Here is a 141,646-nt window from a genome sequence, read left to right as displayed (position 1 = left end):
CGTGGACCTGGCGTTGGCCAAGAACCTGGTGGACACAGCCATCAGCATGCTGCGTAGCGTCGAGCCCAGTCAGTCCAACTACATCGAGGCCAAAGAGAAGATGGCGGCCATCTACCTGGACAGGAAGAAGAATAAAAACCTCTACATCGCCTGCTACAGGTGAGCCTTGTGCAGATTACTGTGGTGAGAATAAAAAATCTTTGGTTGCAGTCACCCTAGTGATTTTCAAACTTAAAGGAACACAGCGACATTTTGGGAAATTAGCTTATATGTGTCTACCTCAGAGTTAGATAAGAGGATACATACCCTTCACTTATTTGCACGTGCAATAACCTAGCCTGGCATTGTTTGCCTAGCTTAACGTAATTAATTGGAAGTTGGTTACTTTAGACCAGTTAGTCCATAGCTAACCTGTAGCTGAAAGGAAGCTATAGGCTAACTGGTGTAACCCACATCTTTGTTCGTTTAACCAAAAACTTAATCCTAAACCTAAACTTAAGCAATATCCCAAGACCAGATGTATTCACTCAAGACCAGTACTGTATTTACTCACACCATTCTGTTTTACTGTTGGACATATTTAATGAATTCAAGACACAACATAACCAGTGGCATAATGTTGTTCCTTTAGGGAGCTCTGTGAAGTGATACCTAATGCTCACACGAGTGTTCTCTTAGGTGATGCCTACATGAAAATCCAAGAGGTATGCTGAAAATGGAAGTGTGTCATGTCAGTTATGTTTTTTTGTGTGTTGGAATTATTTTAGTGCTTTTGCTGGATGTTATTGGACCAAATAATTAAAAATATATCAACCATTAATCTCTTAGATTCTTTCCAGTTGCATTAAAATCTTTGTCTATATGAATTGATGGCCTGTATGATGGTGTTTTGCTTGTACATAGAAAGGACTTGTTGATGATGGCTTGAACCATAACTTGTATATTGCTGATGTGTTAAACACCCAAAGCCAGAGAAGGCCATCGCAGTCTACCTGGAGGCAACAGAAAAAGCCCCTAAAGACCCAACGTTTGCCCGGAAGATTGGCCAGGCCTATGTGAAAACCCACCAATATGACAAGGTACAGTACAGCTCAGGCAGACAGGAATCCGTGCTGATTGTCTAGACCTCACAGACCCTGATTTCACTGCTGATGCTACACGCTAACCTCAGCTTTATGTATTAGTCATGTTTCTGTGCTTACGTCAGAATGAAATTGCATTTTATTCCAGTGCATAGTGCATAAAACACACTGTATTAGATACAGTATAGTTATAAGATATAAACATCAAGGAACATATTGTTGCTAAAACCAGTGTCAGAAAAGGAGAAAAAGCCACATTTTGCATTCATTAATCTTTTTTATTGCACAGACCTCCTTCCCTCCTCCGTAGTGCCTCCTTCAGTGTGCTCTTCAAAGTGCAGCCTTTTCTCCTTTTCTGATTACTTCTAAGCCCAGCACTCTTGAAAAAAAAAAAAAAACCTACCCTTGAATTCTGCTCAAACCAGCGTGCAAGTTTATGTAATAGGAACACATGAGGACTGAGATGTGTGAAGCCTGCTCCTAGCCCCCTATTCCACTAAAACCATTGTGCGAATGTGTGTAATAGAAAAAAAGCAGACGAGGATTGAGATGTGTGAAGGTGCAGCGAGTCCTCTGTGTGAGGTGTGAGGCATGTGCATGTGTTGCAGGCCGTGGCCTACTACGAGATGGCGCTGGACAACCACATGCAGGACGCTCTCTGTCTGGAGCTCATCGAGCTGCTCATCAAGATGAAGCAGTTTGACAAAGCGCAGCTCGTCCTGCGCAAGGCCCTAAGCACCGAAGCCAGTACATACATACACACACACACACAGACACACAGACATACACCATACATATACATATATACATACATACATACACATACACACACACACACACACACACCATACATATACATATATACAGTACATATATACATACATACATACACACACACACACACACACACACACACCATACATATGTACACATACATACATATATACCGGTACACACAGACACACACACACACATACACCATACATATGTACATATATACATACATACTGTACATACATACACAAGTACATATACAAATACATACTGTACATCCCTATAAGATGGGACAGTCATAAGCTTTAATAACCATTGAGCCATGAAGGCCTGTAGCAAGGTCCCTTCACACGGTATGCATTATGAATCCCAACTACTTAACACTTAGTTGGGATTCATAAAGATTCATTCATCCTTAACACATACTATTTTATTATTATTATCTATTGCTGCAGTGTTGCAGAGACAAAACCCATGATACAAATATAATACAAGTATTATGAGATATACATAATAAAGTAATCTTGAATCTCAAAACTATAAATCTGTAAATACTGTAAATCCTCTGTGAGCTCAAACAGAGACAGGTACTGGTTTTCCTTGAAAAACTACACAGATACATTTTGAGACCTTTTCTTCCTGGTGTCCTTGAAAGTGATCTCATAAAAGAGGTGACTGATGCTTCTCTCTCTTACTCTCTCTTTCCGCAGCGAGTGAGTTGGCCACCATGTTGAGTTATGTGGGGTACCTGAAGGTGTTGGCGCGAATCCAAGAGGAAATAAATGTCTCTCCAGAGGAAACATTAAAGAAGGTGACTCCCCTCTGCTCCAACCTCTCACATCACCTCACCAAACCCCACTGCTAAACTCACCACAACAGTTAGAGCAACTGCACAGCCAAACTGAGATGGGACTAGTAACTTGCCTTTCTGTCCATATCTGTCACTTTCTCTCCCTCTCCTTTCTCTCTTTTCTCTCTTTCTTTTTTTCTCTCTCTTTTTACTTCCTGTCTCCTCTATCTCCTCTCTCCTGTCTTGCTCATGGTGTCCCTCTCTCCCCCCTCCCTCCCTGCCTCATCTCTCCTCCTCTATCTGCCCTTTCTCTACTTCTCCCTACGCTCTCCCTCTTTCTCTCCCTCCCCCCCTTCCTGGTTTACCCCCCTCCCTCTCTCTCTCTCTCTGTTATTGTCTGTCTGTCCTTCCATCCCGGTGGGCCGCTTCACTTTTGGGCCGGTCGAGGAAAAAATATTGGCATTTGTCACGTTAATCTATCTTCTCTTAAAGTTGGCTACACACGTTCGCATTCTATGCCTAACACCGCAGCCTCTGCATGGGTTGTTCTCCCCTCCCAAGAAGAGTTAATTAGTTGGGTCCATATAGCCCGTCTTTCCTAAAAGGTTTTCTCAGATACCAGCCTGGCCCTACCGTAGTGATAAGCGTCAGGGTCAGGGAGGATGGATGGTAGAAAGATGCCATGAGGGACTGAAAAGGCGAGGTAAAAAAGACGAAAAGTATTGGAGGGAAATGCTGCCAAATGTGCCATGCTTCCAATTTTATAATAAGTGGCAACTGGTAAAGAGAGCTAGCCATGATTATAACGGCGTAATTGGGCTAATAACCTACTGGACGTTGTAGCGTTGTCAACCTATTCGCAAGTAACATATTAAATGAATTAAAATATTAGCATTTTGGTATCATCCAATATGGCTATTCATAGACTTTGCAAATATTATGCAAATATTGATAACAAAACTCAAGCTTGATCTGTGTATGCAGTAGCCTATAGGCCTAAAAACAAAAGTAGCCTGAGCAGCAGATCAGCCAGTCCCCCGCTGAAAATGATGAGCCCGAAATTAACTATGACTATAGGGACAAGTAGAAAGGATAATAGAGTTAACCATATGAATTAAAGTTATTTTATGGAAGAAAGAACAGTACAGCAGTAGGCTACATGATCAACCTATATGGCTTGTTTGCTCAGAAGTGGGTGTAGTAAAGGAAATCACCAAACAACAACATGATAGCTGACCCATGCAGAAAAAAACATGTAAACAATACAGTAGTTCAATATGCCTCTTAGTGGAATTGTGGGATACATTTCAAATGCTTTATTTCTTCCTTCCTGTTTTTGTTAACGTATCAACCTATCCTTGTGGAATAGTGGAATATTAGCCTATAATAAAAACTACAGGATAGTAAGAGCTGAAATGTTGCCTTATTTATCCAATTTCCACCACCACTAAAAAAGTGGGCCAGTCTTGGGCCTGAAACTCCCGGGCTGAAAAGTGGCCCCACTCCGGCCCTGTCTGTAGATGTGTTACATGAAAGGTTTCTAGCCAGTTGGCTAATTTGCAACCCCAGTCCCTGGTCAGACCTAGTCTAAAAGTATTCTAAAAAGTGTAGTATACGTGTGCATACACCTCTCTATACATAGAGACCAACCAAACATGAAGGGTAATGTTAGTGTTCATACCCTAATCATGCACATCAGGACAACCACAACATATAGGAACATCACAAACAGCAAGTCACGTAACACAACCCCCAGACACCCAACTGCCAGCAGACTCTCACTTATACGGACAGCCAGTCACAACATACAATAACACAGACGCAAAACATCACATCACGTACTACACAACCCCCAAATACCTTACCGCTCGCAAACTCTCACCTATGCGAACAGCCAGGCATCTACACAGACAGTACAGTAAAACATAGACAATAGAGTGTGTGTATGTGTGTGTATGTGTGTGCGAGCGTGCGTGTCTTAGTGGTCACATCCCTGATTTACTTTCAGCCAATGTTTTACCTTACTGCTAAATGTTGTCAGTTCTGTTTGTGTTTTTAGTTCTATCGGTAAGTCATTCCAAAAGCGGGTTCCTATACTGAAAAACATGACTGGCCGAAAGAAGTTTTGCGCCCCTCTACTGTGCAGTTACCACCCACTGCTCCTCTTGTGGCTCTCCTTGCCTTTGTTTTCATGTCAAATGGACAAAGTACAGAGGGCGCCAGATTATTTGCGCATTTAAAAATAAATTATTTTAAGAAAAGAAAACTTAATGAAATTATCAAAACTTAATAACTTGTATATTTTTGTAAAATTAAACAGTGATGTGATTTTATTGGTTTCTGGTCCATTATTTTCAGTGCCTGTTTGTATAATGATGTGACTGGTTTGACGGTTGTCTGGGAGGCTTGGCCCCATACGGTAATACAGTATGATAAGTGAGAGAGTATCATATGAGATTCACATCTGAACACACAACTCTGTTTGAAATCCATTCTTAATCATTTTTGCAGAGGAGGCTTGTGTGTGTGTGTGTGTGTATGTATGTGTGTGTGTGTGTGTATGTGTGTATGTGTGTGTGTGTGTGTGTGTGTGTGTGTGTGTGTGTGTGTGTGTGTGTGTGTGTGTTAAGGTGTTCTGTGTGTGTATGTGTGTGTATGTATGTGTGTGTGTGTGTGTGTGTGTGTTAAGGTGTTCTGTGTGTGTCCCCAGGCTCTGTCCCTCCAGAGGAAGGTGTTGCGCCGTGTGTCCGTGGAGCAGCCGGAGCAGCTGGAGCAGCAGGCAGCCGTGGCCTCCTGGCTCTTCTGTGCCCTGGCCCGCATCAAGCCACACCTGGAGGAGGCCATCCTGTGCTATACGGAGGCCCTGCACCACACACCTGCAGACGCCAGCGTCAGTCACACACACATGCAATAATGCACACACATACACACACACATGCAATAATGCACACACGCATACACATACACACACACACATCATGCAATAATGCACACACACACGCACACACACACACACACACACACACACACACTCATGTAATAACACGCACGCACACACACACACACACACACACACACACACACACACACACACACACACACACACACACACTCATGTAATAACGCACGCACACACACACACACACACACACACACACACACACACACACACACATACACACACACCACACACACAAACACACACATACACACACACACACGCACAAACACATGCTGCTTTGGATCAAGTACTGACCCAGAGCTTTGTGTATGTGTGTGTTGTGTGTGCAGATTTCACTGGAGATGGCTCAGCTGTATCTGAAGCACAACAAACTGGACCAGTGCAGGGACCACTGTGAGGCAGCCGTGACGTCCCAGCCCAACCACCCGGATGCCACCATGGTGCCTACCGCCCTTTACTCCTCACAGCAAGGCCCTACATGGACAACACTGTAACACTGGACAGACAGTCCCCACAGAGTGTTAGAGAGTTGCACTTGACATGTACACAGAGGGACTCAACACACAAATGTACTGTATATGCAATGGTATCATTTTACTGTAACTCCTTTAGTTCAGATGCTGGAGGTCGTCCTGGGTCAAAATAAGTCCACATTGTGACCCATAGTGTACATAAACTCATAAGTCTTGTGGTTCAGTATGTGTGTATTCAACCTTAGCTGAGCGTGTGTTGGTGTGGTTCAGCATGTGTGAGTTCAACCTTAGCTGAGCGTGTGTGTTGGTGTGGTTCAGCATGTGTGTGTTCAACCTTAGCTGAGCGTGTGTGTTGGTGTGGTTCAGCATGTGTGTATTCAACCTTAGCTGAGCGTGTGTGTTGGTGTGTGGTTCAGCATGTGTGTATTCAACCTTAGCTGAGCGTGTGTGTTGGTGTGTGGTTCAGCATGTGTGTATTCAACCTTAGCTGAGCGTGTGTGTTTGTGTGTGGTTCAGCATGTGTGTATTCAACCTTAGCTGAGCGTGTGTGTTGGTGTGTGGTTCAGCATGTGTGTGTTCAACCTTAGCTGAGCATGTGTGTTGGGGTGGTTCTCTGCGCAGCTCCTGGGAGACGTGTTGTTCCGCCAGGCGAAGCATGAGGAAGCTGTGAAGGTGTATGCAGACCTGGCCCGGCACCTCCCAGGTCTCTCAGTGCTCTCTCTCTCTCTCTCTCTCTCTCTCTCTCGCACACACACACACATACACACGCACACACACACGCACACACACATATGCACACACACACACACATTATGCACACATATGCACACACACACACACACACAGAGACACAAACATTTTGTATGTTCATCAATGGGTCATTTCAGTTGCTAGGACCTAAGTATCCCCAAAGTTCAGCAAGTATGATCATAGAGTATTTCCTGTTCTACAGATAACTTCCGGGTCATGGCCAAGTTTGTAGAGCTCCTGAGGAGAGTTGGGAAGCTGGAGGACATTGTGCCGTTTTTCACGGCGTGTGAGCGCTTCTCCTGCAAGGCTCCTTATGACGCTGGCTACAACTACTGCAGAGGGCTCTACCTGTGGTGAGAGACAGTCTCCGCAGGAATCTCTGGAAAACACATCTGCTTTGTGCTTTGTTCTGCATCTGCTTTGATCTGGACGCACGCTTGCTTATCTGTAAATCATACATCATGTAAATGTGTGTGTGTGTGTGTATGTGGAAAATATGGGTATATGTGTGTCTAATGTCATGCTTGTGTCAATTGCTTGTGCATACTGTACATCTATTTGTTTTGTTTGTGTGTGTGTGTGTGTGTGTGTGCGGTATGTGTGTGTGTGTGTGTATGTGTGTGTGTGTGCATGTGCCGTGTGTGTGTGTGTGTGTGTGCATGTGCATGTGCTGTGTGTGTGTGTGTGTGTGTGCATGTGCCGTGTGTGTGTGTGTGTGTGTGTATAGGCACAGGAACCAGGTGACCGACGCACTGATGCACCTGAATAAGTCCCGGCAGGACTCTGAGTGGGGCGAAAAGGCCTTGGACCTGATGGTCCAGATCTGCCTGAACCCAGACAAGGAGACATTCGCCGGACAGATGTTCCAGCCCAGCACAGAGGATGAGGGGTGAGGCTGGACAAACACACACACACACACACACACACACACACACACACACACACACACACACACACACACACACACACACACACACACACACACACACACACACAGACAGACACACACACACACACACACACACACACACACACACACACACAAACAAACACACACACACACACACACACACAAACACACAGACAGACACACACACACACACACACACACAAACACACACACACACACACACACACACACACACACACACACACACACACACACACACACACACACACACACACAAACACACAGACAGACACACACCCACTACCCGCAGCCTGTTGTGCTCAGCCTGTAGTCCAGTGGCTGTGTCTCCCTGTAGTTTAGTCCAGTGGCTGTGTCTCTGTAGTTTAGTCCAGTGGCTGTGTCTCTCTGTAGTCCAGTGGCTGTGTCGCTGTAGTGAAGTCCAGTGGCTGTGTCGCTGTAGTGAAGTCCAGTGGCTGTGTCGCTGTAGTGAAGTCCAGTGGCTGTGTCGCTGTAGTGAAGTCCAGTGGCTGTGTCTCTGTAGTGAAGTCCAGTGGCTGTGTCTCTCTGTGACTCATGCTCCAGCTGTTCTGTGTTCCCCAGGAGTGCCCCCAGCGACGGCCCAGCAGAGACCAAGGGGGACGAGGGGACCCAGGTGGGCCTGACCACCGCCCAGAGCCTGCTGAAGGAGCTGTGTCCACGCTCCAAGGCCGGCGTGCAGCGCGGCCACCTGCTCTTCAACCTGCTGCGCCTCCACACCAAGGAGGAGCCTCTCGTCCAGAGCGCCGCCACTGCCTTCAGCGACATGATGGCCGGCAAGGTGAGAACGGCACTGCCACACTAACATGTGGATGCACTGACACCAGGCCAGAACGCTCTGAAAAATAATACGCATACACTACCATGCTTAGCCAATATAAAGTGTAAAATCATATTATGTTGTTTGTTTGTAATCAGGCATCTTAAGCATTAAAACCATCAACCATTAAGCATCAGTGTACTAAGGGCTCTTTCTGTGAATCTAGGTGTGAATGTGAAACAATTAACTGAAATGTTGTTTGCTTTTAATGTAATAGGGCTTATTCGCAAACACCGCCGCGGCCATATTGTTGATATGACATTCCAGTTCTATAGGCTATTCTATGTGACAATCGCCTGTAGCGCGTAGATTTAAGCTGAGCAGAGCACAGTAGCCTACAGGCTTCATCTCGTCAATATCAAGAGTAGATTAACTTAATCGTTGTGGACCCATATCTAATAGACTCAATAGCATTAAGTAAAGATCCGTCATTATTGTCTGCTGTAACTTACCCTGATATTTATAGCATAACTGTCTTGTTCATATATCGGCACACGTCGCAGCTGAAGGCGTTCGAGTCGCAAGGTCGGCGAACTTATATTTGTTCCACAACATCGTTTAAACATGCATGAACGCAGAGAATAAAGATGCATCTCATTGGACTGAAATTGTATCTTGCGTTTGCCTGTTGCTCACAACCTGCAGCCAAGGACTTTGCTAAAGTAGTTTAAAGTGGGTTAGTGATTGTTCTAGTCTGATATCTATGCAACTGTATGGTCTGGATGCAGAAAAGGCTAACATTTCCAAAATCCAAGTGAACAAAACACTATACAAATCAGAATTATCTACTGATATCTTTCTCCACTGAGTTTGTTCCTATTTGCCACTTGCCGTGCATACACTGCATAGCCTAAGACGAGCTGAGAAGGGCGCACCATCAATAAATATATTAGGCTACTGTAAAACGTTGGCTAACATTGCCTACCTAGCAATGCTATCCAAGGTAACCTACGGTAGGCGACTACATCAGGCTACTGCTGATGTCTCCGCATATTGCATAGGGGCAGCTGTCTGCTGTCTGTAGGCCTACTGTCTAAAACTTATTTAACTTAAGCCCACAGAGGACAATATAATATAGTAGGCTATTAATAATACAGATATAATAATGGCGATGGATGTGAGGAGTTGGCTGTATGTTTAGCCTATTTATCCTATCTAGCCACAAGTCTCTCCTGCACTGACTCAACTCCTCAGTCTCATTCTCTTCTCGTTTTCTGACCATAGCCATGGGCGGATTATGAACTTTCGGGCCCCTGGGCCCAGATGTATTAAGGTCCCCCCACTAATTGTCGTATATGTGGGAGGGGGGGTTTGGGGTCCTCCCCCAGAATTTTTTTAATTTGTTTGATGTGATTTCCTGTATTCTGGTGCATTTTGGGGATGGCCAATACTAAATTCAATCAGATTCATAGCCTACATCCTGATTTGTTGATATTGAGGCAATGATTCCATGCAAAGGCTTGGGCTTCAGGGCCCCCTGACCCCTTGGGCCCCTGGGCCTGGGCCCGGTAGGCCCGTGCAGTAATCCATCCCTGACCATAGCTGTCAACGTTGAGCATTGAAAATAAGGGAGATTTACCGGGTTACTCACCCAAAATACAGGGAAATTTCAACATTCGTCTTTCTTTTGCTATTCCTCTAATGAGAGCAAGAATTCGCACTACAAAACTGCTGCACTAACTAAACGAAGCTAGGTCTAATGAGACTTTGCTTAAAGATTGGCATCTATCGTGCTCTCTCCCACACTGTTCTGATCACTCTAAGGTCGCTCAGGCAAGCAAAACGATGCTTTAAAAACATCTTTCCGCTTGAAGGGCATGGTAGCAACAGGACAACAGTACAGAGACGGACAAGTCCGGGGCTAATGTTATGAGAGTAATAAAATATGGGATATTTTACGGGAAAATGTGAAACGCATTGAATAGACCTACCTATGCATTTTCTATATCAACAAAATGGCCGCAGCGAACGTTATTACCTGAAGTAATAATAATGAAGTTAATGCACTACTACGAGGTTTAAACTCCTCCGCTTCGCGTCGGGGCCGTTTTACAACCTCGACCGTGCATTAACTTCTGTGAACACCGTGTCGTCCATTATCCCTTACTTATTACGTAGATCGAATATGCCTAATACCTCAACTTTTCAATGTGGTGAATATGATGCTAACACTGAGAGCATCTTGTTGACTTCTCCTCGCGATTTGTTTGTGTTGGTTTGTTTATTTATTTATTTATTTATTTATTTATTTATTTGTTTGTTTGTTTGTTTGTTTTGTGGGTGCAGTCTGACAGAGAGAGTGTGTCTGCTCTGCTGGGGCTGAGCCAGGCCTTCATGCTGCAGAACCAGACTCCGCGGGCTCGGAACCAGCTCAAGCGGCTCTCCCGGGTGGAGTGGAGCGAGGAGTACGCGGAGGACCTGGAGCGTGGCCAGCTACTGCTGACCGACATGTACATCAAGTCGGGGAAGTACGACATCGCCACCAAGCTGGCCAAGCACTGCCTCATCCACAACAAGGTCAGATGCTCACCAGGCAGGCGTGCTCATGCATCAACACTGTTCGCATGCTGAGGCTGGAGCATGCAGCATACCATGCACATGGAGGGGCATGCAGGGGGCCTTATTAAATATACTGTGTGTGTGTGTGTGTGTGTTTGTGTTTGAGTGTGTGTGCGTCTGTGTGTATTTGTGAGTTTATGAATGTGTGTATGTGTATTTATGTTTGTGTGTGTGTGTGTGTGTGTGTGTGTGTGTGTGTGCGCGCGTCTGTGTGTATTTGTGTATTTATGAATGTGTGTGTGTGTATTTATGTGTGTGTGTGTGTGTGTGTGTGTGTGTGTGTGTGTGTGTGTGTGTGTTAGTGTGCGCCTGTGTTTTTGTGTATGTTTATGAATGTGTGTGTGTGTGTGTATTTATGTGTATGTGTGTTTGTGTGTATGTGTGTATTTATAAAATGTGTGTGTGTGTATTTATATATGTGTGTGCGTGTGTGTGTGTGTGTGTGTGTGTTATCCTTCTCTCAGTCCTGCTGGAAAGCGCTAGAGTACCTTGGCTACATCTATGAGAGTGAGCACTCATACAGAGATGCTGCTGTATACTATGCCGAGGCCTGGAGGTACAGCTATAGAGTCAACCCCACCATAGGTAAGTACAGGGGCAACCACACCATAGATGCAGACCACCCAACCTGTGTGCATTTTGTGTTGCAACCACACATTTTCACATCAAAGTACGCCGGGACGATTTTTTAATTAAAACTATGCAAAAACGAGCAGACATCCAGCTTCTCTGGAAAGCTCCCTGGAGCATGTGCATTAGAATCTCCCGAAAATCTATTTCATGCAAGGGTGAAATATACAGAGAGAAAGTGAGAATGAAAGGCAAAGCATAGTGGCCTCTCTTTATGCTATTTTATTTTCAGCCAACGGTGGGTTAAAACTTGAAGAGGTGAGCTTAACAAGTATAAGTAAGTATAATTATATATACTCTTTTGATCCTGTGAGGGAAATTTGGTCTCTGCATTTATCCCAATCTGTGAATTAGTGAAACACACTCAGCACACAGTGAACACACAGTTAGGTGAAGCACACACTAATCCCGGCGCAGTGAGCTGCCTGCAACAACAGCGGCGCTCGGGGTTAGGTGCCTTGCTCAAGGGCACTTCAGCCGTGCCTACTGGACGGGGTTCGAACCGGCAACCCTCCGGTTACAAGTCCGAAGCGCTAACCAGTAGGCCATGGCTGCCCCAAGTGTCCCTCAGCTGCCGTTTTGCAAAACTAAAAAATCTCCACTGAGTGCAGTTGTGAATTCACCTACGCCTAATAGTTTGATGTGGTCTTGGAAAGTGTTATGTAGTGTACATGAGTATTATATAGTGTACATGAGTATATTATATAGTGTATATGAGTATGTTATGTAGTATACATGAGTATGTTATGTAGTGTATATGAGTGTTATGTAGTATACATGAGTATGTTATGTAGTGTATATGAGTATGTTATGTAGTGTATATGAGTATGTTATGTAGTGTATATATGAGTATGTTATGTAGTGTGCATGAGTATGTCATGCACTCTACACTGTTATATTCTTCTCTGGAGAAGTGTTTGCATGCACACAGTGATCTCACCAGTGCTCTCCCTCTCAACAGGCTATCGGCTGGCTTTCAATTACCTCAAGTATAAAAACTACACTGAGGCCATAGACGTTTGCCACAAGGTGGGTTACTACTGTCACATGCACACAGGTCACACTAAAGCATATCTCAACATAAGGCACTGTCCATTTATTATTCTGTTTTTTAGCAGTATTAATGTCAGTGAATATGCTTATTGTTACTGCTGCAATGAATTTGTGCTCAGCATAAAATGGGTTTAGAAGCATAAAATAGTTTTAGAAGTGAAGTAATTTTACATTTACAGCCAGTAGCCCCCTATATGCAACCCTGTAGCCCCCTATATGCAACCCTATGTTGAAGGCCATTTACTGTAAAGTGTATTGCATGGGGCAGGGGTTCTCAAACTTTTCCAACCCGGGCCCCACCAAACTGTTCTACAGTGCATGAATCAGTAGAAGTAGGCCAGTGTCTGCGTCATGATGTCTTCACGGTCTCTGTCCCTGAATTTCATTCATGACCGCAAAATAGGTGCGGCCAAATTCACCTTTTTTTACATTTTATTCTTATTATATTATAATAGCACATAATTCCACATAAGGTGTTTACATGACTTATGTGGAATCAGAATATTGGCATGGAATGGTGTGCATGGAAACCTAGTCAATGATACCTAGTCAATGTTAAATGTCAATGTTAAATATTTTCAAAGCTGTTAAAGTCTCTGCACAACACATTTGTGTTGCATTTTAAGCACCGTCATTTTGGAAAAGCCTGTGCTGCACAAGTGACTGACCTAGTCTACCGAAATAAGTTTTATTGCACATCTGAGAGTTTGGGGATTTTCTTGCACGCTATGTAGAGGGTTGAGGTGTTTGAATCTGCTGTCACTCTTCAGCTTAATAAGCTGTTCCTGTATTTCTTGAAGGCTACGGTGCGTTGCAGACAAATGGATCCATAACACCGTGGACGTCAATTCCAATGTAAACATAGCCTTAATAGTGAAAATAGCTCAAGTCGTTATAGTATTTGCAGAGGTCTTTTTACTTGGGAAAGTGAAATCCGCATTTTCCTCTCTAGTTAAACTTGTGCTTGTCTGTGCCAAGGCTAGGACTATGTACTGGTGTTGTGTTGTGGCTATGTCGTAAGAATGTGAAATGAATATAACAAGAGGCTTTTACGCAATAGGCAAAGAAGACTGAACGAACGATAATGCACCTAATTTTAGTTTTGACAAAGCTGAAGAGTGGTGTCTGTTATTGTTCGTGAAAATATAGGCTGATTCATGCCCCTTGCATTTTGCTGCAAGGCATGGCACGGCGCCCCACAGAAATATTATTTAAATTTGTGAGTGAACTGTCTCGCTCCCCTTGTGATGTGTTCGGGTGTTCTCCAGTTTGAGAACCACTAACATAGGGTGTAATTTTCTGAAGAAAAAGCACAGGAGATAACAGCCAACCATTAACCACTTCTTGAGGTGATGTTACAACATATGAACATTGCTGCCTCAGTTCAGAGAGAGAGAGAGTGAGAGAAAAAGAAACAACATATGTTATCTCTCGCACCGCCCTTCCTGCATCTGATAACTGGTTGCTCTCTGACAAATAGCAGCACCGGGTTGCACATTATGGGGCGCTATTTTGCAACCTGGCGCATGGTGGAAAGCTAGTTATTTTCCCGACGCAAAGTTAAATTCGTATTTTACATGTCTCAGGGGGTGTGGCAATTAACAACCTAAGGAGGGGATCTGGCGTTTTGTCTAAAATCGCTATCGTACACAACCTAAAACGCATTGTGCCACTGACCTAGAGAAACCTGGTCAGAAGTCCATGGCGAGTTGTTTATATGTTATTTTAAGAGCGCATTATCAACAATCATATGGGCGGGTGCACAATGCACCATCCTTCTGTCATCCATGAACGCGCACCAGCGCACATCCATGCAAAACATCCATGCAAATTACATGATTAGGCTACAATGGGAAACATAATTAGAATAAAGATATTACGAAATACATCTTACAATGAGTAGTTATTTACCATCATTTGCAAATTGGTAATGACGGTTAAAAGTGATTAGGCGAGAGCACAGCTGAAGACGCACTGTCACGAGATATAAGCGACTCCTCTGCTGGATAGACGTTGTTTTATTCAGTCATTCGAACATTAGTAAGTGTTGCTTTTTCCAACCAAATAATAGAGTGCAAATGCGTGAAGGCTAGGTTTTAGTAAAACATGGTTTAGTGGAATAACTGTTCCATAAGTCTCGCGTGCAAGCAGATTCCTTCAAATGCACCACTGACTGTCAAAATACCGATGCACAGCTTGAAGTTGCGCTCCACGCAGTTAAAGGGAATGACAGATGTCATTCTCATTGGTTTAAATGATGTTACGCCCAAAACACACCCATGACTGATTAAGAAACATAAGGCCCACCTTCTTTCATAACGTTTCATAACTAAACCACACCCAATATGGACTGGACAAACCCCGAAATTAGTTTAAGCTATTCGCCAGTGACCATGCGCTTTAGACTGTCATAATAGGGCCCTATAAGATAAAATATGCACTCTTTGTCATTAGAAATATGAGTGACTTTAAACCTATTTTATACAGTCTATGCTTTGAACCTAACAGCGATAATCATGCTGAATCTATAATGAAAGATTTTCTCTTGAACCATACGTGAACGTAAACTAGAGGACTTGTGAATACAAAGGCACTCTGGAAGACTGAGAAGCTTTATCTCTTCACTATGTCTTCACCTTCACAGTCACATTCACAGCCCCACAGGGGCACTTCTATGATCCTACATCAAAAATGAGCCACTGCCACCTTAACTCAGTGGTCCTGGAGGATTCACAGAATTTCACTGTGTGACACCATCTCCAGCACATTTGACGATAAAGTTGAGTTGAATTGAATTCAATTGAATTCCTGTCTGGTTTAGGTTCTGGAGGAGCACCCTGACTTCCCCCAGATTGAGACGGATATTCTGAACCGGGCCCAGGTGTCTCTGAGACCGTAACTCTAACACCACAAGCAGCACCGACGATACTACAGCCACCTTTACTGGACTTAGAGGCCAGCTCTGCGTTTTTACATATGTATGTTTTAATTTGCTTTAATTCACATACTGTATATAATATTCAGCACTGTAGCCATGTATGGGCTGCTGTAAAATCTATACTATAATTCTAAATGATTACTTTTTGTATCCATAGATGGTTTGTGTCGTATGTATGTTTTAGAAAAGCTGTAAAATATCAATATTGATCAAATAAAGCAATTACTGTATTATATGTGATATGTGGTTAGTTAATATTAACTGTAGAAGGTGTGTATGATACTATTAGGATTATACAATTGCATGGTTGTGGACAGTCATTATGTCAGTAGAACTGATGATGTGATATCACCTTAGGCCATGGTTTCCCAAAGTGGGGGTCGGGACCCCCCGGGGGTCGCGGGACGCCGAGGGGTGGGTCGCAAAATGATTTCCATAAATCAAATAAATTTGGGAAAAATAAAAGAGCTGTCACTTGACCGCACTTTAAAGACAGATTTTAATTCCAAGACGCTTGCTGAGTTCTGGATTTCAGTCGAGAGGGAATATCCACAGCTATTCAAGGCCGCGATGGACGTACTGACGCCGTTTGGCTCCACATACCTGTGCGAAAAGACTTTCTCTGCACTGACATATATTAAAAACAAATACAGACCGCGTCTAAATGTGAAGGATGATCTGTGGCCGTCTCCACAATTAAACCAAGAATGGACTTGCTGTGTTCCGCGCATAGCGCGCATCCATCTCATTAGATGAGATTAACGCTAAAACATAGTTGCCAAAATGTACATTTGCGCAGCAACAATGTACATTATGTTTACAACAGTTTGTGGATATTACCCTGACTGAGATATTCTTCTGTTAAAATGGAAATTGAAGTAATGTTTCAAAGTTAAGTTTGCACAACAGCAATAATGTGCACTCATGTCACATGGATATTATTTTTTGACTAAGGTATTCTGCTTTAATCATATAGCAAATTTTGTATATGTAAAATCATAACAGGCTGCTCTGTTCTTTTGTGTTGTCGTTAAGCCCGTGTTTGGATAAGCCTAGTGCGTATGGCCGGTGCACACATTTTATTTTATTTTTTGAGTCACATCCAGGGATAGTGGGGGTCGCCAGTCTCTGGCACGGTTATTTTGGGGGTCGCGGGTTGAAAAGTTTGGGAACCCCTGCCTTAGGCATCAGTCACATACAATGACAGCTGTTTTTGCAATTTCCCGTCTGAAAAGCACTTTAATACTCACTGACCATTTTGCTCAAAAGATCACACATACACACACACAAAATTATTCATGGGTATTTTGTTAAAACGTGCCTTGAAGTTTCGAAACAGCTCAATCATGTCAGGTTTATTTTAAATCATTGCAATCAATTGACCCAGGACAGACTGGTAGGGCAGAAAAAAACGAACTGCTCTGTGTGTAATAGCTTCCTCTTGAGGGGCAGTTTCTCACCCCCTTAACTGTTTTCAGGGCACCGATTGCATGCTTCCCACTGGCTGTTTTTATTACCCAATGCAGCCATATCTGAGCGAGTGCCCTCTCAGTCAATGCAGTTACACCAGCCAGCCTCCAGGGGGCAGGGCACACACTGGTGCAGCACACTGGCTCAACTCTGTGGCCTTGTAGGGAAAGTAAGTCAGAATCCTTTTGAATGTAGTTCAGAGCACCAACTCAAAGCTTTACATTTGTTGGTTGTAGTTTCTGTTAAAGCTCCTAATTGCAACCTTATAGACAGTGCTTGTTGTACACCGACCCCTAATAACCATGCAGCTGTCTTGTCAGAAACAAGGGAAGTGTTAGCCAGTTAGGTTTCCACTGAACATTTATGACTTCTATCAAATGATTACACTCATTAATTAAGGCATGTTTTGTCGATAGAGCATCATAAAAGTGTTGCCACTCACTGATAATTTGGCAATTTCCCTGGTCCATATCCTCTTGCAAAAGCCTTGATCAGATCACCCCGCCCCCCTTGTTGGTACATCAGCCTATCACTGATTCCTGGGAAATGGGACAAAACATGTCTAGCAAATAAAAATTGTGACTGCTATTAGAGGTAATAATTATTTTACTTCTTATTGTAAATGAAGGATTAGCAATGTATTTAATACAATTATCTTCCTCAATTTCAATTTGTCATTACTTAGTCAACATTGTGACACCTAATGACTTCCTACTACTACTAAAACAGTGTGTCCATGGAGAGGACTTCAATCCTTCATTTTTAAAACTCGATTCATGGGGATTTTGTTTAAAAAAAGACACCTTTTCCTGAACATATTATAACATTACCATGGTACCATTGAAGGCAGCTGTCACTCTGAAGGACCTATTGGCTCATTTCACCTTTGCGAAATACTGTGTCAGATAAGCTCTAAAATGTTTTTATACATTTTGAATATTTCAAATCATTATCTCCTGTGTTACACACATACAGTATGTCAACACCATCTGCAGATTTCGGAGGAAATTATTTGACGATTTTAGCTAAATGTATTCTCGTGAAATAGGTTCTGCCATCAGCTTAAATCAACAGAAAAACAAAACAGCTGCTATATCTTAACTCTTTATTTATTTGAAAATTTGCCTGCCATTAAGGCACATTTTGATCAAATAAATAAAGTTAGGAGGTTGTATCAACAAGTAGCCTGTTATGTTATTTCACATAGCCTTTTTTTACATACCCCATGTTAAATTCCTATAGAAGCAGGCAGATTTTAATTTTTAAAGGCCAGTTATTTCATGGATCCAGGGTACTATACATCCTGATAAAGTTCCATTGGCCTTTGGAATTAAAATAACCCCACATCATCACATACCCTTCAACATACCTAGAGAGCCAAGGGAACTTTATCAGGGTGTATAGTACCCTGGATCCATGAAATAACTGGCCTTTAAAAATAAAAATCTGCCTGCCTTTATGGGAATTAAACATAGGTTTAGGGGTATGAATACTTATGCACCCTGTATTTTAATGAAGAACATTTATTTATTTACGATACATTATTCATGCACAAAGAAAATTGGTGTCCTTAAAGGTTAGATTCTTCCTCATTTTTTAAATTAAGGCATTAAGATCCATTTCCAAAAGATGATTGTTTTTTTCCTCTTTTTAGTCAACTTTAACATATGAAGACTTTATAGGCACTGTATTATTCAATTTCATTGAACTTTAATGGGCATATGTGCATTTCCAATACCAACAGCTATTATGATTTAAACTTAAATGGTGTAAAACTGAAGGCCCCTTGCATCGTTAGCGGATCTGATGTGAACTAGGTCCCATGTCCCTGTGCTCAGTAAAGTATGAAATATTCGTCTTTCTCAGGATATGTTCCCTCAAAGTGGACCTTATGGGCAGGGTAGACCCTTATGTTCTGGTAAAATAATATAAATTTAATCTAGGGACCATTCCTGATGCAGTAGTACCTCTTTTGTTATTTTGTTAAAGCAACTATTAAAATGTGTACCCATATAATATAACTGTAATCCCATAAACTAAGGAACTAGCTGCTTATGTCACTGGCAATCTTCTTACAGTAAGAGATTGACGTCTGGGTTTGGAGAGCTTACTGTACATGGATTTGTGTGGTAGCTCAGCTAATAAGGGAAAATAAGACTCTGCTACATCTGTAGGCCATAATAAACATGTTTTGAATGATTGAGATAAATGATCTACACTTTCTGAACAGTTTTAATGCATGTGTCAGGCGTCTGTGTATTCGACATTGACATTTTTGAGAACATTACAGTTATCTGATGTATGATCTTAAACCAAAACTCTGTTGTGCTCTCTCTCTCTCTCTCTGTCTCTCACTTTCTGAGTGTGTGTGTGTGTGTGTGTGTAAGTGCATGTGCAAATGAGGTCTGAATTTGAGTCAGAAGCCCCCTTTAGTATGTTGATAAATGTATATTAAAACAACAACTAAGAGATGGGTGAAAAGAGAAAGAGAGAGGGGTGGAGGTTGTGTCAGAGGAAGTGATGGTGTCATGATCAGTTGAGTACCTGGCTCATAACGGCATTGGAGCTCAGACGTGGAAAGAGAGCGCGAGAGACAGACAGATAGAGGAACCTGCCCAAGAACACCCAGGGTAAGTTATTCATCATCATTCACGCAGCACTCGCTGGCTGGCCTGCTGCCCACACAGAGAACTTGCCCTCACTCTCAACGTTGCTTATAAATACTTAGTCTTCTGGAGAAAACTGTTAAAGAAAATATTATCTGTCGAGAACTGAGATCAGTCTGTGTAAACACATTGCCGTGAGGAGGCATCGTCATTTAAGCTTCGGTGTGGCATTCTGACTGCAGCTTCCGCAGGCACCGCTGACCCATCCGCCGTCCAGTAGCGCCGGCTGACGACCTCCCTTCTGACAGCAGAACCAACCCCAGCCCAAGCCCCAGCAGGCTGTGTCAGGATGTACCAGAAGCAGCCCCACCTGTCGGGGCCCCAGTGCTCGGTCATCCAGGGGGGCTACACGGCGCCCAGCTCCCTCTCCTACTCCGTCCTCAGCCACGCCGGGCCCTCCACGGCCATGGGGGGGCACATGGGGGTGACCCCCGAGAGCGTCCCCTCCTCGGCCAGCCACAGCCAAATGAGCCAGGAGGCCGGGGGGCTCTACTGCCAGCCTGTGGGGGCCCAGGGGCCCGGCATGGCATACATGGCAGCGCCCGCCTGCTCCACCAGCACGGGAGATCACCAAAGTCAACAGAACCACATGGGACAGCAGGTAGGCTGACAACAACAACAATGCCGCCGCGTTTGGGTTTAGTACTGAGTGAGTATGTAAGTGGTGGGTGGGTGTGTTTTATCTGTGTTAGAGAGAGAGATGTGTCACTTAAGAGTTCCCATGATATAAGCTGGATAAGTACTTAACACATTAGAGTCTTAACACATTAAAGTAATCAGTTATATTTTTACATTTATTCAGCATTTATTTAATTTGGCCACCATCCAGAACCACTGAGAGCTTAGAACCTGTTAGAGATGATGAGGTGCTAGGAGTCTGGCTGGACTCTGTCCTGCTCTGCTTCAGACTGCTGCTGTAACATTAGCTGTTGTCCTCTGGCTTTGGCTCCTTCAGCTGAGGCTCAGTGTAGCGTCCGTCTCCTCTGACGATGTGCTGCCCTGTTTGGCGTCTTTCTGTCAGGACTTCCCCTCCTTCCTCCTGCCTCCTCCTCCTCCCCCTCCCCCGGGTCTTCATCATCGTCAGCCGGTGGCCAAGAAGGGCATGAACAAGGACAGCATGGAGTACCGTCTGCGTCGCGAGCGCAACAACGTGGCCGTGCGGAAGAGCCGGGACAAGGCGCGGCGCCGCATCCAGCTGACCCAGCAGAGGGCGCTGCAGCTGCAGCAGGAGAACCAGCGGCTCCAGCTGCTCATTGAGCAGCTGACCCACGAGCTGGACACGCTCAGGCACTTCCTGGCGCAGCGGCCACTGCGCTCCAAAGCTGAGGAGGAGAGCTGCTGACCCATCACCACCACACGAGGACCCGAGAACACACACGCAGACAGACACACACACACACACACACACACACACACACACTCTCTCTTTCTCTCTCTCTCACACACACGCACGCACACAAACACATGCGTCCCTAACGCTACCACCTTTCCTGTACGACAGGACGGTGCTGCTGTCTCGTGCGGGGACTGCAGGCCTAATCTAAGACATGTCAACTCCTCCACAAGTCACACATGCACTGGGCAAGAGCAGAGACTGAACACCAGTGGGGTACCTGAGGCCCGCCGAGCCACCTCACAAAACAGTACACAACCCCTTCAAAAAACCTTTTTACAGTCAATAAACAACACAACCAAAAACGACCTCTGACTGCGAAAGTGAGCTCTTTGTGGTCAGTAGTTACTCTCCAAAACTATTAGACATTAGCGGCCGTGGAAGAAAAGCAACTTACTGTTGGTCTCAGTAGGCCTACAGCAGTTTTCACAAGACGATCCGTTCAAAAAAATAGTTCAGTAAAATGCATTGATTAATATTTGTATGTAAACTAGAATGTGTGAATAAAAAAGTTTCATGTTAATTAGCGAGCCTATGTACTGGTGTTTGTGCTTTATAGTGCTTGGTATTTAGCGTATCTGAAATATGAAAAAGTACACCACCATTCCTACATGAAGTACTGTTTCTTCCCGTACACCATGCTTAAGCCTAAATCACAGGCAGAACACAACAGTTTGTTAGTTTGTTCAACTGTTAGTGCTGCTTAGGAAACTAGGATGTATTCTATGAAACATGTTTTATTTAGATATGATGTAGTGAGTTGAATGCACCTAGAGTATTAGACATGGGACAAAACAGGTGTTTTAAAGCTAAAAAAAACATTAAAGCTAAAAAAAAAGCAAAAAACATTGCTACCTCCAAAGTTTTCATTGTCATTAATTTTTCATTTTGAGAAGATTTTTTTGTTTTGTTTTTAAAGCCTTTGAAGCTGCAAACTCTGATATTTCATATTGTGCAAGATTGTTTTGAGCAGTGATCTTTGATCAAAGACAAACAACAAATGTAAACAAACTATATATTAACAGACAGCTGTTTAAAGATAAAAAGAGGCACAAAGTCAATGCTAACATATCTGGTTAACATCCGACGTCAACTTCCTGGTTATCTTTTTTTTACTGTGTACAGAGGTGTCATTTCAAATTACTTTTATTTTTTTTGCTTGCCATTAACTGCTGAAGTACGTAAGTTGGACGCAGACCATGTCCGAAAAACATTCACTGGTTAGACACTTCCTCTTTCGCTCACTATCACATTCCAACCAACACATCCTCCCACTGGGTCTTCATGTCTGCCCCGCTCCACATGTGGTTGGTTGGCATTAATCATCAGTGCCTCAGGGACATCTCTGCAGACACATCTCACCATTATCACCTCTGCAGTTTTAGCCTGCTAACCAGGATCCTTTATTTGTATGCCTTTATGTTTGCCACATGACAGCTCTAGCAGTCAGTTCTTATCCCCACATAGTAAGGTCCAAAAAAATGCACATCCACAGGGACATGGAAATGTTATTATTATTTTTAAAAACTCTCCCACTCTCTTTTTAAACACCGCCGCCCCCCGATTCCCACACACAGACTGTCAGTTGAGGTAGATAGCTGGGGTGTGTGCATGTGTCTGTGTGTGTGTGTGTGTGAGAGTGGAAAGTGTGTAGGGTGCGTCATGTCACCCTGGCTGGGACGAGTATGATTTCAACACACACAGGGGACAGAGGGCTGCAGATAGCATCAGGCAGAGGCAGAGGAGAGCATGGCCTTCCTGTGGCTTTCACCGAGGACACAGTGCCACACTGATAGCACACAAGAATAGGGAGAGAGAGAGAGAGAGAAAGATAGAGAGAGGGAGAGAGAAATCTGACTTTCTCCCCGTTGCCTTGGTACATTTCTTGAATTCATATTCAGCATTTTTAAAACAGTGAGTCTATTTCTAAGAACAGTTAGCACAAATAGTACTACACATACATAGATTTCCTGCAAAAGCAAGCAACTTGTCTCTGAAGTAAATAACTTGTCAGTGTCATGAAAATGTAAAGTCAATATTTCAGTCCAAAAAAAAAAAAAAACAGTCAAAATGCTTGGCCATGTTGTTAGTATACAATATCATTTGATGTCTTCCCTTTGTCCAAGTGTGTGTTTTTTTTACTGCACCATTAATTTTGTTCCTATTAATTTATCACATGGAAATTATTAATCTTTGGCCCCACAGACACCTGACACATACACACAAGACAACAACCACACACACCATAAGTTAGACACATGAGACAGAAGTGTACTAAATAAGTCAAGAGTCCCATAAGGCAATACATAGGTGGGTGGGCAGTAGTTCAGTTGGGTGGAGAAGATATTAACAGCATAAATAGACATTAGGATAAAAGCATAGCTGCATTAAATACACTACCGTTCAAAAGTTTGGAGTCACTTAGAAATGTCATTGTTTTCATCATTAATGTTGTAAATGACTGTTGTAGAAAGAAATGGCTGACCTTTAATGCAATATACATTGCCGATTATCAGCAACCATTCATCCAATGTTCCATTGTTTACTAATTTGATATCATTTTAAAAGTCGAAAAGTTTAAAAGTTGAAATCATTTTAAACTGAGAAAACATTGGAGAACCCTTTTGCAATTATGCAAGCACAATGTAATCTGTAAACTGCATGCTACCCTGATTAAAAAAACAATCCAACTGATTTCAGCTGGTATTCTGTCTATAATGGAGTAGAATGGAAATTTCTAAGTGACCCCAAACTTTTAAACGGCAGCGTAAGTCACTTGTGCAGTAAAATGATGGAGATGGAAAATGTTCAGAAGAATGAAACATTGCTGTTATGATGTGGAGGCTGAGTTTGGACTTACTGTATGACAGGGTTCTTGATATGGAGGCTATACAAACACTTTTGGAGATTTAAGTTCTGATCTGAAAAATTTACACAAATGGTTTACAAATCATTTATATGTCCCGACCCCCAACCTCCAACACAGACAGACAGACAAACAGATACACACACACACATACATGCATCATAGGTTCATTTTCAGTAGGTAACAAGTATATTCCACCACTACTCAAATTCGAATTAGGCTAAAGTTATATCTCCGAGAGAGAGAGTGAGTGAGAGAGAGAGGGGCCAAAGGTAGTCCTACTATAGCCTAAGTCGGAGTACATTTTTCCATTGTGCTGGTAAACACACAGAATAGGATGACGGTAACAGCAATTAATTGAGCCTTGCCTGATGTGGAGTGTTGAAATGTGTATGTTCTCAAATTTCTGTGTGTTGAAATGCCCGAGGAGCCTACTATCTCAGTGGGGCAATCTGTGGTCTGGGGACTGTAATTTTGCCCACAAGGTTAGGTAAGACAGCATTTCAGCTCCCTGGAGCTCTTGCTCAACACAGAGTGACCAGGCAGCATATGCATGTAGAATCACAACCCCTGACTGTCGTAATGGACTCTTTCAGATATTGCAGTGGATTTATTATTATTATTATTATTATTATTATTATTATTATTATTATTCCTATTAGAGTAATTTGTAATGAGTAAAAACACTCACATCAGTTCAAACACAGATGCTACATTAAATATTTGTGGTGCAACATGAATGCATAAACTTTATCTTATTTCTCACTGACTCATCTTATTGCTTCCTTGTCTTTGCTATGTGCAAATTATTTTCTGATGTAGCTACATCTATAGGGGTCAATTAGTGATTGAGTCTAATCGCTATGGTGTAAATTTAAACCCATGGATCAGGTCATCTAAATAATAAAAGCACTTTTATGGGGGAAGTGGAAGACCGCTCTCCCATGCCCACTTCCACGGCTTAAGTGCCCTTGAGCAAGGCACCTAACCCCTCACTGCTCCCCGAGCGCCATTGTAGCAAGGCAGCTGCTCCGGGATTAGTGTGTGCTTCACCTCACTAACCATTTTCAGACATAACCTCCGGAGTAGGGGTAGTCCTATATGGGGAGGTTTGTCAAACGGAGGTCCGACCCTTCGGGTGATTCAGATGTGATGCTAACCTGCGGACCTTATACTGACCTATGTGTGAACGACAAAGGCCTACACGCACATTACAGAATCTCCGTGTGATTGTCGAATGAGGGGTGGGGGCTTGCAGAGTTCGAAAGAGATATGACGCAGAATATAATGCGGCTGCTGTCACGGCTGATGCCTCCTTTTTTTGTTTACGACAACATGAAGGGTGAATACAGCGCGCTCGTTTGTACGCACAGTCGAACTGTGTGTTCACTAATTCACGCAAGTATTGGCCTATAAACCTGATTTACATGGGCTTTGCTAGACATTATTTTACTGTCGCACTTGTCCTGTGTGTTGAACTGCTGTCAGTAAATACGTTTTTCTCAAATATCCACGTATTCCTTTCTTAGATAAACATAATAACTCGACTGATTATCCGTCTGTGTTCTTGAGACACCTCTCCTGTTCTGTAGTTGAACGGCCTATCTGGCCAAAATGGCAGTCTCTATGATGCAGGAATTAGTTAATCAAATCATTACTGATAAGCTTATGTCACATAATGTAATCTGAAAACTGCTACCCTGATTAAAAATCAATGCAACTGATCTCAGCTGGTATGTTGTCTATAATGGAGTAGAATGGAAATTTCTAAGTGACCCCAAACTTTTGAACGGCAGCGTAAGTCACTTGTGCAGTAAAATAGCCTGGGAAAAACCCTTTTAACCGGGCTAGTAAAATGATGAAGATGGAAAATATTCAGAAGAATGAAACATTGCTGTTATATGAGGCTGAGTTTGGACTTATGACAGGGTTCTTGATGTGGAGGATAGGCTACAAACACTTTTGGGGATTTAAGTTCTGATCTGAGGAATGTAGGCTACCAGCACAAATTATTAAACCAGTATGTATTTGTATGTATGTACTTGTGTATAAATTAGTATACACTAATTAGGGTACAATGGAGGGAAAAGCAAAACAAAAATGCAGAAAGCATTTTTTTTTTTGTACATGTCTCAGGCTGTACCACCTAGTGTCATACAGTCTCTTCCCTGAGCTATCGACAACAGCCTGAAGTGTGTAAGATATAGGCTAAACAGTACAATAAGTACCCAGACTCCATCTGTAACTTGTAAACAAAATAAGACAATCAGCTATAAAACTGAAATATACAGCATCTCTTCTTTCTGAAAGTGCAAATTACATAGGCTAGAAAAATGATTTTAAAAATCCACTTAAGCAAGACCTTCAACATCTGTGTTTAGTTGTATGGAAGGGTCTACAATTTGCCTCAATATTTTTCAGTGTGTGTAAAGTAATAATCTAGCCTACTAACTGTGAAAATATCACACTATTTTGCCTTTTTTTTTTAAAAAAAAACGAAATTGCTCCTTTCATTTCATAAACAGACTACAACTAGAAGTCACATGACTTTGCCCTTTGACGTTAGTTAATCAAATCATCACTAATAAGCTTAGCAAGTGGTTTTGATTAGACTCAAATACTATTGACCCTATGGACAATAGCCAACAGATGAGACAGGTAAGACATGGTTGTAGTCAGTAAGAAAGAAACCATCAAGCTAATCTGCCTAGTCTATGGATTTGGAGGAGAGGCTTAGTTAAACTGACTTTGTTATTTGCGTGCTGATCTTTGTGCCTAAAAACTTGATGAAACCTAGTAGTAGCAGTAGCCTAGTAGTGTAATAGGCCTAGTTGTTTCAGCAGCAGCAGTATGGCATAGTAGCCTTAGCTTTAGTGGGCAAGGAGGGGATTTGCATAATGTGTGTGTGTGTGTGTGTGTGTGTGTGTGTGTGTTTAAAAACGCACACCTGACAGCTACTAATATTTGACGCCATCATGTGGCTGAAATCTAGACCTGCAGCGTAGGTGGCTGCGGACGCTAGCCTTCTCCCCGAAAGTCTCCGAGTCTTTACGAGTTCACTGGTCTTATTTCCGAAACATTCAGTGCCGCTTCCGATGCCCTTCGTGTCCTAGCTGAAACTCGAGTTTACCCAATGAGTTTGGCTAAGACCTCCCCTTTAAGAGAAGGCTGAATTATAATTTATTTATTTATTATTCGTTTTTCGTCGGCAGAGGTAAATGTTTTGTCGAGCAATAACGTGAGACATCAGCAACAGCCCAAGTCTGGCACTAACCTCTCTGAATACGGAAAGGTGTTTTAACTTGAACTAATGTAAGATTGCTGTGTGTTAACCTCGTTGGAACACTCTAGCTAGGCTATTTCCATGGGCTAAAAACAACCTGCACTTTCACTTGACAGAATGTCAAAAGAACTGCCCGGCGAAGAATATAATGGACAAAGCCGACTGACGGGATGCGCATAGAAGCAGGAGTGAGAAGTGAATGCGGAATACGACATCTGGAACATAGGGTAACCATAGGGTAACCCTCGTCTGTTCCCCCCTATATCCAGCTTAATCCTCCCTGGACTATATCATTAATTCAAGCAACTTAAAAGACAAGCTACGTTGCCACAAACGTTTCAGAGAGGATTTATATTTATGCTTTACGTGTCTCTGTGGAGTAGGCTACTGCTGAAAAAGGTAGGTTCCCCTGTGTTTTAAGTTGAGTGTCATTCTGGTGTTTGTGAATGCGGTGGTGCTTTATATTGGGCGGAGATGATGAAATAGGGTCTGAATTTGGATTGTTTTTGGTGCAGGTGTAGTAGTGGTGGCTATGTTCACTGTCGTTGAGCGAATACGTCATCAATATCTCCCATATCTACCGGACGATCGCAGAGGCTACATGTTACATTGTGTCCTAACTGTCTGCGCCGTGCCTGCTTGTCATGGAGCATGGTTAGCCTCCTGCGTGTGCTGTTCGCCGTGCATTGAGCGTATTGGCGCTCAGTATTTTTCCCCTCTGAGGATCACCTCTTATATAACGCTGGAATTCCGTCAACAGTATGTTCCGGTACGGTGCTGGTTGTGCATGTTATTAGAGTCTAATAGAGGCTACCATATATACTCTAACGTTAGAGCAATAACGTCTCCATTATACGCAGCACTTGCCTTGTTGAAGTTGAAATTCTTTCAGAAGATAGTTCTATCTTTATTGTCATTACACAAGTGTAACGAGATTGCAGCATCCATACACGATGCCCCGAAAAACAATACCTAGTTTTAACAGCAATACATTAGTGTTCAATAGCAGTAGTCTATAGTAGTAGTGCCAATAGAATGCTTTGAGGATTGATTCAGAGCAGTTACGGTTCTGGGGAATACTCTTGTGGACACCCGCGATTGTTTTGAGTGTGGGCTTTCAGTGATGGCTTTGCCTTTTATGACAGTTCATTCACCAATAAGCTTAAGAGATGAAGATTGTGAAACCTGTTGTCTAATATTTCTGCTTGCTAATGCAATTGATGCCACCTACCAAATGTTTACTTTGTTTGTTTGTTTGCATCTCCTCAGATCCTCTCCCTGTGACTCTTCTGAGGGTAGACAGAGGAAGAGAGAGAGGGAGAGACACAGACTGAAGTCTATCTTTCTCTCTCTCTCTCTTTCTTTCTCTCCTTCCCCCTCTTTGCTCTGTAAAGAGCCATCAAAAGCGAGAGAGCTGGAGCAAGAGAGACATCCTTAGAAGGGATTACTGGACTCTGAAACACGCCAGACCTTTCTCTCTCTCTCTCTCTCTCTCTCTCTCTCTCTCTCCCTCTCCCTCTGGCCCCACTTCCGTAGCCATGGCGTCAACCTCATCGCCACTGCACTCCCCGTCCCCATGCCCGCCACCCCCTCCGTCCCTCCCCTCCTCCCCCCCCACCCCCTCGTCCCCAGCCCCCTCCAGCCTCCCGCTGCCCCCCTCGCTGCCCCCCACGGGCGAGGTGATGGTGCTGGCCCTGGGGCGCAAGAAGCAGCGGCTTCTCATCTTCCTGTCCATCCTGCCCAACCTCTTCCTGGCCTTCCTGCTGTCCTCGGATCCGTTGCTAACGCTGGCGTCCCCCCACCACTGCCGCCTCCCGGGGCCCTCCCCGTCGCCCCAGGTGCTCAATGCCTCCCTGCCCTGGGAGAAGGGCGACAGGCCGGGCGAGACCGGAGGGCTGTCCCAGTGCAAGCAGTACCTGTTCGTCAACAGCACCCAAGCCGGTGTGGTGGACTGTGACGCCGGCTGGGACTACAACGTCACCGAGGGCCTGAGGAACAACATCGTCACAGAGGTATGACTAAACCTACACACACACACACACACACACACACACACACACACACATGCAAGCTCAACACAATCACAGAGCAATAGTGTTTGTTTGCTCCTGCCTCAGGAATGTTCTGAAGCCCGTTCCACGTCCTCGTGTCAAAGAGAGAGTAAACATTAGGCTGGAGATAAGAAATACACAACATATCCAATTCCACTCTCTGTAAACATGATTGCTGAAAAATAAAGCTTGATTTTGCAAACCGCACAGTTTACACTGTAGTCTCCAGTCTTCTGATCTTGTCAAACAAGAAGTGGAGGCCTCTATTACACTGCCTGATGACATGCAGTTCTACAGGTAAACATTCTTCAGTATTCGTCAGTATACCCCTGTGCCAGTCCAGAAGGTCAAACAAGTTTGATTCTCCCTTCACACAACCAGTGCAGTCTGCCACCGCAGAAAGGGCCTGCAGGCTAGGAGCTCTGAGGCTGCTCGATGTGAAGTAATGAGACAAGATCCTTTTATTAATGCTTCAAATTTATTGCTGAAACTCAAGGGTGTAAATATGCCCGAAACTTCCCTCAGCAACAAAGGCAATACATCACGTTCTCTCATAAATGCCGGTGGCATCCGGCGTCATACGGCAAGATTTACTGACTGCAGCGGCGCTTTGCCCTCTCTTCTCTTTGGCCATGCTGAGGGCAGGGCACTGTTTGTTTTTAGCCAGTAGTGTGAGGAGGGTGCTGGCGGCTGGGTGGCACTTGCGGGTGGTGCGTCTGGCAGGCCGTCAGGCCACGACAGCTGAAAATACAATCACTCGCACAAGCCATTTAAAGCCAGATACTTACATGGGCCAGCCGTGGCCTACTGGTTAGCACTCTGGACTTGTAACCGGAGGGTTGCTGGTTCGAGCCCCGACCAGTGGGCCACGGCTGAAGTGCCCTTGAGCAAGGCACCTAACCCCTCACTGCTCCCCGAGCGCCGCTGTTGTAGCAGCCAGCTCACTGCGCCGGAATTAGTGTGTGCTTCACCTCACTGTGTGCTGAGTGTGTTTCACTAATTCACGGATTGGGATAAATGCAGAGACCAAATTTCCCTCACGGGATCAAAAGAGTATACTTACTTGTATATATACATTTATTAGGCTACTTCTTGTCAATTCAACCAGTGTCGTTTACATATAGTATGGTATAGTATGTGGTGAAAGATAAATAAATATGAGGGAATTATTCATTACTTTTTCCAAAGCCACTTTTACAGCCACATTTACAATTTTCACTGAACTTATAGAGTAAGTTTTGGGTTTCATAACGCTGACTATAAATATTGTATGCCTATGATTTCGCTTATTGTTCTCTGACCATTGGTGTTCCTCCTTGTAATTCCCCACCATATTTATTAAGCTATACGTATAATAATACTCATGGAAGGAAAGGAGGCGTGTGTGCTGTAGGAGGGCTGATGTAGAGGAAGACAATAACACAAGAGTTGACTGTGTCCAATCAGCTATCTGTGCTGTAATCTAAGAAGTAGGAAGTCACTGTAATCAATGTGCTGTGATTGAGCTGGTGTTGCAACGCAGAGTCACTGTGGTAGCCTTACAGACATTGTTTTAGGGTTTTATGTGAAACCTTTCCTTGAGTAAGGAAAGCATTTCACCAAGGTGGGGAAAACATGCTAAATGTGTCCACAGACATCAGTCACGAGTGCCCAAACTGGTCTAATCAGTCCTGCGGTCCCTTTTGTCCTGTACCCTGTACCCTGTACCCTGTGCCCTGTACCCTGTGCCCTGTGGTGTTCCTGTGTGGAGCTGTCCTCCTGTTGGCATCCCGGCTGGCCCAGAGGGCTGAAATGCCCTGCTCTGCTGAGGGGCGAGTCACGGGAGCGGGCTTGACGGATGATATGTGACAGGCGTTCACTGGTAACCTGGCACCGGTCCTCGTCCCTCGCCCACTGTTAGCATCTCCTACTCCACACACCACTCTGCTCTCAGTGCTGCCATTCACACAGCACTCAGCAAACTGTTACCTCACAGAGATCTGCTGGGGCTCACCTAATGCACTATATATATGTGTGTGTGTGTGTGTGTGTGTGTGTGTGAGAAAGTGTCTAAATGTTGTTGGTATGGGGTATAATCGGCTGTATTGTTTCCTATTGCTGACCTCTGTCCCGCTTAGCCCATCTCCTGTCTCTGGTTTCCTGCCTCCATTCCCAACTCACCCCCCTCTCTCTTCCCCTCGGCTCCAGTGGGACCTGGTGTGCGGTCAGTACTGGCTCGTTCCCCTGGAGGAAGTCTGCTTCATTCTTGGAGCACTGACCGGCTTCCTGGGCCTCGGATTCGCTGCGGACCGGTGAGAACAACAACAACATGGCAGACAGACATGCATAAGAGATGGGAGTTGAAGTAGAGGGAGCAGGCTCAAATCAAAATCAAATTCTGGCTTTTCGTGGCATGCTTCTTACTGTGCTATTAACAACTGTATGACATTATTTTTTATTGTCTATTGTTTCTGCCAAGGCCCATTGGGTGTGTGTGTGTGTGTGTGTGTGTGTGTGTGTTTGTGTGTGCAGTAAAACAAGCTCATGTCGTAAATGTGCTTCCTCTTCCTCTTCCTCCCACCCACCAGCCTGGGTCGGGTGAAAGCCCTCCTGGCTTCCTTGACCCTCTCGGTGGTATTTGGCGTGCTGGTGTGTGTCTCCCCCTCCCCCCCCACCTTCATCGCCACCCGCTTCTGCCTCGCCAGTGCCAGCGCCGGAGTCTACCTCACTCTCTACGTCATACGTGAGTCAGAAGGAACACACACCGTCTCACATACACACACATGGATATAGAGACATTCGTTCATGGCCATATAGAAGTGTGCTACAGTATATTCATATCAATAAAAATGTTAACATTCTTAAACACAGCACTGGAGTTTACCTCATGCTCAACACCACACATGAGTCATTAGGAACACACACACACACACACATGTTGGGTTTACTCTAGCCAGAAGGACATGAATTATATTCACATCAGTATAAAATATTAACACTTTTGAACACAGCTCTGGGATCTAGCTCATTCTTTATGTCACATGTCATGGGGAGACATGGGGAAACAATCAGGCTCATATAGACATGTGTTCCACTGACATACATGAATACGTGCACTTTTATATGCAGTGTGTATGTGAAGCCACTTTGTAACACTGCAGTAAAGTAAGTCTTAATACCACAGAGTCAGAATGCCAACAGATTTGTAGCTTCGGGCCTGTTGTCCTTTGAGAACTTCAGCCCTGTCAGTGGCCTGTATGAAACTGTAATTCCTGCTTCCTGAAAAATGTGGACTGCCATGCTGACGGAAACTCCTTCTAAGACTGAGGTTTGGTTGGGGCTGGAAAGTGTGTGGGTGTGACGGTGTTGACGCTAGTGGAGGCGTAATGGAAAATAGATTGTGTGTTCTCCCTGCTGGTGCTTTTGTTGCTGTGTATGTTTCTTTTGTTGTGAGTACTTCTAGGTCTTAGGGGAGAATTAATCCGACCTCCCTGTTGATACCTGCACCATAACTCCTGCTGGTCTTTGTTAGATAATCCCTTTTTAAATGTTCCGTATGTTAGAAGTTTGCCTCCATAATCCCTCATAGTTTGGCCTCTTGTGTGATGGACAGGTCTGGAACTCTGTGACCCTTCACTGCGACTCCTGGTCACCGTGGTAGCAGGGCTGACGACTGTGGCCGGGGAGCTGCTCCTGCTGGGTGTGGCCCTGGGGTGCCAGTCGTGGAGGGGTCTGCTGGGCACGGGAGCAGCACCTCTGACCTTGTTCCTCTGTTACGGGTGAGTGAGAATGGAGCGGGGGATGGACACACACACACACACACACACACACACACACACACACACAGACACACACACACAGACACACTCAGACGCAACTGCGCTAACTGCTCAAGGGGGGATAATGGACCATGACGTCCGTTCCTCTGTCTATATGGCGCATTGATCCTAGAGGCCCCTCAGTGCCATTCAGTTATGAGCACCAGCCAGTGTACATTAGTGCTCATTCAGAGGCACATATTCTATGTTGTCATCGTCACGGAAACCTCTTACAGTATGTCGATGTGATGTGTGTACAGCCAAGCATGTCTGTGGGAATAACCTCATTTGTGTCTATTTGTTTGTCTGTTTGTTTGTTTGTGTTGTTTTGTTTGTGTTTTTTGGCAGTATTCCCAGGGTGTTCCCGGAGTCGCCACGCTGGCTGCTGCTGTCCGAGAGGTCTGGAGATATGAACTCCTTTAGCGACAGGAGAGAAAGAGACCGGGATGATGAGAGCTTCACAGGTCAGTAGACACACACACACACACACACACACATACATACACACACACACACACACACACACACACACACACACACACACACACACACACACACACACACACACACACACACACACACACACACACACACACACACACACACATAGGGCTGTGTCCACTGCTATGATAAGAACAGTATCTTACTCACTCACAAGTGGGATACAGAGATGTAAAAGTCCGGCTTCAGAAAGTAGAAGTCCTGCCATGTATTGGTTCTACCTGTGTGCTTATGTGATTCCACTAATTAGCTGATCTTACCTGTGGGGTATACTACGAAGCACGTTAGACATATCTAGGCTTTGTAGACATATCGAGGCTTCACAAAGCCTTGACTCAGGGGTATACGTTAAGTGATACTACGATAGCAGTTATGTGATATATTTGTCAAACTAGGCTTTCAGCTCAGATCTGTGCGCGTTCTCGGCGTTGGGATGATGTAGGCCAATCGTGAAACTTGGAGACGGTCAAGACCGCCTATATTAATATTATATTAATATTATATTAAATACTTCCGCATTTATGAGCGATAGAATAGTACACGTGAGAACTTTTTTTCAACGTTTTTCAAGACAATTGATTGGTCAGTGGGCGGTAGATTACACGATTTGAGCTACAGTATAACTTAGCACATAACCTCCTCCTGACCAGGTTTAGTTGCGAGCATAAGATACCATGGTGATATAGCGACGCTAAAACAGATTCACTTTCGTGTCACAGCCTACCCTGGCTTTGAGCGCAACATACCTCGCTAACCCACTAACCGAAATTCGTAGTATACCCCACAGGCTTAAGAGTTTTGCTAATTAGAATCAGCTGATTAAGTGAATGGTTCAAACAAAAATGTACTTTCTGAAGCCGGACTTTAACACCTCTGGTGGGATGCTACAGGAATTCAGAGATCTTTTTCTACAGACTGCTGTCGGTGCATTCCTTCTATATTATATCAGAGTTATGTTCATACTTTGTTGCACAACTTCAACAAAAAAAAAAAGTTTATTATTGCACTTCTAAACCTTTAGGGGGACCCCGAGAGCAAATGTGGTTTAGTGCTGCTTGAAGCCTTTTTAAAATGGTCAATACCCTCCTTCGTAGATGACCCTTGTAGTCTTTTAGGAAAGGTTTGTGTCCATATACCGTTCTTGTGCAGTGTGTGTTGCCGTGCTCTACTGCTTGGGATCCAGTGCTTGGCCTTTGAGGGGGTGGGAGGGCAGGTGGGCAGGCAGGCTGTAATTATGGGCTGCCATGTCATTGCGGTGGTGTTCTTCCCCACACAGAGCTGGAGTCGGAGCCGCCCTCGTCCACGCGCCCCCACTTGTCCTTCCACGAGCTTCTGCACAGCAGGAACATCTGGAAAAACATCTGCGTGCTGGGCTTCACCTCGTAAGTCATGCCAGAGTCCGGCAGCAGCTTGCTGGGAGCACAGAGTGCAGAGCCCTGTCTGGGCCATTCACGTGCCATCCGTAGAGGAGCTTGGGGAAGCCTGATGCTCTCATCAGGATTTTCAGTGGTAGCTGGTCAAAATATACTTGTCAGTTGTTTCAGTTCAGTTTTCTAATAATAAGCCAAAACTCTTGCTGAGGTGGTCAAAAGTGTGTCCTTTAGTTTGCTTAGTCAGAGTTTCAGTACATGATGGTGGAAAATAAATCTATGTGTTTGTGTGTGTGTGTGTGTGTATTTTTGTTCATGTGTGTTTATGTGGGTGTGTCTGTGTTTGTTTGTTTCCTGTCTCTCCTTTCAGCTTTATCTCCCATGGAATCAGCCACTGCTACAGTTCCTTCCGTGGCGACGTCAGAGGCACCACTCCCAGTTTCTACTGGACCTACCTGCTCTCCGTGTGCGCTGGGGGCGGCGCTTGGCTGTTGCTATGGGCAACAGTCAACAGGTGCGGCCGACGTGGAATTTTGCTCCTGGCCATGACGCTGACTGGGCTGGCCTCTCTCATCTTACTGGGGCTGATGGAGTGTAAGTGTGTGCGGTCACGATAAGCACTTTGCTGTAACCCGAACCAATCCAAGACAATGCTAGATAAGATAAGAGAAGATAAGGTACTTTATTTTGCCCCACTACAATGTTGGTGAGGACTGTTTGGTTCAGCAAAAAAAGGTTATCAATTCCAGTGCTAACCAGATAAACAACCATAAATGAATTAAATAGGCTATACTCAAAGTTAGAAAAGCATGAGTCTAAGAGACAGTGAAATATGATACCATCTTCTGTTGAGAGCTCTCTTGTTGACATATACTTCCACCTGGTGGAATAATTTAGGTACTGCACTACAAAGGCAACTGAGGCCTTCCTTGGCTCTGTGTGTGTGAATGTGTGTGTGTGTGTGAGAGTGTGTGTGTGTGTGTGTGTGTGTGAGTGTGTGTGTGTGTTAGTTCAGCTGTGACAGTTCTTCCTTTGTTGCCCTGCAGATCTGTCCGAGTCGGCCATCACCGTGTTCTCTGTGATGGGTCTGTTCTCCTCTCAGGCGGCAGCTCACCTCTGCATCTTCTTCACGGCTGAGATCATGCCCACCGTCATCAGGTGTGTACACCTCACCTTAACTCACAAACATTTTAATCAGACTTAAAATGAATGGAATACATTTAACAACACCACCATTAATTTTACTGTGAATATGCTATATATAAGAAAATAACTTAACCAATAGGATGGACTAAAGGAAGCTTACTGATTTTTACCCAGAACTGTTCTCATATAAGTCACTCAAGTTTACACACACTCAAGTGCACACAAACACACAAGTACACATGTACTCATGTACACACACATCACACACACACACACACACACACTGTTGTTGCGGACTTTTCTTGGATGCACACAAGTTGCTGACCTTATGAGGATAATGAGTGTGGCTTTAGAACGCTTATGGCTTTTTGACCATTTTGGGAAATTGACATGTATCCATGATATTCTCCAGCCAACAATGGGCATCACCATGACACCTCAGTATTCAGAAATACGGTTTTCTATTTCCGGCCAAAACTGTGAGGTATTGATTTTAATGTGGCAGTAGAATTGTTTGATGTATCCTAAGCCATGTAAAAGCAAAGACTGAGACTGCACTAAGTTATAATGTAAACAGAATGGACGGAAGATGAAAAGATGATTTCCAGTTTAAGGAATAAGGTGGATACCTAAGCAAAAAACTGAGTTTCAACAATCACAGAGCAACCAAGGGAAGAGCATGTTAGAGTAGTTGATGGAGAGAAGCTGGTGTAGTGTGACTTATTTTCCTCAGATAGTACAAGTCATGCAGCATCGTCATATGATGAACTGCTATACGGTACATCTAGTTACATTAAATGAGTCATACAATTACAGTAAATATTGGGTAACACTTTACTTGACAGTATCGACATAAGAGTGACATGACACTGTCATGACTCATGACACATGAAACCTAACCCTAACCCTAATCCTAACCTCTAACCCTAAGCCTAACCCCAACCCTGGCCCTAACCCTAACTCTAAACCTCACCCTAACCCTAATCCTAACTCTAATTTGTTATGACAAAAACCGAATGTCACTTAATAACAGAAGCGTTATGTCATAAACGATTATGACTTGTTTATGACACGTTCATGACCGTGTCATGTCACTCTTATGTCGACACTGTAAAGTAAAGTGTAACCAAATATTGTACAGTTGAAATGTCCATGGTGTCTTTTCAAGATACAGTATATCTAATCTCTACACACCAATGAATTGCTAGTAGTAGAATGGTATCATATGTTTGGTATGCAGCCCAGAGGTTATCCATCTCATGTTGTATTTTAGAATAATGCAATGATATAATTTGTGGTAGTTTTTTGAAAACAACTAGTTTTACCCCATCTAATATGCCTCCTGTAAGTCAATGAGTAGTTTCAGCTAAGCTATAGTTTGGGGAATGTTTGGTAATGTCAGAGGACTGAGATTATTGCCTCAGGCAACGCATACATAAACCACCATAGTCAATTTTGCTCAAAGTCGTATTAGTGTACTACATAGATTAACAAAATAACTGCCTGGTCGGATGTTATACAGTATTTAAAACAGGTCTGAAAAGAGCACATTAATTGTAAAGAGCAGAGGCTAGGCCTATTATTCCTTGAAAAACTATTCAGATGCGTAATATGGAGATTTTAAAGGCTAATGTAATCCCGCCTGACACATTCCATTTAAAGGCATTGCTCAACACTACTATTGGTCAGATTTAACTAAATCTTTTATTAATCAACTCAACCTGGCTCATGCTCTACCATATTCGTGGGTGATACATCGCCGCCCAACTCGTGGCCTCAGAGTGATAAACTGGACACCAGCCTCAACTGGTTAGTTGTTATGTTTTTGTCTGTGGGAAAACAGCTAAGATTGCTATGTCCCCCTTTTAGAACATCTCTGAAACCTATACTATGAAGCAACCGTTACTGTGCCTTATCCAGAAATAACCGCTGATCTCCAAACTACACGGCACTTCATATACAAAAGTGGCTCAGTGCAGTGTTCTTTTAGAGAACAGTGGTTGTTCCCAAAGTTACCCAGGTTACCTTGCGTCTTAGTACAGTCCTCTGGTAAGGTTGCCTGTGTTGTTGTGTCCTGCAGGGGCGTGGGTGTGGGCGCAGTGCTGGCCCTTGGCTGCGTGGGGCGCCTCAGCTCGCCGCTCATGGACCTGCGCAATCACTACGGCTACTTCCTGCACCACGTGGTCTACTCGTCCCTGGCGCTGCTGGCCGTGCTGTCCATCCTGCTGCTGCCCGAGAGCAAGAGGAAGCCGCTGCCCCAGACGCTGGCTGACGGCGAGCAGTACCGGCGCCCCCCTCTGGGCCGGAGGAGAAGAGACAACGTGCCCTTACTGGCCACCCCCAACCCAGAGACCTAGATGACCATCACTACCCCCCCCCACCCCACCATCCCTCTATCCCTACTCAACACGGTGCACCCTCACTCACCCACTCACCCACCCACCCAAGCACGCGGCCTCCTCCACCAATCACAGAGAGTCGTCCACCCGCCTCCATGCTTCTGTGAGGGGATGTGGCCGGGCTCTGAGACAGGTCAGAGATCGCCTGAGGGTCAGAGGGTTAGGTAGAGAAGCAGAGCATGTGTCCACCACACACTGTCTATAAGCACCCCTAACATCACATGGTCATTTCTGACGGACCAGGAGAAGTCTTTACTGACGCTGGCTCGGCTCGACCTGGACACTAGAGGAGGGTTGTCAGAGCTGTGCGGAGAGTGACCAACACTCAGTGATGCGCGGCGTGTTTCACTCCATGGATAATGGCGCACAGAGCACTCATTCTGGAAGCCGTCAGTCGGGGGGAACCCATGCAATAGCCACTTTGTCAGGGTCCTCAAATGTCTTTCTGATGGCGTGTCCACATTGACGACAACAGCTCCAGACTATCCTCCACACACGCAAGGGCTGACCAAACATCACGGCTATTTTGTAAATAGTATTATCTTAACCTATTTTCAGACCTCTTTCAGATTTTAGTTGTTCTCACTTTTGACTGTAGGGGGAGCCCTTTTCTCGCCAACTGAGAAGCTGACTTAATAGTAGAAATATCTGGAGGAGAAATCTTTAGTTAGGACATTAAATGTCCTAATCAGTGCTGAGGTCAAGTCATGGATAGTTCAACAAAAGTGAGTTGCCAAAAGTTGACTTCAACAATTATGATATTGCTCTAGGTGGAATTGAATGTGTTTTAAAATTCAAAGTACGCAAATGTAACTCGCATATATAATGTGAGAAATAATTAAAATATCAAAACACTAAAATATTTAGGTGACTGTATCTAAATAAGAGTCTGAATATGCAGAATACCTTTACAGAGCTTGAAAACTAATTAAAGGAAAAAATAAGCTAGTTCTTGGGTTTTGGAAATGTGCACATCTGCTTCAGTTATTTTAGTCCCTATGTTAGGACCATCAAACTTGAATCATTCAAACCATCCAACGGATGGTTTGCTTTAGTTGTGGGCTGGAAGACGTGGCTGGAGTTCTGGACCAAGAATCATGACTAGGAGAAAAAGGGTGCAGAACCATTCTGAGGCCTCTCTTATCACAAACCTAAATAATATTAGTTTCTTAACAATAAACATATTGTTATATTTCTGAATGGTTGACAATAATATAGAATTATAATATTAACAATAAATGACTTGACCATAGAATTAAGATGTATGACAGTGATTGCTTAATATCATGTAATAACAATGCTAAGATTGTGTTGGTAACTCTAGTTAGATTTAACTGAAAATAAACATGTTGACAAAATCAAATGTTTGTGACAAAAATCATCTTGTATGCAGTTTCTGAGAAAATGGGATGAACTACAATTTATGGCTATATGTATTATTTAATATGTAATAATAAACACCCTGGCCTATGGAAATGTTCAATTTTCAGTCCAAATGAGATAAAATGTGTTAATCTCAGATACATTGTCTCTGTGTTATCAGCCCTAATATGAATGTCCTATGAAACTTTGGTAGCAGAAATAAGTGATGGCATAATGAGATGGTTTCCCATACATTGATTAAGCCTACTCTTTCAGTTGTAGTTCTCTTTTAGACTAGTAGTCGTAATCCATGTGCAAGAAACCAGCCCAATGTCTACTCTCGGGACAGGATGCTTGAAATGCTTTGTGATTGGGCTACAGCCTTCTATGCCAATTAAATGGGTGAACCTGATGTTTCTATCCGCTTTCGAGCAGGCTTATCTCAGAAGCCGTTCTTAGTGTCAGAACCTGGGCCTAATCGCTCCCATGTAGTTGAGTTCCCTAACATTTTACATTTATTAATTTAGCAGACACTGTTGTCCAAAGTGACTTACATATGTCAACTATATTATAAGGGATTACATTGTCCCTGGAGCAACTTGGGGTTAGGTGCCATTCTCAAAGGCACAGTGCTGGAAATCAGGAATTGAACCCACAACTTTCAGGCTATTGCACGTCAGCACAGCTCCTTAACCACTACACCACCACCGCCCCCCTAACATTGGTCACATATAGGCAAGGCCAGTGTATTTAGCACATTTCACACACGGGCAATTCTATATGATTTGCATAGCTAAAAGAAAGCAGATGCCGATTACAAATTTAGTGAGGCACTATTTCCTCTCATAGGGACTAACAGTTTTGTATTTCAAGCCCACGGTTGCCATTCATAATTGACTTTGCATAGGTTCTGTCAGTCTGACACAATAAACATGCAGATAGCCTGTTGTCCACTCCAAGCTCCTCACCACTTGAAACAGCTCCATCTGGGATTAGAGGTACTGTTTTTGTTATTCACAATGCTGCCAGTTATAGATCAAAGAAGCAAATAATTTGCAAGATGTGACTGAAAACTTAATATTCTTAGTTCTACACAGGTATTTTGTTACATTATTAAAATCAGACTCAGAAATGTAAGTAAATCAACAAATGAAGAGGCAGAGAAGTAATGTTTTCACTGTAAACACCCAAACAACAAATGACACCTTTGCATAACTGCCCTCAAACATTTATCAAGCAGTAACAATAAGCTGCCTTTTTTAAAAATAGAAATCGACAATCACCATGCACAAGTATACGTTTTTGTCTATCAAGAATGAAGCGCTGATGGAATACAGTCAGTATTATAATTAGGATTCACTGAAACTACAGTGTTTATCATGGTATTGGAAGCAGGTGTATGGTAAGTATGAACATTTCTGATTATATTTATGTTCTGAAAGAAATATAGACCTCATGGAGTCAGTGGACCAGCAAAAAGTGGTAACAGAGAAACCCACAGATCAATCACTTAGATTGAAGACTTTTGAAGCTTTTCATCCATAAACACTTCTATTCATAACCATGTCCAGCAGGTTCAATGAAACAGCTAGACTCCAATGTGTTCCACTTCCGGAACACTTGACAGAATTTAACACAATGCACACAAACAGCATAGCAAGAACAACAGTCATGTCTTACCACATGAGTGGTAATTCAGAATCACGCATTTAGCGATCCGAGCCTCTCAGCACTCATCACAGAAGTCCATGCCTTGTTATCCAACCTCCTGACATTTAGTCCTCAGCTGTTCTCACCACTTAGCACCAATCAAAGCAGGTTGTCTTCACACTCGTCACCACAATCTCAAGGGTAGTATATCAGACCAGTGGTCCTGACACATCTGTACATTAACACCAGAGAGACACTCTTTAATTATTACTATGGTTTTCACCTCCTTGTGAATGAAGGCAATTCACAAGTCCATGGTCATGCCGATATGATTTACCCACAGTAATGTTTTTAGTTGTTTGTTTCTGCACTGTATATAGAAGGAAGACTTAAAAGTATTTTGTATGTCTTTATTATGGTACTATGCAGACCATACTACTATTTTCATTTTGAAGCTTTTTTGCAACTGAAAATAGTTCATTAATGCTGTCAGTGAGGACTCCTCAAAAAGGTCCTCCAAAAGAGTAGAATGAAATGAATATAAAATAATAATAATAATAATAATAATAATAATAATAATAATAAAACATCTTGTGGAGAACTCAAAGTATGCACGGTTTGAGGAAAGATCAGTATTAGGTTTGATATTTCATGTCAGTTTTAAATAAACAAATAAAAACAAATATAACAAAGTTGTATTCATCTACTACAGCACGGGCACAGAACTATCATAAACAATGCCATTTAGAAACATACACATTTAAAGAAGAAAGGCTCTTAAGAAGTCGCAATAAGGTCACTTATTGACAGACGTATTGACTTCACAGTAATGCAACACCCCGTTGCTTAAAAAAAGTCCGTAGCTTAGCTCCCTGTTAAGCCTGTGAAAGCAAGGCTGTGTGGGGGATTACTGGGCCGACAGGCGGCATCTCTCGACCATGACTCACACTGCAACATAAAACACAGGAGTGCCAAAGCCCATCGTCTTTATTTACAACCACTTAACCACAACGGTCATACATGGAGCTGCCAAAGGCCTCCCTGAGCCGGTTGTTCCCTAAACACCTCGGAGGAGGACAGACGTCTCTTTGCCCTCACGTACTAAAGGTGAGGGAAAGTTCAGAGAGTTCACAGGGCTTTGGAAAGGCATGGAGGGCTGGGGTTTGTATCCATACTGACAGACTGCCATGTGTTCATACTGACAGACTGTCTACATCCTGCTGCCAAATGTTTGAGACTGGCCAAAAGTCAGATATTTTTAGCATCTGATCATGCAAACAAATTTATGCACACAAACAGATGTATACTGTTTTATGGATACTGTTGTTGATGTTGATGCTTATTTCAGATACTCACAATATGTTTTTGAGTTGTAAAACAAATCACACAGAGACCAAACCGCATCATCCAGCAATTTATTTATTTGGTAACATTTACAGCCTACAAATGCATTTCAACTGTAGATGTGTGTGAACGGAAACCTTTTACTACACTCATTGACAGCTGTGTATATGAGATGTTTTTCCACTGAACTCACCCGACTGATTGTTTCCAAAAGTAGCACCTAAGATAATAGATACAAATATACACTCTCCCCTCCATTGCAATGCACATTGCAAGACCTACCTTGTTCATTTACAATTACAATGACTGTATATATAGATGGCTTCAATTCTAGAACATAACTGAATGGAGCCACACTGTCTATCTATATAGTCATTGGGATTTACATGATGGCATTAAGATTCAATAAGTAATAGAGGCTGAGAGCATTCTACAGCCACTTAACAGAGATGATAGAGACCAGCAGTATGTGTGGCGGCTTTGCTAAGACTGAGTGATGACGCGAATTAACAGTGACTAATGACCTATGCTTAAAAAATGATCTGATCTGATGATTGCTTATGTGATGCTCTGCTTCTGCAAATACAAAACCTTGTTCCCTGGGGAGCGTTGGGTTGCCGGTGCAGATGTGGTGTTCATCCCATGCAGCACTCCCCACCAGCTGGTTTCCTGGTGGAGCCACTCGCTGGCACGATCCATGGAATAACCCCAATTCCAGCCACCCCACCCTCTCTGCCACCAAAACGAGACAATGACAGTGTTGATGCATTCAGAGCCATTATCCATATTTAGAGAGCAGATAACTTTATAAAAGCAAGTGCAGGGGCTGGACAACCAGGACAATCTAAAGGTAAGTCACAGAATAACACCATAGGCCTCTGTGCTTTAGCTTCCTGGAGTGAATTATCATTACTACACATTGCAGAATAAAGAGTACTGGTCTGTAAGAGGTTAAGATATTATCTGTATGTGTCTATGCACACTTTAACTGTGGCAATATTTGTATATGACTAGAAATATTCTACATGTATTGTTTCGTTGCTAGATCAGTGACATCACATCTGTCTTTACTGCGAGCAGGGAGTACAGTAAGTATCTACTTGTGGTGTGGACCAAAATACAAATAAAACCAAGCTAAACACAAGAATTTAACAGAGAACCCTGGATAATTCTTTGGAGTTAACACTTACCTCATAGTAAATATGGAGCTTCAGCATGGAATGACAGTCAAATTCACTTGAGACTCTGGTTTGGTTGCGCCTCAACTTCATCTGACGAGATATAAGATTTATATCCATATGATTACATTTATGAGTGGACAACAAAAACTTTATGCACTTCATAACAACATCTGTTACTTCCTTGTGATTGTAAAGTGTTGTATTATGACAACCCAAAAAACAAGCAACTCTTTTTTTTCTCCAAAGACTAAACCATGGGGGATGCTGCAATGGCAGAGTTTGGGGGGGCGGCTGCGTATCTGAGGAAGTCAGATAAGGAGCGTCTGGAGGCCCAGACTCGCCCCTTTGACATGAAGAAGGCCTGCTTCGTACCGGATCCCGAGGAAGAGTTTGTAAAGGGAACTATTGTGAGTCGTGATGGTGACAAAGTCACCTGTGACACTGAGAATGGAAAGGTAAGTGCATCAATTTAAACAAACACTAAAATGTTTTGCTTAATTTGAGGTGTACTTTCCCCTCTAACAATACTGCTTTTTTTGATAGACTGTCACTGTGAAAGAGTCAGATGTCCACCCTCAGAACCCGCCAAAGTTCGATAAAATTGAGGACATGGCGATGTTCACCTTCCTAAATGAGCCTGCTGTGCTGTATAACCTCAAAGAGCGTTATGCAGCCTGGATGATCTACGTGAGTACAGTGAATGAGTATGTCAGGCTCCCAAGATGTTTATGTGTCAATCTGACATTGTGTCTCTTTGTACAGACCTACTCTGGGTTGTTCTGTGTCACTATCAATCCCTACAAGTGGTTGCCAGTGTACAACCAGGAAGTTGTTAATGCATACAGAGGCAAGAAGAGGGCTGAAGCTCCTCCCCACATCTACTCCATCTCTGATAATGCTTACCAGTATATGCTGGCAGGTACATGACATTACATACATGGGCTATATATATATATACAAATATTATTGCACAACTGCCATGGAAAATATGTTTATTCATCTTTAGCTATTTTCTTCATTGTGCTGTGATGGATGTTTGGAGTGTGATCTTTGTCCACTTTTGTTACATAGCCACACTCCAAAAGCAAAAAAAATCATGTGATGATTTCTTCACTCTCTGTTGCCTTTCTTAGGTCATTTGTCATGTGTTTTAAACAGAAATAAATCCACATAGCGCTTTTAAGGTAGTCACATGTATTCCTCAAATGTGAAATTATGGGTGAAGCAATGTAACATACTTAAGCCATCTGACTGTTTGCTTAATCTGCATTATTTAATGTATTGAATTATTGCTGAAAACCCTCTTTCTCATTCAGACAGAGAGAATCAGTCCATCCTAATCACGTAAGTTTGCAATGCAAATTGTTTCTATTTCTGGAGCTTGATCACAAAATAATAAATAATGCAATTCCTGTTCATTCCCCTTCAGTGGAGAATCTGGTGCTGGGAAGACTGTGAACACCAAGAGAGTCATTCAGTACTTTGCCAGTATTGCTGCAGGAGGCATCAAGAAGGAAACAAGTGACAAAAAGGTTGTTGAATTGAAACAGTGTTATACTGAGATGCACATTCCACATCCTCATCATAAAGGCTGTGCCACTCATTGGTGTTTGTCTTTAGGGAACCCTGGAGGATCAAATCATCCAGTGTAACCCTGCTCTGGAGGCCTTTGGTAATGCAAAGACCATCAGAAACGACAACTCCTCTAGATTTGTAAGTAGCCTATAACATTTGTCACACACAAACCATCAAGCAAGTGGCAAATACACTGTAATCTGAGTTTAAACGGATATCAAGCCAATTTTTTTTTTAGTAAGAACAAAAAGTTTCTGCTACATGTGATATTTGTGTGCTGCAGAGCCTATGCCTATGCATAAGACCCCCATGCAGAGGAAATTGAGAAAATAATGAGCTAGTTTTACAAGCTTCCAAGTTCACAACCTCATGTAATGTGGGCACAGGCACGCACACACACACACACACACACACACACACACACACACACACACACACACACACACACACACACACACACACAAACTCCCTCTACACATACTTATGATCTTCATTAAATACATTAAGGTGTTTTTTAGTTTAGTTTTGTTTATGTTTCCAATAGGGCAAGTTTATCAGGATCCACTTTGCTGCAAATGGTAAACTGGCCTCTGCTGACATTGAGACCTGTAAGGATATTTTCATTCCACCCTATCACCAGACAATATGTTGTAGTATGCTCTTAATACACTGACAACACGTTTGTCCACTTTGCATACTGTTTGTCAGATTTACTGGAGAAGTCTCGGGTGACTTTCCAGCTCAAGGCTGAGAGAGATTATCACATCTTCTACCAGATCCTCTCTCAGAGAAAACCAGAGCTTCTAGGTTAAACTGAAATATTTTCAATTCAAACATTACCTTATTACCATTACCCTATTTCATGTATAACTGAGGACCAAATACTTGATCACATTGTTTCTTTACTTCTAGAGATGCTGTTGATCACTGCCAACCCCTATGACTATTCCTTCATCTCCCAAGGAGAGACAACTGTGCAATCAATCAATGATGGTGATGAGCTGAAAGCTACTGACGTGAGGGAAAACTCACAAAAGACATCGACAGAGTAATGTATGCAATGTACTGTACTTTTAGAAATATACATTAAACTGCCACTCTTTTGTTTTGTGCTGTAGGATGCCTTTGATGTGCTGGGCTTTACTCCAGAGGAGAAGAACAGCATTTACAAGCTGACTGGTGCCATTATGCACTACGGCAACTTGAAGTTCAAGCAGAAGCAGAGAGAGGAGCAGGCAGAGAGTGATGGCACTGAAGGTTAGCTTTTAATAATGCTTTCATATACTGATAGAAGGTGTGTGCATTACAAAAACATAATATCAATCTAAAGTAAAGTTAAAGTTTTGTTCTTAAAAGACTAGCATGTAACAATTTTACCTTTGAAAACCAATTAGGGTAACCAATAAGTGGTTCAATAAGGGCACCTCATCCATCCATGCTTGTAGGCTACTATGTAGTTTGACTGGGGGTGACTACATTTAACCAAATATACACAGAAGTTAGCTCACCATGCTTAGTGCTGTGCCATGGCTCGCTAAGTGTTGTGTCAAGCTTACAATTTGGCTGTGTTAGCAAAGAATTTACCTTGCTAGTTTTTGGCTGTAAGTTTAGCCTCGTCACCTCAACAGCGAATCTGACCACTGGCTATCTAGGTAACACTGGAAATGGGAAATATATTGCACTGGTAGCCTACTGGCAGTTGGTCCTTTTGGTTTCAGTTGCTCTGGCTAGACATCCAACAAATACAATGAAGGACAATGAAGGAAGATTGCAGTTGTATTTCTGTTAGGGATGAAAAAATTACATTCTGCAACTCTATTCGAGGCCATAGATTTCTGCATTGCTGAATAATATTATGACCAAAAATAAACATCATATTTTAGATGCAGACAAATCTGCTTATCTGATGGGTCTGAACTCTGCTGACCTCATCAAGGCCTTGTGTCACCCAAGGGTCAAAGTCGGAAATGAGTGGGTCACTAAAGGACAGAATGTCCAGCAGGTAAGATGTGCCATTTATAACTTCAAAATGAATGGATTGTGGCATGATTATTTCAGACTTAAAAGGATAAGTTTGCCCCTACATGCTTGTATTAAAAATAAAATACCATCTGTATATATTAACACACAATGAATATGAAATTTGTGGAAACATTTAGAGAGTAATATTATTTATTAAAAGAAAAAAAAAACAAAGGAAGTAATTTCATGAAGTGTGAAGCCTTTACATTTAATTTCTTTCCAATTATTCTCACCCTGTTAGGTGTACTATGCTGTTGGTGCTCTTGCAAAAGCAGTATATGAAAAGATGTTCCTCTGGATGGTTGTCAGAATCAACCAGTCCTTGGACACCAGACAACCTCGCCAGTACTTCATTGGTGTGCTGGACATCGCTGGATTTGAAATCTTTGATGTAAGACTTGATTCTTTGATACTATGCTTATTAATCAATGGTAGTACAAACATTTGGTATACAAAATCTGAGTCAACTGAAATCTATTGCTTTGACTGATTTATGTCAACATATGTGTATTAAACTAGTAATGATTTTGACACTACACTACACAGTACATGTTATTATTTCTCCAATAGTTCAACAGCTTTGAGCAACTGTGCATCAACTTCACTAATGAGAAGCTGCAGCAGTTCTTCAACCACCACATGTTTGTGCTGGAGCAAGAGGAGTACAAGAAGGAGGGCATTGAGTGGACGTTCATTGACTTTGGTATGGACTTGCAGGCCTGTATTGATCTCATTGAAAAGGTACAATTATTTTTTGGCTGCATCCTCAAGTAGATTTTGAAAATAACTATGAATTGTGTATTGTTGATTACCCATTGTTGCCTGCCTTTGTTATTCTTTATCTAGCCCATGGGTATCATGTCCATCCTTGAAGAGGAGTGCATGTTCCCCAAGGCCAGTGATGCCACATTTAAAGCCAAGCTTTATGACAACCACTTGGGGAAATCCGCCAACTTTCAGAAGCCTAGGATTGTGAAAGGAAAGCAGGAAGCACATTTTTCCCTAATTCACTATGCTGGCACTGTTGACTACAACATCAACAACTGGCTGATGAAAAACAAAGACCCTCTAAATGAGACGGTGGTTGGTTTATACCAAAAGTCTACAATGAAACTATTGTCCATTCTTTTCGCCAACTATTCTGGTGCTGACTCTGGTGAGTATTAATGAGGCCACCTACAAATGATAGCAGGAGGGCTTTAGTAATGCAACACAATGGTTTGAGGTGCAAATTTAAAGGTGCAGTCAGGGATTTTATACAATTTCAAGCCCATACTTTTTTTTTCTCACATTCATAAACAGAAACAGAAACAAATGTGACTTCCTGTGGAATCGTTGAGTGTGCCTTTTAAGTTAAAGATTAAGATAAAGATGGACATGAACAGGACGACCTTTCAATTTGTAATGTACTGCAGCATAAAATCTGGTGTTCTCTTGTACATTTCAGCCTTGACAGACTCTTCAGGTGGAAAGATCAAGGAAAAGAAGAAAAAGGGTGCTTCCTTTCAGACTGTGTCTGCACTCCACAGGGTAAGCTCACACACTCTTAAAACAAATGTGTTAAAAACAACACAACTTGCATTGTTTTTTTTTTAACACATCTCTGTGTCCAAATAGGAACACAGTTTGTGTTGTTTCCAACACATTCATTTTAGTGCAGACAGATTGGTTTAGGGAAACTATCTATCTATCTATATATCTATCTATCTAGATTTGTGTCAGATTTACTGTAACACAGCTGTTCTGAAAATCAAACATGCTTCAAATGGTTTGAGGAATACTATTTGCCATACTTTAAAATGTAAAATAAAAGAACCTGCATCATTTTGGATTTTCATCAAGCTCATTTAGGCAGATTGCTAATGTTGATAAATCCTATAAATGGTTGCATGATGTTTTCCTAAGATATTATGGCCGGGCAAACTGCCAGAGATGTTAATCTATACCACGGCTGATTATTAATTTTTCGTGAATCATACACAGGTCATGCCGATATCATTGTGCATCCCTCTATCCAAATGGTATTGATAACAAGTAATGTTTGCAATGATAACTTGTTAGGAAAATCTGAACAAGCTGATGACCAATTTGAGGTCAACTCACCCCCACTTTGTGCGCTGCATCATCCCCAACGAGACCAAGACTCCTGGGGCCATGGAGAAACCTCTGGTCATGCACCAGCTGCGCTGTAACGGTGTGCTGGAAGGCATCAGGATCTGCAGAAAGGGCTTCCCCAACAGGATCCTGTACGGAGACTTCAAACAGAGGTACAATCTGTTATTTTTTGTCCTAATAATTTATACTTTTCTTACAACAATATTGAGGGAATATGTATATATCTAGACTATCTTATCTTCTTCAGATACCGTATCCTGAATCCGGCAGCAATCCCTGAGGGACAGTTTATTGACAGCAAAAAAAGTGCAGAAAAGCTACTGGGTTCCCTGGACATAGACCATAACCAGTATAAATTTGGGCACACAAAGGTATATTGGCAGATGAAAAGAATTCTATATCCAGTGATTGGAAATGAAAATCATAATTCAAATCTCTCGAATTTCATTAAACATTGAAGGTGTTCTTCAAAGCTGGTCTACTGGGTATCCTTGAAGAGATGAGAGATGACCGTCTTGCTCTAATCATAACACGACTGCAGGCTAGATCCAGAGGTGTCCTTGCTAGAATAGAATTCCAGAAGGTTCTTGAACGAAGGTAACACTATTTTTACATTAATGTTTTCAGTCTAGTTTTATTTATTTATCTTCCCTCAGCCTAATTTCCTGTACCATCATACCATATAGCAAGTCAATCACAACACAAAGGGCTACTGAATCCTCACCTCAATTTACAAACAATTAGCGACATTGACGTTCCCTAACATGTTACAAGATGCGGTATATCAACATCATTTATATACAGTACATTTTCAGTAATAACATCATGGTAGGCCAGGTGGGTGAAATTAAAATAAGAAGGGAATTTACCAGTAGACTTTGAATTTAATTTAAAGCATCCATATGAATATCTGAGTAGGCAACTGTACACTGCAAAAAAACAAAATAATATTTTTTTACATAAAACGTACATACAATCAACCATTTTAAAATGTACACCAGGGATTCTTTGTTGGTGATTCAGTGGAACATTCGTGCATTCATGAGTGTCAAAAATTGGCCCTGGATGAGGCTATACTTCAAAATCAAGCCCCTGTTGAGATCTGCTGAGGCAGAGAAGGAGATGGCCAACATGAAGGAAGAATTCCTGAAGTTGAAGGAGGCCTACGCTAAATCTGAGGCTCGTAGAAAAGAGCTGGAGGAAAAAATGGTTTCTCTTCTCCAAGAGAAGAATGACCTGACACTTCAAGTTCAAACTGTAAGTCCTACTACATCCAGAAAATCATGACTAACTTGATTTTTTTCATAAAGCTATATCAAAATTTATATTAACATTTGGTTATGTATCCAACGCATCCTCTGCACTCGGCAAAAAAATACTTCAGGAACAAGATAACCTTTGTGATGCTGAGGAGAGATGTGAAGGTCTGATCAAGAATAAGATTCAGCTTGAGTCGAAAATCAAGGAGCTGATTGAGAGACTGGAAGATGAAGAAGAGATGAATTCAGAGCTGACTGCAAAGAAGAGGAAGTTGGAGGATGAGTGTTCTGAACTCAAGAAGGACATTGATGATCTGGAGCTCACTCTGGCCAAAGTGGAGAAAGAGAAACATGCCACTGAGAATAAGGTCAGCACATCTGAAGAGGATAGATGTTGTGTCATGAGAAAGAATCCTCTATCTTAAGTGGGATAATAGTTGTTTTGACTATGGGGTCTCATTAAATCCATTGGAGTTTGTGTTCTCATTAAGGTCGTTTTCTTTCAGGTTAAAAACCTTATTGAGGAGATGTCAGCTCTTGATGAAACAATTGCCAAGCTGACCAAGGAGAAGAAAGCACTGCAGGAGGCTCACCAGCAAACGCTGGATGACCTTCAGAGTGAGGAGGACAAAGTCAACACTCTGACTAAGGCCAAAGCCAAGCTGGAGCAACAAGTTGATGATGTAGGCAGCAATAAATTATCTGTCAGATGCCATTAGTATGAAATGAATGTAAGCTTATTCTATTCATTTTTTGTAGCTTGAAGGGTCCCTGGAACAGGAAAAAAAGATAAGAATGGACCTCGAGAGAATTAAGAGGAAGCTTGAGGGTGACTTAAAGTTGACCCAGGAAAATGTGATGGATTTAGAAAATGATAAACAACAGCTGGAGGAACGGCTCAAAAAGTAATCAATCCTGTTCAACAAAGGTACTTTGGTCATTGACGTAAAACTACAAAGTCTCACAAATGATTTATTGATTTAGGAAAGACTTTGAAATAAGTCAACTAAACAGCAAAATTGAAGACGAGCAAGTCATGGGAATTCAGCTACAGAAGAAACTGAAAGAGCTTCAGGTACAGAGAAAAAATAAGCAGATGCCAATTGTTAACATGCAAGTAATTTTTGTAAGAATATCTTTCTTTTTTGAATAAAGGCTCGCATTGAGGAGCTGGAGGAAGAGCTTGAGGCTGAAAGAGCTGCCCGTGCCAAAGTGGAAAAGCAGCGGGCAGACCTGGCCAGAGAGCTGGAGGAAATCAGTGAGAGGCTGGAGGAGGCTGGAGGTGCCACTGCTGCCCAGATTGAGATGAACAAGAAGAGGGAGGCTGAGCTCCATAAGCTGCGCAGAGACCTCGAAGAGTCCACTCTGCAACATGAGGCCACTTCCGCCACACTGAGGAAGAAGCATGCAGACAGTGCAGCTGACCTCGGGGAGCAGATTGACAACCTTCAGAGAGTGAAACAAAAGCTTGAGAAGGAGAAGAGTGAACTCCGCCTGGAGTTGGATGATGTTGTCTCCAACATGGAGCAGCTCGCCAAAGCCAAGGTAAGCAGTAAAACTTAAGAGGGCAATTGTACATTACATTATTGTTGAGATTACTTATTTTCTGATACATTTCAGGCACACTTGGAGAAAACGAGCAGAACCATGGAGGATCAGATGAGTGAATACAAGGTTAAGTATGAAGATGCACAACGCAGCATCAGTGATTTCTCCACACAGAAGGCCAAGCTACAAACTGAAAATGGTATGGAAAAAATATCACTTTATGTCTCCAAATGTATGTCAACATTTTTAAGGTCCTTCAACAAAAACATAAACTATGATTCAAACTTCAAAAAGGTGAGCTTTCCAGACAACTTGAGGAGAAGGGTTCTCTAGTGTCACAGCTGACTAGAAGCAAGCACTCCTACACCCAGCAGATTGAGGATCTAAAAAGACAATTGGAGGAAGAAGTCAAGGTAATCAATTCTGGTAGCGGAAGAATTTCCTTGACATATAACAGGAAATCATGTTACACCAATTTACATCATTTTCTTCTGTCAGGCTAAGAATGCACTAGCCCATGCAGTGCAGTCTGCTCGCCACGACTCTGACCTCCTGAGGGAGCAGTATGAGGAGGAGCAGGAGGCCAAGGCTGAGCTGCAGCGCAGTCTCTCCAAGGCCAACTCTGAGGTGGCTCAGTGGAGAACCAAGTACGAGACTGATGCCATCCAGAGGACTGAGGAGTTAGAAGATGCCAAGTAAGGTCCCTCCCTGAGCTAACACTGTATTAACCATTTAAAGTCAGATAAAGAGGCCAAATATGTATTGAACCATTGTGAAACAAATCCTTGATGATTTCTTATCCAGAAAAAAGCTGGCTCAGCGTCTGCAAGATACAGAGGAAGCTGTGGAAGCTGTTAATGCCAAATGCTCCTCCCTGGAGAAAACTAAGCATAGACTGCAGAATGAGATTGAAGATCTCATGGTAGATGTGGAGAGATCAAATGCTATTGCTGCTGCCCTGGACAAGAAACAAAGAAACTTTGATAAGGTATTTCAGTGATTTCATATCGAAATGTGTCATTTCCTTCAAGGAAAAAACAAGTAAACAAACAATATTTACATTTCTGCAGGTCCTGGCTGAGTGGAAGCAGAAGTATGAGGAGTCCCAGGCTGAACTGGAGAGCTCCCAGAAAGAGTCCAGATCTCTTGGCACTGAGCTATTCAAACTCAAGAACTCCTATGAGGAATCTCTGGATCACCTTGAGACCTTAAAGAGGGAGAACAAAAATCTCCAAGGTTTGTGCTGGCTCTGTAAAAAAAAAAAAACTTTATGGTCCTTGATGATGTAAAGTTTCCCCAAAAAGTCTCAAAACGTTGACTGAAACATGTCCATCGCATTGTTCAACAGAGGAAATTTCAGATCTCAGTGAGCAACTTGGAGAGAGTGGAAAGAGCATCCATGAACTTGAGAAAATTCGAAAGCAACTAGATCAAGAAAAGGCAGACATCCAGACGGCTCTTGAGGAAGCTGAGGTGCATGGGCACAAAATGACACTTTCAGACTGCTGCATAACTTACCATATTGTTTTAGCATTGAGGTGCATAATGTAATGAATTGTCAACATCAACAGGCCTCACTTGAACATGAAGAGGGTAAGATCCTGAGAGCTCAGCTGGAGTTCAACCAAATCAAAGCTGATATCGAGCGTAAACTAACTGAGAAGGATGAGGAGATGGAGCAAGCCAAGAGGAACCATCAGAGAATGGTGGATACCCTGCAGACCTCCCTGGAGTCTGAGACTCGTAGCAGGAATGAGGCTCTCAGGATCAAGAAGAAGATGGAGGGAGACCTCAATGAGATGGAGATCCAGCTCAGCCAGGCCAACAGGCAGGCATCTGAGGCCCAGAAGCAGCTCAAGAGTCTCCAAGGACATCTGAAGGTAAAGCAGCAATGCAATAGAAAAACTGTATGGATAGATGATTTATTTTACTTTATATGAATATAAAGTAAAATAAACTAGATGTACCGCAGATCGGTACAAAATATGACCGCCGCCCAGTCCAGCACATTTTTTCCACAAAAAGAAATCACGCTGAAAGGCCTATATGATTCTAACTGTCTCACTAAAATGCATTATCCACGCTCAATTCTCACTGGTATCTGCTAGACAACAAGGACCAAAACATGATTAGTTCATAGATTTCACATGTAAAATTCATTTTATACAACCCCACCTCCATCTTGCCTGTTCATAATTCTGAGAAATTCTTGATTGTTTGTGTTATGTTTATGTTATGTGTGTGGGTGTGTGTGTGTGTGTGTGTGAGTGTGTGTGTGTGTGTGTGCGTGCTTGTGTGTGTGCCTGCGTATGTGCCTGTGCATGCAAGCGTACATATGTCTACTGTGTGCACATGAAATGGGTTAACATGACCCCTGGAGGCAAACATACGGAAAAAAATGGTCATCCTAGGCCCTAGGGTTCTCAAGATATTCACAGAGAACTGTGTCTGCCCTACCCTTCTTTCGGGGGGTCCAGTCCAGCGGGGGGGCTACAGATCAAAACGAAAAATGACGGTTCCATGCTATCCATGTGGGGGTACATGCCCACCAAGTTTTGTGTACCCCGGTCTTTCAGTGTCCCGGGAATCCTTGTTAGTGTATGTCACTAAATGTACACATAAATTATTTTATTGTAAGGCCCCCCATGAACGAAAGTACACAAAACTTGGCATGCATTTGGAGGGTGTCATAATGATCCTACACTTTTAATTTCATGCAGTGTTGACCTTGTCAGTCAGAGATATGAAAACACCTAATTTTTTGCTTTTTAATTTTTAACTAGGTGGCGCTATACATGAAATAAGTGGTAATGGGATGGGTTGACATGCCCCCTTAAGTCCAACATACATAAAAAAGGTGGACCTCCTAGGCCCTACGGTTCTCGAGATATTCACAGAAAACTGTCTCCGGCCACCTACAGGCCAGTTGGGGTATAGTAACATAAATTAATTTATTGTGTGGCCCCCCATGAACGGAATTCCACAAAACTTGGCGTGCAAACAGAGGGTGTCATAATGATCCTACACTTCCAATTTCGTGCAGTTTTGACTATGTTAGGTCACAGATACCTTCAATTACAACACCTCATTTTTACTTTTTTGTGTTTAACTAGGTGGCGCTATACATGAAATGAGTGGTTATGGAATGGGTTGACATGGCCCCTTGAGATCAACATACAAAAAAAAATGGTCCTCCTAAACCCTACGGTTTTCGAGATATTCACAGAAAACTGTGTCTGCCCTACCCTCCTTTCGGGGGGTCCAGTCCATCGGGGGGGCTACAGATCAAAACGAAAAACGATGGTTCCATGCTATCCATGTGGGGTTACATGCCCACCAAGTTTCGTGTACCCCCGTCTTTCAGTGTCCCGGGAATCATTGACGGAAATTTGGGCATGCGAAAAAGAAAAAAAAAAAGAAAAGAAAAAATCTGACTAAACCTATATGACCGTCGCGCAGCGAAGCGGCGGTCATAATAATATATAAATATTAAATAAATATATATTTTTTTTTTTTCCATGGTAGGATGCCCAACTGCAGCTGGATGACGCTCTACGCAGTAATGATGATCTCAAAGAGAACATTGCCATTGTGGAAAGACGCAACAATCTGATGCAGGCTGAAATGGATGAGCTCAGGTCAATGTTGGAGCAGACTGAGAAAGCCCGGAAACTGGCTGAACAGGAGCTGCTGGACGTCAGTGAGAGGGTTCAGCTGCTGCACTCTCAGGTACAATTCGAAACACATTGAATCTTGAAATTATAGTGCTCTTGTGCTGCGTTCCATTTGCCTCATATGTGGTAACTGGGAACTTGGGACTGTGTCACACTCCAGTTGATTGCTTCCAGTTGTGCACAAGTTGGAAGGACAAAATGCTACCATTTGTTACCTTTTCAGCGATGGTTACCAGATGTAGTAATACTAGTTCAGAACAATGCCTTTCACAGTATTTTACACATACAAATGTAGTAGCAACATCGCTGCAGAGAGCCTGGACACTACTGTTTCTACAACTGATTTAATAGGATTAGTAAATAGGACAGAACAGCTTGGAAATGCAGAATTGGGGGTACTCAGGGTTCAAACGAGTTGACAAGTGCATTATGTCGTAACTGAGAACATACAACTAATGAGATCAACTGGAATGCACCATTCTTTACTTACTTCACTACTCTTCACACACAGAACACCAGCTTGATGAACAATAAGAAGAAGCTGGAGAATGATGTGAACCAGCTGCAGACTGAGGTGGAGGATGCTGTGCAAGAGTGCAGGAATGCGGAGGAAAAGGCCAAGAAGGCCATCACTGATGCTGCCATGATGGCAGAGGAGCTGAAGAAGGAGCAGGACACCAGTGCTCACCTGGAGCGCATGAAGAAGAACATGGATCAGACCATCAAGGACCTGCAGCACCGTCTGGATGAAGCTGAACAAATAGCCATGAAGGGAGGCAAGAAGCAGATCCAGAAGCTGGAGGCCAGGGTTAGTATGTATTTTGTTTTGTGTCATTGTGGTGGTATTAAAGAATCCTATCAAAATGGTAATAACATTTTAAGGTCGTTTGCAGGTGAGGGAACTGGAAAATGAATTGGAATCTGAGCAGAAAAAGGCTAGTGAATCTTTGAAAGGAATCCGCAAGCATGAGAGACGCATCAAGGAGCTCACCTACCAGGTACTATAACCATCTAATATCTACCTATGCTTGAGATATGGTTTGTTAGTTCACTGCACTGAGTTTGTGATGTGAGCTAAGAGCTGAGTGAACTAAGACTTTCAATGATGATTCACATAGAGGGATATTATTTACTCCTGTACGCAAACTGCAATCAAGCTGAATGTTTCTAAACTACAGAGGCTGTAGTGAACATGATTTGGTAGTGAAAGGCTAGTGAATAAAAGACATGTACATCCTTTTAGACATCTATAAAATAAATATCTTTGAATATTTCCTAGACAGAGGAGGACCGTAAAAATCTGGCCCGTCTTCAGGATCTTGTGGACAAACTGCAACTGAAAGTGAAGTCCTACAAGAGGGCAACAGAAGAGGCTGTAAGTGACACAAAAATGGAGAAATAAATGCTAATTTCAGTAGTTTGACCAGACCTTATGAGATTTGGTGGCTGTGGTCCAAGGAACAGATGAGAAGGCATCCTGAACACAAGAATGAATTATGACACTATTGCTAAATTGAAAATGGTCAATACCAACCATTTTACTCACTAATCTTTTCTTCCAGGAGGAACAAGCCAACTCTAACTTGGGCAAGTTCCGCAAGCTGCAGCATGAGCTGGATGAGGCTGAGGAGAGAGCTGATATAGCCGAGTCTCAGATCAACAAGATGAGAGCCAAGAGCCGTGAAGTAGGTAGTAAGGTAAGCGGACCTGCAAGTATTCGCTGTACTTAAAGCAACTTATAACGCCATCGACTTACCCTTTTTAAAAGTTTTCAAATGCAATGAATTGCTAGTTAAGATCAAGTGTATGGAACAATTCAAATCATACAGTCAACATTGAGTTGCTACTGCACCAACCTTCCTGTCTGTCTGGGAATAAAATCGGATTAAATGATGAAATAGTAAAGACAGCCCATTATCTTCAATTTCATTTCATTTTGAAGTCACATTAGGATAACTCAATTATGTTGCTTAAAGCACAGATTTCCCATCCCCAACCAACTGCCAATGAAATTATTCCTGTGCTATGTCTCCAATGTGCATGAGTCATGACAAGTTTCAATACATTTCCAGATAAAAATCACTGCTAACATTATGCAATCCATTTACCATTAGTAGAATTATTGGAGCATGTGATGTCATATCAACACGGCATTCTATTGAGCTTTTCTGAAAGCCTTGTTTGCTGTACAACATGTCAGCACTGACAAAATAAGAATAGAAGTTTAATCTTTTATTTATTGTCGGGTTTACTTGACAAAACTTGAAAACTAAGTCCAGTGCTGGGACCAGGCCTACTGATACTAAAGGGCCGTTCACACCAAGAACGATAACAGAAAGTGATCCTGACGTTATTATTCTTTATGTTGTTATCGTTATAAATGATGTGTGGACGTTGTCAGTCATATCAGTGAATGAGCGACAGTTTTTACCCTGGAGGTGTATTTTTTGTGTATATCCAGAAAACGTGTGTTCATTTTACTAAATTGTGTGCACATGCTTTACTAAATAGTGCGCCCATTTTACTAAATTGAGCTCTCATTTAAATTTTTGTATAGTAAGCGCACTATTTACTGAATTGAGTGCATAATCCAGTAAAATGAGACCACAATTTAGTAAAATGAGCACACAATATACTAAATTATGCGCACAATCTAGTAACTTTTAGAGCGATCAGAGCAATACTTTTTTGACGTTATCATTATAGTTATTGTTCTTAGGGAGGCTACACCAGGCATGTAACTGAAGCATTCCGTTTGCGTAGAATCTGCTGCAACAATTAGCTTCATCTATCATCAATGGAACTGGCTACACCAGATGTGATAGTGGTGTGTGCGTTTTAAAAAGTTACACCAGTCTTCTAAAACTATTTTTACACTACGCGAATGAGCGCTTAAGTTGTGGACCCGGTGTAGCCCGGGTGTTAGTGTGAACAGCCCTTAATACAATGTCTCTAAATTTATGCTAACATCTCTTGTATAACAAATGGGTTACTGCTTGGACCACTTACAAAAAAGGAATCAATGATGACATCTCATCTGTTTACTTCCATTTAATTTTTCTTCCTCCATTTTCCTCTCCCAGAAAGGGCATGATGAAGAGTGAAGCTCTATCGTGGACTTTTCTGAAAGCCTTGTGTGCTGTACTTTGGAGCTTGCTCCCATACCTGTAGTTTAATAGAATAAACATAAACCGCAAATTAAGTTTGATGTTTGTGCTGTTTAAATGTAATTATATACATACTATTATCCTGTATGATTTTACCACACATTTTCAACAAACATCTACATACCCAACATTCTGAATATTTGTCAAACAAAGCTACACCCGGCCTTGAACCCTAGTAGTTTATGGGAGACTGTACCTTTACCTGGCCGCAATGCCAAAGAACCAGGCCCAATAATATGGAAATGGAAATGTAAATCAGGTTTCTCGGCCAAGTATACTTGCGTATACAAGGAATTTGGTCTCTGCATTTATCCCATCCGTGAATTAGTGAACACACAGAGCACATAGTGAACACACAGTGAGGTGAAGCACACACTAATCTGGAGCAGTGAGCTGCCTTGCTACAGCGGCACTCGGGGAAAAGTGAGGGGTTAGGTGCTTTGCTCAAGGGCACTTCAGCCGTTCCTACTGGTCGGGGATCGAACCGGCAACCCCCCGGTTACAAGCCCAAAGCCCTAACCAGTAGGCCACGACTGCCCCAAGGCGCCACAACTGCCCCAAGGCAGACAGAGCATGTCATCAACTTTAACATACTTTCATTCCTTCGCTTTGTAACGACAGATACTGATATCAATACACACTCCTTGAATCCTATTTCAGCCTATGTGCACAAATTGAAACGGTGCCTTTAAGCATAAAGATGAAGTAAATAATATTTGAACATAATTGTAGGTGATTATCAAACAATCAAAATATTTTGCATCTTTGACAAATTCATGTTAATGAATCGTTTAGCCTCTCTGTATAATAACAAAACATCACATTTGATTTGCATTTGTAGTTAAAGAACTGCTTACCTGGTTAATTGTCCAATGTTGTTCCTGCATACCAGATATCTTGTAATGCACTTCTGTTAAGAGTCTCTCAGTACCTGTGAAAACAGTACGCTGCATTTGAGACATTGACACAGAGATCTGTGTGATAAAAGGAGGAGTCTAAAGGGAACAACTGAAAGTATGTGTGTGGGGATGTCCTTCAAAGCTCACAGAGAAACCGACACCATACCAATTTCACACACCATGCCTTGGTATATTAAGCACAGAAGTATTTCAATACGGCAATCATACATATTCACAGTGCTCTAGATTTGTGACTGTCACTACAGTACGAGCATGGTCTCATAATATAAACAACGAGCATGGTCTCATAATAAACATTTTCTTAGGCAATCTTAAAAGATTCGCTTATAAATACAATGGAACAATAAAGCTAAAATAGGTGGTGTCTAAAGTATCATTTCAAAACTGGACAGTGAGTATATCTATCATCCACAACTAAGGTGCCAACATTTCCCTGTGACTGGATGCTTCTCTTCATGTGCTGCAGGGACTTTTATGAATGTGCCACCTGTCACAATATCGTTGTTCCTCACTAGCTCAATCAGGGGCTGACAGAGCAGGAATTTCACAGGTTATCTTTATCCTCAAGGACAATGGCAAGGAAACAATGCAGTGTAAACAATACCACACTGAGCGTCAGGTGTCCCCATAAAGGCAACCTCGCATGTCCACAACTCAATGTCTTACTGTTGCCAAAAAAAGCCCAAAAGTCAATTGAACATCATTACTGTTACATCAATGCATTGGAATAACCCCTGCAGAGCATTCCTGCTTGCCAAATAAAGGTGTAAATCATGTAAATCATGTTTATTTATTTATTTGCTATTTATTGCTGTGGTCAAAAATGAAAACCAAAAAATTTTTGCCATGTAAGTGAAGGCTATTTATTATCTTCCAGAGTGTTCTTCTAAGTTGACAGCTGAGATGTAGTCTGGTCAGGTCATGAAATACTGCCTCAGGGGACAGTCTACTCTAGACAACAGTGCACATGAGAGCCTATCTGAAACCAGGCTGAACGTGTTATATAGTAGTATAGTTCTTGTTCTATTTCCACAAACTATGGGATCCAGATTTCTTTCAGATCACGCAAAGATTGATCCAGAACACCAAATAAAGGTCCAACATCTGCCTGTCCCTGGGCTGTAGTTGCCAAACCCCACAAGTTCTGGGACAAATGAGCATCATGAACATCCCATAGCTGCATTGGGGTAGGTGTGTGCTATGCTGTTGTTGCTACCATAATAAATAGCACCAGCACCCTCTGTTGGATCAAAGGAGAAAATTATCAGACCAGTCAATCCACGTCTCCTCTGTGCAGTGTCCACACTGAAGTCCCAAGCCACGAGCAAGAGATTAACATAGGCCTAGATATGTGACATCTTTGATGCACTCCAATTTGTGTCATTAGGATTGTTATATCAATGAAAATGTCTATGTTTGTTCACTTGTCTAGCTTTCATCATAAGACACAGATGACATAAGTGCCACAGACCATGGTGATACTTTAATTAGAGGTCACATTAATTCATAAACAGGTGTAATACAACAGTGCATGTACACCAATTATATAGTCTTGCTTGTTTAGTCTGGGTTGAAGTCTGTTTATTTCTTTGTAATTATCTAGAGTTCATGGGGGGAAACAAAACTCTATACTGTAACAACACATGACATTAGTATCACATATCAGGCTTGTTGCCAAAAACTTTCACTTGAAGCTCTGCCAATATCATTAGCCATGTCTAAACAATATATTTATGTAACTGGAGGGTTGCCAATCTGAACATCTAAGATGTGTGAAATGTGTGCCTTGTTACACCTCCTGACCTCTAAATTCCTTTGCTGTTCTCACCACTTTACAGTTTTGGATTACTTCACACTTGTCACAGTAGTCAACAAGGTACTTCACTCATGAACTTCCGACTCCTGCCATCATGACCATTTATCACATGCATCATGGACAACCTGAACTGAATCGTTGAAGTCTTAATGATACACTTCTGAAATGGTTCTACTTCTATGGAATCTCATGAAATGTATTGAAATGAAAAGAAGTTTCATGCAGTACCTCAACAGTAACGAGTCAAATTAAATTAAATTGAAGTAGACTCTAGATCACAATTTGGTGACATTTAACTACTGTTAACCACGTGATATGGATAAAGTATTTATTTAATTGAATGTTTTAACTATTTAGATAAGATAGACAGGGTCTTTATTATCCACAATGGAAATGTGTTATCAGCGTGGTAAATGGACATTAAGGTCAAATGGAAGCATGTGACTTCACATGACACCCACCACTGCTTAAAACAGTATACAGCTGACAGTGTCATTGGGGTTTTGACAGCATGAGTATGTGAGGGATTAAGCAAAGACATCACTTTCTAATTACTCATGGCACAATCTAACTAGACAGGCAACCCACTCTTAAATCATAACCAGCCTTTATTTATGATGACCTCTGTGAAGCTTTCATAAATGGAAATGAGCAAATAAAGCTGGCATGTGTTCACACAAATGGAATCCTGCTATGTATTTGTTCACAATGTTAAAGTTGAGCAACCTGTTAAGTATGTGTAGACGTGTGTTGCTATTTGGTGAGTGACGTTGGCCATGCATGCCTTTTTAATGATAAAACCATATTTCCAATTATAAGCTTCCATTTTAGCAGTCAGTCAGTTTGCACAAATACACAGACATACTGACTTCTAGAAAGTGTTATCTTGTGGCCTCTAGCTCTTTAAGTTGTGCTCTTCAACTACATGTCTGTGAATAATCTCTTTACATTATGTTTCAAAACGTCCAAAAAATAAATCCAAGAGACGGACATGTTGATCAATCTATTTTATTATCACATTTCATATGCCATAGTTCATCAAAACATTCATCTTTACAAAATGCTGTAGCAGCTTCATTATAGTTGGCCAATATTTCTCTAAAATGTGTACGTATGAACTTATGCATGAGGGCACTTCTGACTAACTGCTTGCACTACAGCAAACCAATATCAAATTACCTTTAGCAATACAAATATAAATTCAACAATGTCTTGATTTGTGGGAGCCCTCTTTCAAGTGAACTTAAGCATAAGAAGCATAAGAAAAAAGGTGTCATATAGGAAAAAAATAACAAGATTTGCACAAGTTTTGAACAATGTGTAAGATGTATTAAAACAGCATACAAAACTGACCTATTAAAATTGATAGCAAAATACTAATTGCTTTTATTTAAAGACTTCTTTGACCTGGTCATAATAATTGTTATTCAAGCGACATCAATAGTTTGAAACAAATTAACTAAGCCATTTTGACAATTGATTTGTTTTTTGTGTTTTAGTAATATTTCAAGATAAAGAAAAAAAGGGACAAATACGTTCTCTTTTTTTTACTCCTATATGACACTTATTCCACTAAATTACCACTAATTGATTAATTGAGAAAATAATAAGCTGACTGAAAATGAATATGAAAATCATTGTTTGTTGCAGCCCTAGCATCATTACCGTGTCACCTTGCAAATACCTTGTTCCCTGGAGATCATTCGGAAAGGAAAAGTGATGAGTCTACCCAAGTGGAATAACTTCAGTGAACTATACAAGTTGACCTTCTCAGGGGGAGGCATTCAGAAAGAATTTCACAAGGCTATCTTTATCATTAAGTGTGGAGGCAAGGATAACAATACAGCACTGACAGAATGGGACAATGTGGAGGGTGACGACCGGCTGCTTGACAGCTGGCTCACCTTGGCCTTTCCTTGATTCTCTTCTAATAGACAGCTGGAACCTATGTCTGTAGACAAGGACTATTAGCACCTGCTGTGGCAAATTTCACTGACGTACTGAGTTGTGTATTGGATTATAAAATATGTACATATCCATATTGAATGTATATGAACATATGACATATGTTTATACTATAAGCATTTTAGGCATCATTTTAAAGTATACTGAGATTATTTGTAGATTACGAGTATGTACTGTATGCAAAAATATACCACTGAAATTCAAGTTTCAGAGAGTCAGTCATTACCTTCACCTACATACCGTCCATACCCTTACTTGTTCACATCATTGCCATACCCTGCAGCTGAATATGCAAACAGAAGCACTGATATGCTCTATAGCTTATAAAGAGATATATATTAATGCCAAAATAATAATTATTCAGAAATTGTTTAAGACACAGGGATGGTGATGTTTATTTTCACATCAGAAGCCTACACATCTCAGACACCACCACATTCCAGGGTCCAGTGTCCAGATATGCAATACTGCATCCCTATCACAACAGCACTACAACAGCAAAGTATGGAGATCTATAGATATTTTGCACATATTTGATAGCAAGGAGAAATATACCTACTTATATCATGCATGTCATTTAGAGACTGAGAGTCCCTGTTTACTCATCACAGACTCTTCTTTCAAAGACACACATAGCTTACTTTATCCACTAGTGTCTAATAGTCTGTGGATGCTTTCTTCAGTCAGCTCTTCTGATCTTACTGTAAATCAGTGACACGGTTAACAATCTATGTAGTTCCAGTAGGTGTCTAATAAATCTCCACTGTGCCTAACAAATTATCACTTGCACACTAGAATTTATCTGTCACCTCATGGACACTTCTCAGCTGTTCTCACATGCTGAGAAATATCAGCACCTCAGCTTCTCAGAATGCCCTTAGAACACAACACCATTTAAACAATGTAAATGGATTTCAGTGTCTTGTTAACAACTGACCCTTGAGGGACCTTGAAGCTGTGAGTAATAGATGTTGTTAGCATAAAGCCTTGATCTGATTTGGGCTGCACAATTCGCTCTGGCAGCCCTGCTTTTGCTGCCCGCTGGAATGTTGAGTCATACTGTTCAGTTACATTTTTAAAAGAACCGTTGGGATAGCACATCCCTACAAAAATTACTTAATTTGATATTAAGAATTACTTTATCAAGAAGCAATACAATGAATGAATGATGGTACAGCCTGTATATTGCTACCATCCATAACTTAATCATGTTATGTTATTCAGCATATATATATATATAACATTTCGGACAGGCTGGTCTTCTCAATCAAAGACAACAAGCATTAGGCAGGACTTTGTGCTTAAGTGAGAACTAAGGAACCAGTGATGTGTCAGTGGGAGAGGGCTGCAAAGTGATGCTTTGTCATCAGCTGCCAGCTAACTGACCTTGACCATGCCCGGAGTAGCAGACAGACCTACATAGGTGTTGTGAGAGGCACACATGCTAACACCTGTGATCATAACAGAACACTCATAAACAACATCGGAAGAATTTCAGATGGAGTAATATGCCATGGAGATCACTGATTGATTTACTATGTTCATCTTTTAGGGGCAGGGATGCTGTAGCCTACATACACACACGAAAATTGTTTAGATTTGATTACTTTGATAACGCTGACGTCGTGATTGAGACTACAGAAGAGTAGACTACTGACTACAGGATCAGCACTATTTCTGTACTTAAGGGAAGACTAAGGAATCAATGATGTCCCAAATGGGAGAAGCCAAACTGATGCTTTGCCATCAGCTGCTAGCTGACTGACCTTGGCTATAACAAACACGAGTTAGTCTTTGTTGTAGGCCATATTTTGGCACCTGTGACCTCATGAGGACACTCATAAACAACAACTGGGAAATTTCAGACGGAGTAATATGCCATATAGAGCACTGGCAAATGTAAGCAGATATGCTTTACATAGACAGATAAACCATTATTTTGTGATGCATTTACTGCTGACTTTCATAATATTATATACATCAAAATCAGATAGCTAAATACACACACCCTTTTACTAAAACAGACTGATCAGTCCAACTTATACTTTAAATCCAACATACGAGTGTGGGCAGTTGTTAATATTTATTTTTTTGCTATCCAGTTGCAAGATATTTTGTAAACAAAGTGTGTCATTTGAAATGCTATAATTAACCAATCTGTAACTGTTCAAGTAAGGCTAGCTCTGTGTGAGTATATCCTTTCATGGACAGAAGACTTGACATAAAAATGATGGACCTCCTCCCCCAGTGATGTTGAACCCAATCAAACTCATCAACTATATCTTTAAATCTACCCTGTAAAACCAAAGGCATGAAAACACATGAAAAAATACTACAGAAGTAGAATACCAAGAAAAAAACGGAACCTTTCACTGTTGCTTCTGAATCATCATTGCTGTATAGGTACAAAACCAGTTTATTTCTTGGCAAAAAAACAGATATACTGCAGCTTTAACACTACTGAATAAACCAGTTGCCCCCACCTTTCCATTCAAACCAAACTGGAGGTGCAAAGGCTATTTTTGCCACAACCCTTATAAGAGAGCTGCTTGTTGTATATAAGAGAGAAAGTTGTGGCTGCTCACAGTCCAGGTCACAATTCCATCACACACAGGTAAGACAATGAAGGAAACCAAAGTAATCAAATTCTAATTTGCCCTAATTTTTTTAAAGCTTTAAGTGCATTAAGTGCTTTCATTTAAGTGCTTAGACTGAACAATTACAATTTAGGGTTTGCTGGGTAAACTGTTTATTTTGTTGTTAATTTCAGGAAAATATCAATTACTCAAAAGGAAGGTGAACATCAAAGGTACTGTAGTTGGTTTTATAACTTATGTCTAGATTACACATGTTCTTCATGTTAAACTCTTCATTAGAAGCTGAAGATGCACTGAGATCTGACTAAGCATACAATTGAAGAAATACAGCATACATAACTTACTTAAACTTTGATCTCGCTATCTAAAATGCACTATTTCCCATTAGATTTCATTAGAGATTAAGCGATGCACTGCACTCTCTGGCTAAACATGTCACTGAAATGATACGGTATATTCAACTCAACACTGAAACTCTGAGTTCAGTATCTGCATCGGATGTGTAATTTAACATCTGTCTTCCATTATGTTAAGAGTAATTTATGGATATTGTAACTGTCTACCTTTTACTTCTAACATGATAATATGTAACAATATTTTTTTCAAAGGCTAAACCATGGGAGATGCTCTAATGGCAGAGTTTGGGCAGGCGGCTCCTTTTCTGAGGAAGTCGGATATGGAGCGTCTGGAGGCCCAGACTCGCCCCTTTGACATCAAGAAGGCCTGCTTCGTGGTGGACCCTGAGGTTGAATTTGTGAAAGGAACGATCCAAGTCAGAGACGGGGAGAGAGTCACCGTTGAAACTGAGTTTGGGAAGGTAAAGAAATCTGTTTTACTGTGTTCATTCTGTATTCATTCATTCAGAGTCTATTTTATAGCCAGACTCCAGATATTGACTTTAGGTTCAGGTTTAGGTGAAAGATCATCACAGGGTCCTAATTTGAATGATGGGCAGTCTGTTAATTTAACACCATGGTGTGACGGGAATGTTGAAAAATGAACGTTCTAAATAATATCTGGGTTCATTGAATTCAACATAGAATTTTAGAACTTTGAATTGTTGAGGAATGAAATCTTGTGTTAGAATGTTCAAAAACCCACACCTTTAAGGGCAAACCTTGATCAGTCAGCTCAGTGCTCCCCCATGCTCCCTTCATTCAGCGTTTGGACTGTTAGATTGTTGTTTTTTAAAGCCATGCAGGGATGGATGACAGGACATCTGCATTATGGGACATATATTTATCCTCATATGTAAATTTAAATGTTTGCAGAGCTGTGAAAAAAGACGTTTAACTACCAATGAATAATGTCCCCAAAACAATAGCCAAAGTATGAGATGACAAAGCCATGTTCTCTCCTCCTCAAAGACTGTCACTGTAAAAGATGTAGACGTCCACCCCCAGAACCCACCAAAGTTCGATAAAATTGAAGACATGGCGATGTTCACCTTCCTGCATGAGCCTGCTGTGCTGTTTAACCTCAAAGAGCGTTACGCAGCCTGGATGATCTACGTGAGTACAGTGACAAGTGTGTCCTACATGTCAGTTGTCAGTAGATGTCAGAGATTAAAACTAATCATGTTGTATCTCTTTTCACAGACCTACTCTGGGTTGTTCTGTGTCACTGTCAATCCATACAAGTGGTTGCCAGTGTACAACCAGGATGTTGTCCTTGCTTACAGAGGCAAGAAGAGAAGTGAAGCTCCTCCTCACATCTTTTCCATCTCTGACAATGCCTACCAATACATGCTGGCAGGTAAAAAAAAATAAATCTTGTGAAACCACCATTTTAATCACAGATTAGTAGAAACACAAGTCAACTGAAATATCACTTAAAACGTAATTTCATATTTTTCGTAAAATCATGTACACACATATTTAATAAAAGGGTTTGTGTTTTGTTTTTTTTAGACAGGGAGAATCAGTCCCTCCTGATAACGTAAGTGTACTATAGTGATGCTAGTTTTATGTTCTATGTCTAAGAAAAGTGTTGATAGACAATAACAATATGAAGAAATAATTCCTCTCTCTTCTTTCTAAGTGGAGAATCTGGTGCTGGGAAGACTGTGAACACCAAGAGAGTTATTCAGTACTTCGCCAGCATTGCTGCTGGTGGAACTGGCAAAAAGGATCCAAATGACAAAAAGGTTGTTATGCTGAAACATTGTTATGCTGTGTGTGATAAACATTCCACAAATGATGGGCATGAAACATTCTGGTGTCTGTCTTTAGGGAACCCTGGAGGATCAAATTATCCAGTGTAACCCTGCTCTGGAGGCCTTTGGTAATGCAAAGACCATCAGAAACGACAACTCCTCTAGATTTGTAAGTAGAATTTTGAATTGACAAATGTCACTTAAAGAATGTAAATTCAATCCAAGGAATGATATGCCACAATTCATCATGCATATAAATTTTCTTTCTTTCTTTTTAATCAGGGTAAATTTATCAGAATCCACTTTCATGCAAGTGGCAAGCTGGCCTCTGCTGATATTGAGACTTGTGAGTCAGATCTACTATATCAAACAATAAAAGCCTATTATTCTTCAAATATTGTTTGCATAACAAAAATGTGTTGTCATCATTTGCCAGATTTACTGGAGAAGTCTCGGGTGACTTTCCAGCTCAAGGCTGAAAGAGATTACCACATCTTCTACCAGATCCTCTCTCAGAGAAAACCAGAACTACTGGGTTAGACTTCCCAAACTTTGCAAGACAAAATATTAAGACAATGAATGTCACTTACTGAGGAGGAAACCTCTGACAATCAAACTCTTCTATTTCAGAGATGCTGCTTATCACAAACAACCCCTATGACTACGCTTTCATCTCCCAAGGAGAGACCCAAGTAGCCTCTATTGATGATGGTGATGAGCTTCAGGCCACTGATGTGAGTAAACCTGGCCTTAAAAGTCTAGCCTGACCACGCCCACCTAGATCTCCTTTAAGGATGCTAGTCTGGAACACCATAGTTCATTAAAGTTTCCATCGGTCGGCAGATTAGCTGCCCAGTCAGCGGCGAGAGAGGATGACGCTATAGTTTTGAAATCGAAAGTAGCTGCAGTAAACGCGGTCGGAAGAATGTGTAAATTTATTTATACACACACTGACGAAGGCCGCAAGGACAAAATGTTTGTTACCCATGCTGCTATGAGGTGAAAATAAAACCATCAAAAAGAAACGTTTTTGGAGTGTGACCCACATACATTGTTTCCTGACTGCCGATGCTGTTTATTGTCAGTTTGTAAAGTTTAGGCAAAGTAGAAATTAATGTTATGAATCCCTGATCAATGTGATTGGTTAGGCTAGACCAGCAGTTCTCAAACTTTTCACAATGAGTACCACCCACGAAAACAATTGGCTCTCCAAGTACCACCATTATGAGTGGCATTAATATACAGGTGCGTAGGCCGTTGGTTCAACTACATATTTTACATTGTACATACTGTTCTGCGTTGTCAAGTCTTTATGAAAAAACACCTTGGAGACTCCCTGAGTACCACTAGCGAGAGTTCGCGTACCACCAGTGGTACCAGTACCACAGTTTGAGAACCACTGGGCTAGACCAATGATTTCAAAGTTAGCGCAAAGTCTACGCCTGTCGCAATGAGAGTCTTGGAAAGGTTTCCCAATCGTGAGTGACCAGTCCAGTTTGGATCGCCAGGCTATTAAAAGTCAGCTGGGGAAAAACAAACAAGAATTTTTCTATACGATTTTCATCTGTAGAAGTAATGACATTTTCCTGCTCTTGTAAAATATCAGTGTGTAACAAACAGTAATTTGTATATCTGAAATATGTGTTAAATTGACCACTTTTTCTATTATTTACTCCATAGGACGCCTTTGATGTGCTGGGATTTAATCAAGAGGAGAAGAACAGCATTTACAAGCTGACTGGTGCCATCATGCACTATGGCAACATGAAGTTCAAGCAGAAGCAGAGAGAGGAGCAGGCAGAGGCTGATGGTACTGAAGGTGTGTACTCCAAACACTGCCTCATTATGATGTAAATCACCACAGCGTTTGTACAGTATTTTCACAATTATATGACTATGCCTTAAACATTTTTAAAAATATAGTTTTCAATTAACATCATGGTGCAACTACTGCTATTAAATGTTTAAAGCTATCATCTCCTGACAACTTGGTCAAACAATTGATGAAATTATATTCATAGATGTATAAATCTAAGATTACTGATACAATGTGCTTTTTCAACAGATGCTGACAAATCTGCTTATCTGATGGGTCTAAACTCTGCTGACCTCATCAAGGCCTTGTGTCACCCAAGGGTCAAAGTAGGAAACGAGTGGGTCACCAAGGGACAGAATGTTCAGCAGGTGAATACATGTTTTGTCATACCATTTTACTCTTATCAATCTACAATGCATTGAGTGAGATTTCATTACACACTTCATATTTCTAAGGTGTACTACTCTATTGGAGCCCTGTCCAAGTCAATTTATGAAAAGATGTTCCTCTGGATGGTTGTTAAAATCAACCTGACCTTGGAGACCAAACAACCTCGCCAGTACTTCATTGGTGTGCTCGACATTGCTGGATTTGAGATCTTTGATGTGAGTTTCTAAGGAAAAATTAACAACTATTTTAAGTTAGATGAATGGTGGTTACATTTTTAAATCACTTGATCTTTTCTTTCAGTTCAACACCTTTGAGCAACTGTGCATCAACTTCACTAATGAGAAGCTGCAGCAGTTCTTCAACCACCACATGTTTGTGTTGGAGCAAGAGGAGTACAAGAAGGAGGGCATTGAGTGGACATTTATCGACTTTGGCATGGACTTGCAGGCCTGTATTGATCTCATTGAAAAGGTAACATTGTTATTTGCCTACATCTTCTACTAGATTTTTAAAATGACTACGAATTGTGTATTTTGATTGATTGATTACCTATTGTTTCCTGCCTTTGTTATTCTTCATCTAGCCCATGGGTATCATGTCCATCCTTGAAGAGGAGTGCATGTTCCCCAAGGCCAGTGATGCAACATTTAAAGCCAAGCTTTATGACAACCACTTGGGAAAATCCAACAACTTCCAGAAGCCCAGGATTGTCAAGGGGAAACCAGAGGGCCATTTCTCCCTGGTCCACTATGCTGGCACTGTTGATTATAACATTGGCAACTGGCTGGTGAAGAACAAGGACCCTCTCAATGAGACCGTGGTCGGTTTATACCAAAAGTCCACCATGAAAATGCTTTCAGCCCTCTTCATTGGCTATGCTGGGGCTGATTCTGGTAAATCTATCTATTACATAGTAGCAAGACTCTAGAATTAGGACTGAAAGTATAAAATGAATTACTGAGTTGCTATGGCAAAAGTAAAAAACTGGAGTACACAGAGTTGTTTAGATCATTCAATAATTATGGAATGAATCATTTCTGTCCACACATGAATAGGATCTAATAAAACCTCAACCAAAAGCTTGCATTAACACACTTTTTTTAGCTGATGCTAGTACTGGTGGAAAGGGCAAGGAGAAGAAGAAGAAAGGATCTTCTTTCCAGACAGTGTCTGCACTGCACAGGGTCAGTGATTACCTGGACTTCTTAATTCAGTTTAAGTTGTGAAAGTGACACTAATGCTATTTGAATGACTAATCTTTCAAATACAAAATGTCTTACAACAGGAGAACCTGAACAAGCTGATGACCAACTTGAGGTCAACTCACCCCCACTTTGTGCGCTGCATCATCCCCAACGAGACCAAGACTCCTGGGGCCATGGAGAATCCTCTGGTCATGCACCAGCTGCGCTGTAACGGTGTGCTGGAAGGCATCAGGATCTGCAGAAAGGGCTTCCCCAACAGGATCCTGTACGGAGATTTCAAACAAAGGTAAAATCAGCTATTTTTTGTCTTAATTATTATACTTTTCTTACAACAATATGAAGAGAATGTCTATATCAGGACTATTTTAACCTCTTCAGATACCGTATCCTGAATCCTGCAGCTGTCCCTGAGGGACAGTTCATTGACAACAAGAAAGGAGCAGAAAAACTGCTTGGATCCCTGGATATTGACCACGAGCAGTACAGATTCGGACACACTAAGGTGCTTTATAGTATAATGTTCCCATAATCCTTCCATGATAAAGCAAACACTGTGTGACAATCTGACACTTAATGAGGTATCTTTTTTTTTTAAAGGTAACTACTTTTGGTGTCATCAATTCAATTTCATATTGATGGTTTATGTGCAGGACAGATTAACACATCTGTCACTTTCATAAGCCATGCAGGTTAAGCACAATGTAGTTTGGTGGTTCGGGTTGGAAACCCCATGAAAATGTAAACAATACTGTTAAAAAAAGTGAACATATTAAAGAACTTTTTATCATAGCCAACTGGGAAGATGGCAGAGTTTGCAAGGTCTTTGCATTATTTTTAGGCAGTATACTTAAACTCTAAAATGCTGCTTGAAATGTTTGAGCTTGTGTTGTGAAGCCTAATAACATTCTAATTCTAAAATATAAACTGTTTATTCAAAGGTGTTCTTCAAAGCTGGTCTCCTGGGAACCCTTGAGGAGCTGAGAGACGACCGTCTCGCTCTCATCATCACTGGTATCCAATCAAGAGTAAGAGGTCTTCTGGCAAGAATTCAATTCCAAAAGATTGTTGAACGCAGGTAAATTGATTTACTGATTGAATGAAGGATGCCATTACACAAAAATAATAGTTAATAATAATAGTTTTAATAATCATTTACAGTACATTTCTAAACAATGCTACAGTTTACTTCTTTACATTGAAAGACATTGCATTCAACATTTCCAACAGCTATTCTTCATAGCAGGTATGCAGCTGAAGTAATTTGACAATTTTACATTATTTTTTTTACCTAAATGTACCTTCCATTCATTGAACAAAACTCTGTGGGTGAAAAGCTTATATAAAAAAAATGTAATTCCTTTGTGTCAGCAACACAACATTTCTTACAAAAATACAACATATGTTACTGTAAATATCTTTTCAAATGCTCTGTAAAAAGACAAATAATAATATCATCTGTGTTCCTCCTCTTTTTTCCTTTAAAATCTTCAGGGATGCCCTTCTTGTCATTCAGTGGAACGTCCGTGCATTCATGGGTGTCAAGAATTGGCCCTGGATGAAGATGTACTTCAAGATCAAGCCCCTCTTGAGATCTGCTGAGACTGAGAAAGAGATGGCAAACATGAAGGAAGAATTCCTAAAGCTGAAGGAGGCATATGCAAAATCTGAGGCTCGCAGAAAAGAGTTAGAAGAGAAAATGGTTTCTGTTCTCCAAGAGAAAAATGACCTGCAACTTCAAGTCCAGACTGTAAGTATGAAACACAAAGTTCTGTTTAAACAAAACAAAAGGATAAGTAATCCTTATTTTCATAACAAAAATGACTTCAACTTACATTTCAAATGTGTAAAATGGAGTATAATACATATAAACATACGGTAAACATAAAGTGCAAAAGTCCATAGTCAAAAAAAACTGTTGCTCACAGGAGCAAGATAATCTTTGTGATGCTGAGGAGCGATGTGAAGGTCTAATCAAAAGCAAGATTCAGCTCGAAGCAAAATCCAAAGAGCTGGCTGAAAGATTGGAAGATGAAGAGGAGATGAATTCAGAGCTGACTTCAAAGAAGAGGAAGTTGGAAGATGAGTGCTCTGAGCTCAAGAAGGACATTGATGACCTGGAGCTCACACTGGCTAAAGTGGAGAAGGAGAAGCATGCCACTGAGAATAAGGTCAGTCCATTTGGACCTGATAATGTCATAATACGTATACTTTCCTGTTGGACAGTGTTCTGACTATGGGGTTTTCTTTTCAGGTTAAAAACCTGACTGAGGAGATGGCTGCTCTTGATGAAATCATTGCCAAGCTGACCAAGGAGAAGAAAGCTCTCCAGGAGGCTCACCAGCAAACCTTGGATGACCTTCAGAGTGAGGAGGACAAAGTCAACACTCTGACTAAGGCCAAAACCAAGCTGGAACAGCAAGTTGATGATGTACGTTAAAACGACAAGATGATTGACTTTATGATTATTCTGTACATTGTCAGAAATATTAATCTATCTTTATCTATCATCCTTTGCGCTCAGCTTGAGGGGTCCCTGGAACAGGAAAAGAAGCTAAGGATGGATCTGGAGAGAGCTAAAAGGAAGCTTGAGGGTGACTTAAAGTTGACCCAGGAAAATGTGATGGACCTAGAGAATGATAAACAGCAGCTAGAGGAAAGGATTAAAAAGTATGTTGCACTGATCACATGTAAGACTAAAAATACCATGTTAGCATACAGCCTTTGGGTCAGAAAAGACAATTCTTCAAACTTTTTTATTGTCTCAATGAATATTCCTATATATAAACAACCTATACGTTTATTCAAACCTGCTTTTTGCGACAGGAAAGACTTTGAAACAAGCCAACTTAACAGCAAGATAGAGGATGAGCAAGCAATGGGAGCCCAGCTCCAAAAGAAGCTGAAGGAACTTCAGGTACAGAGGACACAATGATTAGAAAAACTCAGATTATACCATGGTCTTGTTGGATGTTATATCTGAGCTTAATTTTTCTTGATAAAGGCTCGCATTGAGGAGCTGGAGGAAGAGCTGGAGGCTGAGAGAGCTGCCCGAGCCAAAGTAGAGAAGCAGAGGGCAGACCTGGCCAGAGAGCTGGAGGAGATCAGTGAGAGGCTGGAGGAGGCTGGAGGTGCCACTGCTGCTCAGATTGAGATGAACAAGAAGAGGGAGGCTGAGCTCCATAAGCTGCGCAGAGACCTCGAAGAGTCCACTCTGCAACATGAGGCCACTGCTTCCACACTGAGGAAGAAGCATGCAGACAGTGTAGCTGACCTCGGGGAGCAGATTGACAATCTTCAGAGAGTCAAACAAAAGCTTGAGAAGGAGAAGAGTGAGCTCCGTCTGGAGCTGGACGATGTGGTCTCCAACATGGAGCAGGTCTCCAAAACCAAGGTAAAGACTGAAAACTATCATAACCATAACTTTTAACAAGTTTGTAGAATTGTTTTAGATATTAGATATCTTCTTGTCTTAGATATCTTCTTATTCCACTTAATTTCCTGTTCTCAGGCAAACTTGGAGAAAATGTGCAGGACCTTGGAGGATCAAATGACTGAATATAGGACAAAGTTTGAAGAAGGCCAGCGAAGCATCAATGACTTCAATATGCAGAGAGCTAAGCTACAAACGGAAAATGGTACACACAAGTTATAGCCATAACAAACAAATTTGAATATACTGTAGATATTCCATCTGTAATGACGGATTTCACTTTTCAACTAAACAGGGGAGCTTTCCAGACTACTAGAAGAGAAGGACTCTCTTGTCTCTCAGCTAACTAGAAGCAAACAGTCTTATTGCCAGCAAATAGAAGACCTTAAAAGACAACTGGAGGAGGAAGTCAAGGTATTTAGAAAAACATGTTGTCATATAAAATGATATAGACCCCTTCAATGTTTGTAATCATCCAGAGCATAGGTTGGGTGCGCGAGCAGCAGGGGGTCAGAAAAATGGCGCAGCTAATAGACCGGCATGTTGAACTGTCAAGGTATGCACTGTTATTGTTACCCAAGGGCCGTGAACCGGACCTTAATAAATTAGTCTTAGCTAATGTCTGCCTGATCCTGAGCTGATGAAAGAATTGGTAGACGACGTTAGCAAGTGGCCAGAGATTCATTAGCCCGACATATTTGGCTATCTGGTTGACAAGCCCAGTGTGTATACTGTACATGCAAAAAAGTAGGTATTTTTTTGACGTTTTCTTGACGTTTCACACACAAACACACACACACACAATTCAATGGGATGGAAAGCTTTCTGACCCCAAATGCGCACACCTTTTCTGGGACGTAAACCGTGAAGGGGTCTATAGGTTTGGTTTAGTGTTTTCTTCTGAGCTACACTGAATGAGAAAAGTGAGTGACCTACTTGAAGTAAGATAATATACGGAACTGCTTTTGTTGAAGTGGTGTATGGGCAATATAGTTTTTATGCTGGCATTGTTTTACTCACACCAATAGTTTTGTGTATTTTCTAGTCAAATAATGGTGTCGGTGAAAGCTACTGGCATCAGTGACTTAGCCTAAGATTTTTTTGTGCTTGCACACCATGATTTTTACTTGAATGTGAGAGTGTAATAGGCACACTGTAGATCCCCAAGGCTTCAGATGTGCTTATTGTTTCCCAGGCTAAGAATGCACTAGCACATGCAGTGCAGTCTGCTCGTCACGACTCTGACCTCCTGAGGGAGCAGTATGAGGAGGAGCAGGAGGCCAAGGCTGAGCTGCAGCGCAGTCTCTCCAAGGCCAACTCTGAGGTGGCTCAGTGGAGAACCAAGTACGAGACTGATGCCATCCAGAGGACTGAGGAGCTAGAAGATGCCAAGTAATGCACTCTGACTTGACTCTCCATGACATGTTTAAAATCAAAGAATAAACATGCCAAGCAGGATCATAATGCAACCCTTCAATTTATTGCTCGACAGAAAAAAGCTGGCTCAGCGTCTGCAAGATGCAGAAGAAGCTGTGGAAGCTGTTAATGCCAAATGCTCCTCCCTGGAGAAAACTAAGCACAGACTGCAGAATGAGATTGAAGATCTCATGGTAGATGTGGAGAGATCCAACGCGGCTGCTGCTGCCCTGGACAAAAGGCAAAGAAATTTTGATAAGGTAGTAAAACACATTCGTACTATTTAACATCCTATACGCTTTCTAGTCCCAGGAAAAGTAAGTAAATAATAATGATGATACCTATTCCAATATTCTCAGGTCCTGGCTGAATGGAAGCAGAAGTATGAGGAGTCCCAGACTGAGCTGGAGAGCTCCCAGAAAGAGGCCAGATCTCTTGGCACTGAGCTCTTCAAACTCAAGAACTCTTATGAGGAATCTCTGGATCACCTTGAGACCATGAAAAGGGAGAACAAAAACCTCCAAGGTTTGTCTGCATTCATCTGAACATAAATTATATGACAGTTATCTGTATAAATATTGAGATGTTACCCTTCACGGCAAGACCAGTCAGAAGTTTCAAGTGTTTTGAGATATTTAGGGATGCAGAATGTTTGCTAAAATGGTAGAATTTTACATTTTGACATAATTTCACAGTATAAAGTCTACAGTTTCATCTTGTAAATAAATGTTGTGGAAATTCTTAACTTATCATGCTGGTGTCTTGCTAGCCGTCACCTTTTAGTTTTCTAACTCTATTAATAGGTTCAATGAGTTTCATGCTGTTCCAATGTGGCCTACAAATACAAATGTGCCCAATTTTGAGGGCGAGAGGGATTGTGTAGACCTAACTACTTTCCCAACAAAGTTAATGCTGACATATGACGACCATAAAACAAATAAAACACACTTGCGAAGACTACTAGAGGCCATCACATCAGCCACAAAAATAGGCTACGATGGAAGCCTAGCAATGAAATAACCCAACTTTTTGATGTGTTCAAGACACCTATTCTGCTCACATTACTTAGTTATACACATTCCTTACTTAAGCTTAATGATGATAATGATGAACATTTTCTTACTTTGAAGCTTCTGACAGTCAAATACATGAACCTATTTTTCCTATCCTAATAGAGGAAATTTCTGATCTCACTGAACAACTTGGTGAGACTGGAAAGAACATTCATGAACTTGAGAAGGTCAGGAAGACACTTGAGCAAGAGAAGGCAGAGATCCAGACTGCCCTAGAGGAAGCTGAGGTATATCAAAAGATACATCCCTTAAGGTCCAGTGGGGACATTTATTCACATTCCTTTGTATGGCAATATACTATATGCAAATATTTCCACAGGCTACTTTAGAGCATGAAGAGGGTAAGATCCTCAGAGCTCAGCTGGAGTTCAACCAGGTCAAAGCTGACATTGAGCGTAAACTTACTGAGAAGGATGAGGAGATGGAGCAGGCCAAGAGGAACCAGCAGAGAGTGGTGGATACCCTGCAGACCTCCCTGGAGTCTGAGACTCGCAGCAGGAATGAGGCTCTTAGGCTCAAGAAGAAAATGGAGGGAGACCTCAATGAGATGGAGATCCAGCTCAGCCAGGCCAACAGGCAGGCATCTGAGGCCCAGAAGCAGCTCAAGGGTCTGCATGGACATCTGAAGGTTAAACAACAAAATTGAACTACACTGTAATATTATTACACAGTTGTTTGCTCTGTACTAACACAAACCTAATCCAAGATTAATTTTAACATTTCTGTCAACAACAGGATGCCCAACTGCAACTGGATGATGCTCTACGTAGTAATGATGATCTCAAAGAGAACACTGCTATTGTGGAGAGACGCAGCAATCTCATGCAGGCTGAACTGGATGAGCTGAGGTCCCTGGTGGAGCAGACTGAGAGAGGCCGGAAACTGGCTGAACAGGAGCTGCTGGACGTCAGTGAGAGGGTGCAGCTGCTGCACTCTCAGGTAAAATCCTAAACATGGTGGTTTTAAGATTTATTCATATTACACAGATTATTTCACAATGTGACACAGACCATCTTGAACATTTCTGTATTTTCCCCTAGAACACCAGCCTGCTGAACCAGAAGAAGAAGCTGGAGGGTGATACATCCCAGCTGCAGAATGAAGTAGAGGAGGCTGTGCAGGAGTGCAGGAATGCTGAGGAAAAGGCCAAGAAGGCCATCACTGATGCTGCCATGATGGCAGAGGAGCTGAAGAAGGAGCAGGACACCAGCTCTCACCTGGAGCGCATGAAGAAGAACATGGAGCAGACCATCAAGGACCTACAGCACCGTCTGGATGAAGCTGAACAAATCGCCATGAAGGGTGGCAAGAAGCAGATCCAGAAACTGGAGTCTAGGGTAAGTACTATGTTTTTCCCATTTCTCAAAACTGTATTTTTTGCATCACTTTCTATGAAGGTCATCTCTATGATTTATGCATACATTCATAACACCATATAATGTGTAATTGTATAGTAAGTAATCATAACTGTTATCCTCATTTACAAACAATCATGATTACAACAAACAAAGTTCATAATATGGTTATACCAGATTGTATCATTGTGGATCAAGTAACTCTGATCATGCTACATAATTGCTCTTTTTAAAAGCACTATTTTGCCGGTGATCACACACGTTATTAATTCATCACTCAGTTTTGGAGATGTACATTTTTATTTCATACAAGCAAGGGTTACTAATTTCTAATTTACTAAGTTGCTAAATTCCTACTAGTCCCTAAGCAGTCTGGTTTCAAGAGCGGTCATTCTATTGAAACTGCTCTTTTATCTGTGACTGAAGCATAGGTAACTTAAGCTTCTGCTCACTCATCAGTTTCTGACAAGGCGAGGTTAGTTCTGATCTAACTCAAGATCAGTTTGTAGTTGGCTTTCATATGTTGACATAAATACTCTCCAATAATATTCATAAGAAATGCATCCACTTTAGGCAATCAGTTTTATATGAATGCCACGTAATGAGAACACACGCTATTTCATGAACTCCAAAGACAGTGTCTTGGGTGAGACCGTCCGTAAAGAAATGCATTTCCTTCCTTTGCACATTTGAGGACAAACCAGGCTTGAATGCCAACAGTAGCGAAAGCGAAACTAAATCAGTACAGTTGACCGTGAGTCAGATCTGCCTCAAAATGTTATGGGTTTGTCCTTGGACCACTCCACCAAACTTAATGGAAATCGGGCCTGCAGTTTTTGCACAATCCTGCACACAGACACAGAAACAGACAGATGGATGGACAGACAAAACACCCTGAAAATATTACCTCCTGGTGGAGGTTATGATTATAAGGTAGGGCCTGTTATTCCATCTTGTGAAATCACTACGTATAAGTTGTTAAATGCATTATGCAGAATGACCAGAGATCCTTGGCCCATAATGATGTAATCTGGCTTAACAATGTGTTATAATACATTAAAGCAACTGGTCATAAAGCATTATGAGTCCCATGCTTGCTTGTAAATGAGTATAACAATTGTTATTATTACTAATGATTGCTTTAGATCGTGTCATGAAAGTAAGCATAATGATTCTAGCCATGGCCTTCATAGAAAGTGTTACCTTTAGTTTTAAATCATGTTGGATTGTGATTTTTCTATTACATGTGCTTGTATACACAGGTGAGAGAGCTGGAATCTGAGGTGGAACTGGAGCAACGCAAGGCCAATGATTCTGTCAAAGGAATCCGTAAATATGAACGCCGTATCAAGGAACTCACTTACCAGGTACTAAAATATTCAGAATCCAGAATAAAAATACAACTTTCTTCCTCTTATATGTTCTCCATGTAATTCAACATGCTGGCTTACCTAACTCTTTACCCTTAGACCGAGGAAGATAAGAAGAATCTGCATCGTCTTCAGGATCTGGTGGACAAACTGCAGCTGAAGGTCAAGTCCTACAAGAGAACAGCAGAGGAGGCTGTAAGTGCTCAGATAATTCACCACTAACTTCATAATACTTCACCATAAAGTAGTCTAAAACCTAATTTTGTGACTAATTATATTTTTCAGGAGGAGCAGGCCAATAGCAATATGGGCAAGTTCCGCAAGATTCAGCATGAGCTGGATGAGGCTGAGGAGAGAGCTGATATAGCTGAGTCTCAGGTCAACAAGATGAGAGCCAAGAGCCGTGATACCGGTGGCAAGGTGAGTAAACTTTCCTCTATCCTGTAAGCACAGAAGACTTGAAATTTACCTTAAAAGCAAAAATAAGCTGAAATAACTTACTGCAGCTGACAGGATATGTAAAGCACCCTCTGTCCCTCATATCAACATCTTTCTTTAACTCCGAAGCACAGTCCAAACACAAGCCATCTACCTAGGGAAAAGTGTGCCCTATGATCCGACCTGTCAAACCTCAATTTTTTCTACCTTAGAGTAAAGTATCAACAGTGATAATAAAGTATAATTGAACAAGTTCATCCCAACAAACAACAACCAACAGAGGAAGGGGCAACTCAGTCAAAATGTCAAAAGTTTCAAACTGAATTTAAACTGTTTATTTTACATTGAGAGAACAAATTTAGAGAACTGTCTATGGCATTAGTCCTGCCCACTTAAAGCCTATGGTTTGCTGAGGGTCTGCAGTTCAGGAAACAGTTAAAAAAGCAGACAACAATTTACTGCTTAGTATTAATTACAAGTGATTTAACTGCAGAGGTTGAGGTCATGTTAAATTCTTCATCTAATCCATAGAACACATTCAAATGTCACTCCTAATCCTTTTCCTTTTTCTGCCTTAACTTTTCTCACAGAAGGGGCATGACGAAGAGTGAAGCTCTGTCGTGGGCCTTTTCTGACATCTTTCCATCGCTTCCATGCAGTACTCTGGAGCTTGCCTCTGGCTCCCATAGTTTTAGTTCAATGGAATAAAATTACATTCAAATTGGAATCTCATGTCTGTCCTTATTTACATTCCAAAGATGCAATGATGTACTTGCATTTGACCACAGTCTGATTTCTGAAAGAATTTGTTGACAGCTCTACCCAATATGCTCCCCCAGTCCTCCCTCTAACCTCATCTATATTCCCTGCCATCCTGAGCGCCTCATTACCTCATATTCATACTTGTACCTCTGTTGCCCCTCAGCCTGGTTCTCTGTATTTCATGACTATTTGTTGTATCTTGGCTACAATGAAAATAAGGGCTACTCTGAAGTGTACTTCAACATCTTTCCAAATTACCACAAACTACACAATTACATATATAACTTCATGTTTTTAGTGTAACCTTTCAGGATGCATTTTCTGATATGTGGTCTATTCATATAAAGCATGCCCTAGCATTTCAAAGAAGAAGAAAAAAAAAGACAGGGGATACAATCACTTCAAGAATTCCTCAAAATTATGCTGGCTGGGAAGTCCAAAATATCTTGCCTCTCTGAACAGGGATCCAACACAAAACAATGAAAGACAAAAAAAACTAATTAACGAAAAAAATGACTAACAATAATCAAAATTTCCTTGTGGAATAAGATATACATAAATTCCAACATACGGTACAAAACCCCTAGAAATGTTTCAAAATTATGCTGGCTAGGAAATCCAAAATGTTTTGCCTCACTGAACAGGGATCCAACACAAAACACTTCAGGACAAAAACAAAAAAAAAGAAATTAAACACAAATGACTAACAAGAATCAAAATTACCTTGTGGAATATGAACATCCTGCACAAATCCCCTAAATCAAAACTAATGAACTATCTTCAGACTGCATAAATACAACATAAGAGTAAGACATAGCTACAGTATACAGTACAGCTGGTACTGCAATGACAGCAAGTTCCAATACAAAAGAGGTTGCAGGAGGAGTCTCAACTGAACAGCTGAGATGAGTTGACCTTTAGATATGCATCACCAGTTAGAGCATCAGTGTTCCTTTCAAGTTGTAGTCCTCAATCAGACAGAGGCACTCAAAAGGAATGTCACAGGTTATCTTGGTCCTCAAGGACAATGGCAAGGAAACAATGCCAAGCCAAGAGTCAGGTGTCAACATACAAGAAACCTGAGATGTCCATAAATCCTCTGACTAAGAACAAGTACAGTAGGCTCAGTTTATCTGTTGGGTCTGAAACCAAGTGGAATAAGTTCAGTGAATCTGACCTCCTCAGTCAGGGGAAGGCATCCAGGAAGAATTTCACAAGGCTATCTTTATCATTAAGTGTGGAGGCAAGGATAACAATACAGCACTGACAGAATGGGACAATGTGGAGGGTGACGACCGGCTGCTTGACAGCTGGGTCACCTTGGCCATTCATTGATTCTATTCTAATAGACGGCACCTACATCTGTATGCAGGCACTGCATTAGCACCTGCTGTGACAAATTTCACTGACATGTACTGAGTTCTGAATTGGGTTATAACATATGTACATATCCATATTGAATTTATATGAACATATCAAAGATGTTATCACTTTAAGCATTTTAAGCATTATCTTAAATTATACTGATATTATTTGTAGATTAAAGTGTTTACATGCATACGTATACTACTGAAATTCAAGTTTCAGAGTCTTCAGAGTTCTTCACCTACCCTTACTTGTCTACATGCCACTGCCATTACCTGCAGCTGAATGTGCAAACAGAAGCACTGACATGCTAAAATAATAGTATTAGAATTATTAGGCCAAAATAATAGTATTATAATTATTAGGACATATTTAAAGACACAGGAATTGTGATGTTTATATTCACATAAGAAGCCTACACTCCTGAGACAACACCACACCTCAGGGCCTAATGTCCAGAGATGCAAAAATGCATCCCAATCACAACAGCACTATAACAGCAAAATGTGGAAATCTAAAAATTCTGCACATTGATGGCAAGGAGAAATATGCCTACTTATATTGTGCATGTCATCTAGAGACTGAGCATCCCTGTTTACTCATCAGAGACTCTTCTTTCAAAGACACATGTAGCTTACTTTATCCACTAGTGTCTAATAGTCTGTGGATGCTTTCTTCAGTAAGTTCTTCTGATCTTACTGTAAAACAGTGACCCGGTTAATCTATGTAGTTGCAGTAGGTATCTTTAAAAAATCTCCACTGTGCCTAACAAATTATCACTGGCACTCAAGAATTTCTCTGTCAACTCATGGACACTTCTCAGCTGTTTTCACATGCTGAGAAATATCAACACCTCAGCTGCTTTGAATACCCTTGCCTAACACAACACCATTTAAACAATTTAAATGGATTTCAGTGTCATGTTAACGACTAACCCTTGAGGGACCTTAAAGCTGTAAGTAACAAATGTTGTGAGCATAAGATCTTGATCTACACACATCTCCTTCAACTGTGCATACAAACCACCGGTGACTTGGGCGGCAAAATTTGCTCTGGCAGCCCTGCTTTCGCTGCTTGAACATAGGAAGTATTCCAGACGTCTGCTGAACTGTTCAGACACATGTTACATTTTTCAAAGAGCCATTGGGATAACGTATTCCTACACAAATTAACTTGATTTAATATGAAGAAGAATTACTTTATCAAGAAGCAATACAAATATGAAATTGGGCTTGCTTTAATTTTGAATGATGGTCATTCACAGTATCTGACAACTAACGTTTATCAGAAAGTACAGCCTGTATATAGCTACCATAACTTAATCATGTAGTGTTATTCAGCCTATGAAGAAAAAATCATTTTGGACACCATGTTCATTTCATTGATTCTCTATATCACTCATACAGACCTTGAACAAGTATTAAGTTACCACAAACATTAACTAGACCTCTTGTTGACATTTTACTAAACGGAACAAATGTTTCGTAGGAACTGCAGGTCACATACATCGTTTTACTCTCTCAACTGTGTACACCTAATTTTCAATTGGTTACCAGTCATTGCCGCTGAACCGCGTCGTAGCTCATTACCGTAAAGTTGATCAAGCTTGACGCTGATGGCTTTGCAACTTCTCGTCGCCGAGAGATGCCAGGTCTCATAGAAAATTACTGACTTCCATTAATTTTGCAGCTCAAGTTGATGGCCTTGTGTACGTACAGTAAGGATATAGACAAGGACAACTGAGGAAACACCAATGGAAGAGGAGGTGACCACAGGCTTTTCTCAATCACATAGAGGCAATCGGCAGGAATCTCATAGTGCTATCTTTGTACTTCAATGAAGACTAAGGAATCAGTGATGTGTCAGTGGGAGAGGACTGCAAAGTGATACTTTGTCATCAGCTGCCAGCTGACTGTCCTTGACCATGCCTGGAGTAGCAGACAGACCTACATAGGCTTTGCAATAGGCACACATGCTAACACCTGTGATCACAAGGGTACACTCATAAACAACAGATGGAGTAATATGCCATGGAGATCACGGTCTGATTTACTATGTTCATATTTTAGGGGCAGGGATGCTGTAGCCTACATACACACACACACACACACACACACACACACACACACACACAAATTGTTTAGATTTGATTACTTTGATACCGCTGACGTTGTGATTGAGATTACAGAAGAGTAGACTACTGGCTGTTTGTCTCAATCACTCAGCAGGATCAGCACCATTTCTGTGCTTAAGGGAAGACTAAGGAATCAATGATGTCCCAAAAGGGAGAAGGCAAACTAATGCTTTGTCGTCAGCTGCTAGTTTACTGACCTTGGCTATAACAAACACGAGTTAGGCTTTGTTAAAGCCCATATTTTGGCACCCGTGACCTCATGAGGACACTCATAAACAACTGGGAAATTTCAGATGGAGTTATACGCCATATAGAGCACTGACAGATTCACTATGTTAATCTTTTCAGGCAGATATGCGTTAAATAGACACACAAACCATTACTTTGTGACTAACTGCTGACTTTAACAATATTACCTACATCAAAATCAGATAGCTAAATGTATAAACAATCTACAGACTGATCAGCCCAAGTTTTACTTTAAATCCAACATACGAGTGTGGGCAGTCGTTAATATTTATTTTTTTGCTATCCAGTTGCAAGATATTTTGTGAACAAAGTGTGTCATTTGAAATGCTATATTTAACCAATCTGTAACTGTTCAAGTAAGGCCAGCTCTGTGTGAGTATATCCATTCATGGACAGGAGACTTGACATAAAATGATGGAACTCCTCCCCCAGTGATGTTGATCCCCATCACCCTCATCACTTAGACCCTGTAAAACCAAAGGCATGCTTGAAAATACATTTAAATATATATGTATATATACAGAGGTAGAGACCACCAAGAAAAAACAGAACCTTTCACTGCTGCTTCTGAATCATTATTGCTGTATAGGTACAAAACCAGTTTATTTCTTGGCAAAAAAAACAACAGATATACTGCAGCTTTAACACTACTGAATAAACCAGTTGCCCCCACCTTTCCATTCAAACCAAACTGGAGGTGCAAAGGCTATTTTTGCCACAACCCATATAAGAGAGCTGCTTGTTGTATATAAGAGAGAAAGTTGTGGCTGCTCACAGTCCAGGTCACAATTCCATCACACACAGGTAAGACAATGAAGGAAACCAAAGAAATCCAATACTAATTTGTCCTAAAACTTAGTTTTAGGATCCAACAGTTCATTGTTATTCTTTGATCATTTTAGTGCTTAGATTGAACAATGGCATTTTAGGGCTTTTTGGGTAAACTGTTTATTTTCTTGATAATTTCAGGGAAATAGCAATTACTCAAAAGGAAGGTGAACATCAAAGGTACTGTAGTTGGTTTTATAACTTGTGTCTAGATTACACATGTACTTTAGGTTAAACTCTTTATTAGAAGCTGAAAGATGCACTGAGATCTGACTAAGCATACAAGCATACTTAACTTACTTAAACTTTGATCTCGCTATCTAAAATACACTATTTACCATTACATTTCATTAGAGATTAAGCGATGCACTGCACTGTCTGGCTAAACATGTCACTGAAATGATACGGTATATTCAACTCAACACTGAAACTCTGAGTTCAGTATCTGCATCGGATGTGTAATTTAACATCTGTCTTCCATTATGTTAAGAGTAATTTATGGATATTGTAACTGTCTACCATTTACTTCTAACATGATAATATGTAACAATAATTTTTTTCAAAGGCTAAACCATGGGAGATGCTCTGATGGCAGAGTTTGGGCAGGCGGCTCCCTATCTGAGGAAGTCGGACATGGAGCGTCTGGAGGCCCAGACTCGCCCCTTTGACATCAAGAAGGCCTGCTTTGTGGTGGACCCTGAGGTTGAATTTGTGAAGGGAACGATCCAAGTCAGAGAAGGTGACAAAGTCACCGTTGAAACTGAATTTGGGAAGGTAAATAAATGTGTTTTACTGTATTCATTAATGAGTCTATTTTATAGCCTGGCTCTCCTCGGCCCTAATTTGAATGATGAACAAAGTCCTTTTAATTTAACACCATGGGTAAGACTTTAGTCATAAACCTTGATGAGTCAGCTAAGCGCTCCCCCATGCCACACAATAGCCATATTAAATGCATAGGAACTTTGCACTTCACCCTAATGGGACTGGGAGGGACCATACTCTTCATTCAGGCATATTAAAGCCATGCAGGGGTGGATGGTAAGATATATGCATTATGGGACTTGGGACTTTGTTGATCTATGATTATGATCTATGTTTATCCTCATATGTAAATGTAAATGTTTGTAGAGCTGTGAAAAAAGATGTTTAACTACCACTGAATAATGTCCTTGTGACAAAAAGCAAGACAATAGCCAAAGCATGAAATGACAAGGCCATGTTCTCTCCTCCTCAAAGACTGTCACTGTAAAAGATGCAGACGTCCACCCCCAGAACCCGCCAAAGTTCGATAAAATTGAGGACATGGCGATGTTCACCTTCCTGCATGAGCCTGCTGTGCTGTTTAACCTCAAAGAGCGTTACGCAGCCTGGATGATCTACGTGAGTACAGTGAGACGTGTGTCCAGTGTGTCCCTGGTTCCCAGGGGATGTCAGATATATTCAAACTACTCTAATTCATGACTCTTTGCACAGACCTACTCTGGGTTGTTTTGTGTCACTGTCAATCCCTACAAGTGGTTGCCAGTGTACAACCAGGAAGTTGTCATTGCATACAGAGGCAAGAAGAGGAGTGAAGCTCCTCCCCACATCTTCTCCATCTCTGACAATGCTTACCAGTACATGCTGGCAGGTAAAAAAAATAAGTCTTTGTGTAACAGGGAAGCTACACCAGGCGCGTAACTGAAGTGCTCCGTTCGCGTTGCATCAATTAGCTCCCACTAAAATCAATGGAAGTAGTTACACCAGACGTGACAGCAGCGAGTGCGTTCAAAAAAAAGACCGGTCTTCTAAAATGTTTTTTACGCGTCGCAAACGGAACGATTCAGTTTCAGCTTCCCTGTAAGACCTCCATTTTAATCAGATATTAATAGAAACATCAATCAACCTAAATATTACCTAAACTTAGTTTTTGTTTAACCAATACATATAGCATTTAGAAATATATTCACTAACATGGTTTGTGTTGTTTTTTTTTTTCTTTTTAGACAGGGAGAATCAGTCCCTCCTGATCACGTGAGTGTACTATAGTGATGTCAGTATGTTCTATGTCTAAGAAAAGTGTTGCTAGACAATAACAATATGAAGAAATAATTCCTCTCTCTTTCTAAGTGGAGAATCTGGTGCTGGGAAGACTGTGAACACCAAGAGAGTTATTCAGTACTTCGCCAGCATTGCTGCTGGTGGAACTGGCAAGAAGGATCCAAATGACAAAAAGGTTGTTATACTGAAACAATGTTTACGCTGTGTGTGATAAACATTCCACAAATGATGGGCATGAAACATTCTGGTGTTTGTCTTTAGGGAACCCTGGAGGATCAAATCATCCAGTGTAACCCTGCTCTGGAGGCCTTTGGTAATGCAAAGACCATCAGAAACGACAACTCCTCTAGATTTGTAAGTAGCATTTTGAATTAACAAATGTCACTTAAAGAATGTAAATATGATGATAATATGATGATATGCAACAATTCATCATAGAGTATACGTATAACAGATATATATATAATTTTATAAAATAGAATCTATTTTTTATTCTATTTTTTTTTTTTATCAGGGCAAATTTATCAGAATCCACTTTCATGCAACTGGCAAGCTGGCCTCTGCTGATATTGAGACCTGTGAGTCAGATCTACTATATCAATCAATAAAAGCCTATTATTCTTGAAATATTGTTTGCATAAAAAATAAATTGTTGCCATCATTTGACAGATCTACTAGAGAAGTCTAGGGTGACTTTCCAGCTCAAGGCTGAGAGAGATTACCACATCTTCTACCAGATCCTCTCTCAGAGAAAACCAGAACTACTGGGTTAGACTTCCCAAACAAAATATTAAGACATTGAATGTCACTTATTGAGGAGGAAACTTCTGACAATCATATTCTTCTTTTTCAGAGATGCTGCTTATCACAGCCAACCCCTATGACTACGCTTTCATCTCCCAAGGAGAGACCCAAGTAGCCTCTATTGATGATGGTGATGAGCTTCAGGCCACTGATGTGAGTACAGCTGGCCTTAAAAGTCTAGCCTGACCACGTCCACCTAGATCTCCTTTCAGGGAGATGCTAGTCTGGAACACCATATTTCACTGACGTTTCCAACAGTCGGCAGATTGCCTGCCCAATCTGCGATGAGAGGTGACGACGCTATAGTTTCGAAATCGAAAGTAGCTGTTGTAAACGGTAGTAGTATGCCTGCAAATGCTAGTCTGGAACACCATATTTCACTGACGTTTCCAACAGTCGGCAGATTGCCTGCCCAATCTGCGATGAGAGGTGACGACGCTATAGTTTCGAAATCGAAAGTAGCTGTTGTAAACGGTAGTAGTATGCCTGCAAATATCAAAAATTGTGGTCTGAAGAATGTGTTAATTTATTTACAGCAAAGGAAGGCCCACATACATTGTTTCCTGACTGCCCATGCTGTTTATTGTCAGTTTGTAAAGTTTCGATAAAGTAGGAACTTTATGAATCCCTGATCAATTTGATTTGTAAGGCTGGTTATTTCAAAGTTCAAAGAGTCTTGAAAAGGTTTCCCAATCGTGAGTGACCAGACCAGTTTGGATTACCAGGCTATTAAAAGTCAGCTGGGGGAAAACAAATGAGATTTTTCCATATAAGCTTTCATCTGTAGTAATGACATTTTCCTGTTATTGTAAAGTGTCAGTGTGTGAGAAACGGTAATTTGCACATCTGCAATGTGTGTTAAATTGACCACTTTTTCTATTATTTACTCCACAGGACGCCTTTGATGTGCTGGGGTTTAACCAAGAGGAGAAGAACAGCATTTACAAGCTGACTGGTGCCATCATGCACTATGGCAACATGAAGTTCAAGCAGAAGCAGAGAGAGGAGCAGGCAGAAGCTGATGGCACTGAAGGTGTGTACTCCAAACACTGCCTCATTATGATGTAAATCACCACAGCGTTTGTACTATTAAATACTATTAAATGTTTAAAGCTACCATCTCCTGACAACTTGGTCACACCATTTATTAAATGAAATGTATTTATAAATGTAACATGGCTGTATATACAATATGCTTTTTCAACAGATGCTGACAAATCTGCTTATCTGATGGGCCTGAACTCTGCTGACCTCATCAAGGCCTTATGTCACCCAAGGGTCAAAGTAGGAAACGAGTGGGTCACCAAGGGACAGAATGTTCAGCAGGTGGATATAATACATGTTTTGTCATACCGTTTTACTCTTTATCAATCTACAATGCATTGAGTGAGATTTCATTACACACTTCATATTTCTAAGGTGTACTACTCTATTGGAGCCCTGTCCAAGTCAATTTATGAGAAGATGTTCCTCTGGATGGTTGTCAAAATCAACCTGACCTTGGACACTAAACAACCTCGCCAGTACTTCATTGGTGTGCTTGACATTGCTGGATTTGAGATCTTTGATGTGAGTTTCTAAGGAAAAATGAACAACTATTTTAAATTAGATTAATGGTGGTTACATTTTCAAATCACTTTATCTTTTCTTTCAGTTACCTGTCTATTTTTTTTTTTCAGTTCAACACCTTTGAGCAACTGTGCATCAACTTCACTAATGAGAAGCTGCAGCAGTTCTTCAACCACCACATGTTTGTGCTGGAGCAAGAGGAGTACAAGAAGGAGGGCATTGAGTGGACGTTCATTGATTTCGGCATGGACTTGCAGGCCTGCATTGACCTCATTGAAAAGGTAACATTATTGTTTGGCAAAATCTACTAGATTTTTAAAATATTGTTGTGTATTGTTGATACCTATTGTTTCCTGCCTTTGTTATTCTTCATCTAGCCCATGGGTATCATGTCCATCCTTGAAGAGGAGTGCATGTTCCCCAAGGCCAGTGATGCAACATTTAAAGCCAAGCTCTATGACAATCACTTGGGGAAATCCAACAACTTCCAGAAGCCCAGGATTGTCAAGGGGAAACCAGAGGCCCATTTCTCCCTGGTCCACTATGCTGGCACTGTTGATTATAACATTGGCAACTGGCTAGTGAAAAATAAGGACCCTCTCAATGAGACCGTGGTCGGTTTATACCAGAAGTCCACCATGAAAATGCTTGCAGCACTCTTTGCTGGATATGCTGGGGCTGAATCTGGTAAATGTATCCATTACACAGTAACAAGACTCTAGAATTAGGACTGAAAGTATAAAATTAATTACTGAGCTGTTATGGCAAAAGTAACAACAACCAAAAGCTTGAATTTCCAAACTTTTTTTCCAGCTGAAAGTGGTGGTGGTGGTGGTGGTGGTGGTGGAAAGAAGAAGAAAGGGTCTTCTTTCCAGACAGTGTCTGCACTGCACAGGGTTAGTGACTGCATCTTAATTCAATTCAAATCAATTTATTAGATCTTCTTTAAGTTGTCAAAGTGACACTAATGCTATTTGAATGACGAATCAATACAAATACAAAATGTCTTACAACAGGAGAATCTGAACAAGTTGATGACCAACTTGAGGTCAACTCACCCCCACTTTGTGCGCTGCATCATCCCCAACGAGACCAAGACTCCTGGGGCCATGGAGAATCCTCTGGTCATGCACCAGCTGCGCTGTAACGGTGTGCTGGAAGGCATCAGGATCTGCAGAAAGGGCTTCCCCAACAGGATCCTGTACGGAGATTTTAAGCAAAGGTGAAATCTGTTATTCTTTTCCTAATTATTATACTTTTCTTACAACAATATTAAGAGAATATGTCTATAATAGGACTATTTTATCCTCTTCAGATACCGTATCCTGAATCCTGCAGCTATCCCTGAGGGACAGTTCATTGACAACAAGAAAGGAGCAGAAAAACTGCTTGGATCCCTGGATATTGACCATGAACAGTACAGATTTGGACACACTAAGGTGCTTTATAGTAAATTGTTCCCATAAACCTTCCATGATAAATCAAGTAAAGATAACTACTTTTGGTGTCATCAGTTAAATTTCATATTGATGGTTTATGGACAAGTGCAGGACAGATTAGCACTTCTGTCACTTTCATAAACCATTCAGGCTAAGCACAATGTAGTTCGGGATGGAAACCCCACGAAAAACAATACCGCTAAAAGTGAACATGTTAAAGAGCTTTTTATCATAAACAACTGGATTGCTAGCAGAGTTTGCAAGGTCTTTGCATTCTTTTAGGCAGTATACTAAAACTCTAAAATGCTGCTTGAAAGTAGCATGTTTTGTTAAGCCTAATAACATTCTAATTCTAAACATATAAACTGTTGATTCAAAGGTGTTCTTCAAAGCTGGTCTCCTGGGTGTCCTAGAGGAGATGAGAGATGACCGTCTTGCTCTAATCATCACTGGTATCCAATCAAGAGCAAGAGGTCTTCTGGCAAGAATTGAATTCCAGAAGATTGTTGAACGCAGGTAAATTGGTTTACTGATTGAATGAAGGATGTCATTCCACAAAAATGTCCACAAAGCAAGCAAGTAACACTGGTTTAAATCATTCAGATTTCTATATAATGCTGCAGAGTCTACTTCTTTACATTGAAAGACATTGCATTCAAAATTTAATTGTAGAGCTATTCTTCATATCAGGTATGCAGGTGAAGTAATTTGAGTAATGTTTACCTAAAATGTACCTTTCATTATTTGTAATTCCTTTCTGTTAGCAACACACCATTGCTTAAATAATTCAACATGTTAAATATTAAGGTGTTGCCACTTAGAAATACCTAGCACATGTTTTCAAATGCTGTGTCAAAAGACAATAAATAATAACATCTGTGTTCCTCATCACTTTTTTTCCCCTTTCAAATCTTCAGGGATGCCCTTCTTGTCATTCAGTGGAACGTCCGTGCATTCATGGGTGTCAAGAATTGGCCCTGGATGAAGATGTACTTCAAGATCAAGCCTCTCTTGAGATCTGCTGAGGCTGAGAAAGAGATGGCAAACATGAAGGAAGAATTCCTAAAGCTGAAGGATGCCTATGCTAAATCTGAGGCTCGCAGAAAAGAGTTGGAAGAGAAAATGGTTTCTATTCTCCAAGAGAAGAATGACCTGCAACTTCAAGTCCAGACTGTAAGTATGACACACAAACTCCTGTTTAAACAAAACAAAAGGAAGGATTATAAGTCATCCTTATTGTCATGAGGATCAAAAAATGACTTCAACTAACTATTTCTAATGTGTAAAATGAAGTATATAATTCATATCAACATATGTTAAACATTAAGTGCAAAAGTCCATAGTCAAAAAAACTGTTGCTCACAGGAACAAGATAGTCTTTGTGATTCTGAGGAGCGATGTGAAGGTCTAATCAAAAGCAAGATTCAGCTCGAGGCAAAAGCCAAAGAGCTGACAGAGAGACTGGAAGATGAAGAGGAGATGAATTCAGAGCTGACTTCAAAGAAGAGGAAGTTGGAGGATGAATGCTCAGAGCTCAAGAAGGACATTGATGACCTGGAGCTCACACTGGCTAAAGTGGAGAAGGAGAAGCATGCCACTGAGAATAAGGTTAGTCCATTTGGACCTGATACTGTCATAATACATATTTTCCTGTTGAACAGTGTTCTTTCTAACTATGGAGTTTGCTTCTCAGGTTAAAAACCTAACTGAGGAGATGGCTGCTCTTGATGAAATCATTGCCAAGCTGACCAAGGAGAAGAAAGCTCTCCAGGAGGCTCACCAGCAAACCCTGGATGACCTGCAGAGTGAGGAGGACAAAGTCAATACTCTGACTAAAGCCAAAACCAAGCTGGAACAGCAAGTTGATGATGTACGTTAGAACAACAAGATGATCGACTTTATGATTATTCAGTAAATTGTCAGAAATATTAATCTAACTTTATCCATCATCCTTTGTGTTCAGCTTGAGGGGTCCCTGGAACAGGAAAAGAAGCTAAGGATGGATCTGGAGAGAGCTAAAAGGAAGCTTGAGGGTGACCTAAAGTTGACCCAAGAAAATGTGATGGACCTAGAGAATGATAAACAGCAGTTGGAGGAAAAGATTAAAAAGTATGTTGCATCGATTCCATGTAAGACAAAAAATATCATGTTAGCTTATAGCCTTTGGGTCAGAAAAGACGATTCTTCAAACATTTTTATTGTCTCAATGAATATTCCTGTAAACGACCTATGCATTTATTCAAACCTGCTTTTTGCGACAGGAAAGACTTTGAAACAAGCCAACTTAACAGCAAGATAGAGGATGAGCAAGCAATGGGAGCCCAGCTCCAAAAGAAGCTAAAGGAACTTCAGGTACAAAGTACACAATGATTAGAAAAACTCAAATTGTACCATGGTCTTGTTGGATGTTTCATCTGAGCTCATTTCTTCTTGATAAAGGCTCGCATTGAGGAGCTGGAGGAAGAGCTGGAGGCTGAGAGAGCTGCCCGAGCCAAAGTAGAGAAGCAGAGGGCAGACCTGGCCAGAGAGCTGGAGGAGATCAGTGAGAGGCTGGAGGAGGCTGGAGGTGCCACTGCTGCCCAGATTGAGATGAACAAGAAGAGGGAGGCTGAGTTCCAGAAGCTGCGCAGAGACCTCGAAGAGTCCACTCTGCAACATGAGGCCACTGCTTCCACACTGAGGAAGAAGCATGCAGACAGTGTAGCTGACCTCGGGGAGCAGATTGACAACCTTCAGAGAGTGAAACAAAAGCTTGAGAAGGAGAAGAGCGAACTCCGACTGGAGCTGGATGATGTGGTCTCCAACATGGAGCAGGTTTCCAAAGCCAAGGTAAAGACTGAAAACTATCATAAACATAACTTTTAACTTTTTAAGTTTGCAGAATTGTTTATGATTATCCTTTTATCTTTTTTCCACTTAATTTCCTGTTCTCAGGCAAACTTGGAGAAAATGTGCAGGACCTTGGAGGATCAGATGACTGAATATAGGACAAAGTTTGAAGAAGGCCAGCGAAGCATAAATGACTTCACTATGCAAAGAGCTAAGCTACAAACTGAAAATGGTACATACAAATTATAGCTATAACAAACAAATTTGTACATTTGTAAATGTACATTTCCATTTCACATATTCCACTTTTCAATTAAACAGGGGAGCTTTCCCGGCAACTAGAAGAGAAGGACTCTCTTGTCTCTCAGCTAACTAGAGGCAAGCAATCCTATTGCCAGCAATTAGAAGACCTTAAAAGACAACTGGAGGAGGAAGTCAAGGTATTTATAAAACATGTTGGCATATAAAAGTATATACTGTAGGTTTAGTTTGGTGTTTTCTTCCCCTGAGATACATTGAATGAGAAAAGTGAGTGAGCTACTTGAGGTAAGGTGATATGGAACCGCTTGTGTTGAAGTGGTGTATGGGAAATAATCATGGAAGGTGTTATGAACAGCTTTGCATTTATAAGGTTGAGGTAGAGTTGGCAAAAACTGTCAAAAAGTTGCCATCCAACCAAACCTCTGTGAAGAACCTCCTTGTGTCCACAATTATTCAGAATCATGATTCAACTCATTTCATCAGTTTTGGTTCTTGTTACTTTCTCACCAGTAGGACCAAACTGATGAGGAAAGATGCAAGATAAGGTGATTTGAGACCTCTCTTTCGGAGGTCAAATTGGTTCAAGCCAATTATTTTGGTATAGATTGAAGTGAGATTACTGCACCTTGACACATACAAATGATCCGAACGCACGCCCAAAAGTACTACAGTAGAATTAAAGAGGAACAAAAACGTCCCTCTGAGATGTGCTCATTGTTTCCCAGGCTAAGAATGCACTAGCCCATGCAGTGCAGTCTGCTCGTCACGACTCTGACCTCCTGAGGGAGCAGTATGAGGAGGAGCAGGAGGCCAAGGCTGAGCTGCAGCGCAGTCTCTCCAAGGCCAACTCTGAGGTGGCTCAGTGGAGAACCAAGTACGAGACTGATGCCATCCAGAGGACTGAGGAGCTAGAAGATGCCAAGTAATGCACTCTGACTTGACTCTCCATGACATGTTTAAAATCAAAGAATAAACATGCCAAGCAGGATCATAATGCAACCCTTCAATTTATTGCTCCACAGAAAAAAGCTGGCTCAACGTCTGCAAGATGCAGAGGAAGCTGTGGAAGCTGTTAATGCCAAATGCTCCTCCCTGGAGAAAACTAAGCACAGACTGCAGAATGAGATTGAAGATCTCATGGTAGATGTGGAGAGATCCAACGCGGCTGCTGCTGCCCTGGACAAAAGGCAAAGAAATTTTGATAAGGTAGTAAAACACATTCGTACTAGGTATTTAACACCCAATATGTGTTGTAGTCCCAGGAAAAGTAAGTAAATAATAACGATGGTACCTATTCCAATATTCTCAGGTCCTGGCAGAGTGGAAGCAGAAGTTTGAGGAGTCCCAAACTGAGCTGGAGAGCTCCCAGAAAGAGGCCAGATCTCTTGGCACTGAGCTCTTCAAACTCAAGAACTCTTATGAGGAATCTCTGGATCACCTTGAGACCATGAAAAGGGAGAACAAAAACCTCCAAGGTATGTCTGCATCCATCTGAACATAAATTATATTAAAGTTATCTATATAAATAATGGCATGTTACCCTTCATGGCAAAACCAGTCAGAAGTCTCAAATGTTGACATAATTTGACAGTATAATGTCTACACTTTCATATTGTGAAGAAAAATTGTGGAAATTCATAACCAATGAAATAACCCAACTTTTTGATGTGTTCAAGACACCTATTCTGCTCACATTACTTAGTTACTGTATACACATTCCTTACTTAGCAAACCAAAAATAACTTAATGATGATAATGATGATCGTCTTACTTTGACATTTCTGACAATCAAATACATTAACCTATTCTTCTCTATCCTTATAGAGGAAATTTCTGATCTAACTGAACAACTTGGTGAGACTGGCAAGAGTATTCATGAACTTGAGAAGGTCAGGAAGACACTTGAGCAAGAGAAGGCAGAGATCCAGACTGCTCTTGAGGAAGCTGAGGTATATCAAAAGATACATCCCTTAAGGTCCAGTGGGGACATTTATTAATATTCCTTTGTATGGCAATATACTATATGAAAATATTTCCACAGGCTACTTTAGAGCATGAAGAGGGCAAGATCCTCAGAGCTCAGCTGGAGTTCAATCAGGTCAAAGCTGACATTGAGCGTAAACTTACTGAGAAGGATGAGGAGATGGAACAGGCCAAGAGGAACCAGCAGAGAGTGGTGGATACCCTGCAGAGCTCCCTGGAGTCTGAGACTCGCAGCAGGAATGAGGCTCTCAGGATCAAGAAGAAGATGGAGGGAGACCTCAATGAGATGGAGATCCAGCTCAGCCAGGCCAACAGGCAGGCATCTGAGGCCCAGAAGCAGCTCAAGGGTCTCCATGGACATATGAAGGTTAAATAACAAAATTTAACTACACTGGAATATGATTATAGTTGTTTGCTGTGTTTTAACTCAAAGTTAATTCAAAATTAATTAAAATATCTCTGTCCATGTCAGGATGCCCAACTGCAGCTTGATGAATCTCTCCGTGCTAATGATGATCTCAAAGAGAACACTGCCATTGTGGAGAGACGCAGCAATCTGATGCAGGCTGAATTGGATGAGCTCAGGTCCCTGGTGGAGCAGACTGAGAGAGGCCGGAAACTGGCTGAACAGGAGCTGCTGGACGTCAGTGAGAGGGTGCAGCTGCTGCACTCTCAGGTAAAATATAAAATATAGTGTTTTTCAGATTTATTCATAATATGACTTAGACCATTGTTAACATTTCTGTCTTGCCACATAGAACACAAGCCTGCTGAACCAGAAGAAGAAACTGGAGGGTGATACATCTCAGCTTCAGAATGAAGTAGAGGAGGCTGTGCAGGAGTGCAGGAATGCTGAGGAAAAGGCCAAGAAGGCCATCACTGATGCTGCCATGATGGCAGAGGAGCTGAAGAAGGAGCAGGACACCAGTGCTCACCTGGAGCGCATGAAGAAGAACATGGATCAGACCATCAAGGACCTGCAGCACCGTCTGGATGAAGCTGAGCAAATCGCCATGAAGGGTGGCAAGAAACAGATTCAGAAACTGGAGTCTAGGGCAAGTACTATGTTTTTTCCCATTTCTCAAACTGTATTTTGGCACTTTCTATGAAGGTCATCCTATGATGCATAAATTCGTATCACCATACAATGTGTAATTATATATAATAAGTAGTTATAACAACTGTTATACTCATTTACAAACAAAAATGATTACACCTGGTTACACCTTTGCTGAAGAAAAGTACAATCAATCCAGCTGATGTGAATAACTATAGACCTGTCTCCCTTCTTCCAATCTTGTCAAAGGTTCTTGAGAAAGTGGTGTTCAAGCAAGTTTCAAATTTCCTACCAGTCCTTAAACAGTCTGGTTTCAAGAGCGGTTGTTTTAAAAAAACTGCTCTTTTATCTGTGACTGAAGTATTGAAAGTAACTAAAGCTTCTGCTAACTCATCAGTTTCCGACAAGGCCAGGTTAGCTCTGATCTATAAAGTCAAACTCGAGATATCAGTGTGTAGTTGGCTTTTATATATTGACATAAATACTATTCATAAGATGTGCATCCACTTTAGGCAAACAGTTTGATACGACAATACTACACTATTATTAATTCATTAATGCCATGTCACCTGAATGCCATATGGCGCAACAGTACCAAAAGCAAAACTAGATCAGTACAGGAGTCAGATCTGCTCCAAAATGTTATGGGTTTGTCCTTGGACCATTCCACCAAGTTTAATGGAAATCGGGCCTGCAGTTTTTGCACAATCCTGCACACAGACAGAGAAACAGACGGATGGATGGACAGACAAACCACAACGAAAATATTACCTCCTGGTGGAGGTTATGATTATCAGGTAGGGTTATTCCATCTTGTGAAATCACTAAATATAAGTTGTTGAAATGCATTAGGACATGGACCAGGGGGTGTAGTTATGAGTTGACAAGTGGTTATAATGCATTATGCAGAATGACCAGAGATCCTTGGCCCATAATGATGTAATCTTGGCTTAACAATGTGTTGTAATACATTAAAGCAACAGGTCATAAAGCATTATGAGTCCCATGCATGTTTGTATATAAATTTAACAATTATTATTACTCATAATTGCTTTAGATCATGTCATGAAAGTATGCAGTAATCATTATAGCCATGGCCTTCATAGAAAGTGTTACCTTTAGTTTTAAATCATGTTGGATTGTAATTTTTCTATTACATGTGCTTGTACACACAGGTGAGAGAGCTGGAATCTGAGGTGGAACTGGAGCAACGCAAGGCCAATGATTCTGTCAAAGGAATCCGTAAATATGAACGCCGTATCAAGGAACTCACTTACCAGGTACTAAAATATTCAGAATCCAGAATAAAAATACAACTTTCACCCTCTTATATGTTCTCCATCTAATTCAACATGCTGGCTTACCTAACTCTTTACCCTTAGACCGAGGAAGATAAGAAGAATCTGCATCGTCTTCAGGATTTGGTGGACAAACTGCAGCTGAAGGTCAAGTCCTACAAGAGAACAGCAGAGGAGGCTGTAAGTGCTCAGATAATTCACCACTAACTTCATAATACTTCACCATAAAGTAGTCTAAAACCTAATTTTGTGACTAATTATATTTTTCAGGAGGAGCAGGCCAATAGCAATATGGGCAAGTTCCGCAAGATTCAGCATGAGCTGGATGAGGCCGAGGAGAGAGCTGATATAGCTGAGTCTCAGGTCAACAAGATGAGAGCCAAGAGCCGTGATACCGGTGGCAAGGTGAGTAAACTTTTTCCTATTAGCACAGAAGTGTTCAAATTTACCTTAAAAGCAAAAATAAGCAGAAATGACTTACTGCAGCTGACAGGATATGTTAAGCATCCCTCAACAGAGAAAGGGGCAACTCACTAAAAATGTCAAAAAGGTTCCAAATTAATGCTACATAGATCTGTTTCTTAGCTGAGCACCATGGATCAGTTTCTGATGTCTGAACTGCTGTCAAACTGTAAGGAATCTAAAAAGTATTGGGTTGGGGGTAAGGCCCAAGGTGGGGTGCTGAAAAATCTCCTTTATTTTACATTAAGAGAACAAATTAGAGAAGCATAAAAAGTATTGTTGAATGCATATCAACCTTGTTCTATTGCATTAGTCCTGCCCATTTAAAACCTATGGTTTGCTGAGGGTCTGCAGTTCAGGAAACATTGTAAATATTGTAAATGTAATTGTGAGATTACACATCACCAAAGCAGACTACAATTTACTGCTAAGTCTTCATTACATGTTGATTTAACTGCAGAGGTTGAGGTCATGTTAAATTATTCATCTAATCCATAGAACACATTCAAATATCACTCCTAATCATTTTCCTTTTTTCTGCCTACATTTTTCTCACAGAAGGGGCATGACGAAGAGTGAAGCTCTGTCGTGGGCCTTTTCTGAAATCTTTCCATGCAGTACTCTGGAGCTTGTCTCTAGCTCCCATCATTTTAGTGCAGTAGAATAAAAGTACATTACAATTGGAATCTCATGTCTGTCCTTATTTACACTCTAAAGATGATGCATGATCTTCTTGCATTTGACTGCAGTCTGATTTCTGAAAGAATTTGTTGCAAAGCAGTACAGCAATGCAACTTCAAATGTTCATTTTTCTGGGAAATTTTAAAAGGAAAACAACATGCATTCTAAAGTTCAAGTGTTTTGAGTCCACAGCAATGTTTCATGGGAAAAGTGCTCCACCCAACTTGTCCTCCATACACAATCAAATGACAAAATATTAAAATGTACATTAGAGAAGTCTAACATGAGTGACACACTCTAATGTGCATAATCATGAAATAAACTACATGTCCAAAAATAAAATAATGGTCTGACATCACATAATCCTTGTGATATTATTATGAATTATATAAAAATACACACATAACAATATGCACACTCACTCCCAATTTACTGTTCACACTTGTACGGACCATCATCTAAACAGTAGCACAATTCTTTAGTTTGTTATCAAAAAGAGGTATGAACTGTATACATTTTAAATAATAATAATAAAAACATACATAATAAATTGCGATAGTTGACTAGTTGAAATTCAACTGACACGGGTTGTGTACCTTCTTTCATGTCCAAAATTCTCTTGATTCAATGACCGCTGCAAAAATTATCCATATCATCCATAAATGATGCTATCTAAAATATAAAAGATTTAGATGTAAAGCTGTAAAGCTATGTAACATCGCTGTCTTCTGTTAAAGTGATGGGAAGGACTGGCCACTGTTCAATTACAGGAGGAGTTCAGAGTGAGCAGCTGACACACAGGGCTGAGGTAGGAGGAACCAGGCAGCCCTTAAAGGTCCACAGCCACACACACACAAAAAACTATTCTATTTCAATGTTGCAGTGAACTATTCTATTAGCTATTTAGGGTGGCTGAAGTGACAGAATAACATCAATGTGGTATGGTAACATTTCAACAATGAATATAGAAAGGACAAATTCAAATTTAAGACACAGCTTCTTTTTCTGGATATTTTACATTGTAGATCAAAACTCAAAACTACAACATAACACATGTGGGGTTATGTAGTAAATAAGTAAACAAAGCAAAATGTTTGGAACGTTTTTAGTTTTTTTTTTAACAGTAGAAAACAAAGTGTGTTTCATAAATCAGGAAATGGGTGAATGAAAAGTAGCCAAATGCTCAACATGATTAGAAACTCCTTCAGGACTGTTGGGACACCATTCCCAGTGTCTAACTAGAATGCCATGAGTGTGAAACACATTCATCACAGCAAATGTTGCCTGCTTTAAAGACCATAAAAAACATTTAGCTTTGTTTAAATTGTTTGGCTACTACATAACCCTGAGTGTTTTGAGTTTTCAGCTTTGTTCTACAATGCAAAGTTTGAAGTTTGAAAAAAGAAGACCCATAAATAAGTAGATGTGTCTACATTTTTGACTGGTACTGTATACTTCTAACTGTTTTCATTAAATTTCAGATGTACAGATAAAAATTAAAAGTAGATTGCGCATTATGCATTGCGTCTCAGAAAATAAGTCTAATCTCCCTACCAAGAGGGGAGTCAATAATTTGTCGCTGTAGTGGGTAGAAATGACTTCCTATAGTGATCCTTTTTACTGTGGAGTTGAAGGAGCCTCAAACTGGAAACACTCTGCAGTTTGACCAGTAGATCGTGTAGAGTATGTGAAGTGTTGTATTTTTTATATTCAGCAGTGTACAAAGTACAATACACCTAATAACATGTATTTGTTTTTTTCAATGTAACATTTCAGGATGCATATTCTGTGGTATTGTCATATAAGACATGGTCTAGTATTTCAAAGAAGCTCGTAGCTCCATAAACACTTACCACTTTAAAAATTCTTCAAATTATGCTGGCTGGAAAGCCCAAGATGTCTTGCCTCTCTGAACAGGGATCCAACACAAAACAATGAAAGACAAAAAAAAAATTAAACACAAAAATGACCAACAAGAACACAACTATATATATATATATATACATACAGTATATATGTATAATCAAAATATAACGTATACATAAAATATACCAGTAAGACATTTACAAAACAGTTGGTACTGCATAACACGTTTTCCAATGTAAAGGAGGAGGCTAAAACTGCAATGGTACTGCAGGCGGAGTTTCGATTGGCGAGATGAGTTGACTTTTACATACAAATCATCAGTTACACATCAGAACTCCTCTCAAGCTGTGCTCCTCAATCAGATAGAGGCACTCAGCAGGAATTTCACAGGTTATCTTGGTCCTCAAGGACAATGGCAAGGAAACAATGCAGACCAAACAATACCAAGCTAAAAGTCAGATGCCTTCATACAAGCAACCTGAGATGTACCCAACCTTCAACCATAGATTCTGACTGAAGGACAAATTGGCTCAGCTTATCTGCTGATTCTTCATTAATTGTGATAACGTTGCCTCATGTACCTCAGCATAAGTTACTGTATATGACAAGAAAATTATTTCTAATAAAATAGCAAAAGAATATACTTATTATATTTCAGAACTAGAATCATACACCACAAACACCACTCTGGCAACAGCAAAAAAAAAACATTATAGGCCAATATAATACTGATTTGAAATTATTCGTCTTAAGGCATTTTTAAAATATGTTCAAATTCATTAAGTGACTATGATTTACAGAATTGTTGAATGAAATACCTCAAAAGGTCTATGACACAAATCAGATGTTACAGTGTTTGTCATGAAAATATCCAGCAATTTCATCTTAAGCATAAGGCATTCTACATGTATTTTTGTTGGTAAACAGTAGGCCTAAATGAACTAAATTCCATAGCCTAGGTAGGTTAGCAACACAAACACTTAAGAGGTGCAAGTCAGCAAATCAACTTCACATTAGCCTACTATTATTTTTTGCTGTGTGGCCACAGAATCACTTCAACTAGCAGCCATGTCTCGCTACTTATCACATGACAGCTGCAGGTTACAAGCTGTGTGTGTGTGTGAGGAGAAAAAACACACAGGCTACAGGAAGCACTGATGACATTCTTAAAAATATCCATACTAATAAAATGAGGTATTATGACGTTTCTAATTTCAGGGCATTGCGATACTAGTCAAAGGAGAAGAAGGCGCTTAGTTTGTGGAGAGACAGCAGATGGGAGGAAAGTCTAGGTGCTCACCCTTATGACGTCGGGTGCACCAGTGCGACCCAGGGAAATTGTTAGACGCACTCTTACAAATTTTGGTCACACTCTAGAGCCCTACTAGGCCTACTGAGTGTGAGGATGCCAATGAGATGTCTTAGATGTCTCATTTCCAGTACTTTGACCCTCTTGTTATTCTCAATCTTTGTTTATTCTAGAGCGCTACACTCAAAGATCTTTGGTCTAAGCTAAGCCTGGTCACATTCATATTAATTCCGCCATTGTGCTACTCTACAACAATCGCTGATGAGTCTACAAAGATGGATAAGTTTAGTGAACTATACAAGCTGTCCTTCTCAGTCAGGGGAAGGCATCCAGGAAGAATTTCACAAGGCTATCTTTATCATTAAGTGTGAAGGCAAGGTAACAATACAGCATTGACAGAATGGGACAGTGTGATGGGAGACTACCAGCTGGCAGCTGACTGACCTTGGCCATTCCTTGATACGCTTTTAATAGACAGCTATAGGCAAAGTCTGTATGCAAGTCTTGGCACTGTATTAGCACTTACTGTGACAAATTTCTCTGACATATATTGAGTTTTAAAATGGGTTCAATGTGCATACATACACAGCTCAAGTGGAATGCATATTAACATACTTTAACATACTTTAGTATACTGAGATTGTAATAAAATATATTTGTAAACATGCACACACACACAACACCTATAGTTCTACTTATATTGTGCATGTCATTTAGAGAGCATCCCTGTTTACTCATCAGAGACTCTTCTTTCAAAGACACATATAGCTAGCTTTATCCATTAGTGTCTAATAGTCTGTGGACGCTTTCTTCAGTAAGCTCTTCTGATCTTACTGTAAATCATGGTTAACCTAAATGTGGTTAGAGTAGGCAGCCTAAACTTATCACTTGCATTCAAACATTTATATGTCATTCTCAGCTGTTCTCACACGCTGAGGAATATTACACCTCAGCTTCTTAGAATGCCCTTGCTTAATACAACACCATTTAAACAATTTGAATGGATGTCAGGGTCTTGTTAACAACTGACCCTTGAGGGACTTTCAAACTGTAAGTAACTGAAACCATTAACACCTTAATCTTCTGACATCTCCCCTCAGTACTGGAGAAACACCAATGGATAAGGTAACCACAGGCTGCTCTTCTCAATCCCATACAGGTACTCTGCAGGAATGTCACAGTGCTATATATGTGCCCAAGTTGAATTAACATGAAATGGAATCATGTTTATATTCTGTACACAGCTTGTAACCTGCTTTGTGTTGAACCTGCGCGATTCAGCCCTGCAAACACCCTGACTCCAACCCACAAACAGCAGCACTTCGGATTCGGAGGCGAGTGTGCTGACAGTTGAGCTAAAAGCCCAGGCTCCTAGCTCGCATGCCCGCAGCACTCTTGAGGCGTCGGGGAGTGAGGTTTACTAATGTTTCACATGCACACCTAAGCTAGCTGCCTGTGTCCTGAATACACTGTAAAAAAATGTGATCTCTGTGGACAACTCAGGTTCCAAAAGCAGCCTCAAAACAACTTGGGCAAACCTTGCCCATAAAAACATAACAAACTGTTCCAGCAAATCACAGACGAGATGCGCGTTTAGGAGTTTCAATTGCACGGGAGGGAGGAGGAAGTAGTGAGCTAGCTTTCTGTTTTGTTTGAACGTGAACAGAAGTGACTTTAACCAGCATCGCTTAGAGCGCCTTTAAGTAGCCTACTGAGTGTGATGATGTCAATGAGAGATGTCTTAGCACTCATTACCAGTAAAGTAGCCTGGTCAAATCAGTTCCTATCGCGGTTGACTTTGTAGTTCTTCAGAGCTGTCTGTACCACGTCCATTACGGACACTATAATCACGATTACCACTGCCAATGTCATATTACCCAAATAACAAATTAACAGGAAAACAGTAGGCCTAAGATGTAACAATAGTAAACTATTACTAGCCTGTTCCACAAACCGTTATTAAAGGCCTACAATAAAGTAGCCTGGTCAAATCAGTTCCTACTCAGAGCTGTCTGTACCACGTCCATTACGGACACTATCATCACGATTACCACTGCCACCTCGAGCTATTTATAATAATAAGCATGGTATGCTTAGTGGACACCGTCGTACGCGAAGATGCACCTCCATTCATAGACGCACCGTGACTATCACTGTCAATAGACGATCGATCATAATATAATCTCCAAAAGGCAGATATTCTCCTTCAGAATCAGAATAGGTGAATAACAGCCTACCCAAGACTTCATCACACGTGAACATTTTTTTCAACATTTGGTGTAGGCCTATTTCTGCTTCAATTTGTGCAAAACTATGGCCTGCATCGCTTCCGCGTCATTACAAACAAATGCACGTCTTCATGTTTCTCGCGTGTATTTCCTGAAAACTGTGTGCAGCGATTTTGGGCTTGAATCAAGCTCCGGATGTCTAGCAACTAGTGGAGGAGAGTACAAATAAGATTTTTTTACCGTACTTGGATCTATCGTCTATTTTAATCAGTGTCGTTGTTTGTCGCAATTAAAAATACCCTCAAGGGCCGGATTACATTATTATTTTGAAATAGGCCGTGGGTCGGAATTGGGCCGGACGCGGGCCGGGAGTTTGAGACCCCTGCTCTAAGATCTTTTGTCTACGCTAAGCCTGGTCACATTCATTCCGCCATTGTGCTAATCTACTTTATGTCAAGGCCTACAGCAACTGGTACCTGTAAATGGTGACCTTGGACCAACAATCGCTGATGAGTCTAGACAGATGGAATAAGTTCAGGGAACTATACAATCTGTCCTTCTCAGTCAGAGGAAGGCATCCAGGAAGAATTTCACAAGGCTATCTTTATCATTAAGTGTGAAGACAAGGTAACAATACAGCACTGACAGAATGGGACAGTGTGATGGGTGACTACCAGCTGGCAGCTGACTGACCTTGGCCATTACTTGATACACTTCTAATAGACAGCTTTAGGCAAGGTCAATATGCAAGTCTTGGCACTGTATTAGCACTTGCTGTGACACATTTCTCTGACATATATTGCATACATACACAGCTCAAGTTGAATGTATATTATCATATAATTTTAAAGTATACTAAGATTATATTACAATATATTCATATACATGCTCACACACACACACACTCACAAATACATATAAGCACTGGCTTGCTCAATAACTTATCATAAATAAGTGTCAAAATCTTATTTTTATATATTTTAAAAATCTACATTGTTTATAATTTTGAGACAGAAAAGCCTATCATAGGCACCCAGGGTTCACTGTCCAGAGGTGCAAAAATGCATCCCAATCACAACAGCACTACAACAGCAAAGTATGGAAATCTATAGAAAGTCTGCACATATTTGATAGCAAGGAGAAATATGCCTACTTATATTGTGCATGTCATCTACAGACTGAGCATCCCTGTTTGCTCATCAAATACTCTTCTTTCAAAGACATATAGCTTTATCCATTAGTGTCTAATAGTCTGTGGATGCTTTCTTCCGTAAGATCTTCTGATCTCACTGTAAATTAGTGACATGGTTAACCTAAATGTGGTTAGAGTAGGCAGCCTAAACGTATCAGTTGCATTCAAACATTTATCTGTCACCTAGTGTATGTTTCTCAGCTGTTCTTACACACTGAGGAATATTAACACCTCAGCTTCTTAGAATGCCCTTGCTTAATACAACACCATTTAAACAATTTGAACGGATTTCAGGGTCTTGTTAACGATTGACCCTTGAGGGACCTTCAAGTTGTAAGTAACCTTTAGCACCTGAACTTAACCTTCAGATATATCCCCTCCCCCTGAGGAAACACCAATGGAAGAGGTGACCATAGGCTACTCTTCTCAATCACATACAGGCACTCGGCAGGAATCTCACAGTGCTATCTTTGTGCTTAAGACGTGAAGACTTAAGAATTGGTGATCAGTGGGAGAGGGCTTAAAAGTCATGCTTTGCCATCAGCTGACTGTCTTTGATCATGCCTGGCTTTGCAATAGGCACACATGTTAACAACTGTGGCCATAAGAGAACACGTAAACAACACCTGAATAATTTCAGATTGAGTGATACGCCACTGGCAGATTCATTGTGTTCATCTTTTAAGGAAGACATGCTTTAAACAGACGTGTATTCTATTACTTTGTCATGCATTTATTCTGACACTGCTGACCTTAATAACATGATCAAAATCAGATAGCCAAGTATACACAAACAATTTTCTTAAACAAGACAATCTCAACCTAATCTCAATCCAACATACTAATATAGGCAGTTATTTTTTTGTTATCCACTTGCCAGATAAGTACTGAACTCTGAAAGTATTTACTAAAAGTATGACATCCTACTATATTTAACCAATCTGCAACAGCTCAGTGTACAGATTTCCTTTCATGGAGTGGAGAAGTCACACAATAATTATGGACTTCCTCCCCCAGTGAAGTTTCACCACATCACCCTCATCCCACAGGCCCCCGGAAACCTAAATAAAAATCATGGAAACACATCAAAGGTAAAAAGGTAGAAAATACCAAGAAATAAAGTGACCCTTTCACTGTTGCTTCCAAGTCATTTGTATTGCATAGGTCCAAAACCAGTTTTTCTTGCCAATAAAATTTGTATGCTGCAGCTTTAATGCTACTGAATAAACCAGTTGCCCCCACCTTTCCATTCAGTGAGGTTCAATGGCTATTTCTGCCACTACCCTTATAAGAGAGCTGCTTGATGTATAAAAGACAGGGAGTTTTGGCAGCTCACAATCAAGGTTGCAATTCCATCATCTACAGGTAAGCCAATGGAGGAAACAAGAATAATGAAATGATAATTTACCCTAAAACTCTGATGCAAAAATCTGATGCAACAATTCATTGTGATTCATTGATCATTTTAGTGCTCAGACTTAATCATTTAATCTTAGATTTTGCTAGGTAAAACATTTATTTTCTTTTTCATTTCAGGCCAATAACAATCATCTAGAAGGAAGGTGAACATCAGAGGTATTATGTTTGGCTTTACTATTACAGTATGTCTAGATAACACACATATTTCATGTTAGACTCTTCATTAGAGGCTGAAAAACGCACTGAAATCTAACTTAACATACAAATGATGTAGCAGTAAACTTAGATTAACTAGATTTGTCCTTTATGAGACATGGAAGTTTGACTGAAGTTTCTAAGTTAAACAGTTATTTAGTAATTGCAAAGAAAACAAAAAACAAAAAAAAACTCTGGAAGAGGAGAGATGAAAAGAACACTGAGTGTCAGGAGAAAAGAAGAGGGTAGGGAGAAAAAGCATTGCTTTGCATGCACTGTAATTAAACTATGAGCACAGGATATATAAAATAATATTTCAGACGTTTCATTAGAAATCAGAAACTGAAGTGAGGCAGTATATTCAACTCAGCACAAAATCAAAGTTCAGTTTCTATACTGAATGTGTATTTTCAAATCTGTCTAATACTATTTAACACTGACTTTATTTTCAAAGGCTAAATCATGGGAGATGCTCTAATGGAGGAGTTTGGACAGGCGGCTCCCTATCTGAGGAAGTCGGATATGGAGCGTCTGGAGGCCCAGACTCGCCCCTTTGACATTAAGAGGGCCTGCTTCGTGGTGGACCCTGAGGTTGAATATGTGAAGGGAATGATCCAAAGCAGAGACGGTGACAAAGTCACAGTTGAAACTGAGTTTGGGAAGGTAAATATATTTGTTTTACTGTATTCTTTCATGAGTCTACTTCATAGTAGACTTGTCATATACTGTACAGGGAAGGCTTATGGCTAATGGGAAATGAGATTTGTTTAGGTACATAGACTGTAATTTGACAGCATATTACTTCTATATTTATCCTTGCATGTACTGTAGCTTTACATGTTTACAGAACTGTTAAAAAGACTTTTGACAACCAATGCATAGCCTTCTAAGCCTGGCAAGCCAAACTCATTCACAAAGTGAATAGAGTATGGTCACTAGCAATTGGGAATCGTTTACAAGCTAGCATGGTGATGAGCGTAGACATAACGTTAACTTTGAAATCATTGGTCCAACCAATTACATTGATCATGGATTCTGAGATCTAGGTAGGCGTGGCAGGGCTATAATATTCTTGCAACAAAAAGGGAAAAAAAAAGAAAAAATAACCAAAAAATGACTGACATGTTCTCTCCTTCTCAAAGACTGTTACTGTGAAAGATGCAGACGTCCACCCTCAGAACCCGCCAAAGTTTGATAAAATTGAGGACATGGCGATGTTCACCTTCCTGCATGAGCCTGCTGTGCTGTTTAACCTCAAAGAGCGTTATGCAGCCTGGATGATCTATGTGAGTATAGTTCTAAATGGGTCCTTAATTCTCAGGAGATATGTTCAAACTACAGTGATTTTGTCTCTTTGCACAGACCTACTCTGGGTTGTTCTGTGTCACTGTCAATCCCTACAAGTGGTTGCCAGTGTACAATCAGGAAGTTGTTGTTGCTTACAGAGGCAAGAAGAGGAGTGAAGCTCCTCCTCACATCTTCTCCATCTCTGACAATGCCTACCAGTACATGCTGGCAGGTAAAAAAGTATTTGTATAAAGCTGCATTTTAATCTAAGTTTAGTGTATATACAGTACATATACCGGTAAATATATTCAATAAAAGGGATTGTCTTTTCTTTTTTTTCCCCTTTTAGACAGGGAGAATCAGTCCCTCCTGATCACGTGAGTCTACTATAGTGATGCTAGTTTTATGTTCTATGTCTGAGAAAAGTGCTGATAGAGAATAACAATATGAAAATAAATTCCTCTCTCTTTCTAAGTGGAGAATCTGGTGCTGGGAAGACTGTGAACACCAAGAGAGTTATTCAGTACTTTGCCAGCATTGCTGCTGGTGGAACTGGCAAGAAGGATCCCAATGACAAAAAGGTTGTCATACTGAAACATTGTTTACGCTATGTGTGATAAACATTCCACAAATGATGGGCATGAAACATTCTGGTGTTTGTCTTTAGGGAACCCTGGAGGATCAAATTATCCAGTGTAACCCTGCTCTGGAGGCCTTTGGTAATGCAAAGACCATCAGAAACGACAACTCCTCTAGATTTGTAAGTAGAATTTTGAATTGACAAATGTCACTTAAAGAATGTAAATTAAATCCAAGCAATGATATGCAACAATCATCAAGAGTATGAAACATTTTTTCAGGGTAAATTTATCAGAATCCACTTTCATGCAACTGGCAAGCTGGCCTCTGCTGATATTGAGACATGTGAGTCAGATATACTATATCAAACAAGAAAAGCCTATTATTCATGAAATATTGTTTGCATAAAAAATAAATTGTTGCCATTATTTGACAGATCTACTAGAGAAGTCTAGGGTGACTTTCCAGCTTAAGGCTGAGAGAGATTACCACATCTTCTACCAGATCCTCTCTCAGAGAAAACCAGAACTACTGGGTTAGACTTCCCAAACGTATTTGCTTAACAAGACAAAATATTAAGACATTAAATGTTACTTACTGAGGAGGAAACCTCTGACAATCATTTTCTTCTATTTCAGAGATGCTGCTTATCACAAACAACCCATATGACTACGCTTTCATCTCCCAAGGAGAGACGCAAGTAGCCTCTATTGATGATGGTGATGAGCTTCAGGCCACTGATGTGAGTAAAGCTGGCCTTAAAAGCCAGCTAAGGAAAAAAAAAAACGAGAATGTTTCTATACTATTTTAATAAGCTTTCATCTGTAGGGGTAGTGACATTTTCTTGTTCTCGTAAAGTACCAGTGTGTGAGAAACAGTAATTTGAACATCTGAAATCTGCATAGGACGCCTTTGATGTATTGGGCTTTACTCAAGAGGAAAAGAACAGCATCTACAAGCTGACTGGTGCCATTATGCACTATGGCAACATGAAGTTCAAGCAGAAGCAGAGAGAGGAGCAGGCAGAAGCTGATGGTACTGAAGGTGTGTACTCCAAACACTGACTCATTATGATGTAAATCACCACAGCTTTTGTATGGTATCGTCAGTTATCCCTGAATGTACTATAAATAATTACAAAGGATTTTTTACAAATAGGCTATAGTTTTCAGTTAAATTCATGGTGCAACTAATACTATTAAATGTTTAAAGGGATCATCTCCTGACAACTTGGTCCCACATTTTTTAAGCAATATCCATAAATGTATAAATCTAAAATTATTGTACATACAATGTGCTTTTTCAACAGATGCTGACAAATCTGCTTATCTGATGGGGCTGAACTCTGCTGACCTCATCAAGGCCTTGTGTCACCCAAGGGTTAAAGTAGGAAACGAGTGGGTCACCAAGGGACAGAATGTCCAGCAGGTGCGAATAATGCATATTTTGTCTCAACTTGTCCTCCTCTTATCCTCTTACTAATTAACAATATACAGTATTGTTTAGATTTTCATCACAAACCTTATTTCTAAGGTGTACTACTCTATTGGAGCCCTGTCCAAGTCAGTGTATGAGAAGATGTTCCTCTGGATGGTAGTGAGAATCAACCAGACCTTGGACACCAAACAACCTCGCCAGTACTTCATTGGTGTGCTCGACATCGCTGGATTTGAGATCTTTGATGTGAGTTTTTAAGTCAAAACACACAACTTTAAAAGAAAAAGGATGCTGGAAAAACCACAACATATCTATCTCTTTGTTTTAGTTCAACACCTTTGAGCAACTGTGCATCAACTTCACTAATGAGAAGCTGCAGCAGTTCTTCAACCACCACATGTTTGTGTTGGAGCAAGAGGAGTACAAGAAGGAGGGCATTGAATGGGAGTTCATTGACTTTGGCATGGACTTGCAGGCCTGCATTGATCTCATTGAAAAGGTGTGTGAAAATGTGTAGTGTGTTTGAGAGGTATAACTATTATTGTGAAAACGTCAGACTCAAAACATTTTAATATCTGGTACCAGTTTGTTCCCCTGTGCAATTTTGCTTTCAAAAGTGATATACAATATACTACTATAAAGCATACATGTGATGGGATCCGGGAAAAACCATCACATGGTGAAACTTCACCAACTTAAGATTCTGATACCATCCTAGCAACATCCTGATTACCATCCCCTAGCAATATCCTGGATAACATCCTGGCAACTTTCTGAATAACGTCTCTTAGCGACATCCTGGATACCCGAATATTAAGTTGGTGAAATTTCATCATGTGATGGGTTTTCCCAGATCTCACTACATATCATTTCAGAACTATATTTACAGAAGGAAAAACCCACTAAGAACGATACAATATTTTCACGACTATATTACAGCCCATGGGTATCATGTCCATCCTTGAAGAGGAGTGCATGTTCCCCAAGGCCAGTGATACTACATTTAAATCCAAGCTTTACGACAACCACTTGGGGAAATCCAATAACTTCCAGAAGCCCAGGATTGTCAAGGGGAAACCAGAGGCCCATTTCTCCCTGGTTCACTATGCTGGCACTGTTGACTACAACATTTGCAACTGGCTTGTGAAGAACAAGGACCCTCTCAATGAGACTGTGGTCGGTTTATACCAAAAGTCTACAATGAAAATGCTTGCAACCCTCTTTGCAGGATACGCTGGGGCTGATTCTGGTAAATTTCCACTACACACAGCTGCCAAATTAAGGTCGACAGGAATCTAATCTAACCCAAGCTTGAGTTTGTATTAACTTATCAACGTATACTCTCACAGCACAGGAAGGTGGTGGTGGTGGTGGAAAGGGCAAGGAGAAGAAGAAGAAAGGATCTTCTTTCCAGACAGTGTCTGCACTGCACAGGGTCAGTGATTACCTGGACTTCTTAATTCAGTTTAAGTTGTGAAAGTGACACTCATGCTATTTGAATCACTAATCTTTCAAATACAAAATGTCTTACAACAGGAGAACCTGAACAAGCTGATGACCAACTTGAGGTCAACTCACCCCCACTTTGTGCGCTGCATCATCCCCAACGAGACCAAGACTCCTGGGGCCATGGAGAATCCTCTGGTCATGCACCAGCTGCGCTGTAACGGTGTGCTGGAAGGCATCAGGATCTGCAGAAAGGGCTTCCCCAACAGGATCCTGTACGGAGATTTCAAACAGAGGTACAATCTGTTATTTTTCTGTCCTACTTATTACACTTTTCTTACAATAGTAATGAGACAATATGCCAATATCAAGGACTACTTTAACTTCGTCAGATATCGTATCCTGAATCCTGCTGCTATCCCTGAGGGACAGTTCATTGACAACAAGAAAGGAGCTGAAAAACTGCTGGGTTCTCTGGATATTGACCATCAGCAGTACAGATTTGGACACACTAAGGTGCTTTAAAGTGTAATAATACCATACACATCTTCCATGTTGAAGCAACACTATGTGACAATCTGACACTTTCTGAGGAATCTTTTTACTAGGTAACGATTGGTTTAATTAATTCCATTTTATATTGATGGTTTATTGTCAAGTGTAGGACAGATAAACACATCTATCACTTTCATAAGCCATGCAGGTTAAACACAAAGTAGTTTGAGTCAGAAACAAAGATGAGCTAGAGTAAAAGTCCGCACACTAGAGCTCCAATTGATGAGATTGTTTAATCACCACAAGTGTAACGTTTCGGGCCACACTGGCCTTCCTCAGACATCTCATCAATTGGAGCTCTAGTGGGTGGACATTACTCTAGTTCATCTAAGTGTCATTGAGTTCAGCACCTACTTTAACCTCTGTGATGTGCGTGCCTCTTGCACAAATTTGAGTCAGAAACAAAGGCAACATTTTATCAAGCTCTTATCATAGCCAACTGGGTGGTTGGCAGAGTTATAATAATAATAATATTATAATAAGCTTTATTTGTATAGCACCTTTCATACACAGAATGCAGCTCAAAGCACTTTACATTTGGAACATTTAACAAAATATTAGAGAAGAACCAACCAACAATTTCCTACAAGTTCATGTTTTCCTAAGCCTAGTAACATAAATCTGAACACATAAAATGCTGAATTACAGGTGTTCTTCAAAGCTGGTCTCCTGGGAACCCTTGAGGAGATGAGAGACGACCGTCTCGCTCTCATCATCACTGGTATCCAATCAAGAGCAAGAGGTCTTCTGGCAAGAATTGAATTCCAGAAGATTGTTGAACGCAGGTAAATTAGTTTACTGATTAAATTAAGGGGGTAATTCTACTGAAATGTTCTCATTGAAACATATCATCACATGTATTTGTGTTCATGTAATGTTTTTTTAAAATTAAAACCAATGATGTTCGACCCGTCTGGGTTCTTCAGGCCTGAAGGGAAAAATTGAGCGGCTCTGGGACCAATTGGACCCAGAGAAAGAATTATCGGAACATTATTGCATCACGACTTAACAAACGGATAACCACAGACATTGCATGTCCATTTGTGTGTCCACAAATAATGCATATTTACTTCATGCATTCCTCTTTTGATAACACTTTCCATGTTCTACTCCCTTTGACCAAACACTGATTGATCACTTCCATACATGTTGCACATGACCTGCCCTGCACATGCCTTGCACATCCCCTGCTAGTGATTCAACAGTAATAGCAACCACAGTGACCATTTTGTACATTATTATTTTTCAGAATGTGCCTTCATCCGCCTATGATATGACCATGGGGAAAAAAGCCATCCTGACAAAGACATACTGTAAAATGTAGCTGTAACCATAATGTCTTTTAAACTTTGTAAAAACTCTAGTGCAGCATTTCTCGAACTATGGGCCGCGGACCGGCACCGGTCCGCAACATGGGCACTGCTGGTCCATGGAACCACGGAGTGAAATTATGCCTGGTGCTTCGTCTGATAATTTGCTGCTCAATAGATCAAGGAACCGCGGGCAGACAGAAAAAGAAAAAACAAACATTTCTGCAATCAGGAGAAAATACTGTTTTGGTATCATCAAAAATAGATCAGATATATTATAAAATGAAAATACTTATTATTTTACCTTCCTAATTTTCAGGGATGCCCTACTAGTGATCCAGTGGAATGTCCGTGCATTCATGGGTGTCAAGAATTGGCCCTGGATGAAGATGTACTTCAAGATTAAGCCCCTCTTGAGATCAGCTGAGGCAGAGAAGGAGATGGCCAACATGAAGGAAGAATTCCTGAAGCTGAAGGAGGCCTATGCTAAATCTGAGGCTCGTAGAAAAGAGCTGGAGGAGAAAATGGTTTCTATTCTCCAAGAGAAGAATGACCTGCAACTACAAGTGCAGACTGTGAGTATGACACACAATATCCTGTTTAAACACAACATGAGGATAAATTGGATTATCCTTATTTTTATGAGAAAAGAATTGCTGATAACGAAAACAAGAGCTACATACTTGTGAAGGATAATATAAAATGTATAATTTATATAAATCTCAATACGTTGATTACTGTTCACAGGAACAAGATAGCCTTTGTGATGCTGAGGAGCGTTGTGAAGGTCTGATCAAGAACAAGATTCAGCTTGAGGCCAAAGTCAAAGAGCTGACAGAGAGACTGGAAGATGAAGAGGAGATGAATTCAGAGCTGACTTCAAAGAAGAGGAAGTTGGAGGATGAATGCTCTGAACTCAAGAAGGACATAGATGATCTGGAGCTCACACTGGCTAAAGTGGAGAAAGAAAAGCATGCCACTGAGAATAAGGTCAGTCCATTTGGACCTGATACTGTCATAAAGAATACACTTTTCTGTTATATAGTGTTCTTCCAATGGGGTTTTCTTTTCAGGTTAAAAACCTGACTGAGGAGATGGCAGCTCTTGATGAAATCATTGCCAAGCTGACCAAAGAGAAGAAAGCACTGCAGGAGGCTCACCAGCAAACCTTGGATGACCTTCAGAGTGAGGAGGACAAAGTCAACACTCTGACTAAGGCCAAAACCAAGTTGGAGCAGCAAGTTGATGATGTAGGCAATAGAAAAAAAAAATGCGTTTACCTCACTGTATCAACTAAAGGGCACTTAAGCCAATGAGGACATTAAGTAAATTCTTATGTTTCCTTAAATAGCTTGAAGGCTCCCTGGAACAGGAAAAGAAGCTAAGGATGGATCTGGAGAGAGCCAAGAGAAAGCTTGAGGGTGACTTAAAGTTGACTCAGGAGAATGTGATGGATCTAGAAAATGATAAACAGCAGCTTGAAGAAAGGCTGAAAAAGTAAGTTTGTAGGTAGAACATCAAAAGAATAAAAATGCTGTACCATGCAATACCTCAACTGAATATACCAATTAATATCACAGGAAAGACTTTGAAATCAGCCAACTAAATAGCAAGATTGAAGATGAACAAGCTATGGCGGCCCAGCTTCAGAAGAAACTGAAGGAGCTCCAGGTGCTTTAAAAAGTGAAGACAAAATGTACCATACTATAGCCAACATTACATTAACAGAATCTCAACTAAATTGGAATTTTTTCATGGTAATATTATTTTCTAGGCCCGCATTGAGGAGCTGGAGGAAGAGCTGGAGGCTGAGAGAGCTGCCCGAGCCAAAGTAGAGAAGCAGAGGGCAGACCTGGCCAGAGAGCTGGAGGAGATCAGTGAGAGGCTGGAGGAGGCTGGAGGTGCCACTGCTGCCCAGATAGAGATGAACAAGAAGAGGGAGGCTGAGTTCCAGAAGCTGCGCAGAGACCTCGAAGAGTCCACTCTGCAACATGAGGCTACTGCCTCCACACTGAGGAAGAAGCATGCAGACAGTGTAGCTGACCTCGGGGAGCAGATTGACAACCTTCAGAGAGTGAAACAAAAGCTTGAGAAGGAGAAGAGCGAACTCCGACTGGAGCTGGATGATGTTGTCTCCAACATGGAGCAGGTTTCCAAAGCAAAGGTAAAGACTGAAAACTATAGCTCTATAAATATAACTGTATAAATGTTTACATTACATAACTGATATATTTTGATCCATCTTTTTCATGCTTCACCTCCTCTTTTCAGGGAAATTTGGAGAAAATGTGCAGGACCTTGGAGGACCAGATGAGTGAATATAGGACTAAATTTGAAGAAGGCCAGCGAAGCATAAATGACTTCACTATGCAGAAAGCTAAGCTACAAACTGAAAATGGTAAATGAAAATTATAGCACGACACATTTAAACATACATAGTCTACATGTACTATTATGACTATCTGTCATGACTGTCGTGTTTCTATCAAATAGGGGAGCTTGCACGACAACTGGAAGAGAAGGATTCTCTTGTCTCTCAGCTAACTCGAGGCAAACAATCTTATACTCAGCAGATTGAAGACCTCAAAAGACAACTGGAGGAAGAGGTCAAGGTATTCAGAAAACTTTTTGTCCTAAATATGATGTAGGTTCAGTTTCACAGGACATGACATTTCGAACTGACAAAATGTGTAAAAGAGGAGCAGACTGATAATCCTTCGCAAGCTTGATGATTGTGTTCCAGACATTAATATATTCCAGTTTCACAATAGAGGGACAATAGTTGATCATTGCCTAAGTCATTGCTTGCTGCACTTGTCACTTTAGGCAGACACAGTTAAAAAAGACACAGCGGGAAAATAATGTGCTTATGCAGTGGAATTTAGAAGGAGGCTCATACTAATAACCATGAACTGTAGTTGGGTTTCCTTTCAACTCAAACTAAAATTTGTCTTTATCTACGAACATTCTGTGCACTTTTGGCCATCCAACCAAACCTCTGTGAAGAACCTCCTTGTGTTCATGTCTGTCCACAATTATTCAGAATCATGATTCATCTCATTTCATTAGTTTTTGTTACTTTCTCACCAGTAGGACCAAACTGATGAGGCAAAGATGCAAGATAAGGCGAATTGAGACCTCTCTTTCGGAGGTCAAATTGGCTCAAGCCAATTATTTTGGTATAGATTGAAGTGAGATTACTACACCTTAACACATGCAAATGATCCGAACCCACGCCCAAAAGTACTACAGTAGAATTAAAGAGGAACAAAAACATCCCTCTGAGATGTGCTCATTGTTTCCCAGGCTAAGAATGCACTAGCCCATGCAGTGCAGTCTGCTCGCCACGACTCTGACCTCCTGAGGGAGCAGTATGAGGAGGAGCAGGAGGCCAAGGCTGAGCTGCAGCGCAGTCTCTCCAAGGCCAACTCTGAGGTGGCTCAGTGGAGAACCAAGTACGAGACTGATGCCATCCAGAGGACTGAGGAGCTGGAAGATGCCAAGTAAGGCAACCTGAACTGACAATCTATTAACATGTAAAGTCAGATAAAGAGGCCAAGTATGTCTTGTAGAATTGTGAAACACATCCTTGATCATTTTTTATCCAGAAAAAAACTGGCTCAGCGTCTGCAAGATGCAGAGGAAGCTGTTGAAGCTGTTAATGCCAAATGCTCCTCCCTGGAGAAAACTAAGCACAGACTGCAGAATGAGATTGAAGATCTCATGGTAGATGTGGAGAGATCTAATGCTGCTGCTGCTGCTCTAGACAAGAGGCAAAGAAACTTTGATAAGGTATTGAATTCACAATGATTAAATGTAACATCTTAGGCATAATGTAATTTATTTTTACATTATATTCATATTCCAATTCTCTGGTCCCTCTCAGGTCTTGGCTGAATGGAAGCAGAAGTATGAGGAGTCCCAGACTGAGCTGGAGAGCTCCCAGAAAGAGGCCAGATCTCTTGGCACTGAGCTCTTCAAACTCAAAAATTCTTATGAGGAATCTCTGGATCACCTTGAGACCATGAAGCGGGAGAATAAAAATCTTCAAGGTCTGTTTGCACATTCCCTAATCAAAAAACATACATGATTGAGACATCCATCATAACACTAAGACTATCATTCCCCCCTCCAGAGGAAATTTCTGATCTCACTGAGCAACTTGGTGAGACTGGAAAGAACATTCATGAGCTTGAGAAAGTCAGAAAGACACTTGAGCAAGAGAAGGCAGAGATCCAGACTGCCCTGGAGGAAGCTGAGGTATGCTAATATGATAAATATCTCATATCCCAAAGTCCCAATTGAAAGGATTCTTAATATTTTGTGTATATAATGTGCTGTACTGTCTATATGTCATTGCTGTCAAATTTCCATAGGGTTCTCTAGAGCATGAAGAGGGAAAGATCCTCAGAGCTCAGCTGGAGTTCAATCAGGTCAAAGCTGACATTGAGCGTAAACTTACTGAGAAGGATGAGGAGATGGAGCAAGCCAAGAGGAACCAGCAGAGAGTGGTTGATACCCTGCAGAGCTCCCTGGAGTCTGAGACTCGTAGCAGGAATGAGGCTCTAAGGCTGAAGAAGAAGATGGAGGGAGACCTCAATGAGATGGAGATCCAGCTCAGCCAGGCCAACAGGCAGGCATCTGAGGCCCAGAAGCAGCTCAAGGGTCTGCATGGACATCTGAAGGTTAAACAACAAAATTGAACTACACAATAATATCATTACACAGATGTTTGCTAACACAAATCTAATCCAAAATTAATTTTAACATTTCTGTCAATGGCAGGATGCTCAACTGCAGCTAGATGAAGCTCTACGTGGTAATGATGATCTCAAAGAGAACACTGCTATTGTGGAGAGACGCAACAATCTGCTGCAGGCTGAACTGGATGAGCTCAGGTCCCTGGTGGAGCAGACTGAGAGAGGCCGGAAACTGGCTGAACAGGAGCTGCTGGACGTCAGTGAGAGGGTGCAGCTGCTGCACTCTCAGGTAAAATCCTAAACATGGTGGTTTTCAGATTTATTCATATTACACAGATTATTTCACAATGTGACACAGACCATCGTAAACATTTCTGTCTTGCCACATAGAACACCAGCCTGCTGAACCAGAAGAAGAAGCTGGAGGGTGACACATCCCAGCTGCAGAATGAAGTAGAGGAGGCTGTGCAGGAGTGCAGGAATGCTGAGGAAAAGGCCAAGAAGGCCATCACTGATGCTGCCACGATGGCAGAGGAGCTGAAGAAGGAGCAGGACACCAGTGCTCACCTGGAGCGCATGAAGAAGAACATGGAGCAGACCATCAAGGACCTGCAGCACCGTCTGGATGAAGCTGAACAAATCGCCATGAAGGGTGGCAAGAAGCAGATCCAGAAGTTGGAGTCCAGGGTAAGTTCTGTGTTTTTGCCAAAAGGCTACTTCTAATAATCAGTGCATACGGTAATATAATATGTTGTAGCCATTGAATAGCTAACATTTGCATAATGTATCTACATAGGTAAGGGAACTGGAGAATGAGGTGGAAATGGAGCAACGGAAGGCCGGTGATTCTGTCAAAGGAATCCGTAAATATGAGCGCCGCATCAAGGAGCTCACCTACCAGGTAAATCTAATTTCACATGGGGGCTGGAAAAAACCTGGATGTGCCTCACAATTTCTCCCTCATACCACACAGATAAGTACAAACATTGTCTACTTACCTCTTCATATACAGACTGAAGAGGACAAGAAGAATCTGCATCGTCTTCAGGATCTGGTGGACAAACTGCAGCTGAAGGTCAAATCCTACAAGAGAACAGCAGAGGAGGCTGTAAGTGGCCCATAATTTGCTGCTAACTCCATTAATACTTTCTTGTAGAGTGATCTACAACCTAATTTTGTGACTAATTATGTTTTTTTCAGGAGGAGCAGGCCAATAGCAATTTGGGCAAGTTCCGCAAGCTGCAGCATGAGCTGGATGAGGCTGAGGAGAGAGCTGATATAGCTGAGTCTCAGGTCAACAAGTTGAGAACCAAGAGCCGTGATGCAGGTGGCAAGGTATTTTCAAACACCTCACCTCACCTCACTATCAATCTTTTTTATTTCCTAAAGGCATAATATTGCATGGCAAGTATCTGCATACTGACCAGACTAGTCTTCTTATGTTTAACACTAAATTGTTCAACCAATTCACATCCATAACATTAAACCTATTCTATGTGCAGTTATTATGCCTTTTAACGTCAGTTGCACAGCATCTATCATACAAAATGTATTAAGAAAAAAAATACAAATGTCCTGGAAACAAACTCTGTCTGAAATGTTCTGGAGTGGTCGAGTCAAAGCCCAGATCTCAATCCATCATCCAACATTTGTGGCTGAACTTGAAAAAGGTTGTTCACATTCGATCCCCTTCCAACCTGACAAAGATTGAGCAGTTTTGCAAAGAAAAATGAAGTAAAACTGCATCATCCAGATGTGCACGCCTAATTGAGACCTATCCACGCAGGCTTCATGCTTTAATTGCTGCAAAAGGAGCATCTACTAAATGCTGACTTGAAGTGAATGAATATTTATGCAATCGCTTATTTTGAATTAAATATTTTTTAATTAATTAACATTAGTTTGTAGAAATTTGCTTTTACTTTGACATTAAAGAGGGGATTTTTGTAAATCATTGTAAGGCCAACTTATTCCATTTTTATCCATAAGATTCCTAGCCTGGCTAACGTCAGACCTCATCTCATTTTCTCGTATTTGAAATGTGGTTTACAAATGCCCAGAGTCGTTTATTGGGCGCTACGATTGTCTATCAAATTCGCCTGTACGTAGCTCATAACCGCATCGGTGTGTCGTCATCGTCTTGCCGTTCTGTGATTGGTTCCTTCGTTGAGGTGAAAACAAAGTCCATGGAATCCAGGCTGCCTAGCAGCGTGAATAAAATTGCGCGCAAGGCAGCATGGGAAAACCCAGGCTATAAGATTCCATTTATTAAAGGAACCATATGTAAGATTGTGGCCAAAACTGGTACTGCAATCACTTTTAAATTACTGTAGAGCGGTGTATCCCCTCCCCCTCCCTCCTGACTCGAGGTTGCCAACCTAGATGCCGAAACACTACTGACTTTGTGATTAGTAGATAGATAGAGGGTGGCGCATCAGGCCAAAACACAACATGACATGACAAAACACATCAACATCAGTTGAGGGCTGCAACTTCACTTTTTAAATGACAATATCTTGGCCTGACTACTGTTGTCAGTGATATAAGTATTTGAAATGAACATGATTTCTTAACCCTTAGAACCCTAAGCTGTTTTAAGGGCATTTTTTTTACTACCTTTATTTATATGGATTTATTCTGGTCATTGTAAGTGCCACACACACATATTATATATTGTTTTTTCAGCAGGGTCTAGGCTATCCAGATCTGCCATCATTTCATGTATTAGTTTTATGAAGTTATTATTTTGCGGTCACTTCGTCTGTTTTATAACCCAGAAGGGGTTGTACTTGGTATCAAATGATAGCTCTGTCTCCTCTTTCATCTGACATGCGTGGCATATCTATCCGATCACGGGTCCGCGAGTAATTCAAACGAGAGTAATGGGTGTGTAGCGTTGGTTTGTGTACATGACATTATTATTATCGTACAGACAAGTGTGTAGTCAGCCGTGGCCCACTGGTTAGCACTCTGGACTTGTAACCGAAGGGTTGCCGGTTCGAGCCCCAACCAGTGGGCCGCGGCTGAAGTGCCCTTGAGCAGTGGGCCCCTCACTGCTCCCCGAGCGCCGCTGTTGAAGCAGGCAGCTCACTGCGTGGGGATTAGTGTGTGCTTCACCTCACTGTGTGTTCACTGTGTGCTGTTTGTGTTTCACTAAATCACCGATTGGGTTAAATGCAGAGACCAAATTTCCCTCACGGGATCAAAAAAGTATATATACTTATACTATACTTATACTTAGTCTCTTTGGAAAGCCCCACCTCTGCTCTGTCGTGCAATAAAGGTCTCGCTGCGATGAACAGTTCCGGAGAAATGTAATAGAGAAGAAAGGGTGTGTTTTTTGACGCACTTTGCGTCAATCGGGTTCTAAGGGTTAATGTCTATGACATATCAGGGCCATTTTATGATTAATTGAAATTAATTTCTTACATACGGTTCCTTTAAAGCAATAAAAGGGGAAATATCCAAGAGGGATGAATACTTTTCCAAGCCACTGTATGTGAACTATGAAATCACTTTTGAAGATTAAAATCTAATAGCTAGATTAGAACAGATTATACAGATCATACATCTTATCTTTTCTTTTTTCATTTTTCCATTGCAGAAAGGTCATGATGAAGAGTGAAGCTCTGACTTGGGCCTTTCAAAAAGCACGCTTGCCTCACCATGATTTGTTCTTTTAGCTGTGCTGTGTTGCAGTGCAATAAATAAAATGGACCTCACCTCATCTCTTAAGGTGAAGCACAGAACTGCACCCATGGGGGAGGAGTTTGGACTGAGCACAGAAGAATCTGAACATAATGACAGATGGTTATGATTATAGCTATGGTTATCAAAATCAGCTAGTAATGGTTATCAAAGTCAAAAGAAAAGGGGCCCTATGTTATAGATGACAGATGTCATCCTCATTGGTTTAATAGATGTTACACCCAAAACCCAAACGCATGAATAATTAGGAAGGCTTATCCTTTATGCTGTGACGACTCTGCTTTGTTGTATTGTTGTAGTGGTAATAAAATGCATTTCAAATTGACCTTGCTGTTTCTTGTCTTGTTGTTTTCTGCTATACTGAGTTAGAAGTAATTTTATGCAATGGAATAGTGCATGTTGTTTAATTTCTTTGTAGCACAGAAACTTCATATGAGTAAACTAGACCATTCCAGATGTTATTCAGACTGGCTCCAAGATTGGAACAAGAAAAACACTTCAAACGTATCAATAAAAATCATGTTAATAGATTAAAACTAGATATACCGCATAGCAGTTCAAAATATGACCACTGCCCAGTACTGCACATTCTCTGCAAAAATAAATCACGCTTGTTTTGTCATTTGTCTCCATCTCCTACTTTTGCGTATGTGAATGATTGTGTGCATGTATGTTTGCTTTTGTGTATATGTGTGCTTCTGTGTGTGTGTGTGTGTGTGTGTGAGTGAGAGAGAGAGAGAGAGAGAGAGTGTGTGTGTGTGTGTGGGGGGGGGGGGGGTGTATGATCTTTCATTCAGCAGAAAATTAATATATATATAAGTATATACTTTTTTGATCCCGTGAGGGAAATTTGGTCTCTGCATTTAACCCAATCGGTGAATTAGTGAAACACAAACAGCACACAGTGAGGTGAAGCACACACTAATCCCGGCGCAGTGAGCTGCCTGCTACAACGGCGGCGCTCGGGGAGCAGTGAGGGGTTAGGTGCCTCGCTCAAGGGCACTTCAGCCGCGGCCCACTGGTCGGGGCTCGAACCGGCAACCCTCCGGTTACAAGTCCAGAGTGCTAACCAGTGGGCCACGGCTACAGGGGCGTCACAAGACCCTTTTTACTGGGACACGTGCCCCAGTACGTTCAACTTTACAAAAAAACAAAAACAAATATAGCTGCATTTTGGAATCCAACAAAGCACCAACATGGTGCATTTGTGAAATTTACATATTTGATGCGTGTGCTATGTGTTTTTGCATTTCTGGCACATTTACTTGCTTGGCCAGGTGGGGGTCCAATGCAAGGCAGGCCCATTGGGTGTTATCATAATCAATATATATTAACCTGAGAAATTTCAGACTATTCATTTTAAGCAAAGAACATTTCTGATACATTTCAGATCAATCAGTCAAAGCATTGAACATTTTTGGCACATTTCCTGATTGGCCAGATGGTGGCGCTATGCTAGGCATGTGAATTCCACATGTGAATGTCATCACAATCATGATATCCAATATTTTGTAAAGTTTCAGATCAATCCGTCAAAGCCTTGAACATTTTTGGCACATTTCTTGTTTGGCCAGATGGTGGCACTATGCTAGGCATTTGAATTACACATGTGAATATCATCACAATAATGATATTCAATATTTTATAAAGTTTCAGATCAATCACGTAAGGCATTGTCCATTTCTGGCACATTTCCTGCTTGGCCAGGTGGTGGTGCTATGCCAGGCAGGCCCATTGGGTGTCTTCATAATCATAATATCTATTAACCTGAGAAGTTTCAGACCATTCATTCAATGCACTGTGACTTTATGACACATTTCCTGTTTATGTGGTGAGATATTAAAATCATAATATATTACAACATATCAAAAATCCCTTCTCAATTTAACATCAGCGACATCTTGGCAATATGTTTGGCAAATTTCACATGAATCTGACAAACCGTCTAGGAGGAGTATGTTAAAATTGATCATGTGACATCAGAGTAATTGTCATTCTTTCTGTTGCCAGTTGATGGCACTATGCCAAATATGCATTAAGGGCATGTGCATATCATCAATCCATTGTATTCAATGACCTGTAAAATGTAAAACATTTCAAGCGATGCATGGTGAATTATGACACATTGTTTATGTGGAAGGGTATTAAAGTGTATAATATTGCCATTTTGTCAAAGGACAACATATCAAAAAAAGCTTTGCAATTTAGAATCAACAGCCTCTTGGCATTATATATACCAACCTTGACATGTATCAGATCAATCGTCTAGGAGAAGTGCGTAAAAATTGATCACGTAAAAATTGATCACACAAAATCTCAATTACCTCACTTGGTGTGGGCGTGGCTAATGGCATGTTAATGCAAAAGTTGTTTGTTTTTTGGGAGTTACATACACCCTACAAATTTGGTGTATCTAAAACTATATGCCAACCACAAGTCACAGTTACATAAGGGGGCGCTATGGAGTTCCTGGGCCATGCCCAGTGCCAAGCCTTTTTCCCTGTGTATTCACAGTATCTCTTGATGTGTGTGCCAAATTTCATACGTTTTCACCCACAGGAAGCATCTCTTTTGGCATCACAATTCATAACATTTTAGTCCGCACAAAATCCCTAATACCTCACTTCCTGTTGGGCGTGGCTAATGCATTGTACATACAAAAGTTGTTCATCTTGGGGAGATACACACACCTACCAAATTTGGTGTGTCTAGCTGAAAGTATATATGCCAACCACGGCATCAGTCACCTAAGGGGGCGCTAGCAAGTCCCTGAGCCACCCAGGGCCAAGCTCTTGTACCTAACTGCTTTGCGTGACACCTGATGTGTGTGCCAAATTTCAAGACTTTTCACCCATCTTAACCACCTCAAAAAAGGAAAACGCTCTGAGACAAAGTTAAAATCGGAATACTCGTAATAATAATAATCCTTACAAACACAATAGGGCCTTGCACCCTTCGGTGCTCGGGCCCTAAAAACAAAGGGGCATAATAAACGGGGAAAGAGTGAGTGAATGTTCTTCCACTCTAAAATGTAGTGAAGTTGTTTAAAACACGCACATTCCGTGTGTATGCATTGCCGGGCAATGATACCTCCAGGGTTCTGTAGGCATGCAAAACTGAAGGCAGTTTTGGACAATATAGAAAGCAAATCGCTTTGGACAAAGGCGTCTGCCAAATCCATAACCATAACCAATCCATAACCATAGTTTAAAATTGAGGAGGGTAGCAGTAACTCAATGCGACTAAATTAAGTTTTTTTTACTGGAACCAATTATCTCATACTAACTTAAACATTATTGGATTACTTTTGTAGAAAGATGAATATAAGGAAATTCTATGGAAGATTAAGCAGAGTCAGGGAATAAGGACACATGAGGTCTGGCTGTATAGGTAATTGACTGTAGTGATTAACAAGCTACCGTCGATCCCGTAGCCTATATCCGCCGTCTTGCGTGTATGTCACTTTATCCATTTAAACCAAGACGGCGGACTCCAAAAGAAACGCAACAACCCACACCATATGTGTATCTAAATTAGCTATGTACCAAAAATGACATTTTACCGTGACTCGAAGAGCTGTAAACAGTGTTGTAAGACTGCGTGTACACAACCGCTTGGAGCTCCAGTGGAATTTTAATTTCATGACGAGAATTCTCGGTCATGTGCTGTAAAGTGTAAACGGCGTAAATAGGCGACCCATCAGGCCAACACTAAAACTCCGATCGTGGTAAACAACATCGGATATTTCAGGCAGTAAATGCTCCCATTAAGAACCAAAACAGATTTTGTTCAAATCTACACACCCATGGCTACTGAAAAATGTAAGGTTCATTTATCAAATGTTATTTTGAAGTATTGAAAAACATCGTTGTTTTAGAAATTTCGAACGAAAGTGGTGATTTGGAGGCGTGATAAGTCAGCTAAATGTAGCTGCTAGCATTAAAATGCCCAGTTATGGACTGTGATCAAAGAACTCAATTTATCTAGAACTATGCCAACGATTCTGTAGACGGACACCTGCAGCTTCGAATATAGTAGCCTAGATATTTGGTTATAGTCCTGTTTTGCAGATGGTTTTGTGCAAGCGACTGCCACATTAGTATTATGCATAGGTCTAATAGTTTTAAGCAACAATAGTAGCTTATCACTATGACACAGGCTAATGAATGTTCATTTAATAATTTTAACATTGTAGGCCTATTTAATAGGCTACTAAATTAACTGAAACTAGATGTACCGCAGAACGGTACAAAATATGACCGCCGCCCAGTCCAGCACATTTTTTCCACAAAAAGAAATCACGCTGAAAGGCCTATATGATTCTAACTGTCTCACTAAATTGCATTATCCACACTCAATTCTCACTGGTATCTGCTAGACAACAAGTACCAAAACATGATTAGTTCATAGATATCACATGTAAAATTCATTTTATACAACCCCACCTCCATCTTCCCTGTTCATAATTCTGAGAAATTCTTGATTGTTTGTGTTATGTTTATGTTATGTGTGTGGGTGTGTGTGTGTGTGTGTGTGTGTGCGTGCTTGTGTGTGTGCCTGTGCATGCAAGCGTATGTCTACTGTGTGAGTATGTGTCATACGTATGATTACTGTGAATGTATGTGTGTGTGTATATCTGTTTGTGCACATGTGTGCACATGAAATGGGTTAACATGACCCCTGGAGGCAAACATACGGAAAAAAATGGTCATCCTAGGCCCTACAGTTCTCAAGATATTCACAGAGAACTGTGTCTGCCCTACCCTCCTTTCGGGGGGTCCAGTCCAGCGGGGGGGCTACAGATCAAAACGAAAAATGACGGTTCCATGCTATCCATGTGGGGGTACATGCCCACCTAGTTTTGTGTACCCCGGTCTTTCAGTGTCCCGGGAATCCTTGTTGGTGTACGTCACTAAATGTACACATAAATTATTTTATTGTAAGGCCCCCCATGAACGAAAGTACACAAAACTTGGCATGCATTCGGAGGGTGTCATAATGATCCTACACTTTTAATTTTGTGCAGTTTTGACCTTGTCAGCCAGAGATATTGTGATGAAAACACCTAATTTTTTGCTTTTTAATTTTTAACTAGGTGGCGCTATACATGAAATAAGTGGTAATGGGATGGGTTGATATGCCCCCTTAAGACCAACATATAAAAAAAAAGGTGGACCTCCTAGGCCCTACGGTTCTCGAGATATTCACAGAAAACTGTCTCCGGCCACCTACAGGCCAGTTGGTGTATAGTAACATAAATTAATTTATTGTGTGGCCCCCCATGAACGAATTCCACAAAACTTGGCATGCATTCAGAGGGTGTCATAATGATCCTACACTTCCAATTTCGTGCAGTTTTGACTATGTTAGGTCACAGATACCTGCGATTACAACACCTCATTTTTACTTTTATGTGTTTAACTAGGTGGCGCTATACATGAAATGAGTGGTTATGGAATGGGTTGACATGGCCCCTTGAGATCAACATACAAAAAAAAATGGTCCCCCTAAACCTTACGGTTCTCGAGATATTCACAGAAAACTGTGTCTGCCCTACCCTCCTTTCGGGGGGTGCAGTCCAGCGGGGGGGCTACAGATCAAAACGAAAAACGATGGTTATGCTATCCATATGGGGTTACATGCCCCAAACCTATATGACCGCCGCTTCGCTGCGTGGCGGTCATAATAATAGCCTACCAGTATGGTCAGGGACCACCTGCAGTGCTTTCATGAACCACTAGAGGGCCACATGCAACTGCTAGAAAACCCTTGCAAAATGTCAGCCGGTCAAATCTTGGATATAGTGCATCTACTGAGAGAGTGTCAAGTCTGAGATGCTGCTGTGTTATTACTGAAATGATGCATATCATCAATTCATCAATTTGTCCTTTTAGGCTCAGAATTGTAACCACTGGTTAAAGCAAAATTTCAACATAAAATTATATAATCTATTATTATTGCAATTATTGTGGAAGTAACTATAGCACCATTTTAGGATATACCACAACAGTCCACAACAGTGATAACAGGATAAAGGATCTTTAGAAATAGTCATGTTTTTATTTACCAATTCGAATAGATGGAAAACTATATAGTAATTATGAATATGAATGCATTACTTTAAAACAGTCAAATCAAGAGTATAACCGCACATGCTCAACAAAGCCGGCTTACCTTTCTCCTGATTGTATTGGTACTGAACTGTGAAGGTCCACCTCAAGGACCATAGAAATCCTCCATTTGAGCTCTTTCAGTTTGCTATTAAAAGGCACACAAGGTTCTTCTGTATAGGGGAGAAAGACAGAGAAATAATATAAATAAAATATACACATAGTATTTGTATTTAAATTAAAGTGTTTTAATGCATCTCTCTGATGTATCTGATGTACATGATCACATCGGGGTCCCACCTCTTTTCTACTGACCTTAAATTAAGTGAGCCCATCTGGTACTGAGTAAAAAGAATAAGAATCTCTACACGTCCTTGTGATTGTCTTAGGCTGATCCTACACTGAAATGTCTGTCCATTGAAATGAATGCTCTGTCTCCTCAGAGTGGCTCAAGGTGATGCTGAATGTGGCTGGTCACAGAGGAGGAGTCTATTGGCTGCAACAGCTGCTCCACTGAGACTCTCCAAGGAGATGACAAGGTGACACCTGTTGTGCTCCCCTTCACATCTCTCACAGCTCTCAACACACACACACACACACACACACACGCACACACGCACACGCATCCACTCAGGGTGGATGCAGGTCAGAGAAGGAGGTACTTGGGGGCGTCAGATCTGAATAGCCACCCATACCCATCTCCATGTCTGAGGTCATGCCTTGAAAATGGCATGCCATTGTAGCCCTGAAACTGAATAAAGTAGCAACCTCTTTCTTAAACGAATTTCAATAATTACTGAAATAAATGCTTTCAGTGAACACATACAACATGTAAATATGGTCCAGGGGCACCTCAAGGCTGTACGGCCCAAAAAATGCATGTATGCCTTGATCTGTTTTATGTGCAAGACCATCTGTTGCAGATTATAGGTTTGAATATTTGTCTCATTGACATTTAGCAAGAATTTCACAGGGTTATCTTTGTACTCAAGGACAAAGGGAAGGAGATAATGTAGTAAACAAGACAGCACTAAGGCTTGTGCGTCACTTACTTAGTAACTTGAGGGACAGCAACATGCCTATGAGCCTGTATGTCCTGAGGTCAGTCCCAAGTGTGCATGGCAGTACAGTGCAATAAACAAATTTTATGTTCTGTCCCACAAATACCACTGTAGCCAAAACAATATTGAAAACACATCATTCAACACATGTGAAATAGGAGAACTGAGAGAACTTTGGAGGAATATTGCAGTTACATATTTATAACCATGCATCAGAGTCTTTACATGTTTATTAAAATGGTTTGTTATTTGCATAATACTAATGAAATTCAGCATGTCCTTGTTCATGTGAACATTAATTTAATATGTAGTAAAACCATAGCAAAATCATATCTATAGTTGCTACAGCTAGGTTTCAAATTGAACTTGCTCACTTTTTGCAGAGTACAGTTGCATTTGGTTGCTTATACATTTTCCCAAACACATTACACAAAGTAGAAATCATGCGATACATTATTACAGAACCTCTTCAGTGAAATGTAGCCACCTGCCTCAGTCCAATAATAACCATCCTCCAGGAGATGTTGTGACATCCTCCCGGCATTTGTGGTGATGGCTCAAGGACTTTGGACAGCTGAAACTGGTCCCCATAAGGGTCACAGGCATAGCATGTCTAGCATCTCACAGCTATCTAATTAAGGATCTGTGATTGGAGGCTCCAGACCAGTGGCCTCTGTAAGATGTCCTCCAGTCGGTGAAGAACACTCACCCTCACTCTTAGGCCATCACAATCAGCACCTTGTCGGTGGCTTCACACTTTCTCTTGGATGTGTAGACATGTCTTGACAGCTTTCTTGACCCTAAGTCAAGATACTTAGTATGAGACACAGGCTTCGAGCTCAACACCTCCTTGACCTAATTGGTGCAAACAGTTCAACAAGTGTTTCTAGATTATTAGAGAGGTCAGCAACCAGATAGCCTAAAATCTCAATGTTTTCAGTTTAATAGATTGTTTTCACGTATGGACAATGTACTCCTTTTCACTTATCTGTAGTCTGTTCTTTATGATCTTAATATTTGGATTTAGCCACAAAGATTACAGTATTTGTATATTTCTAAGTAATCAAATGTGTAGGCAAAAATTGGAAGCCACGTACCAGGACAAAAACAGTTAATCTCATTATGAAAAGAAACTCAGCAATATAATTGTCCTATGTGTTTCAGTACCATCTGTATAACACACAGTAGCAGCAGTTGCGTGTGCACTCAGGCCTCTGAGTCCAAAGAGCAGCTGCTGTACAAATTCATAAGGGTGTGAAGGTACACTGACAAGTGCTTCAAAGGCCATCTACACTTGATGGAGGAACCTGAGATGAAATTAACAGAGTTATCTTTGTCCTCAAGGAAACAATGCAGTGCCAGTGAGATGGTGATAAGGACATGACTGTGGGGGAAGGGAACAATGGGGCATCAATTCATCACTGGTCTCCTGTGACCTTGCTCTGGTCTTTATGAAAAAAGACAGCTGTGGTTGTCTATTAGGCAAGTTTCTAAACATGCAGAGGTTTATGAAATGACTTTTGTTTGTTTTGTTCAGTCCACAAGAGATGATCATCTCATAAACAAAAGTCTTAAAAAAACATTTTCAAGATAGGTATTTATTGGCCACAAGAATTTTTTTTATCAAGAAATCATTTTATCTCAGCATCCATTGTCAATGTTTTTGCTACCATATGTGTTGTTCCTTTCTTTTATTTCTTCTGATCTTTTTTCCCTTATTTTTAAAATGATCTTGATGTATTGGTATTTCTATCTTCCTCACTCACTTTGGGGGAAGCCATGGCCTACTGGTTAGTGCTTTGGACTTGTAACCAGAGGGTTGCCGGTTTGAACGCCGACCAGTAGGCATGGCTGAAGTGCCCTTGAGCAAGGCACCTAACCTCTCACTGCTCCCCGAGCACCGCTGTTGTTGCAGGCAGCTCACTGCGCCAGGATTAGTGTGTGTTTCACCTCACTGTGTGTTCACTGTGTGCTGAGTGTGTTTCACTAATTCACGGATTGGGATAAATGCAGAGACCAAATTTCCCTCACGGGATCAAAAGAATACAGTATATATACTTATACTCTCTCCCATGTGTTTTATGTAGTATCATTATTTCTACTGCATTATTTCTACTTCAGTCATTAAAAACAAATCATGTTGTAAATTAGCGTGAGCTATAAACACTATGATACTTGTCTACACTGCCCTATCAAATTAACTTTAGCCTATTATTATTATTATTATTATTATTATTATTATTATCAATAATATTGATAATAATAATAATTTGTTCTATATACAATGACTATATAAAATCAAAAAGAGTGACGAACAAACATAATTTACTGTCTAATACCAAATCCAAAAAACATAGATCCAGATGTAAGCATCACATTAAAAAGAAATGTATGTACACAACTCACGGATATGCTTCCAGAAGTATGCAATGTATTCATGTACTGACTGAGAGGTAAGTTGACCAGAGACAGTTTGGGTGATGTAGAAAATAAAGATTCGATGTGCATGGATCAGCAGGTTGCCTTTTTTTTTACATGGTCAGCAGTCAAGAAGAACATTAAAATAGAGCACAGGGTGGCACTGGCATCTCATTCCAAGTTCAAGTGTTGATGATGCTGTGCTATTCTCCCCCACAGTGCCTGTCCTCCTGTCTACATAAGCCAGCCCTATAAATAAGGAGAATCAAGCATGGCCTTCATTGTGATGCAGATACAACAAGACCAACCCAGAGGTAAGAAGTCAATCTGCTGCTGCTCTGCTGAGCGGAACAGATCAACAGATTGCTGGATAGATAGGCATGAAAAGAGAGACAGAAAGATATAGCTACAGTAAATGCATGGAGCCTGTTTTAATTTAGTAAAATAAGCACACAATTCATGAAAATGAGCACACTCTTAATTAAAACAAAGACATGATTTGGCAAAACAAGCACACAATATGATCTAGAAAAATGACAGAATGATTTAGTAAAATGAGGGTTAGAACGAGTGCTCATTTTCTTGATATAAACAGAGATGGCTAACAGACAGACATATACATAAACAGACAGACAGATGCAGGGCTGTAGTGGAGGCTAAATGCAAGTAAACACAATTTATCCACATCTGAATTTCAGAAATAGAGTTTATCCACCTCTCAAAGGAGTTAATTCACCAATTGCAATTTTTAACATACATTATCCACATTCACAATAGTACACTCATCAACACTCTACAGACTATTTAATACCACTGGTATTGTTATAAACATTGGAGAATAACCTCCACCATTATCAAATATGTTCTGAATGCCTTTTTTATGTAATTCATAGTTTACCCACCTTTTATTTTACACCCCTGTATATAACAGAGATGGCTAACTACAGACAGACAGATACATAAACAGACAAACAGATGGGCTACACGATAAGTAAGTATTGGTGCACAAGTGCAGTGTATCTAAACAGATGCATAATAGAGTAGCCTGATAGAAACACACCAAACCACCACATGGTGTTATCTCATAAAGAACCACAGAGACTAGTGCATCTGTGTATTTGTTCAGTTAGCATTCTGTGAAAGGCTACAAGGTTGTGTAGCTGCAGCTCTATTACAGTAACACTGTGTGATCTAATTGCTTCTTGTTTCTTCACTTATAGCAAGTGATATGCATAACAGATCTCAGGTTTGACTCAAACAAAGTGAGATGTAAATGCTGAAAAAAATCACAAAGACACAAATAATATGCACAAATAGAACTCATAGAACATGCATAGAACTGTACATTTTCCCAACTATTACTGCCATACTTATACTATGACATTTTATTTCAAGTCAGTTTGCATATGGTACATTTGTTTATGTACCATAAACTGCACCATGCAAACTTTTTTTTCCTCATTCTGACCAGTCAGTGCTCGTCATGTTTCTTTAATAATGCTCCTCATACTTAAGGTCTCATGTTTCATCTGTGCAGGAATCAACTAGTTCATATAATGTCAATTGCAGTCTTCACCATGGGTGATGTGGAGATGGAAGAGTGTGGGGTGGCAGCTCCTTTTCTGAAGAAGTCAGAGAAGGAGCGTCTGGAGGCCCTGATTTGCCCCTTTGACATGAGGAAGGAATGCTTTGTGCCCGATCCTGAGGTTGAATACGTGAAGGCCTCCATCACCAGCAGAGACGATGACAAAGTCACTGTTGAGACTTTGGAAAGGTAATGCACAGCAAATACATCTTAAACCTATTTCAGAGTCTTTACTTACTGCATCAAGGCTGATTCCTGCAAACAACCTTTACTTTATTTGTGTGTGTGTGTGTGTGTATATATATATATATATATATATATATATATATATATTATTTGTTTTGACATCTCACCACCTGTACCCATTACTATGTAAATACAAGTCCAGACCGAACTTCACAACCTCAGATTTTGTGGGAAGGGCTAAGTTTGGCTGGCTTCCAGGCTGATTACATGACTGTAATTGTCTGGTTCATGACCATGCTTGTGGCATGGTGGAAATATATTTTAACCTCAGGTAAACCGTAGATATAATATTTAATCTATGGCTCTGTTCGAAACTGTTGAAAAACTGCTGCCTTTTAAGATATCTGACCGGGGAGCAAGGCAACAAGGGCTGTTCAAAACCAAAAAAAAATATTTTTCCTGCCTTCTAAGGTAGATTAGAATTTCTTTGAAGGCAGCGTCAATGTATCCTTGAAGCTGCCTACTACCCACAATTCTGCAGTCACACCATATAGGTATGGTCACAAGACAGCGGCTCTTCTTTCTTTGGCGGCTGTGGAAGTTTGGTATGGACGGTGAAATACTGACCAACTTCTACCGCTGTACCATTGAGAGCATCCTTGCTGGAAAACATCACAGCATGGTATGGTAACAGCACCGCCCATGATCGCAAAGCGCTGCAAATGTGGTCAGGTCAGTGCAGTGCACTACAAGGACTGAGTTACCAACTATTCAGGACCTTTACAGCTGGCACTGCAGGAGAAAGACCAAGTGGATCCTTCACGCTCAATGGGAACATGTCAGAACAACACAACTCAGGAGCATTGTCCAACAACATTACTCAAAATGTTGCCTTGTGTGTCATCAGTTTAAGAAGCAACCTGCAGACCTTTGTGGGATGTGAGGGGATGACTAATGTGAAGTGAACTTTCATTATTTGAATGCATGATCATGGACCACTTGTAATGCCTTCACAGACCACCAGAGGACTGCAGACAACTTGTAGAAAACCCCTGAAATAAGTCAGCCTATCAAATCTCTGCTTGATCAAATCTACTTGATGAATATTCATTTATCTACTGAGAGATTGTTAAAAAATAGTTGTATCTGTTACCTCAGATTCTACTGTGCTATTACTGAAATAATACTTCTGATATGTTCAATTATTATCTTTCTATTACCGGTATTTTATTGAAATTATAGGATTAATACTGCAGACTCAGAGTTGTAACCATGTTCAAGCCAAAGGTTTCTACATGAAATTATGTAATCTAAACCTTACTTATTTCTGGGAGTAACTGTCTCTATCCCAATTTTAGAACATATCCTCAGTCTATCAATGTGACAAGAAGTCCTCAGAAATAGTCATGATTTCATACTATTTTGAGTGGCACTACACTGAAAACAATACACAGTCTAATCAAGAATGTTATATTACAGCACATGCTCAACATAGTAAAGCCTGCTTACTTTTACACCTCGAAACTTCCTGTTGTATTGGAACTATTAAGCTGTGAGGGTCCACATCAAGGACCAGAGAAATCCTCCATTTGAGTTCTTTCAGTTTTGCTGTGAAAGTTGTCGAAAGGCTCTTCCACAAAGTTCCTCTTTATGACAAAGCGAGAAAGAAATAAAAGAAATAGATTACATAAATATATAGTATTTAAATGAAGGTGCTTTAATCTTTCTGGTTTATCTGATCAGGAGTCCCACTTCTGTTACACAGATCTTAAATGAAGTAAACACATCTGATACGGGCTAAAAAAAATAAAAGCTTATGTTTGTCTCAGGCTGGTCCTTCACTGACAGGCTTGTCTACTCAAATGAATGAATTGGCTGTTCAAGGTGAGGCTGTGTGTCAGTGTGAGTCTGCAACAGCTGCTCCACTAAGGCTTCCCAAGGAGAAGGGAAAGGTGACACCTGTTGTACTCCACTTCATACCACAGCTGAACATAAACACACACACACACACACACACACCACATCCAATCAGAGTGAAGGGAGGTGAAGAGGCGCACTTGGGGGTGACGGAATACCCGTCCATATCCCTCCCGCATGTCTAAAGGGAGGTGTTGGATATATGAGTGCTGTGAACTTCAACTTCAATTTTCATCATAATGTAGCCCTAAAACTGAATATGTTAGCAACCTCCTTCTTGGATCACTTGACCTTTACTTTTAGGCCTTGACTTTTACTTTTTAGCAATAACCAAATTTCACTGAAGCACATAGTTATTTAACCTGGTGGAAGTCACTGTGTCGGATGCCCTTTTATTTTAAAGAAAAAAAATCTCGACTGCCAGAGAAGGAAAGGAAACCAAAAATGTAGGCATTAGTAGAACATGTAACTATCCAGTAGTCCAGGAGTATCACAATGATTTTCTTTCTCATTTAGTCTTGTAATCCGAAAAGACTGTATGGCCCGAGAGAGAATAAACATCGTCTATACTTTGATATGTGTTTTATGTGCAGCGAGAGCATCTGTTGCAGACATGCATAGCAAGAATTTCACAGGGTTATCTTTGTACTCTAGGACAAAGGGAAAGAAACAGTGCATGGTAAATGAGACAGGCTTGCTCAGCAACTTGAGGGACAGCAACAGACCTGAGCCATAATGGCCAGAGGACACTGTAAAGGGGGCAGTGCAGTAAAACAGGCCCCAGATTAGCCAATTAACATCACTGTAACCAGGACAATGCTTTAACCACAACATTTGACAAATATTTGTGAGGTATAAAAAAATATTGCTGCTATACATGCTGACACATGATACATCGGATTCATATAGAGATCATGCACCTGGGCCTACATTTACAATATAGTAAGATAGTATAGTAACATTTGATGGATTCTAATTGGCTGTCAGCTTTTTAAATCATTCTCAAAATCACTCTGAATGTGATCCCCAACTATATGGTTCTTTATGTCGTTATTGATATAGTTTATGTGTGGCCGTCATTGTTCATATTAGCTAGAACAATATTTTTTTTGCCATTATCGTTATAGTTACATTACATTACATTACATTTGGCTGACGCATTTTTAGCCAAAGCGACTTACAACATGGTAACAATTTTAAGTTTTAAAGCGATTCTCAACAATTTTAGGACAATTTAAAGAACAGTTTAAAAACAGTAGAGTACAGTAAGAATAAGTGCATCGGTGAGTGCTGTTACGTCTCAGTTCAAGACGGCTGGTGAGTGCTAGGATCAGCAAGACTTGTTGTGAGTGGTGCTATGAGAGGAGATGTTCTCTAAAGAGCTGGGTCTTCAGGAGTTTTTTGAAAATGGAGAAGGATGTCCCTGCCCTTGTAGGAACTGGCAGTGTGTTCCATCCCATAGTGAGGAACAACAGATGAGAAAAGTTTGGTTTGGCCTGAGCGTACCGGTGGTAGAGCTAGACGTCGTTCATCTGAGGAGCGCAGCTGTCTGGTGGTAGTGTATGTCTGTATGAGGGCATTCAAGTAGGTGGGAGCAGAACCGGAGACTACTTTGTAGGCAAGGGTTAGAGCCTTGAATTTGATGCGGGCCGCCATAGGTAGCCAGTGTAGCTGGATGAGCAGCGGGGTAACATGTGCCCTTTTGGGTTGGTTGTAGACCAGGCGCGCCGCCGCGTTCTGGATCATCTGAAGGGGTTTCACTGCGCAGGCTGGGAGACCTGTCAGGAGGGCGTTGCAGTAGTCGAGTCGTGAGATGACTATCGCCTGAACCAGGAGTTGGGTAGCATCTTGAGTCAAGTAAGTCCTGATTTTCCGTATGTTGTAGAGTGCAAAACGGCATGACCGGGCGACTGAGGCAACATGATCTGAGAAGCTTGTTCTGAAGAGCTTTCTAGCCTCACGTCAGCAGCGCCGCATCCCATATAGGCTACATTAAAAACATCCCATATACATTATAACACAGCAGATGGCGAGCGGGTGCAGTTTTGAAAATTGGTCAAAAAACTTTGCTGATGGATGGATTAAGTTTTGCTATGCAGTTATGGTTGAAATAATAGCCCATCAGCGCATCTCTAGTGTGTGTGCCTCTCTCTCGCTCAGAGGGGAGGGGGAGGCTGAGGGGATCAAGCATGGATTCTAAACTCTGTGGTGGATAGGATCTACAATTAGGTGTTAATTAATATTACCAGGTCGAAGTACTCCCAAGTGCTATTGCGTAGTTCTCCTGTTTATTCGCTTGGAAAATCGTCACGTTTCATGTTGTGTGCCCTAACATTTTTAATCAACTACTTGTGCAACTGTTTTTAAGTAGGGAAAATGTGGATGTGTTTGATTAATGCCATCTTACTCTCTCTACGGCCACGGCAGAGCCCGCTAGCATAGCAACATGCTAACACATTCGCGCCTCGCGCCAGAGCGTTTGAGTGCACATACCGACGCGGGAGAGGTACGACTCAACTTGTGAAAGTTAAGGTAAGAACATATATTACTACTGATTTTGGGTGGCGTGTTCCTTTAAGGCTTCTGTTACAGACAGCAGAGCCGTTTCGGTAGAGTGGCCGCTTTTGAATCCAGACTGATTTGGATCCAAAAGGTTGTTCTGTGAAAGGAAGTCAGAGACCTGTTTGGAGACTGCTCGTTCAATGCCTTTGGATAGGAAAGGCAGGAGTGAGACAGGGCGGTAGTTCTCGACTTGAGCAGGGTTGAGAGAAGGTTTCTTAAGTAACGGTGTTACCCGGGCCATTTTGAACGCTGTTGGAACTGTGCCGGAGGTTAGCGAGGCATTGATCACATGTGTGATAGCTGGTGCGATGGTCAGGCTGATGGACTGAAGTAGGCTCGTAGGTATAGGGTCCAGCGAGCATGTGGTAGGACGGCTGCATGTCAGGAGTCTAGATACTTCACTCTCGGAGAGAGGCGCGAATGCTGAAAAAGATGTTTCAGCAGCCCCTAGAGGTTGCGGTATCCGAGTCGGATGAGTTGTGTGGGCATGTAGAGAATTGACTGCTGATTGCCGCCACTTTGTTTGTAAAAAATGGATATCTGCAGTAAGGCTGGATGGAGGAGGAGGCAGCTGAGGGTTGAGTAGCGATTTGAAGGTTGAGAAAAGCTTTCGAGTGTCTGTAGCGCTGTTGATTTTGTCATTGTAGAAAGCCATCTTAGCAGCAGTGATGCTGGCTGAGAAGGAGGTCAGGAGTGTCTGGTAGTTTTTGAGGTCATCAGTTAGTTTCCTCTCCGCGGCTCTGAGTTTGGTGCGCTGCGACCGGAGGGTATCATTTAGCCATGGATGAGAGTGTTTGGATCGAGCTGGCCTTGTGGTAAGAGGGCACAGCTCGTCTAGACACGAGCTCAGTGTGGAGCAGAGCAAGTCTGTGGCCTCATTAACCTCCAGAGAGGAGAAGGTGTTGAGTGGAGGTAGACCAGAGGCAACCACAGAGGAAAAGTGCGTTGGAGACAGGTTCCGGATGTTGCGGCGGAACGTGACCATCGGCTGAGGAGCCGGAGGCTGTTCTGTCAGGCTGACGTTGAACTGGATGAAGAGGTGGTCAGAAAGATGGAGAGGCGTCACCATGAGGGTGTTTGTGCTGCAGTTCCGAGTGAGGATCAAGTCAAGCTCTTTGCCAGCTTTGTGAGTAGGTGGGCTTTGAACCAGTTTGAGGTCAAAGGAGTGGATCAGGGTCAAAAAGTCCGCGGAGCCTGGGGCATCTAAGTGGATGTTCATATCGCCGAGAACGAGAAGCGGACAGTCATGC

At 41.1% G+C, this 141,646-nt stretch overlaps 7 protein-coding genes and 2 long non-coding RNA genes across 11 annotated transcripts in view; 7 read left to right on the top strand and 2 right to left on the bottom strand.

Moving 5' to 3' along the window:
- Nucleotides 1-15,847, top strand: part of LOC143131858 (tetratricopeptide repeat protein 21B-like) — a 22,627-nt gene extending 6,780 nt beyond the window's left edge. Inside the window, exons 9-23 of the mRNA XM_076291442.1 lie at nt 1-159; nt 632-704; nt 969-1,079; nt 1,691-1,829; nt 2,567-2,667; nt 5,357-5,536; nt 5,938-6,048; nt 6,703-6,784; nt 7,034-7,184; nt 7,559-7,720; nt 8,342-8,558; nt 10,884-11,114; nt 11,621-11,741; nt 12,748-12,815; nt 15,661-15,847. The exon at nt 1-159 is cut by the window's left edge and continues 80 nt beyond it. Coding sequence (XP_076147557.1) covers nt 1-159; nt 632-704; nt 969-1,079; nt 1,691-1,829; nt 2,567-2,667; nt 5,357-5,536; nt 5,938-6,048; nt 6,703-6,784; nt 7,034-7,184; nt 7,559-7,720; nt 8,342-8,558; nt 10,884-11,114; nt 11,621-11,741; nt 12,748-12,815; nt 15,661-15,738 — 1,984 coding nt within the window. The 3' untranslated portion in view covers nt 15,739-15,847. The remainder of the gene's footprint in view (nt 160-631; nt 705-968; nt 1,080-1,690; nt 1,830-2,566; nt 2,668-5,356; nt 5,537-5,937; nt 6,049-6,702; nt 6,785-7,033; nt 7,185-7,558; nt 7,721-8,341; nt 8,559-10,883; nt 11,115-11,620; nt 11,742-12,747; nt 12,816-15,660) is intronic.
- A 3,978-nt stretch (nt 15,848-19,825) lies between these two features.
- On the top strand, nt 19,826-21,829 carry cebp1 (CCAAT/enhancer binding protein (C/EBP) 1). 2 transcript variants are annotated; one of them, XM_076291261.1, is made up of 3 exons: nt 19,826-19,877; nt 20,096-20,514; nt 20,935-21,829. In XM_076291261.1, exons 2-3 carry the CDS (start codon nt 20,203-20,205, stop codon nt 21,253-21,255), a joined length of 633 nt encoding a protein of 210 aa, XP_076147376.1. In that variant the 5' UTR covers nt 19,826-19,877; nt 20,096-20,202; the 3' UTR covers nt 21,256-21,829. The 2 variants fall into 2 exon arrangements, with proteins under 2 accessions (XP_076147376.1, XP_076147375.1); XM_076291260.1 differs by having other exon boundaries at nt 20,869-21,829.
- A 5,536-nt stretch (nt 21,830-27,365) lies between these two features.
- On the top strand, nt 27,366-40,195 carry slc22a17 (solute carrier family 22 member 17). 2 transcript variants are annotated; one of them, XM_076290310.1, is made up of 10 exons: nt 27,366-27,854; nt 28,725-29,467; nt 31,694-31,797; nt 32,074-32,228; nt 33,099-33,264; nt 33,652-33,767; nt 35,081-35,186; nt 35,545-35,768; nt 36,221-36,332; nt 38,401-40,195. In XM_076290310.1, exons 2-10 carry the CDS (start codon nt 28,994-28,996, stop codon nt 38,675-38,677), a joined length of 1,734 nt encoding a protein of 577 aa, XP_076146425.1. In that variant the 5' UTR covers nt 27,366-27,854; nt 28,725-28,993; the 3' UTR covers nt 38,678-40,195. The 2 variants fall into 2 exon arrangements, with proteins under 2 accessions (XP_076146425.1, XP_076146426.1); XM_076290311.1 differs by lacking the exon at nt 27,366-27,854 and adding an exon at nt 28,039-28,224.
- Nucleotides 40,196-44,510: 4,315 nt separating this feature from the next.
- Nucleotides 44,511-59,607, top strand: LOC143130984 (myosin-7-like). The gene is made up of 37 exons (XM_076290309.1): nt 44,511-44,711; nt 44,800-44,943; nt 45,019-45,175; nt 45,573-45,600; nt 45,686-45,788; nt 45,877-45,969; nt 46,376-46,439; nt 46,540-46,638; nt 46,744-46,847; nt 46,950-47,088; nt 47,715-47,833; nt 48,095-48,244; nt 48,424-48,594; nt 48,700-49,009; nt 49,310-49,383; nt 49,915-50,120; nt 50,216-50,339; nt 50,429-50,565; nt 50,970-51,225; nt 51,353-51,595; nt 51,734-51,910; nt 51,987-52,132; nt 52,212-52,302; nt 52,383-52,772; nt 52,848-52,974; nt 53,070-53,188; nt 53,274-53,470; nt 53,580-53,763; nt 53,846-54,011; nt 54,124-54,248; nt 54,347-54,655; nt 56,301-56,504; nt 56,961-57,257; nt 57,343-57,447; nt 57,729-57,824; nt 58,012-58,146; nt 59,533-59,607. The coding sequence occupies exons 1-37, from the start codon at nt 44,511-44,513 to the stop codon at nt 59,551-59,553; spliced, it is 5,811 nt and encodes a 1,936-aa protein (XP_076146424.1). The 3' UTR covers nt 59,554-59,607.
- Nucleotides 59,608-67,084: 7,477 nt separating this feature from the next.
- LOC143130960 (myosin-7-like) lies at nt 67,085-82,289 on the top strand. The gene is made up of 38 exons (XM_076290293.1): nt 67,085-67,126; nt 67,523-67,731; nt 68,282-68,425; nt 68,513-68,669; nt 68,825-68,852; nt 68,955-69,060; nt 69,146-69,238; nt 69,352-69,415; nt 69,506-69,604; nt 69,700-69,803; nt 70,750-70,888; nt 71,135-71,253; nt 71,341-71,490; nt 71,576-71,746; nt 71,859-72,168; nt 72,380-72,459; nt 72,561-72,766; nt 72,859-72,982; nt 73,419-73,555; nt 73,972-74,227; nt 74,406-74,648; nt 74,732-74,908; nt 75,002-75,147; nt 75,304-75,394; nt 75,482-75,871; nt 75,989-76,115; nt 76,206-76,324; nt 77,106-77,302; nt 77,403-77,586; nt 77,686-77,851; nt 78,502-78,626; nt 78,719-79,027; nt 79,135-79,338; nt 79,440-79,736; nt 81,017-81,121; nt 81,224-81,319; nt 81,410-81,544; nt 82,153-82,289. Exons 2-38 carry the CDS (start codon nt 67,531-67,533, stop codon nt 82,171-82,173), a joined length of 5,820 nt encoding a protein of 1,939 aa, XP_076146408.1. The 5' UTR covers nt 67,085-67,126; nt 67,523-67,530; the 3' UTR covers nt 82,174-82,289.
- LOC143130980 (uncharacterized) lies at nt 72,656-83,142 on the bottom strand. The gene is made up of 3 exons (XR_012988021.1): nt 83,048-83,142; nt 81,206-81,294; nt 72,656-72,743 (listed from the first exon to the last, which is right to left on the bottom strand). It is a non-coding gene; the product is annotated as an uncharacterized LOC143130980 (long non-coding RNA).
- Nucleotides 83,143-87,473: 4,331 nt separating this feature from the next.
- Nucleotides 87,474-101,331, top strand: LOC143130974 (myosin-7-like). Its single transcript, XM_076290306.1, has 37 exons — nt 87,474-87,674; nt 88,140-88,283; nt 88,377-88,533; nt 88,889-88,916; nt 89,013-89,118; nt 89,205-89,297; nt 89,458-89,521; nt 89,613-89,711; nt 89,797-89,900; nt 90,642-90,780; nt 90,955-91,073; nt 91,167-91,316; nt 91,427-91,597; nt 91,694-92,003; nt 92,130-92,212; nt 92,333-92,538; nt 92,632-92,755; nt 93,135-93,271; nt 93,673-93,928; nt 94,121-94,363; nt 94,449-94,625; nt 94,719-94,864; nt 95,017-95,107; nt 95,195-95,584; nt 95,690-95,816; nt 95,906-96,024; nt 96,571-96,767; nt 96,868-97,051; nt 97,155-97,320; nt 97,670-97,794; nt 97,887-98,195; nt 98,301-98,504; nt 98,587-98,883; nt 100,061-100,165; nt 100,268-100,363; nt 100,454-100,588; nt 101,204-101,331. Exons 1-37 carry the CDS (start codon nt 87,474-87,476, stop codon nt 101,222-101,224), a joined length of 5,823 nt encoding a protein of 1,940 aa, XP_076146421.1. The 3' UTR covers nt 101,225-101,331.
- Nucleotides 100,312-131,097, bottom strand: LOC143130979 (uncharacterized). Its single transcript, XR_012988020.1, has 5 exons — nt 130,983-131,097; nt 130,732-130,840; nt 121,848-121,932; nt 114,417-114,557; nt 100,312-100,338 (listed from the first exon to the last, which is right to left on the bottom strand). It is a non-coding gene; the product is annotated as an uncharacterized LOC143130979 (long non-coding RNA).
- Nucleotides 109,998-124,474, top strand: LOC143130968 (myosin-7-like). Its single transcript, XM_076290300.1, has 37 exons — nt 109,998-110,198; nt 110,678-110,821; nt 110,898-111,054; nt 111,172-111,199; nt 111,298-111,403; nt 111,490-111,582; nt 111,683-111,746; nt 111,838-111,936; nt 112,040-112,143; nt 112,307-112,445; nt 112,711-112,829; nt 112,935-113,084; nt 113,167-113,337; nt 113,778-114,087; nt 114,188-114,273; nt 114,375-114,580; nt 114,677-114,800; nt 115,488-115,624; nt 116,469-116,724; nt 116,897-117,139; nt 117,223-117,399; nt 117,501-117,646; nt 117,730-117,820; nt 117,924-118,313; nt 118,421-118,547; nt 118,643-118,761; nt 119,456-119,652; nt 119,758-119,941; nt 120,036-120,201; nt 120,285-120,409; nt 120,526-120,834; nt 120,935-121,138; nt 121,240-121,536; nt 121,646-121,750; nt 121,862-121,957; nt 122,050-122,184; nt 124,454-124,474. Exons 1-37 carry the CDS (start codon nt 109,998-110,000, stop codon nt 124,472-124,474), a joined length of 5,826 nt encoding a protein of 1,941 aa, XP_076146415.1.
- Nucleotides 131,098-141,646: the final 10,549 nt, after the last annotated feature.

The sequence above is a fragment of the Alosa pseudoharengus genome, unplaced genomic scaffold (genome assembly GCF_046254945.1).
Source record: "Alosa pseudoharengus isolate Yale_2024_CS ecotype anadromous, Long Island Sound unplaced genomic scaffold, YU_APseudo_1.1 YU_APseudo_1.1_scf_18, whole genome shotgun sequence".
Taxonomy (NCBI): domain Eukaryota; kingdom Metazoa; phylum Chordata; class Actinopteri; order Clupeiformes; family Clupeidae; genus Alosa; species Alosa pseudoharengus.
The sequence above is the reverse complement of the archived record's forward strand: the minus strand, read 5'-3'. Positions and strand labels throughout refer to the sequence as shown.

What these genes read in the sequence shown, in the direction of transcription:
- cebp1 (XM_076291260.1), top strand. Translation starts at nt 20,203, where the DNA reads ATGTACCAGAAGCAGCCCCACCTGTCGGGGCCCCAGTGCTCGGTCATC. An exon ending in AGAACCACATGGGACAGCAG is followed by an intron (nt 20,515 to 20,868) that starts GTAGGCTGACAA and finishes TGGCTCCTTCAG; the next exon opens with CTGAGGCTCAGTGTAGCGTC.
- slc22a17 (XM_076290310.1), top strand. Translation starts at nt 28,994, where the DNA reads ATGGCGTCAACCTCATCGCCACTGCACTCCCCGTCCCCATGCCCGCCA. An exon ending in ACCTTGTTCCTCTGTTACGG is followed by an intron (nt 33,265 to 33,651) that starts GTGAGTGAGAAT and finishes GTTTTTTGGCAG; the next exon opens with TATTCCCAGGGTGTTCCCGG. An exon ending in CTTACTGGGGCTGATGGAGT is followed by an intron (nt 35,769 to 36,220) that starts GTAAGTGTGTGC and finishes GTTGCCCTGCAG; the next exon opens with ATCTGTCCGAGTCGGCCATC.
- LOC143130984 (XM_076290309.1), top strand. Translation starts at nt 44,511, where the DNA reads ATGGGGGATGCTGCAATGGCAGAGTTTGGGGGGGCGGCTGCGTATCTG. An exon ending in TTACCAGTATATGCTGGCAG is followed by an intron (nt 45,176 to 45,572) that starts GTACATGACATT and finishes TTTCTCATTCAG; the next exon opens with ACAGAGAGAATCAGTCCATC. An exon ending in ATGAGCTGAAAGCTACTGAC is followed by an intron (nt 46,848 to 46,949) that starts GTGAGGGAAAAC and finishes TTTGTGCTGTAG; the next exon opens with GATGCCTTTGATGTGCTGGG.
- LOC143130960 (XM_076290293.1), top strand. Translation starts at nt 67,531, where the DNA reads ATGGGAGATGCTCTAATGGCAGAGTTTGGGCAGGCGGCTCCTTTTCTG. An exon ending in TGGAACAGCAAGTTGATGAT is followed by an intron (nt 74,909 to 75,001) that starts GTACGTTAAAAC and finishes CTTTGCGCTCAG; the next exon opens with CTTGAGGGGTCCCTGGAACA. An exon ending in GTCTGCATGGACATCTGAAG is followed by an intron (nt 79,028 to 79,134) that starts GTTAAACAACAA and finishes TGTCAACAACAG; the next exon opens with GATGCCCAACTGCAACTGGA.
- LOC143130974 (XM_076290306.1), top strand. Translation starts at nt 87,474, where the DNA reads ATGGGAGATGCTCTGATGGCAGAGTTTGGGCAGGCGGCTCCCTATCTG. An exon ending in AGGGACAGAATGTTCAGCAG is followed by an intron (nt 91,074 to 91,166) that starts GTGGATATAATA and finishes CATATTTCTAAG; the next exon opens with GTGTACTACTCTATTGGAGC. An exon ending in GCATTGACCTCATTGAAAAG is followed by an intron (nt 91,598 to 91,693) that starts GTAACATTATTG and finishes TTCTTCATCTAG; the next exon opens with CCCATGGGTATCATGTCCAT.
- LOC143130968 (XM_076290300.1), top strand. Translation starts at nt 109,998, where the DNA reads ATGGGAGATGCTCTAATGGAGGAGTTTGGACAGGCGGCTCCCTATCTG. An exon ending in AATCAGTCCCTCCTGATCAC is followed by an intron (nt 111,200 to 111,297) that starts GTGAGTCTACTA and finishes TCTCTTTCTAAG; the next exon opens with TGGAGAATCTGGTGCTGGGA. An exon ending in ATGAGCTTCAGGCCACTGAT is followed by an intron (nt 112,144 to 112,306) that starts GTGAGTAAAGCT and finishes AAATCTGCATAG; the next exon opens with GACGCCTTTGATGTATTGGG.